General features: G+C 43.9%; 3 protein-coding genes across 3 annotated transcripts; 2 read left to right on the top strand and 1 right to left on the bottom strand.

Moving 5' to 3' along the window:
- The first annotated feature begins 6,277 nt into the window (after window positions 1-6,277).
- Window positions 6,278-28,984, top strand: cspg4bb (chondroitin sulfate proteoglycan 4bb). Its single transcript, XM_014138702.3, has 17 exons — window positions 6,278-6,666; window positions 8,318-8,481; window positions 11,674-11,923; window positions 12,026-12,454; window positions 12,726-14,034; window positions 14,169-15,264; window positions 15,398-15,655; window positions 15,834-16,073; window positions 16,357-16,610; window positions 17,574-17,796; window positions 17,951-18,127; window positions 21,781-21,979; window positions 22,226-22,357; window positions 24,686-24,861; window positions 25,053-25,236; window positions 25,463-25,956; window positions 26,137-28,984. Exons 1-17 carry the CDS (start codon window positions 6,582-6,584, stop codon window positions 27,784-27,786), a joined length of 7,320 nt encoding a protein of 2,439 aa, XP_013994177.1. The 5' UTR covers window positions 6,278-6,581; the 3' UTR covers window positions 27,787-28,984.
- Window positions 28,985-36,233: 7,249 nt separating this feature from the next.
- Window positions 36,234-41,476, bottom strand: LOC106568395 (sorting nexin-18). Its single transcript, XM_014138703.3, has 2 exons — window positions 39,657-41,476; window positions 36,234-36,732 (listed from the first exon to the last, which is right to left on the bottom strand). Exons 1-2 carry the CDS (start codon window positions 41,131-41,133, stop codon window positions 36,494-36,496), a joined length of 1,716 nt encoding a protein of 571 aa, XP_013994178.1. The 5' UTR covers window positions 41,134-41,476; the 3' UTR covers window positions 36,234-36,493.
- An 849-nt stretch (window positions 41,477-42,325) lies between these two features.
- arl15b (ARF like GTPase 15b) lies at window positions 42,326-113,596 on the top strand. Its single transcript, XM_014138705.3, has 5 exons — window positions 42,326-42,763; window positions 68,713-68,857; window positions 69,181-69,240; window positions 80,518-80,726; window positions 107,032-113,596. Exons 1-5 carry the CDS (start codon window positions 42,752-42,754, stop codon window positions 107,182-107,184), a joined length of 579 nt encoding a protein of 192 aa, XP_013994180.1. The 5' UTR covers window positions 42,326-42,751; the 3' UTR covers window positions 107,185-113,596.
- Window positions 113,597-115,533: the final 1,937 nt, after the last annotated feature.

The following is a 115,533-nucleotide window of genomic DNA, read 5'->3' as shown; positions in this document are numbered from 1 at the left end:
ACAGGAAGGTGGCGCAACGGTCCTTCGTGGGAAAATTTTGTCATCAAAGTCTGGCATTCTCTGGATTTATGGTGTTTTCAAAACAACTGCAAATCATTTTTTTTATTGAACCTTTATTTAACTAGGCAAGTCAGTTAAGAACAAATTCTTATTTACAATGACGGCCTACACTGGGCAAACCCGGATGACGCTGGGCCAATTGGGCGCCGCCCTATGGGACTCCCAATCACGGCCGGTTGTGATACAGCCTGGATTCAAACCAGGGTGTCTGTAATGATGCCTCTGCTAGCTAAGATTTTGAAAGTTGATGTTGACATCAGTCCAATCAAAGCTACTGTATATATAATGTGATTTGAGGTCATTTTATCTGTGGCCAATGACCTTGAGCCTTCTTGGATGGGCAATTCTAATGTAACTCTATGGCAGCACCCATGGGGCTAGAATTTTGTAGCTCTACCCTTAGACTTGGCGGTGACTTAGTGTCCCCATGAATGACAGAACACTGAGCCAATCACGGCGCAATGCTCCGTATTTTTGCCCCACCACCACAGAAAGTACTGAGCTAGGCTGAAACACCTGCATTTCAGAGCTGCCTTAATCAAGAAAACACAAAAGAGACCATGTTTGTATGCAACTTTACTAATTCAATGATATATATTTTTTTTACATTGTTTGCTAACTGATATGTGATGTATTAATGCCAAAATAATATTTAAACAGGCAAGCCCTCCCCCCCCCAAAAAAAAAACAATGTCGGGCTCAAAACAGGTGGGGCACATTGACGGGTCGCCACTGGCCATTACTAACCACGCTGCTGTTGTCAACCATTGTGTTAGTGGCCTCACAGATGCATCAAAGTGACACTTGAAAATGTGAGTAAAACAATCTTCAAGTCAAGTGACTACATAAACAGACCACTTCAGCATCAGTTCAATTTGAAAACAGAGAGTGGAATTCTCTCTTCCACATTGCTCAACTTTTTATCACCCCTCCTCTCCACCTATGCTTCCTTCCTCATCTTTCCTTCCCCTGTCCCTCCATGTCACTCTTCAGCTGAAGTGCTGATCTTAAGGAAATTAAAGGAATCAATCTGTCTTTGTGGGTGTGCAGCATCTGCAAGTGTTCTGGATCATTTAGAAGCAGTTGTGTTTGTACAGTAGAGACCAAGGGAACAGTTTGTATCATCCTACGGACCATTTAGTCCGCACACACACACACACACACACACACACACACACACACACACACACACACACACACACACACACACACACACACACACACACACACACACACACACACACCCACATCCATCCACACCCATCACAACAACAAATACCTAGGTGTCACTTAAGCATCTCCAATCCAAAATTAAATCTAGAATCGGCTTCCTATTTCGCAACAAAGCCTCCTTCACTCACGCTGCCAAACATATCCTCGTAAAACTGACTATCCTACCGATCCTTGACTTCGGCGATGTCATTTACAAAGTAGCCTCCAACACTCTACTCAGCAAACTGGATGTAGTCTATCACAGTGCCATCCGTTTTGTCACCAAAGCCCCATATACTACCCACCACTGCGACCTGTATGCTCTCGTTGGCTGGTCCAGGTCATCTATAAGTCTTTGCTAGGTAAAGCTCCACCATATCTCAGCTCACTGGTCACCATAGCAACACCCACCCGTAGCACGCGCTCCAGCAGGTATATTTCACTGGTCATCCCCAAAGCCAACACTTCCTTTGGCCGCCTTTCCTTCCAGTTCTCTGCTGCCAAAGACTGGAACAAACTGCAAAAATAACTGAAGCTGGAGACTTATATCTCCCTCTCTAACTTTAAGCATCAGCTGTCAGAGCAGCTTACCGATCACTGTACCTGTACTCATCCAATCTGTAACTAGCCCACCCAACTACCTCAACCCCTCTTTTTGCTCTTTTGCACCCCAGTATCTCTACTTGCACATCATCATCTGCACATCTATCACTCCAGTGTTAATGTTTAATTGTAATTATTACGCCTCTATGGCCAATTTATTGCCTTACCTCCCTAATCATCTACATTTGCACACACTGTACATAGATCTGTCAGCGTATGCGCTACTGGTGTTGAAGTCAGGTGCAGGAGAGCAGAGAGTTGTGATCAGGCGCACACTTTATTCGGCAGAAGCAAACAACAGACGGACGCAACAATGTCCAACAAACCTCCAGCCAAAGGCAAAAGTGCAAAGCGCGAAAAAGTCACAAATAAGCAAAAATGTTTAACAATACAATACACATAGTACCCGGGGAAAAACCAGCTAGGCGCGTCAATACAAAACACGTAACAAAACAATCCCACACAAAGACATGGGGGGAACAGAGGAATATATATATGCAGTTGATTAGGGAATGTAAACCAGGTGTGCGGGGAACAAGACAAAACAAATGGAACAATGAAAAATGGAGTGGCGATGGCTAGAAGGCCGGTGACATCGACCACCGAACACCGCCCAAACAAGGAGGGGAGCCGACTTCGGCGGAAGTCGTGACAAGATCTTTCTATTTTTCATTTTCTTTTGTGTTAACTGTACGTTTGTTTATGTGTAACTCTGTGTTGTTGTTTTTGTTGCACTGCTACGCTTTATCTTGGCCAGGTCGCAGTTGTAAATGAGAACTTGTTCTCAACTGGCCTACCTGGTTAAATAAAGGTAAGCATTTTTTACAAAATAAAATAGGCTGTATTATATAGGGAATAGGGTGCACTATATAGGGAATAGGGTGCACTATGTAGGGAATAGGTTGTATGGAATAGGCTGTACTATATAGGGAATAGGGTGCACTATATAGGGATTAGGCTGCACTATATAGGGAATAGGGTGCACTATATAGGGAATAGAGTGCACTATATAGGGAATAGGGTGCCATTTGAGACACAAATAGTTTGGGACACAAATTGTTTTCTCAATAAACCACAAAAGGCTGGTCCTCCCTCCCTCCCTCCCTTTCTGTCTGCATCACATAAGGTCCACACTATGGACACCACTGGGATTAGACTAATCTGCCACAGACTGTCCCGTCTAAGGGGGTTGAGAAGCACCTCTCTGCCAGAGACACGCATGGAAAGAGACAGAATTGGGCCTTGGGGGCTTTGATTACTAATCCCTACTGATCAGAGGTCCACACTAACTCAACACACTAACTCAACCTGCTCCAGAGATGCAGTCAGGAAGGCAGAGCAGGTAGACAGAAAGGCAGACAGGCAGCCAGGCAGTAAAACAGACAGGAAGGCAAACAGGCAGCCAGGCAATAAAACAGCCAGGAAAGCAAACAGGCAGCCAGGCAGACAAACAGGCAGCCTGGCAGTAAAACATACAGGCAGGCAAACAGGCAGCCAGGCAGTAAAACAGAAAGGCAGGCAGGGCAAAGTTGTCAGGCAGAATGGCAGGGCTTTAAACAGCGCCACGAATTTGAGTGATCTGGACTAGAGATGGACAGCACACAACCAGGAGAGAATCAGCTTGGCTCATCCATTCACAGCAGCACCCCCCTCTCCACCCCCTTCCACCTCCAACTCTTCATTCAAGTGTGCTCAAGACAAAGTGGTTGTGACTCAGACCCATAACAAACACAGTTTAAGTTAGACTAGAGAGAGCTAACCACTCACTAGAGACCTCTAGTCACCCTCTATAAAAGCTGTCAGCTGGTCTCACACAGCATGCAGGGAGGAGGGGATCCGAGAGAGGGGGAGATCAAATGTCAAAAGAATTCCACTGAGCACCTGGAATCTGGAATCTTCAAGTGGGGCTTCTCGGCTCTCTGTTACCATTGAGAGTTTCCAAATCTCCACGGGAAGCTCTTACATAAGCATTCCATAAAGTACAGACAAATAGATTGGTCATCCTAAACAATTTAAACAGAAGACCTCAAGCATTACAAGAACTCAAACATTGCATTGCAGCAAAGTACAGTCCCGACAGTCTATAGAGATAGAAAGATGGGTAATCTTAAACAACTTTGATCTGTTTTTAATAACTTTGTTTTCCCTTGCTCCTCCAGAGTTGTGTAATCCTATATGTTTAAAGGCCTCTCATGCCATCACACATTATTTGTGGTATCTCTAGAATGCGGCCTGTCTGCATGTGGAAAACCCCCAGACTGATTGATTCTGTGGTACAGTAGCTATTATTTCTGGCCTTAGCTCAGCGGAGCAGCCAGGGGTGTCTTATGCAACAATCCGCTAGCCTACGCGATCAGCCACAAATAGTCTCTGCTAGGCCCTTATACTGTATACAAACCATATTGACATGGACATTTGTATTGCATCGATCTGGAGAGGCTTTAGTCCGATCACTCATCCCTTCACACACCCACAAATAGAGCTATTGCAGTGTATCAGAGTTTTAGTTCAGGTCATTGTGTAGGTTAACTTTCCCTTTTCATAAAGCCACTTGACTACATCCCTCTCAATACAGTATATCTTTATCTATTTCAATGGAAATCCTTTAATTCTTGCTGTTACATTACAGCTCTCAACCGGCCAAATTACATAACTGCATAAATCTCCATGTTTATTTTCAACTTCACCAACGGTTCCCTCTCTTGTGCCACAGTAAAATAACTAACCGTGGAATGTCCACATGGCCTGTCACTGTCAGACACTGGATACAGTGTCTGACAGTGATACAGGATACAGCTGAGGCCAGTGTTGCTGTGCTCAGTTTGAACAATCACAGACATTCATGTTAACTGAATCAGTCAACGGTGGTGTTGGTCTAAACTCCTGTGTAGTGACCTGTTTTTGCTGTTCTCTCTCTGCTGCTTGTTTTGGATTTTTTGTATTTTATTTGGGTCACGACAAGTTAAAATGACACTGTTTCATAAGCATATTATGATATAAACATGCGTATCTAAATTTCTTTAAGAGATCATATGGGATTAACTGATTATTTATATTTTCTTCAAAGATCTATTGTTGCTTCGCAGATGTCAAAAGGTTATTCAGTAATCATTACTAATATTGAACATCTAAATAAAATGTCCGTATTTCTCTGAAGGATTTTCAAAATATTAAACACTTGCCGTCATTTTAAAATCCAAAGTGTTCCTCACTGCTGAAGAGGACTAGATATTGGATATTACAGAACCCACTTCTTATCCAAAACTTTCTATGATTGAATTAGGGTGTACGGTAGCAGAATGTCTCCCTGAAGACCTTGCATGGCCATGGAGTTAGGGATTGAATAGCACTCTCTGATGGCCATGAGTGGAAATGTCAGAGTTTTGAGAATGTTCCTTGAACAACATGGAGTGTATAAAACATTAAGAACACCTTCTTAATATTTTGCCCTCAGAACAGTCTCAGTTGGTCAGGGCATGGATTACAAGGTGTCGAAAGTGTTCCACAGGGATGCTGGCCCATGTTGACTCCAATGCTTCCCACAGTTGTGTTGGCTGGATGTCCTTTGAGTGGAGGACCATTCTTGATACACATTGGAAACTGTTGAGTGTGAAAACCCCAGCACCGTTGCAGTTCTTGACACACTCAAACCGGTGCGCCTGGCACCTACAACACCCCATTTCAAAGGTCTTTCCCATTCACTCTCTGAATGGCACACATACACAATCCGTCTCAATTGTCTCAAGGCTTTACAATACTTCTTTAACATGTCTCCTCCCCTTCATCTACACTGGTTGAAGTGGATTTAACAAGTGACAACAATAATGGATGATAGCTTTCACCTGGATTCACCTGGTCAGTCTGTCATGGAAAGAGGATTTAATGTTTTGCACATTCAGTATAGAGTACATTACTGCTTTTTGCTATAATAATACTCATGTTTGAGAGAGGCCAAAGAAACTTATTGTACAATATACAGTATATGATATACTATTAATGAACAATTGTATTTATTTAATCTTTATTAAAGCAGGGGAGAGTCCCGTTGAGACCAAGTCTCTTTTTACAAGGGAGCCTTTCATTACAAAGCATGAATGAATAAGTCAACACATGTAATATGTAGGTAAACGCACAATGTGTTTGAAGTGCACATTTTTCAAATTCGTTTTCTAAGAAAAATTGTATTTGGAGAAAAGGTTAGGTTTATAGGTTTATTTGGTCAAAATATGTCGATGCATCATAGCTGCAGGCCATCACTTGCCAATAGGCGCACAGACAGGGCGGGGCTATAGTTCACGTCCCTCCTCTGACGTTATTTTGCGTGATATCGTGATGGATGCACAGGTACACTGGGAACTGGTTTTCACTAGCTACCACAGCCACAAAGTCAAACTGTCTGTATCGTAAAGATTCATGATTTTTCTGTTGCTTTTTTTGGTTTTAATTTTAGGTTAGGGTTAGGGTTAGGCATAAGGTTAGCAGTGTGGTTAAAGTTAGGTTTAAAATCACATTTGAAAATCATACATTGAAGAAATAGGCGGGGTTTGTGACTTTGTGGCTGTGGTAATTAAGGACGACCCTGCACACTGGACTTCACACTCAAAGTTGGGAATGAGGGGATGAATGGTAGTACCGCCAGTAAAAACAATGGCATTTAAAAAGGTCACAGATTTCTCTCTTAACGGAAAGTATTGAAAGAGTAAACTATGGAGACCTTCCTAATGTTATTAAACGAGTTGTTTATCATCAAGCTTCTTCTTATGTTTCTCTCCAGCGGACAAGTGTTGGGAGGTAAAGTACAGAAAACCTGTGTAATTCTTTGTCCATATGAAAACTTCCTCTTGAATTTTCCTGAGAATGATACATTATGGTATGATAATATAATTTGCCTCTATCTTTTTAACTGTTGACTCATTTGTATTGTGCAATCTAGGCCAACTAGTCTACTGTATATGTGATGTTCTTTTATTGGCGGATTGACTTGCATTCAGGGATTTTGACGTTTAGATAAATTCACATTTATTTGTTCGATTATAATAATACATTGCATGAAGCATTATTGTTATGTTGTCGTTATAAGAACAGAAGAAGGTGGCAGATTTATAATTCAAAGTGATGCAGTGTTATAGCAGGCAGATTAATATTAATCCAATTAGTTAAGGATCTATAAACGCGATAAGACCTCGTAGGAGGACACTGCCAGTGACACGATAACATAGGCTGCTATTATGTATTTGGAGCAGAAGTCTCCTGCAAGTATGTCTTTTTACTATAGCTATTTGCGAATATATATATATAAACTTGCATTACAGTTTTATTACATTGTTATAACCACATAATTAAATATAATATTACATTGTATCGCTATGGTTCTACTATCTGATGCTTTTTCCATGGCTGACCAGATTTAGGTTTATAGTGTGAGTTGGAACTATTCGATATAGTGTTTCCCCAAATAGGCCTCGTCTATTCAATGGGTTGCTTTGTGAGATGTCAACTGTGATTCTGCCAATGACGCAACTAACTACTGAAAGAACAGCAGTCCTGACGTAGTAGACGACATGTTTTAGGTCAGCATTTGGAAAGTTGTACTGCCCGACCTCATGCACTACTATTATGACACCTTGCCACTTGTGTTTTTCTCCTCACACTATTCAGTCTGGAATCATCAGATAAACAGTTTGGCCTAACCTGACCCTTTTACTCTGCGGGGACTGGGAATCATAGGTCATTCACAAATATTCTCTACACACTCACTTTCCTTCCATGGGTATTTTAGTTCTTCCATCAATTGGGCCACTGCTCCAGATATTCTGAATCTGAATGATGTCCCGCCAGCAGCACAATCTGCCTAGTTTTCCAGTTAGAACAATGCTCAAGGCATGAGAGTTTACATGAATTGAATTCAGATACAGGCAGTAAAGGTCACAGACACTTTGCAATAATAGCGAGCACTTAGTCCCTGTAGCAGGGAAATCAATAAGTTAAATGGGATGCTGCCAAAGAGAAGACCTAATTTTGCTGCCTCAATAGGCTAAATGATTGTTGTTAGCATTCACATGTGCTTTAAGAAAGGGAAAAACCACCAGGGACAAAGTTACTATAGTGTTTTATGCAAGTTAACAAATGCTGAATATCTACATTACTTGTTGTTGCGTTCTCTAAAAAGAAAAGAAGATTAGGCCTAATGCGTTGTTTTGCAGCATGAAAAATAGGCTGCCCTTTGGCACTACTAGAATAGAATGGGTGGGGTGCAACCAACTATGATACAGAACTGCTCATACAGAATTTATCTTCAGTGTATGGAAATAAACCCTGCAGAATACAGCAACAGGCCGTGACATGATTAGCGCCTAGCCGAACCAAATCTTATTATTCCTAAATCTGATGACATCATATAGAATGATTTTTAAATCTGCTGTTTCTCAACCCCTCTACACAGCCTCATTCTACGGGGATGGATATGTCCAGCTGAGGACTGTGGAGTTATCCAGCCGAACGTCGCTCCATGTGCGCTTCCGCACCTCAAGTCACAGTGGACTACTTTTCATGGCTGCCGGAGAGACAGACTTCCTCCTGCTAGAGCTGCACTCTGGTCGCCTGCAGGTGAGAACACACCTTACAGATAAACAGACATGCCGTAGCGCAGAGATTGCAGGTGAGAACACGCCTTACAGACAAACAGACATGCCGTAGCTCAGATTTGCATATTACTTCATAGGCTCAAAGCAATGCTCCCGAGTGGCGCAGCGGTCTAAGGCACTGCAACATATGCAGTGCTAGAGGCGTTACTACAGATCAAGGTTTCTTTCCCGGGCTGTGCCACAACCGACCGTGGCCAGGAGTCCCATAGGATGTCGCACAATTGGCCCAGCGTCGTCCGGGTTAGGGGAGGGTTTGGCCGGTGGGGCTTAACTTGGCTCACCGTGCTCTAGCGACTCCTTGTGGCGGGCCGGGTGCCTGCGGGGTGACCCCGGTTGCCAGTTGAACGGTGTTTCCTCCGACACATTCGTGTGGTTGGGTTCCGGGTTAAGCTGGCGAGTGTTAAGGAGTGTGGTTAGGCAGGTCATGTTTCGGAGGACGCACGACTCTACCTTCGCCTCTCCCGAGCCTGTTTGGGTAAAATACCCCCCAAAATATTTTAAAAATACTGTCACTGTAGAGATGACTCCAACAACACCAGTTCTGACCACTGTGATTACGTAAAACTCAGTACTGCTCTTAGCACTTCTACTTTGGAGCACAGACAAGCCACGACAATCATTTTCTCTAGATTACAGATTGTGGACACCCCTTCAAATCAAATGGCTTTTTCAGCCACACCCGTTGTTGACAGGTGTATAAAACCGAGCACCAAGCCATGCAATCTTCATAGACAAACATTGGGAATAGAATTGCCTTACTGAAGAGCTCAGTAACTTTCAACGTGGCACCGTCGTAGCATTTCTGACCTGCTAGAGCTGCCCCAGTCAACTGTAAGTGCTGTTATTGTGAAGTGAAAGCGTCTAGGAGCAACAACGGCTCAGCTGCGAAGTGGTAGGCCACACAAGCTCACAGAACAGGACCACCGAGTGCTGAAGCGCATCGCGCTTAAAATCGTCTGTCCTCGGTTGCAACACTCACTACCGAGTTCAAAACTGCCTCTGGAAGCAACGTCAGCATAAGAACTGTTCGTTGGGAGCTTCATGAAATGGGTTTCCATAGCCGAACAGCTTCTAAAATCGCCTGGCTGGAGTGGTTTAATGCTCGTCGCCATTGGACTCTGGAGCAGTGGAAACGCGTTATCTAGAGTGAATCATGCTTCACGATCTGGCAGTCCGACAGACGAATCTGGGTTTGGCAGATGCCAGGAAAACACTACCTGCCCGAATGCATAGTGCCAACTGTAAAGTTTGGTGGAGAAGGAATAATGGTCTGGGGCTGTTTTTCATGGTTTGGACTAGGCCCCTTAGTTCCAGTGAAGGGATCAGTGTGGAATAACTTGACTGGCCTGCACAGAGCCCTGACCTCAACCCCATCGGACACCTTTGGGATGAATTGCAGTGCCGACTGCAAGCCAGGCCCAACATCAGTGCCTGACCTCACTAATGCTCTTGTGGCTGAATGGAAGCAAGTCCCCGTAGCAATGTTCCAACATCTAGTGGAAAGTCTTCCCAGAAGAGTGGAGGCTGTTATAGCAGCAAAGGGGGGACCAACTCCATATTAATACCCATGATTTTGGAATTAAATGTTTGACGAGCAGGTGTCCACATACTTCTGGCCATGTAGTGTATATAGGCAGTTATTATCCTCAGAATGGCCAAAGGTTAAACCCAGAGGAGGGCTATGTTCCTATTGCTTTCATAGAAAAAAAGACCACCGTGAGTTTAAGGATTTACCACAGTCCCTGACAAGTTCATTCATGAATCTTTCTGGAAGAGACCACAGTCGGTTAAATGTTAGTATCTGCTGCAGCATATAAGGTTTTAGTTGATGAGTGGCTGTAAATGTGGTGGAATGGATTCAACCTGGCATTCTGCTTGTGAATGACCTCTACTTATGCTATGTTAGACAGAAATATGCTGAGGAGAACAACCTTGATGTGCTACTTTCCTGAACCCTTCTGTTGTTTGATGCTTTTTGTAACAAATCTGTAATGTTATCTTACAAAATAACCACCAATTAGTCTTTGGTTAATTTTACAATTGAAAAACATTTCTTGATACCTTCATCTCCCCTTTGTCCCTCCTTTATCTCTCCTTTATCCCTGCTTCATCTCTCCTTTATCCCTCCTTCATCTCTCATTTACCCCTCCTTCATCTCTCCTTTATCTTTCCTTCATCTCTCCTTGATCCCTCCTTCATCTCTCCTTTATCCCTCCTTCATCTCTCCTTCATCTCTCCTTTATCCCACCTTCATCTCTCCTTCATCTCTCCTTTATCCCTCCTTCATCTCTCCTTTATCCCTCCTTCATCTCTCCTTTATCCCTCCTTCATCTCTCCTTCATCTCTCCTTTATCCCTCCTTCATCTCTCCTTTATCCCTCCTTCATCTCTCCTTCATCTCTCCTTTATCCCTCCTTCATCTCTCATTTACCCCTCCTTCATCTCTCCTTTATCTTTCCTTCATCTCTCCTTGATCCCTCCTTCATCTCTCCTTTATCCCTCCTTCATCTCTCCTTCATCTCTCCTTTATCCCACCTTCATCTCTCCTTCATCTCTCCTTCATCCCTCCTTCATCTCTCCTTCATCTCTCCTTTATCCCTCCTTCATCTCTCCTTCATCTCTCCTTTATCCCACCTTCATCTCTCCTTCATCTCTCCTTCATCCCTCCTTCATCTCTCCTTCATCTCTCCTATATCCCTCCTTCATCTCAACTTTATCCCTCCTTCATCTCTCCTCCATCTCTCCTTCATCTCTCCTTTATCTCTCCTTTATTCCTCCTTCATCTCTCATTTACCCCTCCTTCATCTCTCCTTTATCTCTCCTCCATCTCTCCTTTATCCCACCTTCATCTCTCCATCTCTCTTTCATCCCTCCATCTCTCCTTCATCTCTCCTATATCCCTCCTTCATCTCACCTTTATCCCTCCTTCATCTCTCCTCCATCTCTCCTTCATCTCCCTTTCATCTCTCCTTTATCCCTCCTTCATCTCTCCTTTATCCCTCCTTCATCTCTCCTTCATCTGTCCTTTATCGCTCCTTTATCTCTCCTTTATCCCTCCTTCATCTCTCCTTCATCTCTCCTTTATCGCTCCTTTATCTCTCCTTTATCCCTCCTTCATCTCTCCTTAATCTCTGTTTTATCATTCTTTCTCTCAGGTTCAGTTGGATTTGGGATCAGGTGAGCGTACCCTCCGCTCTGAGAAGGGGGTTCATCTGAACGACTTGGCCTGGCACTCTGTGGAGCTCCAACACGACCAGCACAATGTCACTCTGACGGTGGACCGCCACTCTCACACCAGCGTCAGGATCCCCGGGCCAGACCTGGACCTCAGTGTCCACGATGGGTTGTTCGTTGGTGGGACGGTTGGCCTGGACAAACCCTACCTCCATAGTGACGATGCCAAAGGTTGGGTTAGAATAAAAATATTAGATTTAAGTTATAATCAATGACTATAAAGTATTCTTCTTCTTTTCCTCCTGCTCCTCCTCCTCTTCCTCCTCCTCCTAGGCTTCCGTGGCTGTGTGGACGAGGTGCTCTTCAACCAGCACAACTTGCTGTCCAGCCTGCGGCCCTACTCGGGATATAAGAGTGTCCATGAGGTGTCTCTGGGCTGCAGTTCTCAGTTTTCTGCAGGCGAAGACGACCCCATCAGCTTCTTCAGTTCCAGGGCGTACATGTCCCTGCCCCCATGGGACGTCCCTCAGGAGGGGGTGTTGGAGTGTGAGGTACACACCTCCTCCGAAGAGGGGATCGTCCTGTACAGCTCTGCCCACCAGAGTGACTTTATCGCCATGGAGATCCAAGAGGGGACTTTGGTGGTTGTCGTTGGTAACGGCGGGACTAGGACGGAGCTGCATTCCCTCACGTTCGTCAACAACCAGAAATGGCACCGGGTGAAACTACACTTGCTTCCTCACAGCCTGCAGCTGACTGTAGGTAAGGACGACCTGTACGGACCACGATGGCAACAAGTAGTAACCTTTATTTTGTGTTGTCATTGTTGATTTTAAATTCAGTGTATCCACTTGTGTGACTGGAATTTTATTTTTTGAGTTGTCAAATTATGGCTAGGGTTAGGGTTACTGAATAGTTACAGTACTGTAGTTGGAATGTTGTTGACAGTTTGTTGAATATCTACTGAACATCTAAAAAGCATCTATTTGAGACTATTCAAATAAAGTGATACCAATGAATTGTATCTTTCTAGGTGAGGAGATAGTCAACCACAGCCTAGGGGCTCATTCCGAGTCCCTGCAGCTCCGAGGCCCTCTCTACATGGGTGGTGTGGATGACAGATCACGTTTAGAAGCCAGGAAGGCCGGCCTGCTGTCTTTCAATGGGAAGCGGCTGGCCGGTGGAGGATCCTTCAAAGGCTGTCTGAGAGACATCCGGGTCAATGCGCAGAGGATGGGGCTTCCCCACGCTGTAGTCACCAAAGACATATCTGTCGGTTGTGAATTAGAGAAGCTTCCAGAAGCAATCACCACCGTGAGCCCCACGGCTGTCCTCTCTGTCACCTTGCCACTAGTCCACCATCATGGATCAGACAGGGACAGGAAGAAGCCGGGTCAGAACTTTCTGGTTCTGAAAGACTTAGTGGTTCCAGAAGGTGGGAAGGCTCTGTTAGAATCTAAGCACATCAAGGTGAACCTAGAGTTCCGGAAGCTTGGAATCCGTCAGTCTCAGATTATGTTCCGTATTGAAGAGCAGCCTGTGCATGGCCAGCTGAGGCTTGATGTGGATCATTCAGACCAAGACGAGGATTGGACCTTCAGCATGCTGGACCTGTGGCATGGTAGAGTGATCTACGTCCATGGAGGCTCAGAAGACCCTCAAGACTTCTTCATGTTCTCTGTCTTTACCAACAGCAAGAAGGAGATCCCCTTTTACCTCAAGGGAAACAAACTACACCGCTTCAACATCAGCGTCACTCCCGTCAATGACGCTCCCGAGCTCAGCCTCCCTGAGGGAAGTCTCTTCATCCTCCTGGAGAACTCCAAACGCCACCTTAACATGGATGTTCTCAGAGCCACCGACCTGGACAGCAACTCCACAGACCTAGTGTTCACCGTACTGGGGAACCATAATGCTGAAGCAGGCTTACTGGAGAACCAGGACTACCCAGGGACAGCCATCACCACCTTCTCCCAACCCGACCTGGAGGAGGGGAAGGTCAGCTATGTGCACACGGGAGGGCTGGTGAGGAACTCCCGGATGGCTGTGAGGGTCAGTGATGGGGACAAAGTGAGCAACACAGTAGTACTAAGGATCATGGCTGTCCAGCTTGAGCACAAGGTGGCCAACAACACAGGGGTGGAGGTGGACCAGGGTGGGGCTGCTGTCATCAGCAGCCAACACCTGGCTATGCAGGTCAACGTTGTGAAGCAGGGCTTTGACATCCGCTATGACGTGGTGGAGGCACCGCGATATGGCGAGCTGCAGCGGCTGCACTCCAGCGGAGAGTGGAAGCCCACCTTTGTCTTCTCACAGAAGCTTCTGGAGAAAGAGCGCATCAGGTACCTAGCTGTGTTGTTTGATCTGTGTTTGTGTGCAATTGTCCATTGTTTTAACACCACGAGTTGAAGGAAATATTTACATTTTATTAAATAACTTAATGGACAATAAATATTTTATTTTCGATTTTATTCAGGTACCTCAACACCTTCCAGGAGATCAGGACAAGCAATGTCACAGATCAGTTCAAATGCAGGGTCAGTGTGGGCTCAGCAGTGACTGATGAACTGGTTTTCCACATCACGGTGCGCTGGATCCACGTCAAGGTCACCAGGAGTAAGATGGAGGTCAGCGGTGTGAGGAAAGTCCTTAGCAACGAGGAGCTCTGTGTTGTCTCCAAGGGCATGAAGCTCCATGACAGTGAACTTCACTTCAGAATGCTATCCCTGCCAAAGAAAGGACAGCTTGTGTTCAAAGACAAAGTCTTAATGAAAAACTCAACATTTAGCCAGAAGAATATATCTGACCACATGGTGAAATATGAGGTTACAGGTAGGCCTCATGAGGACACAAGGGACTCGTTTCGTTTCCAGGTGGTCTCCAAACACGCACATTCAGGGGGTTACGACTTCAGAATCAACATCAAGGCAGATGTTCATAGCCTGATCCTAACAAACAAAGGACTGTCCATCCTGGAAGGAGAAAGCAAGGTAATCACCAAGGATTTGCTGTTTGCTGAAACAGTCGGGGTCAAAGCAGCACTTTATACACTCACCAGCAGTCCTAAACATGGCAAGTTAAAGAGGATCAATCTCTCTAATTCTACGTCTATTAACGATAACATCACGGCTTTCACCAATCAGGACATCGTAGAGGACCGCATCATGTACGTGCACGACGGCAGTGAAACCACGGAAGACGCGTTCACGTTCCACACCACCATCGCCAAACACACCAAAGCACACAATCACAAACGCACACACTCCAAAAAAGAAAACACTCACACCATTGACGACATCTTCAACATCTCGATTGCCCTTGTCAATGACGAGAAACCGGTCCGCGTTGTCGACAAAGTTTTCCACGTGGCCAGGGGCAGGCAGAGGCTGCTGACGTTAGACGACCTGCGCTACCACGACGCTGACTCAGACTTTGATGACAGTCAGCTGGTCTACACTAGACGGGGAATCCCCATGGGCGACCTGGTCCTAGTAAACGACACAGGCCACAAGCTGTACCAATTCAGCCAGGAGGACCTGCAGCAGAGGAGGGTGCTGTTCATCCACAGGGGGGTCAGTATGGAGTGAAATCAGTAACTTTTATTACACACAAAATACACACACACACACACACACACACACACACACACACAGTTTTAATTATTGATTTGTTACAGTTACGAATATTAAAGATTTCACTCCATAGGTCAGCTTTGGACGTTTCGTCCTATTCGTGTCAGATGGGAAACACTACACATCCACACTGTTGGAGGTCATTGCCCAGGACCCCTACATCCAGGTGGAGAACAGCACAGGCCTGCTGGTCCAGAAAGGCCATGTGGCCATCTTGGGTTCGGCCAACTTCAGTGTGTTTACAAACCTGGATGTCCGAGACGATGAGGAGGTGGTCTACCAGGTCTTCCTCCCGCCGAGACACGGGCATCTGTTCCACAACAACGTTAAGGTAAAATAATTGAAATAGCACCAGCATTGTATTGTTTGTAATGTGCATGTTGTGTGTTGTGATGTTGTTCGTTGTAAGCCTGTGACATTTAATTTGACCTAGGGCATCAAGAAAGGTTCAATTCAAAGGCGGACCGGTTTAGTATAATTCAATTCAATTGATTCAATTCAATTTGAAGGTGGATCGTTTCACTCAGCATGATCTGAAGCTGGGCAGCGTGCAGTATCGCCATGATGACAGCATGAACCTGGCTGACTCCTTCAACTTCACGGTGAGCGTTAAAGAGGTGCGTCTGGACGCCAGCATTGGGGTGAGAGTGTACCTGGAGAGCCACCAGCAGCCCCCCACTGTACTCTACAACCACATTGTAGTGGTGGAGGAGGGCAAGTCTGTCAAGATCAACAGAGGAGACCTGGAGGTGAGATACTACATTGAAGTTCCCTATCACAAGCAGTTTTTCTGTTAAGAACCATGGGCTATCATCACAAGTTTTAGTTATAAGGGACACAAGAACAGATCCCATTACCTTCACTGGGGTGTTACACAAGTTTTATGCTTAGGAATAATACTAGAATGGATTTACAAACATAGACACATTTACACGTTACTTTTTTGTCTTGTAAAAAACTACACTTCTCAAATTCCACCAAATAGTCTAATCTCATGTCATGTCACATCTTTCATCTCACCTCTGTTTTCAGGTAACCCATAAGGACAGCCTCCCCTCTGAGATAGTGTACAAGGTGAAGACGGCTCCATCCCACGGGTTCCTCCGTAGGTCAACCCAGGGAGAGGACAGACCCTACCAGGGTAGCAGAGAGGAGACCATCCAATCCTTCTCCCAGGAGGATGTCAACATGGGACACATCCAGTACCTCCAGGTTGATTCAGACCAGACCCACGACTCCTTCCTTCTGGACGCCTCCAACGGCATCACAGTGGTCCATGACATCAGGTAAGTAGATGATAGGCTGACCAGAAGTCCATGACATCAGGTAGGTAGAGGATAGGCTGACCAGAAGTCCATGACACCAGGTAAGTAGATGATAGGCTGACCAGAGGTCCATGACATCAGGTAGGTAGATGATAGGCTGACCAGAAGTCCATGACATCAGGTAGGTAGAGGATAGGCTGACCAGAAGTCCATGACATCAGGTAGGTAGATGATAGGCTGACCAGAGGTCCATGACATCAGGTAGGTAGAGGATAGGCTGACCAGAAGTCCATGACATCAGGTAGGTAGATGACAGGCTGACCAGAAGTCCATGACATCAGGTAGGTAGATGATAGGCTGACCAGAAGTCCATGACATCAGGTAAGTAGATGATAGGCTGACCAGAGGTCCATGACATCAGGTAGGTAGATGATAGGCTGACCAGAAGTCCTTGACATCAGGTAGGTAGATGATAGGCTGACCAGAGGTCCATGACATCAGGTAGGTAGATGACAAGCTGACCAGAAGTCCATGACATCAGGTAAGTAGATGATAGGCTGACCAGAAGTCCATGACATCAGGTAGGTAGATGATAGGCTGACCAGAGGTCCATGACATCAGGTAAGTAGATGATAGGCTGACCAGAAGTCCATGACACCAGGTAGGTAGATGTCAGGCAGACCAGAGGTCCATGACACCAGGTAGGTAGATGTCAGGCAGACCACAAGCGGGGAGGTTGCCGGTTCAAGCCAAAAATGTGAATTACTCTCCATCCAGGCACCATGCACCGCGGCTGACACTGTGCCTCGATGTGTGTGTGTGTGTGTGTGTGTGTGTGTGTGTGTGTGTGTGTGTGTGTGTGTGTGTGTGTGTGTGTGTGTGTGTGTGTGTGTGTGTTGGGGTAAAAGGCAGAAGATTAGTTTCCGTTCTAACCAAATGGACAATAAGCATCTCATTCTATTCTATTCTATTCTATTCTATCAGGGTCTCCGTGGACATCATCCCAATCCACATCCCTCTCAATGTCTTCAACGTGACCTTGGAAGAAGGGTCATCCACGGCCCTGACCAAGGAGGTCCTACAGGTCACCAACAGACACTTCTCTCAGGTTGATTTCTTCTACCATGTATCTGAGCCGCCAAGCCATGGTCATATTGAACACGCACGCATTCCTGGACTCTCCATTCCTTTCTTCACACGCAAACAGGTTAGTAAAAGGTCCAAGGTCATCTATGTTTTTATCTTCTTCAGGTGGAACATCTTCTACCAGTAGGGTTTTAAAAAGAGTGTCTATACTGGGCAGATGGAATTATACTGGACAGATAGATTTCCTAACCTCCGGGTCATTTCTGTGATTTCAGGTGGATTCAGGGCATATTTATTATGTCCACGATGGAAGTGATACACTGTCAGATAACTTCACCATTATCGCCAACGACACAGACACCAGAAAGCACAGCCAGCCCTGCATGGTGTTCGTCCATGTGACGCCTGTCAACGATGAGGCCCCAGTCATCACAGCCAACAGGATTCTACGGGTGAGTTTTTGTGTGTATATAACACAATAATACTGTAGTAACAGATATGTGTAATAACAGAGATGGAAGGAACTTGAGAAACTGGCAAAAAAAAGTGTGAGTAATTTGGGATTGACCTATGCTAGTATGCTCCTCCTAAGTCATGTCAGTATGTTTTAGCCTCATGATTTTGAGGAACAGGGTTTATAAGAAAATTATGTAATTGGCTCTATTTTGGGAGTGGTCAGGAAACTGTGTCACTGGTTGTTTGGCAGCTTCCTGTACATTTGAACCTCTGTCATGAAAAATGATTTAGCAAAGGCTTAGAGTTGAGAGTTTGCCCCAACTTATCAAATAGTTGGAATTCCTGACATACTATCAGCTGTCCTTCTTGACCTTGAGATGTTTCTGTTGTTGCTGGATTTGAGTCCAATTGAGTTATTTTGTTGTTCAAATGTATGAGCCACAGTGTAACATTTACACCCTTTTGACTTCAAATATAAGAGTGTAGCATTGTTTCAAGACAATTCATTTTTTCAGTTACAAGTTAAGAATCTGGTATTTTGAACATTCAGTCAAGAGTTCACGGATTTCCTCTTCTGGTATTATTGAAGTACCTTAATCTGTCCACCAGGACATCACTCTCAGTGGTGGTATCAGACACCAACCAACCGTCATGACATACTGTAGGTCAGTGGTTCCCAATTAGGGGTACTTGGCCTATCCACAGGGGGTACTTGAGAAGACTCATGAGACCATAGGCCTACTGCTAAAATGCACATGAGGGGGTACTTAAACCCCCTAAGGTCGATGTCCCCGTGGAAATCTAAATAGCGTAATATAAAAATCCCCATAAAAATCTGTCAATTTACGCTAGAGATGTATGTTTTTTTTGCATTAGATCCACTTCTGCATCTGCAGTGAAAGGTGAGAGAGCTAGAGCGGTGTTTATCAGACCATGACACATCCAGGAAATCGGTCTTCTCACAAAATCGTCTGTAGCGTCCAAACGGTTTGGCCTAGAAACTATCATGTTTTGCTCTACGACCCACACAAGCGTCTTGGGACTCGTCTGAAGTTGGTACAGCCAATTTGCCAACTTCTGTCGGTAGCTTCCGAACAGTTGGGGCTACACACAAATATGACCCGTCTGTTGAAAGGTGAGACTCTCACGAACACGTACATGTTTTGCTCTATTATGTCCACAGGCCTCACAAGACTTGTCTGAAGGTCCCCCGGTACCAGTTGAAAAGATTTATGGAAGTACAGTGCCACTCAAAAGTTTGGACACACCTACTCATTCAAGGGTTTTTCTTTATTTGTACTATTTTCTACATTGTAGAATAATTAATAATTAACACATATGGAATCATGTAGTAACCAAAGAAGTGTTAAACAAATCAAAATATATTTTATATTTGAGGTTCTTCAAAGTAGCCACCCTTTGCCTTGATGACAGCTTTGCACACTCTTGGCATTCTCTCAACCAGCTTCATGAGGAATGCTTTTCCAACAGTCTTGAAGGAGTTCCCACATATGCTGAGCACGGAAGTGCGGAAGTGGATCTAATGAGACCCTGTTGGCTGCTTTTCCTTCACTCTGCGGTCCAACTCATCCCAAACCATTTCAATTGGGTTGAGGTCGGGGGGATTGTGGAGGCCAGGTAATCTGATGCAGCTCTCCATCACTCTCCTTCTTGGTTAAATAGCCCTTACACAGCCTGGAGGTGTGTTGGGACATTGTCCTGTTGAAAAACAAATGATAGTCCCACTAAGCGCAAACCAGATGGGATGGTGTATCGCTGCAGGATGCTATGGAAGCCATGCTGGTTAAGTGTGTCTTGAATTCTAAATAAATCACAGACAGTGTCACCAGCAAAGCACCCCCACACCATCACACCTCCTCCTTCATGCTTCACGGTGGGAACCACACATGTGGAGATCATCCATTCACCTACTCTGCATCTCATAAAGACACAGCAGTTGGAACCAAAAATATAACATTTGGACTCATCAGACCAAAGGACAGATTTCCACGGGTCAAATATCCATTGCTCGTGTTTCTTGGCCCATGCAAGGCTCTTCTTCTTATTGGTGTCCTTTAGTAGTGGTTTCTTTGTGTCACAACGGGTGGCTTGTGGATTCCGAAGAGTCAGGCGCAGGAGACAGAAAGATTCCGTTAATGAATTTAATAAAAATATCCACACGGAAAATATGCAAGGTATGGAGTGCAAGGTGTGCAAAAGTAACGCACCACCCTTAAAAGAACGTAACCAGGGACGCAGCCCAAAAGGAATAGCGTAACTCCACAATATACAGAACCACATGAAACACACCCTGACAAACGAACAATCCCGCACAAACAACAAACCTAACTAACTAGCCTAAATACCCCTCCCCACTAACAACTAACACAAAACAGGTGCGCAACTAACCTAGGCCTAACTAACAGAACGTGAAACATAAATCGATGGCAGCTAGTAGGCCGGCGACGACGACCGCCGAGCGCCGCCCGGGCGAGGAGGGGCGCCACCTTCCGTAGGTGTCGTGACACTTTGCAGCAATTTGACCATGAAGGCCTGATTCACACAGTCTCCTCTGAACAGTTGATGTTGAGATGTGTCTGTTACTTAAACTCTGTGAAGCATTTATTTGGGCTGCAATTTCTGAGGCTGGTAACTCTAATGAACTTATCCTCTGCAGCAGAGGTAACTCTGGGTCTTCCTTTGTTGATGGTTTTTGCGACTGCACTTGAAGAAACTTTCAAAGTTCTTGAAATTTCCAGACTGACTTACCTTCATGTCTTAAAGTAATGATGGACTGTCATTTCTCTTTGCTTATTTGAGCTGTTCTTGTCAGAATATAGGACTATCTTCTGTATACCACCCCTACCTTGTCACAATATAACTGATTGGCTCAAACACATTAAGAAGGAAAGAAATTCCACAAATTAACTTTTAACAAGGCACACCTGTTAATATAAATGCATTACCTCATGAAGCTGGTTGAGAAAATGCCAAGAGTGTGCAAAGCTCTCATCAAGGCAAAGGGTGGCTACTTTGAAGAATCTCAAATCTAAAATATATTTTGATTTGTTTAAGACTTTTTTGGTTACTACATGATTCCATATGTGTTATTTCATAGTTTTGATGTCTTCACTATTATTCTACAATGTAGAAAATAGTAAAAAAAAGAAAAACCCTTGAATGAGTACGTAGGTGTGTCCAAACTTTTGACTGGTACTGTATATATGGAGACTGTTTAGTGCCAAAAATAAGGGGTTAAAAACATGTAAAAAAAAGAAATATATACACATTTTTCCTGATCTTTCTTATATCTCTCAGATATAAGACAGACATTTCAGAACAAACATCCTTTAGATTTTTTGGGTACAACTTTTTCATCAAATTATTATTATTATTTTTATTCTTCAAGGGGTCTTAAAATTCAAAATCAAATAGCAAAAATATCCTTGGTATGACCTTGGTGGTACATTAACCAATAAAGGTTGGGAACCACTGCTGTAGGTTGCGGTACAATACGATGGTAGACTATTCATAGAATTTCCATGTTTGACAGAAATCTTTTCTATTCTCAATCTGTTTCTTTCTGCTTGTTTTGCTTGTCCTCTTCTCTACCTGTAACTGTCCTCTTCTCTACATGTTCCCTTTACAGGTGTGGGTGAACTCAGTCACAGAGATCAGTGTAGATGACCTGAGTGCTGAGGACAGTGACTCTCCACCGGAGGACCTAGAGTTCATCGTGACCCCGCCTAGTAATGGTCACCTGGCCCTGAAGAGCGCCCCCTCCAGACACATCCTCAACTTCACCCAGACACACACCCTCCACGGACAGCTGGTGTTTGTCCACAGTGGTGAGACTATGGATACTGGATAGTAGATATCAATAGGAGGTAGCTGCTCTTACAGAATAGAAGGTTAGGAGAGCTGAAGGGTGCCAACAAAATGCTGGAGATGCAAGTGGACAATATACGACATGCAAGTTAGACATACAAGTCATATCCCTGTTCTGGGGGATTATAGGTGTTATAACCACAGACATATGTACAGTAGTATATCCAACCACCACAAGCATAAAGACAGACTTTTGTTCCTTGCAGGTGCCTTGTCCGGAGGTTTCCACTTCCAGGTCAATGATGGGGTGAACTTTGCCCCCCGACAGATCTTCAGCACCACGGCACGCTCCCTGGTCCTCAGCCTGGAGCGGAACCACGCCCTCACAGTGTTCCCAGGTAACAGTAACTAGATACACTGAGTATACCAAACATTAGGAACACCTTCCTAACACTGCTGGGTTTTTCACACTCAAAAGTTTCCTATGTGCATAAAAAATGGTGCACCATCCAAAGGACATCCAGCCAACTTGACACAACTGTGGGAAGCATTAGAGTCAACATGGGCCAGCATTCCTGTGCAACGCTTTCAACACCTTGTAGAGTCTACGCCCTGACGAACTGAGGCTGAGGGCAAAAAGGGGGGAGGGGAGGGGATGCAACTCAGTATTAGGAAGGTGTTCCTAATGTTTGGTATACTCAGTGTATTTAGACTTTGAACTACGCCCTCACAGTGTTCCCAGGTAACAGTAACTAGATATATAGAACATGAATCAGTTATGCTGTTCCCAGGTAACAGTAACTAGATATATAGAACATTAATCAGTTATGCTGTTCCCAGGTAACAGTAACTAGATATATAGAACATGAATCAGTTATGCTGTTCCCAGGTAACAGTAACTAGATATATAGAACATGAATCAGTTATGCTGTTCCCAGGTAACAGTAACTAGATATATAGAACATGAATCAGTTATGCTGTTCCCAGGTAACAGTAACTAGATATATAGAACATGAATCAGTTATGCTGTTCCCAGGTAACAGTAACTAGATATATAGAACATGAATCAGTTATGCTGTTCCCAGGTAACAGTAACTAGATATATAGAACATGAATCAGTTATGCTGTTCCCAGGTAACAGTAACTAGATATATAGAACATGAATCAGTTATGCTGTTCCCAGGTAACAGTAACTAGATATATAGAACATGAATCAGTTATGCTGTTCCCAGGTAACAGTAACTAGATATATAGAACATGAATCAGTTATGCTGTTCCCAGGTAACAGTAACTAGATATATAGAACATGAATCAGTTATGCTGTTCCCAGGTAACAGTAACTAGATATATAGAACATGAATCAGTTATGCTGTTCCCAGGTAACAGTAACAGGAAATATAACTATAGCCACCCCCTACACCATAATCAGAATAAAGTGTATTGTCCTAAAAAGGAAAATCTTGGTACTGTTCACAAAGTGAATATATAAAACACTGTACCCCCCCCCCCCCCCTCTGTGCTGTCTTGCCAACCCTTTTGGTGATTCGCATGACAATGACCATAGGAGTTGTCAAGGCAACACAAACAGATCTGGAACCAGGCAAGTAAACCCCTAGTCTGTCTGCTGCAGTATAAAGTCATTCTCAGTCTGTACTGAATCAGATGATCATGGTGCCAGCTGCCAGCCTGTACTGAATCAGATGATCATGGTGCCAGCTGCCAGTCTGTACTGAATCAGATGATCATGGTGCCAGCTGCCAGCCTGTACTGAATCAGATGATCATGGTGCCAGCTGCCAGCCTGTACTGAATCAGATGATCATGGTGCCAGCTGCCAGCCTGTACTGAATCAGATGATCATGGTGCCAGCTGCCAGCCTGTACTGAATCAGATGATCATGGTGCCAGCTGCCAGCCTGTACTGAATCAGATGATCATGGTGCCAGCTGCCAGCCTGTACTGAATCAGATGATCATGGTGCCAGCTGCCAGCTTTTACCAGCTGGTTATGTGGTAGGTTGCTAAGTAACTTAATCATACTTAACTTACCAGCCATTATGCCTCCTGGCCAGAGGTCATAGGATAACGGAGGTGGCATAGTCTTACATTATACAGAAAGGTGATTCAATCGCCCTTGAGACCATGCTACCAGTACGGTATCTTCCAAGATAATGTTGTCTAGAGAGCTGCATGTAACACCCCACCTGAAAAAAACATGAAATAGCTACTTAAACTGCCTGTCTCTGTCCTGGTTATGTTTGTAATACTGCAATGTCCTTGTAGTTACAACAGACAATGAAGTTTGTACAACCTGCCGATCATGTCTTTCATAGTTACAACTTGTAGTTACAACAGAAATGTGTAGTCTACAACATGTCAATCTTTTATTTACAACAGACAACAGACAAGAAGTTTGTACAACATGTCACTCATGTAGTTTATAGTTACAGCAGAAGTTTGTACAACATGTCACTCATGTAGTTTATAGTTACAGCAGAAGTTTGTACAACATGTCACTCATGTAGTTTATAGTTACAGCAGACGTTTGTACATGTCACTCACCAGACAAAGACGTCCGATCATCGGCGTACTTTTTTTTGGTGTAAAGTAGCACAGGTGCAGAAGGTACATTTGTTTAGCTATCGGAAAGAGGTGTCCAGAGAATCTGGTCACGCAGCTACTCTGCAGGTTTTCTCCCTACTAAACACGGTCCTGTTTTTTCTCTGCAGGCTCTGTGAATACCATCTCTCAGAATAACCTTCTGGTGGTTACCAACGACAACGGTGACATGGGAGGGAACCACTCCATCCTTTACAGTGTTACCAGTCCTCCAAAGCTGGGGAGACTGCTCAGAAAACAGACAGACAACTCTACTGCAGAGATCTCCTCCTTCACACAAGACATGGTAGGCCTATGTGTGTTTATGTAATATCACTTCTTACGGTAAAGTCAATAGAGACACAGTTTTATTTATGTTTGGCACAGTTATGTTTTCTTTACAAGACACATTTTAAGAGTGTCTTTGCAACAATAACTTGGATTTTGAAGTTAAAATATCCCTATCTTTCTCGTTTCTCTGTTGTCTTGTTATTTTAGGTGAATGAGGGTTCGATTAGTTATGACCAAACCCATCCTGAATCGTTGGGATGGATGACTACAGACTCCTTCACTTTCACAGTGTCTTCGTCCCCTGTCTCTCTTCAACCTCAAGTCTTCCACATCCATATCTCCTATGAGCATGCTCCTGCAGAGCGCAACACCATCCTCACTGCTAACACTGGTGAGTCAGTTAGTCTGTGTTGCTGTTAGACAGACAGACGAAGGCTCTACTGGACTCTTGACTGTAGTATGCCCAGCTAATCTACCCTGCAGAATACCATCACTGGTCCAAAACCTCAAGATAAACTTTTGAATTTATTCTTATTTGCAATGACAATCCTGATATTGATGAATGTTCAATAAAAGCTGTTTGTTTATGTTTGTATGTTGTTCTTCTCTGTTACCAGGTGCTGTTGTGACTGAAGGTGGCAGAGTGGTGATTGACAAGATGCAGCTGGATTCCTCTAACCTGCTGGGCAAGCTGTTGGAACCCCAGCGACGTTCCTACGAGGTCTGGTACCACGTCACCTCTCTACCCCAGCACGGCATAATCACCGTGGGAGAACGCAACCTGACCAGCGCCAAACCCAACTTCTCCCAGTTCATCCTGGATAAGTTTGGAATCACATACCAGCACGACGACTCCGAGACAACCCAGGACTTCTTCACCTTCGAGGTTTGGCTGAACCGTAAGGGCCAGCCTCCCCAGAGACCCTCAGAGCCCAGCCTGATAATAACAGAGTCGTTTGACCTCACAGTGACCCCTGTCAATGACCAGCCGCCCCTGCTCCGGACCAAGGCCCCCAGTCTGAGGCTGGTGCAGGGGGACACAGTGGTCATCAGCCCTGAGAACCTCCTGGTGGAAGACCTGGACACCCCTCCAGAAGAGATCCATTACAAGGTCTTCTTCATGTCATCCTTTACCATCCTTCACCTTTACAGGGCTCACAACCCCTCATCGTTTACACCTTACTTGTTGTTGTCCTTTTTACAGTAATTCTGTTTTCCCTCCTTACTTTTTTCTGTGAGTTGTTGAGACACGTCTGTGAAATGCATTGACATTTTATTTTATTTGATTTAGGTGATCAGCAAACCCATCAATGGCTTCCTGTCTCTAGGAGAGCAGCTGAATGAGACAGTGTCTGCCTTCACCCAGGCGGACATCAACCATGGCAGAGTCCACTTCAGCCAGGACGGAGAACCCTCTTCAGGGGTGTTCTATTTCAGTGTGACTGATGGGTTCCACCGACCGCTATACAAGCTCTTCAACCTGGAGGTCACCGCAGCAACCGTCTCCATGGTGAACAACACAGGATTGAGGCTGGTGCAGGGTCAGACAACCGCTACATTGACAACAGAACACCTGGCTGCAGAGACCAATGGGAGACACAGTGTGACGATTCACTATAGAGTGACCACACCACCACAACACGGCAGTCTTCTCATGTCCGACCTGCCAGTCAGTGAGTTTAACCAAGAGGACCTTCACTCATGTAGACTGTCCTATCACATGACGGACCTCACCTCCTCCTCGGACAGCTTTGAGTTCACAGTCTCGACCCCGGAGAGCAACATGACCGCTCAGACGGTCAATGTCACGGTCCGGCCGCTCATCCATTTCAGCGAGCGCGTCCTGATCCCCAGTGGCATCGCCGTGAAACTGAGGAAGGACTATCTGGACGCCACAGACCTCGCCACACTCAGCGGCAGCGACCCTGTCTTCCACATCCTGTCCCCGCCCAAACACGGCAAGCTGGTCAAGGTGACCTTTGACCTATCGGACGGCGCCAATCACTCGGTGGAGTCGTTTACCTTCCGGGACGTGGTGCAGGGCAGGGTGGCCTTACAGGAGACCCTGGCACAACAAAGACACAGCAACAACATCGCCGATCAATCAACATCTTTACTGTCCCAATTAGGGACCGCCGACCACAACACAACAGAGATCCATGTGTCCATGCTCAATGACTCCTTTTCATTCCTTCTGAGGGCGGATAATGTTCAGCCGGCTGTAGGAGAGTTTTTATTCACCATCGTGCCATACGAAGAGAGTTTAAACCACACGACCAGGTCACCTGGGCGCAATCGAACCACAGGCGGCAGAGGGACTACAATCCACTCTGCCACCCACCCTCACACCACAAACCACAAGACCCACAACAAGACCCTACAGAAGCAGTTCAAAGCCCGTCACCATTGGGGGAACCAGACCCGCGGAGGTCACCCCATGATCCCCATCGTCCCTGGAAACACCCATGGGAAACACAACATCCACGGCCCCCACAGAATCACTCCAGTTCTGGTAGAGTCCCTGCCCCGGCCGGCCTCCGACCCCCTGCTGCTCATCCTGCCCTTCCTGGCCTGCCTGCTGCTCATCGTCATCCTGGTGGTCCTGATCCTGGTGCTGCGCCACCGCAGGGAGAAGAGGGCCTTATCCAGAGGGCTCATCCAGGAGCTGGCGGCTGCAGCCGGAGATGGAGGCCCAGAGGGGAGCCCCTACCTGGGCAGGCCGGAGAGGAGCATTGCGGTCCCCTCAGTGGTGGTTACTCCGCTGCTGGGCCCTAATAGTTGCCCCAGTACTCCGGTCCTCAATGTGCTGCGTAGGGGAACACTGGCTCCACGTGACCCTTGTCTGCTGCTCTGGGCGGTAGATGCTGTTCCTGATATGGTTCAGGACCAGCACTGTCAACACCCCGAGCCCACTCTGAGAGACAACCAGTACTGGGTGTAATGGATCCACAGCTCATACCCCTACATTGAAACAGAGATACTAACTAAACTTTATACTATTGAGTAACTATTGAGTACCCCCACACCTACTCTGAGAGACAACCAGTACTATGTCTGATTGAACCCATACATACCCTGAAACACAGAGACTTGGTTTAACCTTGCACCCAATATACTGTAACTATTGACTACTGATGTTTGCATTCCAATGTTGGTGCTGTTTTCTGGTTTCATTGTGAACTTGATTTTTGGTCCTTATATAGAAAGTTCTTAATTGGTTCTACAATTCACCCTGTTACAATGTTTTATTTGTGGCAGGTTACTATTTTACTTTGGTTTTATTGGGATTTTATATTTTATACGTTATTTGACCAATTCGTTTTGCGCCAAGATGTTTCATTATAACTTTTCACAATGGCTTGAAAAACCTGTCTGTTTGTTTCAGGCCAGTAAACTGTTTATTTTTTTAGAGTAGTTGGATAATTCTATTACAGTATTTATGCTTCCAGTTTTATAAAAGATGTATGTTTCAGTTTGCGGTTACATTATGTAGTTTACATTAATCTGACTAATGTAGCAATTCAACTTGTCAGTGGTTAGAATAACCAAAGGAATAGATATAGCAACAGCCATTTATAGATGCACATGTACTGTATATACACATCTGCTTGTAGCTTGAAACAGGAACTGAGACTACATTAAATCTGTTTTCAAGGAAGTGCCTTTAGTTTGAATGCAGTCAGTCAGCCATGATGTTGTAATGGTCACAATGTCTTCTAGTCTGGTTAGGAACAATAGACCAAATACTTGACTAACACACTTTTTTGTTGTAAATAATTATCCTGAAATGCATGTCTTCACTCATTATCCAGTATTTTATAACCAAATGATAACTTAAACACGCCTGTTCATCACGCACGCATGTCATGCCTGAGTCAGTGTTTCCATTGGCTAGTAAATATGCAGCCCACTATTTCTATAAAAAGACTTGACACACTCTCTTTGTTTGTAAATAATGCATGTCTTCATCCAGTCTTTTTGTAATGAAATGATAACTTTATCATGCCTGTGCTTCGGGCATGCCAAACCCCAATCAGTGTTTTGAATGTCTGAATACAAAGTACTAAACATGTAAATAAATACAGTATGCAGTCAAATATTTCTATGGTAATAAAGATGAGCTATAATGAGAACACATAGTACACCAGTCAATGTGTGCTCATCTTTGCTGCAGCCTGCAGTAAACACATATCTGTATTTTTCTGATAAAATCTTTGTGTTATATATAGGTTGTGTACAGGGCGGTGAAAACGCATTTGCTCCCTTTCTGATTGTCTCTACTTTTGCATATTTTTTGATACGGAGTGAACTTCAACCAAAACCTAATATTAGATAAAGGGAACCTGAGTGAACAAATAACACAACAATTATATACTTATTTCATTTATTTCATAAACAAAGTTATGCAACACCCAGTGCCCCTGTGTGAAAAAGTAATTGCCCACTTACACTCAATAAATGGTTGTGCCACTTTTAGCTGCAGTGGCTCCAACCAAACACTTCCTGTAGTTGTTGATCAGTCTCTCACTATTTTGGCCCACTCTTCCATGCAGAACTGATTTAACTCAGTGACGTGTGGGTTTTCAAGCATGAACTGCTTTTTTCAAGTCCTGCCACAACATCTCAATTGGGATTAGGTCTGGACTTTGACTAGGCCATTCCAAAACTTCAAATGTGTTGCTTTTGAGCAATTTTCATGTATACTTGATTGTGTGTTTTGGGTCATTGTCTTGCTGCATGATCCAGCTGCGCTTCAGCTTCAGCTCGAAGAAGGATGGTCTGACACTCTCCTGTAGAAGTCTCTGATACAGATCAGAATTCATGGTTCCTTCTTTTAAGGCAAGTCATCCAGGTCCTGAGGCAGCAAAGCATCCCCAGACCATCACACACCACCACCATGCTTGACCGTTGGTATGAGGTTCTTACTGTGGAATGCAGCTTTTGGTTTTCGGCAGGCATAATGGGACCCATGTTGTCCAAAAGCTATACTTTTGACTCATCTGTCCATAGAACATTCTTCCAATAGTCTTCCAAGAGTCATCCGGGTGTTTCCAGGTGCTTTTTGGCAAACGTTAGTCAACTTTTTGGACGAGATGGGTCACATTATGTCTGGCGAAAACAAAACACTGCATTCCACAGTAAGAACCTCATAGGAATAGTCAAGCATGGTGGTGGTAGTGTCTAATATTCGGTTTTGGTTGAAGATCTGACTAAATTCAGTATAAAATAGAGAAAATCAGAAAAGGGGCAAATACTTTTTCACGGCACTGTAGATGTTTTATCATGTGTTGGCTGGCTATGTTTTTTTTAAGAACTCTTGAGTTTATAGCTAATGCACTGTAGGCCTACACAGGAAAGTGACTTGTGCCAGCTCAGTATTGCAGACTATAAATCGTCTTAAATGAGTAGCCTATGTTGGTCTGGACTGACCTTTTCAGTTGCCATAAAGACTAGAGTACAGCTTTTGTTTCTTTATATCCTTCCATTCATCTCTCCACTTTTCCACCAGACTTCAGAGGCCCGTGTGGGCTGGACTGGGGCAGAGTGAGTTACACACAAGGGGGAGGGTAAGATTTCACTTAAAGTGAACGCAGCTGAACAAGACATCTTCAGATTCAACACTAACATTCCACAAACAATATACTTCCTATTACTTAAAGAAAAGATATCGGTCATCATTATTGACAGTTAGAAATATTACTCAAATCAAGTTCCAACAAGTTGACTGTTTCCACAGAGAGAGACTGCACCAGAGCCCCAGCCAGTGGAAATAAAATGGCCTCTAGAGATGAATGGAGTTGTGGTTCTTTGTGAACAGGAACAGTAACTTAAAAAAGGTGTCACTGCAAACGGTCTAGATTTAGGGGTCTGTGAACATCACATAAACGCCAATTTCAGCTCTCAATAATAATTAGACAGGGGTGAGATGGTAGCAGAAATCCCTCCTCCTGTATGATGAGAGACAGTGTCTTTGACCCTCCTTTGCAGTTTGGCTGCACAGTTCAGAAGACTGCTATGGCATTCTGAAATACACATTCAGAAACACCCTTACAGGAGTTGTGAAGTTCTGGTGCATTGCACAGCCCACTGCTATGTAGTCGATCTCAAACATGCAAAGGCCAGTCTGTGTAGAAATGAGTAATAGATATCCTATTAAATTACTAGAGGGGCTATGTCATAAACCCTAACAGTTCCATAATGGGGGGAAAATGGCAGCCATTGTGGTCAGGGAGAAATCCAAAAGCAGTCGAATTAGAATGAATGGCAGTAGAGGCTTATGTGATGCATTTCCTGCTTTTACTTATGCAGGAAAATAGAAGTAAGGCATATAATGCACAGTATCAGAAATTGTATAATGGAATTATAATCGACCTAAAATATTGTCATATAATTATAAATACAGTTTATTTGGGTTTTATACCAATTTTCAGGATAAATAGCCTTATGTATGTAAACAGGCCATAAATATCTCAGATGTTGTTTTCCAGGAAAGCTGTGAGTGTTATTATATGATACAATATCAGTACTTGTTGCATTTACAACTTGTTTAAGTCCTATCATCTACTGATATCAGCCAGTGTCTGGTTGTGGATTGACGGCATTGATTGAATGGAATGTTGGCATATTGGCAGTTAATTAAAGCTGCAATATCTAACTATTTGGGTGATCCGACCAAATTCACTTAGAAATTGTAGTTATAGTTCAGTCATTCTCATTGAAAGCAAGTCTAAGTAGATATGTTCTATGTGTGCTATTTCTATGCTTCCCGTTCTTAAATTATCTTTTTGCATCTTTTACTTTCAGTTTTGTACACCAGCTTCAAACAGCTGAAAATATAATATGTTTATATTTCACAGCAGTTTAGATGGTACAATGATTCTCTACTATATACGTGCTTGTTTTGTCACATAATCTGAAATTAGGCAAACTATTAGAATTTTTTGCAACCAGGAAATGGAGGTGCGATTTCTGTAGCCTTGAATTTTTTTTTAAACATTCCTCTAAAACTGTCTAGCACACATACAGCACAGGTAAATTGTTCACATTCACTGTTTCACGCAATATCTTATCACAGCATTGGCAAACCTATGGGTGACCAACTCCCTGAACAACATGGCTGACCTTTGGACCATCATAAGAAGGTTCATTTCCATTCTAGTATTCTAATTCCTAATTCTATGGAATAAGTAATAAAGGAATCAACTAAGTCGTGCTGTGCTTTGAACTTTGCTCTGGCTAAGAGTGTCTGACTAAAGGCTGTTTGGCTGCTGCTTATCCTCACTAACTTAACCGAGATAATGTTTGTGAATGTGAACTTCCGTGTGGACAAACTTGAATAGGCTCTGGATCACTGTTATCCTTTAACATCAAAATTATAATGTGCACCTCCTGTGATTATTAAGACATGGGTGAGCCAACTCAATATTAGGGAGGTGTGCCTAACCTTTGGTATACTCAGTGTATATAGGACTATACACTGTTCCTTGAGTCATGTGATGAATAAAAGTCCCTTCTACATATATTAGTCTGTTCAGGGTGATGCGTGCTAAGTCATCTAGCAGTACCCCAGTCAACCTGGTCAAATAACTTACATAACTTAATTACAACTGCGTTTTGGGAGGACACCAACAATGGTCCTTCAAACCTCATATAACACCAACAATGGTCCTTCAACGCTCATATAACACCAACAATGGTCCTTCAACGCTCATATAACACCAACACTGGTCTTTCAATTCTCATATAACACCAACAATGGTCCTTCAAACCTCATATAACACCAACAATGGTCCTTCAACGCTCATATAACACCAACAATGGTCCTTCAGTTCTCATATAACACCAACACTGGTCTTTCAATTCTCATATAACACCAACAATGGTCCTTCAACGCTCATATAACACCAACAATGGTCCTTCAACGCTCATATAACACCAACAATGGTCCTTCAAACCTCATATAACACCAACAATGGTCCTTCAACGCACATATAACACCAACAATGGTCCTTCAATGCTCATATAACACCAACAATGGTCCTTCAACGCTCATATAACACCAACAATGGTCCTTCAACGCTCATATAACACCAACAATGGTCCTTCAATGCTCATATAACACCAACAATGGTCCTTCAATTCTCATATAACACCAACAATGGTCCTTCAACGCTCATATGACACCAACAACGGTCCTTCAATTCTCATATAACACCAACACTGGTCCTTCAACGCTCATATAACACCAACAATGGTCCTTCAACCCTCATATAACACCAACAATGGTCCTTCAACGCTCATATAACACCAACAATGGTCCTTCAACGCTCATATAACACCAACAATGGTCCTTCAACGCTCATATAACACCAACAATGGTCCTTCAACGCTCATATAACACCAACAATGGTCCTTCAACGCTCATATAACACCAACAATGGTTTCAAATCTCATTTAACACCAACAATGGTCCTTCAGCCACCCCGGTCCTCCGCTCATATAACACCAACAATGGTCCTTCAATTCTCATATAACACCAACAATGGTCCTTCAACGCTCATATAACACCAACAATGGTCCTTCAACCCTCATATAACACCAACAATGGTCCTTCAACCCTCATATAACACCAACAATGGTCCTTCAATTCTCATATAACACCAACAATGGTCCTTCAATTCTCATATAACACCAACAATGGTCCTTCAACGCTCATATAACACCAACAACGGTCCTTCAATTCTCATATAACACCAACAATGGTCCTTCAACGCTCATATAACACCAACAATGGTCCTTCAATTCTCATATAACACCAACAATGGTCCTTCAACGCTCATATAACACCAACAATGGTCCTTCAATTCTCATATAACACCAACAATGGTCCTTCAAACCTCATATAACACCAACAATGGTCCTTCAACCCTCATATAACACCAACAATGGTCTTTCAACCCTCATATAACACCAACAATGGTCCTTCAATTCTCATATAACACCAACAATGGTCCTTCAATTCTCATATAACACCAACAATGGTCCTTCAACGCTCATATAACACCAACAACGGTCCTTCAACCCTCATATAACACCAACAATGGTCCTTCAACGCTCATATAACACCAACAATGGTCCTTCAACCCTCATATAACACCAACAATGGTCCTTCAAACCTCACATAACACCAACAATGGTCCTTCAGTTCTCATATAACACCAACAATGGTCCTTCAATTCTCATATAACACCAACAATGGTCCTTCAACGCTCATATAACACCAACAATGGTCCTTCAAACCTCATATAACACCAACAATGGTCCTTCAACGCTCATATAACACCAACAATGGTCCTTCAGTTCTCATATAACACCAACAATGGTCCTTCAATTCTCATATAACACCAACAATGGTCATTCAATTCTCATATAACACCAACAATGGTCCTTCAACGCTCATATAACACCAACAATGGTCCTTCAGTTCTCACATAACACCAACAATGGTCCTTGAATCCTGATATTACACATACAGTACAACTGTAGGAAGAGAGATTTATTTTCAACAATGTCCTTCGACATCAGGGATTCCCACAGAGACATCATTTTCAGTATTATTTTGGCCGATCTCTCCCCCTATTGAGAACAATAAGAAGGAATGAAAAATCAAGTGTTCTGTTCTCCCCCAGGGTTCTAGAATCTTAAAGCTTGTCCCTGGCACAGATCTCTCCAGGAGGTTTCACATAACGAGGTCCAGACACTACAACAGGATACCAATCCCCCCTTGGTTGCCCTCTCTATGATAACACACACGTACAGACATTGATACACATGCACACACACACACACAAAGGGACATGTCATTCATATTTGCCATGAGACTGAAATCATGTTATATTTGTTCAGAGGAAAAGGCAATTGAGGGGGATTCAATGCAACAGGTTAAACATGTTTTCACAGATATATTTGCGATTCTAAACAGTTTCCTTACTGAAATCATTCTACATATTTTTGAAGTGACACTAATTGTATAAGTGATGATTTAACATATCCTGTCACGCTAGACTACGTTATCAAGTTTTGCAGACAACAACCCTCTCTGTCAATGAAGGAATAATTCTCACTCCTATTTCATATCCGTCAGTGCAGTACCTGCATAGATCCGCTCACTTCCAACTGTAGAATGGATGAATAATCTTGTCAAGGAAAAACAACACATAACCAACTACATTGTAATTACGGACCAGTTACTTTAGTCCGCACCATAAAACATATTCCGTTTAAATGGGGAATACTTCTCTGAGATAGGGAGGTCAAAATGTGTCCCTCGATCTTTTTGCCAAACCAGTGCTCCAGTGTCCAGATTATGAAATAGGGAACACTGCAGAACTGCACAGTGCCAAGACCAGCACACTCCCTATGGTCCTACCCCATGTTCTCATAATCTCTCTCTCCCTCAACTCCTCCTCACTCTGTATCCACCCTCCTCTCTCTCTCTTAGTCCCCCCTCCTCTCTTCATCCCCCTGTACCCACCCTCCTCTCTCTCTTAGCCCCCCCTCCTCTCTTAATCCCTCTGTATCCACCCTCCTCTCTCTCTTAGCCCCCCCTCCTCTCTTAATCCCTCTGTATCCACCCTCCTCTCTCTCTCTTAGCCCACCCCTCCTCTCTCTTAGTCCCCCCTCTTTATCCTTCTGTATCCACCCTCCTCTCTCTCCCTTAGTCCCCCCCTCCTTTCTTTATCCCTCTGTATCCACCCTCCTCTCTCTCCCTTAGTCCCCCCTCCTCTCTTCATCCCTCTGTATCCACTCTCCTCTCTTCATCCCTATGTATCCACCCTTCTCTCTCTCCCTTAGCCCCCCATCCTCTCTTCATCCCTCTATATCCACCCTCCTCTCTCTCTCTTAGTCCCCCCCTCCTCTCTTCATCCCTCTGTATCCACTCTCCTCTCTCTCTTAGCCCCCCTCCTCTCTTTATCCCTCTGTATCCACCCTCCTCTCTCTCCCTTAGTCCCCCCTCCTCCTCTTTTCATCCCTCTGTATCCACCCTCCTCTCTCTCCCTTAGCCCCCCCTCCTCCTCTCTTCATCCCTCTGTATCCACCCTCCTCTCTCTCCCTTAGTCCCCCCTCCTCCTCTCTTCATCCCTCTGTATCCACCCTCCTCTCTCTCTTAGTCCCCCCTCCTCTCTTCATCCCTCTGTATCCACCATCCTCTCTCTCTTAGTCCCCCCTCCTCTCTTCATCCCTCTGTATCCACCCTCCTCTTTCTCTTAGTCCCCCCTCCTCTCTTTATCCCTCTGTATCCACCCTCCTCTCTCTCCCTTAGCCCCCCTCCTCTCTTCATCCCTCTGTATCCACCCTCCTCTCTCTCCCTTAGCCCCCCCTCCTCCTCTCTTCATCCCTCTGTATCCACCCTCCTCTCTCTCCCTTAGCCCCCCCTCCTCCTCTCTTCATCCCTCTGTATCCACCCTCCTCTCTCTCCCTTAGTCCCCCCTCCTCCTCTCTTCATCCCTCTGTATCCACCCTCCTCTCTCTCCCTTAGTCCCCCCTCCTCCTCTCTTCATCCCTCTGTATCCACCCTCCTCTCTCTCCCTTAGTCCCCCCTCCTCCTCTCTTCATCCCTCTGTATCCATGCTCATCTCTCCAGGGCCTTATATGATATCCTCGTCGTACTTCTGCAGTGCCTCTTCTAGCTTCCCAGTGATCTTCTGGAAGAAGATGATTTGCTGCTGGAGGTGGTGTTGCATCTGGCTCTTGAAGTCACGTACGCGTGTACGGTGAAAGTGCTGGATCTCAGCCAGTGTGGCGCAGGAAATGATGTTACAACGCTCGTTGATGGTTGATCCCTCCCCTTCCTGTTTCTGGCACTCCTTCACTTTGGTAAGGGCACCTGGGGAGATAGGTGGAGGAGAGAAAGAAGGAGATGGAACGGGGAAAAGATGAGTGGGGAAAGGGTTAGAGAGAAGGGTATCAAAGGTATTCCTTTTAATGGTGAAAAGGAAAAAGGCTATATTTAGTCAAGCAAACTCTGGTTGAATCATGTCTCAGAAAGAAGAGTTGACCATTGGTTTCATTCCCTCTGCTCTCTGTCCATATAGTAGTAGACTAAAGCCAATGCTCCGTGGTGCCACTCACACATAATTAGAATCGTCTAATTCAAAGCAGTCTGTCTGGTTTACAGCTGATTACACTGTGGAGTACTGTGGCTAAATGGTTATCAACGGCCACAAACACTGAACAACCTATTTAGAAGTGAATAGCTAAGAACAGCAATAGTTGTAATGAGATATGAACAATTAAATTGTTGCTGTGAAGGAGACATACACTACATGACCAAAAGTATATGGACACCTGCTCGTCGAACATCTCATTTCAAAATCATGGGCATTAATATGGAGTTGGTCCCCCCTTTGCTGCTATAACAGCCTCCACTCTTCTGGGAAGACTTTCCACTAGATGTTTGAACATTGTTGTGGGGATTTGCTTCCATTCAGCCACAAGAGCATTAGTAAGGTCGGCACTGATGTTGGGCAATTAGGCCTGGCTCGCAGTCCCTGTTCCAATTCATCCCAAAGGTTTTCGATGGGGTTGAGGTCAGGGCTCTGTGCAGGCCAGTCAAGTTCTTCCACACCAATCTCGACAAACCATTTCTGTTCTGGACCTTGCTTTGTGCACAGGGCATTTTCAGGGCCTTCCCCAAATTTTTACCATTAAGGTGGAAGCACAGAATGGTCTAGAATGTCATTGTATGCTGTAGCGTTAAGATTTCCCTTCACTGGAACTAAGGGCCCTAGCCCGAACCATGAAAAACAGCCCCAGACCATTATTCCTCCTCCACCAAACTTTACAGTTGGCACTATGCATTCGGGCAGGTAGCATTCTCCTGGCATCCGCCAAACCCAGATTCGTCTGTCGGACTGCCAGATAGTGAAGCGTGATTCATCACTCCAGAGAACGCGTTTCCACTGTTCCAGAGTTCAATGGTGGCGAGCTTTACACCATTCCACCCAACGCTTGGCATTGCGCATGGTGATCTTAGGCTTGTGTGTGGCTGCTCGGCCATGGAAACCCATTTCATGAAGCTCCCGAAGAACAGCTATTGTGCTGACGTTGCTTCCAGAGGCAGTTTGGAACTCAATAGTGAGTTTGAACCGAGGACAGACAATTTTTACGCACTTCAGCACTCGGCGGTCCCGTTCTGTGAGCTTGTGTGGCCTATCACTTTGCGGCTGAGCCGTTATTGCTCCTAGATGTTGCCACTTCACAATAACAGCACTTACAGATGACCGGGGCAGCTCTAGCAGGGAAGAAATTTAATGAACTGACTTGTTGGAAAGTAACCTTTATTTAACTAGGCAAGTCAGTTAAGAACAAAATTCTTACTTACAATGACGACCTACCCCGGCCATTCTACTGCCAATGTTTTTCTCTGGAGATTGCATGGCCGTGTGCTCGATTTTATACACCTGTCAGCAATGGGTGTGGCTGAAATAGCTGAATCCACTAATTTGAAGGGGTGTTCACATACTTTGTATATATAGTGTACTTGAGCTCTGAATGTGCAAGTGGAAGATTTCACTAAAGACTTTTCCGCTCCTTTAGTGAATACCCTTATCTACAGCCATTAGACTCCAGGCCTTATCTGGGAAATATAAATCAACACACACACACACACACACACACACACACACACACACACACACACACACACACACACACACACACACACACACACACACGCGCGCGCGCACACACACACACACACACACCTGCAGACACACACACACGTGTGCGCACACACACACCTGCAGACGCGCACACACACACACACACACACACACACACACACACACACACACACACACACACACACACACACACACACACACACATATATACACACACACACTTGGATGAATAAATATACTAAGGATATTAAATTAACTTGGACTTTGCTATTTTCGGCACTTGCATGCAATCACAGAGCCACAGCACCAATAAGCTGAACTTCTGCACCGGTGCCAGTGGGAAGAAATGTGTCCAGGCAATATTGTGCAGCAGCTCCCCAGATCCCCACCCTTGGAGAGGAAAATCATTTAATCCTGAGGCTATTCCGCATTCCAATATTCCCAGGGAAACGCTGGACAAGAGGCCCCGGAATCTCCTCCTTCTAATTCTATGCCGATGTAGGCTAACATAACCTTCAATGTCACAACTGAACTTGGACTACATAGCATGTTACAAAACGGCACCCCATATGTATGTGCCTACTATTTAATAAATCTATTACAAAGTGACAAATAAGAGAACGTTGCATCCGTTAGTAAAATGAGAACTAAAGAGTTCTGTTGGTAACCACGTTTCCTTGAAGACTATGCCTGAGCTGTGATTATAGGCTCCTTCAGCAGAGTCCAAACCTCTGATCTCACTCTCTTCATTGGGTGTGAGACAAAACTCTCAAATCTCTCTTTCAGGACAGAGAATGAAATGTCATGCCTCAAGGCCATATTCTTCAGCATTACTCAACAGAGAAAACTGTGAAAGCAAACTTTTGCCAGGGAGCACAAAAGTCAAAACATGTGTGTGTCATGTTACATGATCTGAAGTAATGTTCAAAACACAAAACATTTTGCTGCGAGGGATATCCAGGAAAGCCAAGGCAAAATGTGTTTTTGTTCATCATCAACATAACATGACCTTTAGAAATAGAATGCCTATGAGAGTGCAGCCAAATTGCAACGTTTAGAGGGTCTTTGACCATTCTATGGACTCTATTTCTAGAGCAGAGACAGCTGTGACATAATCATACTGTACCTTTCTGAACATGGATGATATCAGGATAGTTGGCCAGATGTCCCTTGTACAGGTCCAGCAGATCCGATATGGGGTCCAAATCCTGTCTGGGCTGCTCAGCAAAGTAGTCTCCTATAGCCTCGTAGGCCTCTCCTGTGAATGCTATGGCACGGTTCAGTCCTACAGAATAGGACTGCTGGTCCATCTCAAAGGCTTGGCCCAACAGTTTGAAAGACTGACCCACTTTCTGATACTCTTTCTTAAATCCGGTGATCTGCTTCCGGGCGAACTCGTTGATGGTGGCGTTCACCACTAGGCAGTTGTCATCCATCTTCTTGGTGAAGGCTTTAAACCCATCGACCTTGTTCTCTACATCTTGTAGGTCCAGTGGAACAACGGGGGTGGAGATGGTCAGGAAGAAGTTAGCGCCAGTCAACTCATCCTTCTCTGCCTTTCTCTTGCCCATCTTCCACGTCTTCTCGTCTGTGCTGGGGCAGGTGAGGAAGTGCTGGAAGACGTCACATCTAGCCAGGACAGGGTGGCTCGTCATGTGGTTCATCCACCATATCAAACCTTTTCTGCGTTTGGAGACAAAGTCCTGTTCAAAGCGCCCAGTGGCCTGTTTCTCAGGCAGATGGGGGACTGAGATGACAGGGAAGCGTTCCACAAGTCGAGCGTAGAGCCAGTCAAAGTGCTTGTATCTTCTATTCACCTGGCTCTGGGTATGAGAGGGAGTCAGTCTGTATGACATGTAACTCTTCATGCCTTTGAATTTTGTCTGTTTGGTGGGGTCATCAATGGAGCAGGCAAACGGGTATGGGTCTTCCTGCCACTCTGGCCCATACTGCCCCATGACAACACAGATCTTGTCCCCATCTTTGACAAAGGCAGCCGCCTCGCCCAATACAAAAGCCTCTCCGCCAGATTTCACAAAGGTTGAGAACCTGTTGAGGTTTTTACCTATTGTTGCTGAACTTTTGGCTTGGGCACTGTCACGTCTCCCAGGCAACGAAGTAGTCACCGTGTATGCTGTGGAACTAGTTCCATCATTGTCATGTTTAGTTCCAGGCTCAGCCGCCACAGTAGAGCTGTCATCCCAGTCATCATCCCAGTCATCATCACTACCTTGACTGGTCTGGTAACCATGGCGCTGGGGAGTTTGCACAGGATAAGCGGAGTGGGTCGGATCTTTAATGTTCTCAGCACGAGAGTAGGACTGGGAATGGTATGATGAATCATATCCACTTGATGGGGAGTCGGGTTGACCTTGATCCGCCGACATGCCATTATTGTTGGACGAGATGTCAGATGATTCATTTCTGAGAATCTCCACGTATGAGGCTGGAAAAAGACCAATATCCCCTCTGCTGTTTGTTCCCTCTAGCCATCCCTCTATGTCTTGTTCGCTGTATAAAGTAACAACTTCGTTCTCAGTAATCGATATCTCTCCTAGATTTTCCGAACTAAAGTCGTACAAGGCTCTTGCCCTAAACGCCATAGTTTATAACACAAAAAACAGGGGAGCGCGCGACCTAGTCTTGATAGACTATTAATTAGTCATGCGAGCGAGCCATCGGACCACCGTATCACTTTGTATTCAGCACCAAACTCTTTTTTTTGTTTTAGTCCTTTGCAATTGGGCTGTAGAATGTCGTCCGAACATAAATTTCAAGTTATAAATGCGCTTGTATTCTCTGTAGTCTAATCGCATGAGTGAAAGTCAAAGAACAATGTCTTCTTTTTCTTCACGAAAAGGTACAACGGAGAAAGTCCTATTCCAGATGCTAAAGGCTCGTAACAGGACTAGTCCGCAGACGAAAGCACTCTGAATAATCGAGGGTGGAGCTAGTTCTAGGCTACATTTAACCACTGAGATATGCATTCAGCAGGCAACACAGCAGCGAGCAATACGTTTGGTCAAGTTTCCATATTGTTACAATGATGTCATATTTTTACGTACAGACCATATCGTTATAACGACGTTATAATAATATTTTTTTCATGCTGCATGCACATGGAGCTTCTAGCCACTGGTGTCTGTCTGTTTCACAATTTTCAAAGGATTAAAGCATTTACAACATCTGGTGGAACCTCTATAGCCAGGATCTTTTTTGTTTGTTTTTGTTTAAATAATCAATGTCCCCATATTTGTTATATCATTCAAGTAGACCAAGAATATTTAAAACCTCAAATTATACCATGACTGTGATCGTGCAACATATACGATCTGTGAAGTTTAACGTTGTTTTTTTTTTATTTTTTATTATCTGTTATCTGTGCTGTTAGCCCATATTTGATGTTTGAAAAAGGTCATCCTCGTATTCATTGTTAAATTGTATGTATATTTTTTAAATTAGGCTACATGTATCCCTAATCATAAAATAGTTTGTTTGCGCAGTGCTCTGGTGTATCGTTGCGCATTAACCACTAGGGGTCCCTACACGCACATTATTAGAGAAGGGATTACATTTTCTCACTTTGAGGCTACGTTTAATTGTCATCTTTTTCTAAGAATAACCTTGCTAGATTTAAATAGTGTAGCGGATGGGATAGCCCTGCAGAAAGGTAACATCAGTAAAGTAAACGAAGCGTCTACTGTACAAAGTCACGTGACGTCCAGTGACAAGCCGGGGGGGATGTCATAGAATCCAAGATAACTAACTTGTGTACGCTTCCGGGATATTACCAAGTTTCGACACGGTAGTTGAGGTTTGGATTTCAACCACTCAGAAGTTACTCGATAGTATAGCATCAAATCATTGTTACTTTGATGTATATAATTTCAAACGTTTGTAATATAATCATATAGGAATCCTATGACCGGATCTAACCAAATTAAGACTAGCCGATTATCGCAGTTTCGCTCGAATATCTTTCATTACGCTTCGCATGAAAACGCTTTCCATATTTCCTGCAACATTGTGTGTATCCTACAGTCCACACTCGGATTCTTGCTAGGGACCTAAACAAAACCATTTGAAAAGAAGGCCGTGCATAGAATTCCGAGTGTACATTTAGCCTAGCTAGTTTAGGAGAAAATAGTGGTTTACCTGGAATACGCCAACCACCAACCAATTTCTGTTTTGGGAGAGCACGTCAAGCTACTAAAGTATTTCATGGATTTTCTGGTATGGTATTTTTCTTTGATTGTCATACTGTCATATGATAGCCACAGGCTATGTCTGTGGCTTTATTTTCGATTTGGCATAGGCTAATTCCCCCTCCCCTTTCAAAAAACAAACAAAAATAAATAAATAATTGAGCACTGAGGGATTTGGAGGCTCAGTCTAGCTTTGGAGAACCCAGTACAAGGGTCAATCTATCCGGTCTGCTTGGTGGAACACTCGTTCCTTGGCCATTAGGATAACCAACAAAATTGCAACCATTGCAGCTGGGCCAAACAATATTGGACCTCCCTTCTATTTGGTTTTGTGATTCAGTTTTGAGCCACAGTAGTGTTGTCATACAGTCGGGTAATGCTGTCAGACTGAGATTATTATCTGGGGAGGAGTCACCAGTAGGCCAGCTGTTTAAAGCTTGACTTTCCTCATTCTAATATTTTGACACATTTTGGGGGCTTAATCATATCTCTTTCTGTGTGTGTGTGTGTGTGTGTGTGTGTGTGTGTGTGTGTGTGTGTGTGTGTGTGCGCGCGCGCGCGCGCATGCAGGCACGCTGTTGTTTTTCTCATGGGTTTGTGTTCACATGTCAACATCTGCCTTCCAAATCTATCACATCTGTAGGAGATGGTCCCTGAAAAATAGCAAAAGGTTGTGACACACAGGGGTGTGGTAATGTCATTTAGAGGTCTGATGACGTTTCAGGGGTCAGCATGGGGTATGTTGGACATGACAAGATAGTGGCTATCTGTAACAGGGTGGGGGGTGTACTCTATACCAGGCTTGTTTTGCTGTGTTCAGGGGCTAGCCTTTAGCCCATCTATACACGTAGGGCTTTTGACCTGTCGTTGTGACTGTCTGCAGAATCATGTATTCATTAATATGTTGTCCCTTGAACTGTAAAGCGTTTTCTCCAATGGGAAGAACCGATAAGACATTTTCTTAGGATGGAGCATTTCCTCAAGAAAGGAAGGAAGGCGGCTTAAAATAGCTCAACATGTAGGCTGCAAACCAAGGGAGGAAGGAGAAAGATGATGAACCTGCAGTATTGTACCTACATTTACACTTTACATTTTAGTCATTTAGCAGACGCTCTTATCCAGAGCGACATAAAGGAACATGGAGCCAGTAATCGAAAGGTCGCTGGTTCGAATACCCTAGCAGACAAGGTGAAACATCTGTTGATGTGCCCTTGAGCAAGGCACTTAACCCTAATTTGCTCCAGGAGTACTGTACTACTATGGCTGACCCTGTAAAACAACACATTTCACTGTACCTATCTGGTGTATGTGACAAAACATAAATAAATGTTTTGTGCCTTGCTCAACGGCATATATTTTTCACCTAGTCGGTTTGAAGATTCAAACCAGCGACCTTTTGGTTACTGGCCCAACGCTCTTAACCAGTGGTGTAAAGTGCTACTTAAGTCGTATTTTGGGGTATCTGTACTTTACATTTCTATTTTTGCCAACTTTCACTTTTACTTCACTACATTCCTAAAGAAAATAATGTACTCCATACATTTTCCCTGACACCAAAAAGTACTCGTTACATTTTGGGCGGCAGGTAGCCTAGTGGTTAGAGCGTTGGGCCAGTAACTGAAAGGTTGCTAGATCGAATCCCTGAGCTGACAAGGTAAAAATCTGTTATTCTGCCCCTGAACAAGGCACTGTTTCTAGGCCGTCATTGTAAATAAGAATTTATTCTTAACCAACTTGCCTAGTTAAATAAAAAGTACTTGTTACATTTTCACTGGAAAATAGTCCAATTCACACACTTGTCAAGATAACATCCCTGGTCATCCCTACTGCCTCTGATCTGGCGGTCTCACAAAACACAAATTCTTTGTTTGTAAATTACATCTGAGTTTTTGAGTGTGCCCCTGGCTATCTGTCAAAAAAAGCTTAATTTAAGGAGTTTGAAATGGTTTGTACTTTTGATACTTAAGTACATTTTAGCAATTCCATTAACTTTTTTTTTTACCCCCTTTTTCTTCCCAATTTCAACATCCAATTGGTAGTTACAGTATTGTCTCATCGCTGCAACTTCCGTACGGAATCGGGAGAGGCGAAGGTCGAGAGCCGTGCATCCTCTGAAGCACAACCCAACCAAGCCGCATTGCTTCTTGACACAATGCCTGCTTAACCCAGACGCCAGCACCAATGTGTCGGAAGAAACACCGTACACCCGGCGACCGTGTCCGCGCGCATGCGCCCGCCCCACCACAGGAGTCACTAGTGTGCAATGGAACAAGGACATCCCGGACGGCTAAACCCTCCCTAACCCGGACGACGCTGGGCCAATTGTGCGTCGCCTCATGGGTCTCCCAGTTGCGGCTGGCTGCGACACAGCCCGGTATCGAACCAGGATCTGTAGTAATGTAGTTAGCAGTGCGATGCAGTGCCTTAAACCGCTGCGCCATTCAGGAGGCCCCATTCCATTTACTTTTGATGCTTAAGTATATTTAAAACCAAATATTTGTTAACTTTTACTCAATAAGTATTTTACTTAGTGACTTTCACTTTTACTGAAGTAATTTTCTATTAAGTTACCTTGACTTTTACTCAAGTATGACAATTGAGTACTTTTCCCACCACTGCTGTTAACCACTAGGCTACATTGCACCACTAGACCTAGACTTGCATGTCTCTGCATATCCCACCACTAGCTCTCTTGGTCGCCAAGGAAAAAGTCCTGTAGTCAGAGAGCCGACCTTCTCTAACGACTATTTGTGATGAAGTCTTCTCCTTGAACCAGACCCTCTCCAGGCATACGTGGACTGTTGTAAACAAGCCTGTGTTTTGACTTAAAAAGGGATTGTTTAGGTAACAACTCCAAAAATAGAGGTATCTTGGGTGTTCTCCTTTGTCATTTGATTCGGGGCAATTCCACGGTGACAGACTCACAATACATGCCAAGCCATTGATTGCAAAGTTTAACAAACCATACACCTATATGCTGAAGTCTACTTTTAACAATTGCAACTGAATATTTGTACTAAAACACATTTACTTGAGGAGCAGTGCAGATGCAAAATTTTGTAACAGAATGACAGTAAAAACTCCCGCAGTTGTTTATGTGACCACATTTTCCAAAAACTCTTAAATATCTAGGCTCTTTTGGTTATTTAAGTACAGCAAGTGAAGTGGATCAACTTCCAGTATCAGAATGACGGTAACGGAATAACATCGTAGGTCCTTGATCTTCTGCACTATAGATGTGGTAAAGGAGCCAATTGAATGCATGCTTTCCATTGACCAGATTTTTGCACATTCAACAAACCTGATCTAACAACATGGATATTCATCCAATCCGTCATCATTTTATCTATTGTAACAGGCCCACAATGTAGTTACTTTAGTCTGTTTTCACTGCATAACATGTAGAAGTTCTCCCTTTTTCAGTTTTAGAAGAAGCGACTGCTAAATGCTAACTCCCGATTGTATAAACTGGTAGCATAGCTAGCATACAGAAATTGGTAGTGGTAGCCAAAGTAGTTTTTATTAACAATAATGCAGTTGATTGGTAACGATGACTTCAACATGTATTGGGGTTGACATCCATACAAACATCATACTCAGATTTTTACCTCAACATAGTATAAAATACACATATAAACAATAACCTAAATGTAGGCACATTTTGATGGGGGCAGTGAGGAGACTTGGTATCATTCCCCACGGCCCTTTCCCCCACGCGTTTCCATGGAAATTCCATCATTTTTTTTTTTTTGTTGGATTGACCTCTTTACCGCCTCTATACAGAAATGCATCATTATGAGTGCATTCTCTTAATGGGGATGTATTTTCAATAGGTACAAACAGGTAGAAAGTTGTAATATCCTCCTTTTGAATGTTTGGGTATAATTCTACACACTGGCTATTATTCCAATGATCTCCACCCCAAACAAGACCAAATATGGTTGGTCCAGACCGGACCAAATCTTTACCAATCATAGACGTCTATGTTTCACAGTACAGCACAGTAAAACACAGTACAGTAGAGTTCAGTAGAGTAAAGTATGAGTTCAGTACAATGGAGTATATTTCAGCACAGTAGATACAAGTAGAGTGTAGTTCAGTAGAATATAGGCCATTATATCATACTGTACTCGATTCATGTGTGCTCCACTGTACTTTACTGAACTATACTCCATTGTACTCTGTACTGTACTGTACTGCACTGAACTCTACTTTACTTTGCTCTACTGTACTGTGTTTTACTGCTCCATGCCCCCAGGAGAAGGCTTGGAACAATGGGGGACGACCGTGCCTCTTCCTCCTACGCACCACGCCATTAGAACTCCCTTCCAGATAATCTCAGGGCTGTTCAGACGGTTGGAGATTTTTAAAGAAGGCCTTAATTAAGACCCATCTCTCTCGGCTGGGCTACCTTTCCCACTAGACTTTGATTGTTGCTTTCATTACATGGTTAGATACATGGTTAGATACATGGTTAGATACATGGTTAGATACATGGTTAGATAGATAGATCTGTCTGTCTGTCTGTCTGTCTGTCTGTCTGTCTGTCTGTCTGTCTGTCTGTCTGTCTGTCTGTCTGTCTGTCTGTCTGTCTGTCTGTCTGTCTGTCTGTCTGTCTGTCTGTCTGTCTGTCTGTCTGTGTGTGTGTGTGTGTGTGTGTGTGTATATATACACACACACATTTTGTTTTTTAAACTATTTTTCTATATTTTATACACTTTGAGATTATTGTAAAATAAAAATCACCTTTAAATGTTTTTATTTTATGATTATTATTGATATTATAATTTCTCGTTGTGGCCAAATCATTTGCAGTCATTGTGTTACAGAGTTTTTTTCACAGCACGTTTTAATCACTTATTGGACGGTCTTCCTTTCCTTCTACTTCTGTGATCTTTCATAATCCTGATGGAGCGAATTGAGAAAATATCTTAGATATGTGGGTTTTTGGATGCAGAATGACAAGACACTTGTACAGAATATTTTGTAAAAACTTACCGAAGGCTAATAATTTCTGCAAAACAAAATCTAAATGTTGATATTAGTTGGCAGGGGCCTTTATTACATTATTGTTTTGATGTATTTCTAATTCCTTTTTAAGATGTTTTTTTAAGATCCCTTTTCCACCATTTTACCATTTTAGTCATTTAGCAGACGCTCTTATCCAGAGCGACTTACAGTAGTGAATGCATACATTTCATACATTGTTTTTTTTTCTTCTTCCGTACTGGTCCCCCGTGGGAATCAAACCCACAACCCTGGTGTTGCAAACACCATGCTCTACCAACTGAGCCACCTGTGACACCAGAAATCAAACCCTTTGCTTATTCCATGTTTTTTTTATGGAAAATGGTTCCCAAAAATATAGACTCTGAGCTTTCATTTGATACCACATTTGATATGCTCCTATGAACTTCACATGTTGGTGCTCATGGGTCCTTTTACATGGAAATGACCTTCTGTAACTTGCAGGGCCATTGGAACTTATTACTGTAACGGACAATGCGGTGATGTGGTATTAGGCCTATACAAGGCTGTTCCCAGATCTGTTTGTGTCACGCTAAACAATGACCACAGGAGTTGGCAAGACAACACAAACAGATCTGGGATCAGGCTAGTGATATTACTCTGAGTCTTCATGGAGAGGAACTGAACCCCACTAGACTACTTGACCAGAGGCAGTAAATACTGTAGTTAAATTAAAGATTAGCCACTCATTCTCCAGTCAATTTTCCATAGACTGTGTAGAGGAAACACTTTATTGGAGCACTGCAGTGCATCACAGCTGTTTTAATGGGGTAAAAACGGATCCACAGGAGATTTTTAGCTTAGATGGAATCGGTGGACCCGCTGTCCCTAACAGTTGGCACGGAGACGAGAGACCAATGTTTTGTTTAACTGGCAGTTGTGTTTTTTCAGAGAGCTGGGCTTCCTCCGCTATCGGAGGTGGACGACACGGTGCGTGCTGATTTTGTGTTTATTTTATTCACATTTTACAACTTCTTTCTTTGCACATCCTCACTCCACTCCTTTCAATTGTTGTATTAGGGACACGGATTCAGTTCTGGGTTTGACCTGACACAGTGTGTGCTATTCAAAAAAAGGCCTTTGAGAATGTTCTGCATTGTTATAATCTGACCTCACCTCGCTGAAGGAACAGATCACCTCCATGAAAGAGGCTGTTGATTACAGCTGTGCTCTTAAAACACAGTGTGCTTTTTATTCTCCGGTGGAAGAAATCATCATGATATTATCGATCCCCTTCATTTTTCTCGTTACGTGACAAACCGGTAGTATCGTTCAGTAGAAGTGCGATTTTGTCCTGGCAAGGATAGACAACTAACTCTGCCCTTGTTGAGTCCCAAATAACACCCTATTCCCTATATGGTGCACTACTATGGGCCCTGGTCAAAAGTAGTGCACTAAATAGGGAATAGTGTGCCGTTTAGGTTGCAGACGCAGCTGGTCAGATGGTGACGTTTGACTCCTGAACAGATTCTAGTGTCCACAGTGACTGAATGACGGAGCAGGGCAATAGGACAAAATATCCACACACAGTTGACGTCATAGCCTCATTTCACGCAGGCCTAGTTTTGTAACACAGATCTTGAAAATGATCAGAGATAGGCCAAACACATAGAGATCACAGCCATATAGCTTATTTAGATTACATTTATGCAGGCTATCTAAATATGGGTCTGGTATCATGTGGGGAATCAGTCACACCTTCATTATCATTTCAATGGCAGTGTTTTCATTTGTTGCCAAAGGCTCTTGGGAAGACATCTGTGTACAGTAGGCTACATTGTCTGTTTACGAAATCTGCCTACTCTTGGATATACTACATCCTGTTTGAGAAGTGAGGTCATTTTGGATCTAGTCTTAATTTCAGCTCTTTCTATGGATGGAATTAAGAACCACAGGTGTAAACAGTTCTGTTCTAGAGTCTCAAAGATTCCACTCTTTCTTTCCTCTCACTCATTAGGAAAATAAGTAACTTCTTTGACTAGTGCGTCTGTAGTCTCCTGCATCTGTCCTCTCTTGCCACTGGGCACAAACTGGTTGAATCGACGACGTCTCAATATAATCGTTCAACATATTGTGACGTGGGATCTATGTGGAAAATACAATGGATTTGAAAAAATTAATCAACGTAGTAAAACTGTTTTGAGGGTAACATTTTACTACAGGATTATGTCATCATGGTAACCAAATTTCAACCGATTTTATACAAGAATTGTCTATGTTAAATTTGTACCTTTTTAAAACAATGTCAGATCTTCAACGTTATATCTGGGCAGCACCTACTGGAGATTTATCTATATACAGCTACCCTTTGGTCTCCCATCCAGGGTTTAACCAAGCCCGATTTAGCTATCATATTGTCACTTTCAAATGTGCTATCGTGAGAATGATTGTTGCGAGATCTCCATTTAAAAACGAAATAGATTCACTGTTGCTATCGAAGTCTTTCTAAAGGGTAGGTTTAAAAGTGCAAATGAAATGTGACCATATTTTATCACTCATTTCGTCACGTTGCCCAAGGTCTCAACAAATATTATCCACATTGAAATGGTGTGGTGTACCCTCTTTTTCATAAGTCAGTCTGAGTTAGATATCCTTCTAATACTAATTAAGCTTGGACTCATCCTTTTTTAAATTCACTCAAAGCATCATGGAAAATAGCCAGCCTATAAGCCTCCCTTTTGTTGCCAGATTGGCTAGCAGCTAAGATATTGTATTGGTGCGAGATGTGGAAACCAGTTTGTAAATTCCCAAGACGAGTGAAAGGCTAGCCCATTGGTTCACATTTGTATGGAAAGGTTTTGAGGATAATGGTGTGAGACAGAGCTTGAGAGAACAGACAGTAAACAGAATTAGCCTACCTTTCAGATCTGCTTCTAATAATCTCTTCTTCAGGGCCTTAGACTTTACCAGCTTACTGCAGCTCAATGGAATCAGGGTTTGGAAGGACGTTTGACGTTTTCGCATGTTGACTGTATTATGAGGACCTTTTTGATCTTCAAACTAGACATAGATGTCTGACAGGGAAATGGAGCAATTGTCTGTGATCCGGTAGTCCAACCCTTTGTAGATCAGACAGCCTAGCAGCGATACTGGCCCTTGCTTACTCTGCTGCACCACCAGTGTCGTAACTGTCGTTTGATCTAAATTAGTGTGAACAGATGTCCTGTCTCTCCTATATTCTCTCTCTAGCCTCTATTTCCCAGATGAAGTTTCTGAGAGCTGCTGATTGGCTTCGTTGGATCATAACTCTGACTAGAGTCCTCTCCCTTTCCTCCTGCTGCTCTGTCGGTCTCTGTTTGGTCTTTCTCTCTGACTGTCCTCTGTCTGTTGCTGTCAGTGACTCGTTGGTTGTTGAGGAAAGTGCGTCTTTAGCTGTGGACAATGTCTGAGTGCATGCAGCTCACCCTATGCATTTGCAGGATTGCCGCCTATACGGTAAGGACAATAACATGCGTCATAAACATAATAGCTTTTAACGTATCTTTCTCCTGTTCTGTCTGTTGGTACGTTGATGATAAGTCTCTCCTGTCCTGTCTGTTGGTACGTTGATGATAAGTCTCTCCTGTCCTGTCTTTTGGTACGTTGATGATAAGTCTCTCCCGTTCTCCTGTCCTGTCTGTTGGTACGTTGATGATAAGTCTCTCCTGTTCTGTCTGTTGGTACGTTGATGATAAGTCTCTCCTGTCCTGTCTGTTGGTACGTTGATGATAAGTCTCTCCTGTTCTGTCTGTTGGTACGTTGATGATAAGTCTCTCCTGTCCTGTCTGTTGGTACGTTGATGATAAGTCTCTCTCGTTCTCCTGTTCTGTCTGTTGGTACGTTGATGATAAGTCTCTCCTGTCCTGTCTGTTGGTACGTTGATGATAAGTCTCTCCTGTCCTGTCTGTTGGTACGTTGATGATAAGTCTCTCCTGTTCTCCTGTTCTGTCTGTTGGTACGTTGATGATAAGTCTCTCCCGTTCTCCTGTTCTGTCTGTTGGTACGTTGATGATAAGTCTCTCCTGTCCTGTCTGTTGGTACGTTGATGATAAGTCTCTCCTGTCCTGTCTGTTGGTACGTTGATGATAAGTCTCTCCTGTCCTGTCTGTTGGTACGTTGATGATAAGTCTCTCCTGTCCTGTCTGTTGGTACGTTGATGATAAGTCTCTCCCGTTCTCCTGTCCTGTCTGTTGGTACGTTGATGATAAGTCTCTCCTGTCCTGTCTGTTGGTACGTTGATGATAAGTCTCTCTCGTTCTCCTGTTCTGTCTGTTGGTACGTTGATGATAAGTCTCTCCTGTTCTGTCTGTTGGTACGTTGATGATAAGTCTCTCCTGTTCTGTCTGTTGGTACGTTGATGATAAGTCTCTCCTGTCCTGTCTGTTGGTACGTTGATGATAAGTCTCTCCCGTTCTCCTGTTCTGTCTGTTGGTACGTTGATGATAAGTCTCTCCTGTCCTGTCTGTTGGTACGTTGATGATAAGTCTCTCCTGTCCTGTCTGTTGGTACGTTGATGATAAGTCTCTCCCGTTCTGTCTGTTGGTACGTTGATGATAAGTCTCTCCCGTTCTCCTGTCCTGTCTGTTGGTACGTTGATGATAAGTCTCTCCTGTCCTGTCTGTTGGTACGTTGATGATAAGTCTCTCCCGTTCTCCTGTTCTGTCTGTTGGTACGTTGATGATAAGTCTCTCCTGTCCTGTCTGTTGGTACGTTGATGATAAGTCTCTCCTGTCCTGTCTGTTGGTACGTTGATGATAAGTCTCTCCTGTTCTGTCTGTTGGTACGTTGATGATAAGTCTCTCCCGTTCTCCTGTCCTGTCTGTTGGTACGTTGATGATAAGTCTCTCCTGTTCTGTCTGTTGGTACGTTGATGATAAGTCTCTCCTGTCCTGTCTGTTGGTACGTTGATGATAAGTCTCTCCCGTTCTCCTGTCCTGTCTGTTGGTACGTTGATGATAAGTCTCTCCTGTTCTGTCTGTTGGTACGTTGATGATAAGTCTCTCCTGTCCTGTCTGTTGGTACGTTGATGATAAGTCTCTCCCGTTCTCCTGTCCTGTCTGTTGGTACGTTGATGATAAGTCTCTCCTGTCCTGTCTGTTGGTACGTTGATGATAAGTCTCTCCCGTTCTCCTGTTCTGTCTGTTGGTACGTTGATGATAAGTCTCTCCTGTCCTGTCTGTTGGTACGTTGATGATAAGTCTCTCCTGTCCTGTCTGTTGGTACGTTGATGATAAGTCTCTCCTGTTCTGTCTGTTGGTACGTTGATGATAAGTCTCTCCCGTTCTCCTGTCCTGTCTGTTGGTACGTTGATGATAAGTCTCTCCTGTTCTGTCTGTTGGTACGTTGATGATAAGTCTCTCCTGTCCTGTCTGTTGGTACGTTGATGATAAGTCTCTCCCGTTCTCCTGTCCTGTCTGTTGGTACGTTGATGATAAGTCTCTCCTGTTCTGTCTGTTGGTACGTTGATGATAAGTCTCTCCTGTCCTGTCTGTTGGTACGTTGATGATAAGTCTCTCCTGTCCTGTCTGTTGGTACGTTGATGATAAGTCTCTCCTGTTCTGTCTGTTGGTACGTTGATGATAAGTCTCTCCTGTCCTGTCTGTTGGTACGTTGATGATAAGTCTCTCCTGTCCTGTCTGTTGGTACGTTGATGATAAGTCTCTCCTGTCCTGTCTGTTGGTACGTTGATGATAAGTCTCTCCTGTCCTGTCTGTTGGTACGTTGATGATAAGTCTCTCCCGTTCTCCTGTCCTGTCTGTTGGTACGTTGATGATAAGTCTCTCCTGTCCTGTCTGTTGGTACTTTGATGATAAATCTCTCCCGTTCTCCTGTCCTGTCTGTTGGTACGTTGATGATAAGTCTCTCCTGTTCTGTCTGTTGGTACGTTGATGATAAGTCTCTCCTGTCCTGTCTGTTGGTACGTTGATGATAAGTCTCTCCTGTCCTGTCTGTTGGTACGTTGATGATAAGTCTCTCCTGTCCTGTCTGTTGGTACGTTGATGATAAGTCTCTCCTGTCCTGTCTGTTGGTACGTTGATGATAAGTCTCTCCTGTCCTGTCTGTTGGTACGTTGATGATAAGTCTCATGTCAGTTGATAAGTTAGTGTGATTGGCTTCATTGGATCATACAGTATATGGCCTCTTTCCTTCTGCCCCACCCTTGACGTGTGTGTTGATTGTATAGGTCTGGGGTACTCAACTCTGACCCCACGAGGTCCGGAGCCTACTGGTTTTCTGTTCTACCTGATCATTATTGCACACACCTGGTGTCCCAGGTCTAAATCAGTTCCTGATTAGAGGGGAACAATGGGAAAAAAATGCAGTGGAACTGGCTTTGAGGTCCAGAGTTGAGTTTGAGGGGTATAGGTGATTATACTTGGCTTATACTGTAACTAGAGAGAGCTGTTTGGGCTGAGGCAGAGACCCACCTCTGCTCCATGGCATCTCACCCTCTGCCTCCAGGCAGGTAGGCAGGATTCCAGAAGGCAACTCGAAACAGGTGTGTCAAGGCATGTTTACCTTCAGGATGACAGGAATGGCAGGAGTTTGGAATGTTCTGCTCAAGGACATGGGATGCGGAATCTACCTGAGCTCTGACATTCCAGCTGTGCTAGGGAAGAATGTTTTGATCTTAAGAGTCAGGAGACAATGTTTCATTCTACTGCTGGTGATTTGATCAAATTAAATTGTATTAGTTACATGCGCCGAATACAACAGGTGTAGACCTTACAGTGAAATGCTTACTTACGAGCACCTAACCAACAATGCAGTTAAAAAAAAATACGGATAAGAAATAAAAGTAACAAGTACTTAAAGAGCAGTAGTAAAATAACAATTGTGAGACTATATACAGGGGGGTACCGGTACAGAGTCAATGTGCGGGGGCATCGGTTAGTTGAGGTAATATGTACACTACCTTTCAAAAGTTTGGGGTCACTTAGAAATTTCCTTGTTTTTGAAAGAAAAGCACATTTGTTGTCCTTTAAAATTAACATCAAATTGATCAGAAATACAGTGTTAATGTTGTAAATGACTATTGTTGCTGGAAACGGCAGATATCTTTTTAACGGAATATCCTCATAGGCGTATAGAGGCTCGTTATCAGCAACCATCACTCCTGTGTTCCAATGGCACGTTGTGTTAGCTAATCCAAGTTTATCATTTTAAAAGGCTAATTGATCATTAGAAAACCCTTTTGCAATTATGTTAGCTAAGCTGAAAACTGTCGTGCTGATTAAAGAAGCAATAAAACTGGCCTTCTTTAGACTAGTTGAGTATCTGGAGAATCAGCATTTGTGGGTTCGATTACAGGCTCAAAAATGGCCAGAAACAAATAACTTTCTTCTGAAACTCGTCAGTCTATTCTTGTTCTGAGAAATGAAGGCTATTCCATGTGAGAAATTGCCAAGAAACTGAAGATCTCGTACAACGTTGTGTACTATTCACTTCACAGAACAACGCAAACTAGCTCAACCAGACCAGAATAGAAAGAGGAGTGGGAGGCCCCGGTGCACAACTGAGCAAGAGGACAAGTACATTAGTGTCTAGTTTGAGAAACAGACACCTCACAAGTCCTCAACTGGCAGCTTCATTAATAGTACCTGCAAAACACGAGTCTCAACGTCAACAGTGAAGAGGCGACTCCGTGATGCTGGCCTTCTAGGCAGAGTTCCTCTGTCCAGTGTCTGTGTTCTTTTGCCCATCTTAATCTTTTCTTTTAATTGGCCAGTCTGAGATGTGGCTTTTTCTTTGCAACTCTGCCTAGAAGGCCAGCATCCTGAAGTCGCGTCTTCACTGTTGACGTTGAGACTCGTGTTTTGCGGGTACTATTTAATGAAGCTGTCAGTTGAGGACCTGTGAGGCATCTGTTTCTCAAACTAGACACTCTAATGTACTTGTCCTCTTGCTCAGTTGTGCACCGGGGCCTCCCACTCCTCTAACTATTCTGGTTAGAGCCAGTTTGCTCTGTTCTGTGAAGGGAGTAGTACAGAGCGTTGTACGAGATCTTCAGTTTCTTGGCAATTTCTCGAATGGAATAGCCTTCATTCCCCCCCCTCCCCCCCCCCCCCCCCTCCCTTTTGTACACTACTGCTACTCGCTGTTTGTTTGTTACCTATGCATAGTCACTTGGCCCCCACCTACATGTACAGATTACCTCAACTAGCCTGTACCCCCGCACACTGACACGGTACCGGTGCCCCCTGTATATAGCCGCGTTATTGTTATTCTATTGTGTTACTTTTTATTATTACTTTTTATTTTTGTCTACTTGGTAAATCATTTCTTCTTCTTGAACTGCACTGTTGTTTAAGGGCTTGTAAGTAAGCATTTCACGGTAAAGTCTACACTTGTTGTATTCGGCGCATGTGACAAATACAGTTTGATTTGACTGACGAGTTTCAGAAGAAAGTTCTTTGTTTCTGGCCATTTTGAGCCTGTAATCGAACCCACAAATGCTGATGCTCCAGATACTCAACTAGTCAAAAGAAGGCCAGTTTTATTGCTTCTTTAATCAGAACAACAGTTTTCAGCTGTGCTAACGTAATTGCAAAAGGGTTTTCTAATGATCAATTAGCCTTTTAAAATAATAAACTTGGATTAGCTAACACAACGTGCCATTGGAACACGGGAGTGATGGCTGCTGATAATGGGCCTATGTAGATATTCCATAAAAACATCTGCCGTTTCCAGCTACAATAGTCATTTACAACATTAACAATGTCTACACTGTATTTCTGATCAATTTGATGTTATTTTAATGGACCAAAAATGTGCTTTTCTGTCAAAAACAAGGACATTTCTAAGTGACCCCAAACTTTTGAACGGTAGTGTACATGTACATAGAGTTATTAAAGTGACTATGCATAGATGATAACAACAGAGAGTAGCAGCGGTGTTGAGGAGGGGGTGGGTAATGCAAATAGTCTGGGTAGCCATTTGATTAGCTGTTCAGGAGTCTTACGGCTTGAGGGTAGAAGCTGTTTACAAGACTCTTGGACCTAGACTTGGCGCTCCGGTACCGCTTGCCTTGCAGTAGCAGAGAGAACAGTCTATGACTAGGGTGGCTGGAGTCTTTGACAATTTTTAGGACCTTCCTCTGACACCGCCTGGTATAGAGGTCCTGGATGGCAGGAAGCTTGGCCCCAGTGATGTACTGGGCCGTACACACTAACCTGTGTAGTGCCTTGTAGTGGGAGGCCGAGCAGTTGCCATACCAGGCAGTGATGCAACCAGTCAAGATGCTCTCGATGGTACAGCTGTAGTACCTTTTGAGGATCTGAAGACCCATGCCAAATCTTTTCAGTCTCCTGAGGGGGAATAGGTTTTGTTGTGCCCTCTTCACGACTGTCTTGGTGTGCTTGGACTATGTTAGTTTGTTGGTGATGTGGACACCAAGGAACTTGAAGCTCTCAACCTGCTCCACTGCAGCCACGTCACTGAGAATGGGGGCGTGCTGGGTCCTCTTTTTCCTGTAGTCCACAATCATCTCCTTTGTCTTGATCACGTTGAGGGAGAGGTTGTTGTCCTGGCACCACACGGCCAGGTCTCTGACCTCCTCCCTATAGGCTGTCTCGTCGTTGTCGGTGATCAGGCCTACCACTGTTGTCATCGGCAAACTTAATGATGGTGTTGGAGTCGTGACTGGCCGTGCAGTCATGAGTGAACAGGGAGTACAGGAGGGGACTGAGCACGTACCCCTGAGGGGCCCCTGTGTTGAGGATCATCGTGGCGGATGTGTTGTTACCTACCCTTACCACCTGGGGGCAGCCTGTCACGAAGTCCAGGATCCAGGAGACAATGCTTCATTCTACTGCTGGTGATTTAATCTTAGATTTGTGTTGGAGGAGCTAAACTAATATGAGTGTGGTAGTTTGCAGGGCTGGTCTGTTTATGTTCAGTATGAGGTTGCATTGTGACATGAAATCCAACCAACGTCATAGTGTGGAAATATCTTATGTTGTGCTTAGACTGGACTCAGTAGTTATCAGATGTTCCTTGGCCAGTTGACCTATGAGAGATGTTGACCTATCAGCAAGCCATCAGATGGAAATATATCTGTTATTATACTGTTATTACAGTACACTGGCTGCTTAGTTTAGGCTACACTTTTCAGCAGATATGTTTGATTGGTTTTGAATGTGGTTCTGGTTAGCTAGGCCTAGGCTTTGTCATAAATAGGGCCCAGGTTTGTTTGAGTCACCAGGGCTCGTGGCTGTGGGTGTTAATGTCTGTCATTAGAGCTCTTTGGTCTTTAGTTGGCGTACTAATGGTGTTTAAAATAGCGTTGTTCTACCTGTTCTCCTCCTGAGGGGAAATGGGATCACCAGCACTTTGCTATACAGGTCAGACATTATCTTAATTCAACAGCCTCAGAGATCTGTGCTCAATGAACTGGAACAAACAGAGATAGTGGGCTACTCAGAGAGAGGACACATAGGCTACAGTAGGCCACTAGGTCTACGATGTAACAACATCTCGATACAGCAGAGAATTCAGCAGGGAAAGGCTTAAAGACTGTCAGTAGGAGCTTGAAATGGTGGGAAATATTTAAGCCTGTGGCCTCAAATCCCAACCCCTGTTAGGGCCTAGGCTCAGTGGTATGGTCCATCTACATTTACATTTGACATTTAAGTCATTTAGCAGACGCTCTTATCCAGAGCGACTTACAAATTGGTGCATTCACCTTATAATATCCAGTGGAACAACCACTTTACAATAGTGCATCTAAATCTTTTAAGGGGGGGGTTAGAAGGATTACTTTATCCTATCCCAGGTATTCCTTGAAGAGGTGGGGTTTCAGGTGTCTCCGGAAGGTGGTGATTGACTCCGCTGTCCTGGCGTCGTGAGGGAGCTTGTTCCACCATTGGGGTGCCAGAGCAGCGAACAGTTTTGACTGGGCTGAGCGGGAACTGTGCTTCCTCAGAGGTAGGGAGGCGAGCAGGCCTCCCTACCTACAGTTGGGAGTTGGTGGTTCAGTAGAGTGGTGATGTTTGGACTGGGGGAGAATGTTGAATATAGGCTACTGGGCTCCACCCGGCTCAATGCACTTCCTCACTTTGATAAAGCAGGATATGGCAGCCTGGCCAGTCGGTCATTTAATAACCCACAGTTCAGTTGTTCAGCTGAGAATGACCATGCCTAAGGCCTTCTGAGAAACGAGGGCCTTAACATTTTTACATGAACATTTTAGCCATTCAGCAGATACTCTTATCCAGAGCGACTTACAGGAGCAATTAGGGTTAAGTGCCTTTCTCGAGGGCACATTGGCAGATTTTTCCCCAAGTGGGCTCTGGGTTCAAACCAGTGACCATTTGGTTACTGGCCCAACGCCCTTAACCATTAGGCTACGAACCGCCCAAACAGGAGGCAATTGGAGAAAAACGGTATGGGAAAGTGTGAACTTACCGGGTTGGAATGGGCCGATCTGAATGGTCCGTTTTGAGTTGGGGGAAACAAAGATTGATTGATGTCCGCTTTGTGTTTCTCAGTGATCTGTGCCACTAACCAGGGTGGAGGTAGCCATGTTTACTGGACTTGTGTGGCTGTGGGAGAGACTTGGGTGGAGGAGGTAGCCTGAATCCCATACTGACTCGTCATAAGGATATTTGAGAATTAATCAAAGGTTAATCCAACCCATGTCGTGAACAGCTTCTGATTTACTCATCTGATGAGCTTCAGATTTAGCTCAAGATTTACCCTCTCATGAACAGCATTCTGTGTGTTTTGGTTGGAATTTGTATTACGATCATAGATTAGCAGGCACTGAGCCTTCAGCCTTCGCTTAGACAGTCTGAATGCAGGGCCAGAGAGAAAAACGCACTGTAGGGTTGCATCCCAAATGGCATCCTATTCCCTATATATAGTGCACTATTTTTGACCCGGGCCACCTAGAGTTCCATTTGGGTCGCACACTAGCTTTCTATGCCAAGCCAAACAGTCGGCCTCAGGGCTGTGGACAGCAGGGGACCACCTCACAGCTTAGCTCTTAGCAGAGTCTGACACTTGTCCTAACCTCCTGAAATATGAAACAAATCCCTCCTGCTATCTGTTGCATTAGCACTCTACTTTACCACTGTGTGGAGAGAGAGAGAGAGATGACTGAGAGGAGTATTGTGGGCTAATGTCCTCATGTACACTTCTCCATGTCTCTTGGGTGAGATGGCATAGTACTGTACATACTTCCTGATTGTCTTGGGGTAGGGTATCTCTGAGATATCATCTCTTTCAGGCAGGTGAGAGAGAAAGGCTTCTTTCTCGTAAAGATTCTAAAGGCTATAGATCAATATTGATGATGTGTCCATTGACAGAAGACCAGAGGGATCTAGACCCAGTATAGGTTGAAGTGCTTTATCCATCTCTGGTATGGTTTTCCATGTGTGGTGGATTTGTGTAGTCTTTTTATTGTTTTCAAGCCAAATTGTGCACTTCCTCAGTTTAGTTGTTTGTCCCAATCTTTCTTTTCAACTTCCAATTCACAGTCCCGTGCCTGTTTCCTGTTGTTCCCCCTGTCCTGTCCAGCAGGCCGGGTTCTCTGGCCTTGGCTTGGCACTGCCCACCGTGGTTACCATGGTGACCAGAATAGGGGGTACCTCGGTCACAGTGGGCAACTTCCTGTTGTGATTCTACACCTTTAGCTTTGCATTAGTGGTCCAGTCTGTTCCTGCTTCAGTAGCTAGCCAACACCTCTCTTTGTTCACTCATTGCAGTCTATGGTTCATCGACAAACCAAACAAACTCCATGCTGTATTATGAAGAGTTGTCTGCTACAGCACAGACAGTACGGCGCCAGGCTAGTTCTGATTCAGTGATGGTCTTCCCCCACCTGCAATGTGTTGTGTTTGTTCAGTGGTAAAAATGTAGTGCGTTATTAATGAGGCAAACTGAAACCTTCTTCACCTGCTATCTTTACTATCAACACAAAGCGAACACATCTTTACATGATAAGGAAGTTTATTGGGTAATATATCGGACAAAGGTACAGTATCTTAATCTTCCACATTCAGAGGGTGTGTGGGCGGGTGTAGAAAATGACCCACAGCCACTACAAGAGTGAGCCTAAGTCTGGCTTTGCTGTATTAAAATCAAATCAGATGTTATTTGTCACATGCGCCGAATACAACAGGTGTAGACCTTACTGTGAAATGCTTACGAGCCCTTAACCAACAATGCAGTTCAAGAAATAGAGTTAAGAAAATATTTACTAAATATAAAATAAAAAGTAACACAATAAAAGGACAATAACAAGGCTATACAGGGGATACCGGTACCGAGTCAATGTGCTGGGTACAGATTAGTGGATACCGGTACCGAGTCAATGTGCTGGGTACAGATTAGTGGATACCGGTACCGAGTCAATGTGCTGGGTACAGATTAGTGGATACCGGTACCGAGTCAATGTGCTGGGTACAGATTAGTGGATACCGGTACCGAGTCAATGTGCTGGGTACAGATTAGTGGATACCGGTACCGAGTCAATGTGCTGGGTACAGATTAGTGGATACCGGTACCGAGTCAATGTGCTGGGTACAGATTAGTGGATACCGGTACCGAGTCAATGTGCTGGGTACAGATTAGTGGATACCGGTACCGAGTCAATGTGCTGGGTACAGATTAGTGGATACCGGTACCGAGTCAATGTGCTGGGTACAGATTAGTGGATACCGGTACCGAGTCAATGTGCTGGGTACAGATTAGTGGATACCGGTACCGAGTCAATGTGCTGGGTACAGATTAGTGGATACCGGTACCGAGTCAATGTGCTGGGTACAGATTAGTGGATAGCGGTACCGAGTCAATGTGCTGGGTACAGATTAGTGGATACCGGTACCGAGTCAATGTGCTGGGTACAGATTAGTGGATAGCGGTACCGAGTCAATGTGCTGGGTACAGATTAGTGGATACCGGTACCGAGTCAATGTGCAGGGTACAGATTAGTGGATACCGGTACCGAGTCAATGTGCTGGGTACAGATTAGTGGATACCGGTACCGAGTCAATGTGCTGGGTACAGATTAGTGGATACCGGTACCGAGTCAATGTGCTGGGTACAGATTAGTGGATACCGGTACCGAGTCAATGTGCTGGGTACAGATTAGTGGATACCGGTACCGAGTCAATGTGCTGGGTACAGATTAGTGGATACCGGTACCGAGTCAATGTGCTGGGTACAGATTAGTGGATACCGGTACCGAGTCAATGTGCTGGGTACAGATTAGTGGATACCGGTACCGAGTCAATGTGCAGGGTACAGATTAGTGGATACCGGTACCGAGTCAATGTGCTGGGTACAGATTAGTGGATACCGGTACCGAGTCAATGTGCAGGGTACAGATTAGTGGATACCGGTACCGAGTCAATGTGCTGGGTACAGATTAGTGGATACCGGTACCGAGTCAATGTGCAGGGTACAGATTAGTGGATACCGGTACCGAGTCAATGTGCAGGGTACAGATTAGTTGAGGTAATTTATACATGTAGGTAGGGGTAAAGTGACTATGCATAGATGGGTGTAATTTGATTAATTGTTCAGCAGTCAACCTAACCAGCAAGGTGTCAATATTGAATAACTAAAGAACAAAGTCCATTTCTCACATTGTTTGTCTTGGCATGGCACTGATTTCTTAAGACAATAGCTGCAAATGGCGATGGGTAGCATTTCACTTTAGAACTGCACTGTCATTGTTTTTATGAACAAAGTTTAAGAGAAAGTTGATTGCATAGGACAAAAAAACTCAAATAAAACTAACTTTAAAACCCAATGTTAGGCCTAAACAGATTTTATGAGCTAGGTCTGTTTTGATGTTGATTATGAAGTTTTGGAGAGCTCAGTCCCTACCTGCAGTATGGTCGCGGTCTGTCCTCAAGGCAGCGTTTTTCTGTCAGCGAGGAGGTAAAAATGCTTCCTTAACACAGCCTGGTGTCATCTGCTCCGATGACATGGAAGTAATCTCACACTCCTCCATTTCCTTCTTTCTGGGGGATTTTCAGAGCCAGCTAAGAATAGGCTAGATATGGCTCTCTCATGTCACAGCAAGCAGCCAGCTAAGAATAGGACAGAGACATAGCCGTGGGAGGTAGGGGTGTTGAAGGTGCAGCAGCACCCCCTGACAAATTTAAATGTTTCCAAAATTATATATTTACTCCAGTCTAAGCACTGACTGAATTTGGGCAGCACATGCACCAAATATCAAAGAGCTTGTTGTGTTGAGGTCATAGAAATATAATCCATAGAACCCAGCTAACACAACGTTCTGAGAACTATATGTTTTCTTCGAGTTTGGTGAGATCATTGTTGTCATAGCGTACAACCTTCCCATAAAGTTTCCTACTGGTTTTTATGGTTCTATTTAAAGTAATGTTCTCAAATAGTTCCCAGAACATTAAGAAACAACGTTCTTCTGTTGGAATTTTTGTACTTCAATATAACGCTTTCTACAGGTTTCTTCATGGTTCAATTTAAAGTCCTGTTCTCAGAACATTAAACCTTTCCATAAAACCACAAAACATTGGTAACATTCAATTAACTTTCTAAGAATGTTATTTTAAAACATATACATTTCATTCGCAGCATCAACAAAACTCTATCATATATCTTGTTAACTGATCTTAATGAGTGCTTGATTCCTTTGAAATGGGGTCTGTTTGAATAGACTAAAATGAACAGCTTTGTATGCGTTAAAAAAACATGGCATGCTAGTTTCCTGGTGGCACGGTGGACTAATTCCATTGATAAAGAGCAGAAGATTATAGGTTTGAATCTCACTGACGCCATGCCACAATAAAAATTTAAAAAAATGTGTTTGCATGATTAATACCTAAGCAAATTAATTTCCATGTGTCCTATATGTACTTGGAGTTCAAAACAGTTAACCCAAACTAAGTTAGCAGTGTTTATTAAGTCTTATTGAAATGTTCTCAGAACGTTATTTAATTACCCTCAAATAACCTAGAATTTATGTTGTCAGAACTTTTAATAAAACCTCCCAGGAAAACTTTCAGAGAACCATAGAAAAATCACAAAAATGTACATTCCCAAAACAGGTTACATTTAAAAAAAAGTTTTAACTGTAAGGAAACTTATGGCTTCGTTCCCAGAACCAAAAACCTCCATTCCCACACCTTCCAACCAACCAAATGTGCTAGCTGTGAAGGTTTTCTGAACCTCAGCCTGGTAATATGACTGGTAAACTCATTGGTATGCTCAAAATGTCTCTCAGTCCTAACTTGAATAGACTACCACAGAACGAGTCATATTACCCATAAAACCTAGCTAATTTTTATTTTTCCCATAGGGGATTTTAGAAACACTTACAATAAGGGCTGTGTTTTGTGTAGGCTTTTGATAATCGTGTAAATCTCTAGGACGGGGACTTTTATCAATATATTTGCCTGTATTTACCCCCCAAAAATGAAATGCTAATTAACTGCTAATGTGGCTAGCTCGCCCACACAACGCCATACACGTGGTCTGCGGTTGTGAGGCTGGTTGGACATACTGCCAAGTTCTCTAAAATGACGTTGGCTTATGGTAGAGAAATAAACATTCCTGCAGTCAGCATGCCAATTGCACACTGGTGTTGTGAGAGAACTGCACATTTTGGAGTGGCCTTTTATTGTCCCCAGCACAAGGTGCACCTTTATAATCATGCTGTTTAATCAGCTTCTTGATTTGCCACACCTGTCAAGTGGATGGATTATCTTGGCAAAGGATGTGTTGTTGTATGTGTCGAACTGCTTTGCTTTATCTTGGCCAGGTCGCAGTTGTAAATGAGAACTTGTTCTCAACTAGCCTACCTGGTTAAATAAAGATAAAATAAAAAGGAGAAACGCTCACTAACAGGGATGTAAACAAATACAGTACCAGTCAAAAGTTTGGACACACCTACTCATTCCAGGGTTTTTCTTTATTTTTACTATGTTCTACATTGTAAAATAATAGTGAAGACATTAAAACTATGAAATAACACATGGAATCATGTATTAACCAAAAAAGTGATAAACAAATCAAAATATTTTTTAGATTTGAGATTCTTCAATGTAGCCACCCTTTGCCTTGATGACAGCTTTGCACACTTTTGGCATTCTCTCAACCAGCTTCCAGAGGTAGTCACCTCTCAATGAACAGGTGTGCCTTGTTACTAAACATTCATTTGTGGAATTTCTTTCCTTAATGCGTTTGAGCCAATCAATTGTGTTGTGACAAGGTAGGGGTGGTATACAGAAGATAGCCCTATTTCTTAAAAGACCAAGTCCATATTATGGCAAGAACAGCTCAAATAACCAAAGATAAATGACAGTCCATTACTTTAAGACATGAAGGTTAATCTGGAACATTTTAAGAACTTTGAACGTTTCTTCAAGTGCACTCGCAAAAATCATCAAGCGCAATGATGAAACTGGCTCTCATGACGACCGCCACAGGAAAGGAAGACCCAGAGTTACCTCTACTGCAGTTCATTAGTTACCAGCCCCAGAAATTGCAGCCCAAATAAACGCTTCACAGAGTTCAAGTAACAGACACATCTCAACATCAACTGTTCAGAGGAGACTGCATGAATTAGGCCTTCATGGTCAAATTGCTTCAAAGAAACCACTACTAAAGTACACCAATAATAATAAGAGACTTGCTTGGGACAGGAAACACAAGCGATGGACATTAGACCGGTGAAAATCTGTCCTTAGGTCTGAGTCCAAATTTGAGGTTTTTGATTCCGACCGCTGTGTCTTTTTGAGACGCAGAGTAGGTGAACGGATGATCTCCGCATGTGTGGTTCCCACCGTGAAGCATGGCGGAGGAGGTGTCATGGTGTGGGTGTGCTTTACTGGTGACACTGTCTGTGATTTATTTTGAATTCTTTAGAATTCAGCATTCTGCAGCAATACGCCATCCCATCTGGTTTGAGCTTAGTGGAACTATAATTTCTTTTTCAACAGGACAATGACCCATCACACCTCCAGGCTGTGTAAGGGCTATTTGACCAAGAAGGAGAGTGATGGAGAGCTGCATCAGATTACCTGGCCTCCACAATCCCCCGACCTCAACCCAATTGAAATGGTTTGGGATGAGTTGGACCGCAGAGTGAAGGAAAAGCAGCCAACAGGGTCTCATTAGATCCACTTCTGCACTTCCGTGCTCAGCATATGTGGGAACTCCTTCAAGACTGTTGGAAAAGCATTCCTCATGAAGCTGTTTGAGAGAATGCCAAGGTTGTGCAAAGCTGTCATCAAGGCAAATGATGGCTACTTTGAGGAGTCTAAAATATATTTTGATTAACTCTTATTTGGTTACTACATGATTTCATATGTGTTATTTCATAGTTTTGATGTCTTCACTATTCTACAATGTAGAAAATCGTAAAAATAAAGAAAAACAGGTGTGTCCAAACCTTTGACTGGTACTGTATGTGCACAAAATTTGAGATAAATAAGCTTTTTGTGCATATATACATTTCTGGGATCTTGTATTTCAGCTCCTGAAACATGGGACCAACACTTTACACGTGGGTGTGTCTTGTTGCTCCTAACCATCTCTTATAGCAAGGCTGCAGTAGGGGTCTGCAAGGACTCCCTCAGATAGGAGTCATGGCTGTTGATCGACTGGTTCAAGCTGTTGGTCATGCTCCTAACCCCCGACTCTCGCTCTCTCCATGAGTTCCTAAATACAAACATCGTCAAGTTGTCTATTTTTTCGTGGACTTGCCAGTCTGGTATAGGGCTAGTGGAGCTTGGTCATCTAATCTTGTAGCCTATTGAAATTCTCAGTCAGGGAAAGGGAAAAAAATGACATGGGCAGTAGTGAAGGAACTTGCTGGCATATGTCACCTGGTGGTGGAGTTGAAATAATGAACAAATTCACAAGATGGACATTTTAACTAATTCCGGGTAGTTGAGGATCAGAATTTGTCTAGTTTTGAATTTTTTATTTTATTTGTTCTGAAAACGGTAGTATTGTCAACCATCATCTTGTGTCTGCTTGTAACAACGTGATTTAGTCCTACGTCATGAGAGCTGAGCAGCCTGCCATCTTATTTAGAGCTACTTTATAAACATGTAATATTTAAGAGATTATGTGCCAGACTGGTCCTGCCATCACTCATCTCATAATAGTGATGTGAGAAAAAGCACTATACACTGAGTATACTAAATATTAGGAACAGCTTCCTAATATTAAGAATTCAAAATAATTAAAACAGCAGTGTTGCAGTTCTTGACACAAACCGGTGCACCTGGCACCTACCAGACCCCGTTCACAAGCACTTCAATCTTCTGTCTTGCCCATTCACCCTCTGAATGGCACACGTGCACAATCCGTGTCTCAAGGCTTAAAAATCCTTCTATAACCTGTCTCCTCCCCTTCATCTACGCTGATTGAAGTGGATTTAAGGTGACATCAATAAGGGATCATAGTTTTCACCTGGATTCACCTGGTCAGTCTATGTCATGGAAAGACCAGGTGTTCCTAATGTTTTGTATACTCAGTGTATGCTGCCACAGTGCCTATCATCACCACCAGAGAGCAGTCTCTTCCCATGTAATGGTGTAGTAGTCAATGGGTGGAGTACACTGTCCCTGAGCCTGTGCTGTTATCATTCGTAGCCTGAGAATGGTATACCGATGTCGACTTTCTAAATCTCAACCTGACCTACCTTTTTTTGTCTGTTCCTGTGTATGTAATGTTAAGATCAATTTGTTTAAGCTGCTATTTCAGACACTGCTAGGCTACACACACAGGTCTGTAATTGGTACCAATGAAGAGCATGTTTATCCTGTGCAACACCTGTGCAACATGAAAGGCTTGTCTTGTCTTCTCACCTTCCGCAAGGGGAGATCAGTGGGCTATTGTTTATATAGAGCAGCGCATGGTACTGGTTCGAACTGAGCTTGCAGTTTTACATGTGATGTTTATTCTATGAGCAGCAGACTCTGCTTAGCTGACCAGACCCATGTCATTTCCTTTATCAGCACCCAGATAGCGGTGAGGAACCTGGGATCTGTTTCTACTAAATGGACCAGAGACTGGGTGCACATTGCTTGTTGTGTAGAAACATGACATAACCACCATGGGGCCCTTACTGTGTGAGAGACCGGGTGTGAGAGACCGGGTGTGTGAGACCGGGTGTGTGAGACCGGGTGTGAGAGACCGGGTGTGAGAGACCGGGTGTGTGAGACCGGGTGTGTGAGACCGGGTGTGTGAGACCGGGTGTGTGAGACCGGGTGTGTGAGACCGGGTGTGTGAGACCGGGTGTGTGAGACCGGGTGTGAGAGACCGGGTGTGAGAGACCGGGTGTGAGAGACCGGGTGTGTGAGACCGGGTGTGTGAGACCGGGTGTGTGAGACCGGGTGTGTGAGACCATGACCAGCTTCCCTGGTTTCTTTTTCAATAGGAGGCCCCTATTGAGGTTTCTTTGATCTTCCATGTTGACGGAGCAACAGTCCCTCAATGACTTGGACCATGTTGCATAACACATCTGGAGGTTCACGTTCACTCACAACATCCTGTACTAATACTATGGTACCTCAATGCATCCTCTCTTAGCACACTGGCTATATAAGTTCAAAGACGTGTGGTGTGTCACAGGATTGCGTGTGTCACAGGATTGAAATGAAAGCGGAGGAGAGTTTTTTTCTCTCCTCTCCAGATCTTACATGATCTTTGGCTGGAAACAGATGGCGTTAACAGATGTGATCCTGCCCGACGTCTCCCGAGTGGCGAGTGGCGAGTGGCGTACTCGGTGGCAGAACAGACGTCAGTAGTGTCACAGAGTAGATCAGTGGGTGTAGAATCCAAACACAGATTCCACAGATACTCTAGCTCTGCTCTAGCTCTGGCCATCAGACCTGTTATTACTCTAACTCTGCAGCCCTTCTCTCCACCCCATCTTCCCTATCCTTTTATCTCTCTTTCCCACTCTCTCTTTCACTCTGTGTCTCTCTACTCTTCTCTTCATCCGTCTCTCCCTTCTACCTCCAGTGTTTCAGGACACTGTGCTGTAAAGGACCGCCCTCTCCCAGACCAGAGTATGACCTGGTGTGTATTGGACTCACAGGCTCGGGGAAGACCAGTCTACTGTCCAGACTCTGCAGTGAAGCCACAGACAATATCGGGCCAACTACGGGTGAGACTCGCTTTACCAGAAGAAAGCACTTTTCAAGCTCTTTACACAGTTAGGCCTATATCACTTTCTTTTTTCTTTTTTTTGCAGTACAAGTGTTCAAGTATACCATGCACTGAAACATTTAAGCTTCAGTAGTTAAGTGGTGAGCATTCAGACATCTTCCCTACCTGCTGAAAGAACCGGATTATAAGCCTTTCACAACACATACATGTGCTTTAGGCCTACATGTGTTGAAGACGTGCTGAATACCTTTCTCTTGCCTCTTATTAAGCTAGGTCTGCCTTATATCTGTGTGAAGCTTTACATGTCATTCTGTTTTCTAGGTTTTAGCATCAAAGCTGTTCCATTCCAGAATGCCATTCTAAACGTGAAGGAACTTGGAGGTAATTCCTTCACCTATTTTCGTTCATGATGGAAACACATTGTTCAAGCTGTTGGGGTACTCAACTTTTCTAGTTCAGTGGGCAAAACGATTTTGAAAAGTAATGGGTCGTATTGTTGGACAAGTATAGATGGGACTTCCTCCATTTCAAAAAGTTTTCTCCCATTCCGTGCTACCTGAACATAACCCTGGCTATACACACTCCAGCAATATCAGAATATCCCCATATACAGTTGAAGTGGGAAATTTACATACACCTTAGCCAAATACATTTAAACTCAGATTTTTACAATTCCTGACATTTAATCCTAGTAAAAATTCCCTGTCTTAGGTCAGTTATGATCACCACTTTATTTTAAGAATGTGAAATGTCAAAATAATAGTAGAGTGATTTATTTCAGCTTTTATTTCTTTCATCACATTCCCAGTGGGTCAGAAGTTTACATACATACACTCAATTAGTGTTTGGTAGCATTGCCTTTAAATTGTTTAACTTGGGTCAAATGTTTCAGGTAGCCTTCCACAAGCTTTCCACAATAAGTTGGGTGAATTTTCCTCCTGGCAGAGTGTAACTGAGTCAGGTTTGTAGGCCTCCTTGCTCGCACACGCTTTTTCAGTACTGCCCACACATTTTCTATAGGACTGAGGTCAGGGCTTTGTGATAGCCATTCCAATACCTTGACTTTGTTGTCCTTAAGCCATTTTGCCACAACTTTGGAAGTATGCTTGGGGTCATTGTCCATTTGGAAGACCCATTTGCGACCAAGCTTTAACTTCCTGACTGATGTCTTGAGATGTTGCTTCAATATATCCACATCATTTTCCTGCCTCATGATGCCCTCTATTTTGTGAAGTGCATCAGTCCCTCCTGCAGCAAAGCACCCCCACAACATGATGCTGCCATCCCCGTGCTTCATGGTTGGGATGGTGTTCTTCGGCTTGCAAGCCTCCCCCTTTTTCCTCCAAGCATAACGATGGTCATTATGGCCAACAGTTCTATTTTTGTTTCATCAGATCAGAGGACATTTCTCCAAAAAGTACGATCTTTGTCCCCATGTGCAGTTGCAAAACGTAGTCTGGCTTTTTTTTCCTTAATTTTTACCCCTTTTTTTTCTCCCCAATTTCGTGGTATCCATTTAGTAGTAGTTACAGTCTTGTCTCATCGCTGCAACTCCCGTACGGACTCTGGAGAGGCGAAGGTCGAGAGCCATGCGTCCTCCGAAACACAACCCAACCTAGCCGCACTGCTTCTTGACACAACGCACATCCAACCCGGAAGCCAGCCGCACCAATGTGTCGGAGGAAACACCGTACCCCTGGCGACCTGGTCAGCGTGCACTGCGCCCGGCAGCTGTTTAAAAGCACAGTCAATTTAGTGTATGTAAACTTCCGACCCACTGGAATTGTGATGCAGTGAATTATAAGTGAAATAATCTGTCTGTAAACAATTTTTGGAAAAATTACTTGTGTCATGCACAAAGTAGATGTCCTAACCGACTTGCCAAAACTATAGTTTGTAACAACAAATTTGTGGAGTGGTTGAAAAACAAGTTTTAATGACTCCAACCTAAGTGTATGTAAACTTCCAACTTCAACTGTATACGAACCCCCAAGGCATCTAAAACCATGTTAATACATTTTTCCTTGGCTAGCTGAATGTTAGTCCCCTAAGATAGTAAATATTATCGAGCCCCAACAGGTTAATACATTTTTCCTTGGCTAGCTGAATGTTAGAGTCCCCTAAGATAGTAAATATTATCGAGACCTTGAATGACACACATCCTGCATAGAGATGAGTCATCGTTATCTCTCCACGTTGATGCAGAAAGCAACGTGTCGGATAGACACGACACACAAATGAAGTAGCTAACACGTTCACTCAAATGTCACTCGCCCGCTGGGTGTGCAACTGTGTGGGTCAGAGAGGCAGTAATGTGTAAGTCCTTTCTGTGTTTGTATGTGTGTGTGGGGAGTGGGACACATGACATCATTGGTGTGGACAGGGACTCTCCCTTAGTTCCAGACAGGGTTCCCCTAGCTGCTGTTCTGAATCCACGTCCCAAATACCACCCTATTCCCTATTTAGAGCCGTACTTTTGACCAGGTAGAAAGTCGTGTATTTTATTTAACCTTTATATAACTAGGCAAGTCAGTTAAGAACAAATTCTTATTTACAATGATGGCCTACCCCGGCCAAACTCGGACGACGCAGCCAGCCAGTCTGCCAGCCAGCCAGTCTGCGGGTAGCTGCCAGCCAGCCAGTCTGCGGGTAGCAGCCAGCCAGCCAGCCAGTCTGCGGGTAGCAGCCAGCCAGCCAGCCAGCCAGCCAGTCAGTCTGCGGGTAGCAGCCAGCCAGCCAGTCAGTCTGCGGGTAGCAGCCAGCCAGCCAGCTAGCCAGTCTGTGGGTAGCGGCCAGCCAGCCAGTCTGTGGGTAGCAGCCAGCCAGCCAGCCAGCCAGTCAGTCTGCGGGTAGCAGCCAGCCAGCCAGTCAGTCTGCGGGTAGCAGCCAGCCAGCCAGCTAGCCAGTCTGTGGGTAGCGGCCAGCCAGCCAGTCTGTGGGTAGCAGCCAGCCAGCCAGCCAGCCAGCCAGTCAGTCTGCGGGTAGCAGCCAGCCAGCCAGTCAGTCTGCGGGTAGCAGCCAGCCAGCCAGCTAGCCAGTCTGTGGGTAGCGGCCAGCCAGCCAGTCTGTGGGTAGCAGCCAGCCAGCCAGCCAGTCTGTGGGTAGCAGCCAGCCAGCCAGCCAGCCAGTCTGTGGGTAGCAGCCAGCCAGCCAGCCAGTCTGTGGGTAGCAGCCGTATATCGGGGGGGTGGGGGGGGGTCTGTTTCGTCTTTTAGTTCCGTATATCGGGGGGGGGGGAGTTAGGGAGACAGGACTGTGTTGTTTGAATCTGATATGGGAGATGTTTGCAGGTCACCAGGTCATGCAGCACTGGTACTGTTTCTGTTTGGCTCTCTGTCTTTATTTCCCTGACAGTAGTCGTGTCTGTCTGCTAGGGATTGTAGTGTTTTTGGTTTGTCTGCCCTCTGGCTGAAATGTTTTTGGTTGGTCTCTGAGATGTTTTCAGTCTGTTCGTGGCTTTAGGAGAGATGATATGGGAGTTCAAAGCAGAGGGATTCCTCACAGCCTGTTTCCCGTCAGTGGGATGATGACATCATGCTGTGTGTGTGATCTGTCAGTCTGTGGCTGTTTCTCTATTTAATATTTGCTCAATTCCTCACATCATCTCTCCACACACACCTCTTTCCCCAAAAGAAGATTTGAGGGGGGGACCTTCTCCAATACAGTTGAGAAGGAGTTGAGTAAACAGGATGTGAGGAATTGTGTAAAGACAAATTGAGATAGGGTCTTTGAGATATTGTCTGTCTACCAGGTCGGTGGATCGCACCAGGGAGGAGTTCTCAGCTCTGATGATCTAGTGTAGAACTGCCTGATGATCTGGTATGACCAGATGCTATACTGCAGACCTGGTGCTCTACTGTAGATCTGATGCTCTAGTGCAGACCATACCAGTGTATGTGTCCCACACGGTACCCTATTCCCATCAGGCTCTGGTCAAAAGTAGTGCACTATGTAGTGAATAGGGTGCCATTTGGGACACATGTCGTGTGTCCCGTCGGCGTGTAGCAGCCACCCGCCGGTCGGCGTGTAGCAGCCAGCCAGCCGGTCGGCGTGTAGCAGCCAGCCAGCCGGTCGGCGTGTAGCAGCCAGCCAGCCGGTCGGCGTGTAGCAGCCAGCCAGCCGGTCTGCGGGTAGCAGCCAGCCAGTCTGTGGGTAGCAGCCAGCCAGTCTGTGGGTAGCAGCCAGCCAGTCTGCGGGTAGCAGCCAGCCAGCCAGTCAGTCTGCGGGTAGCAGCCAGCCAGCCAGTCAGTCTGCGGGTAGCAGCCAGCCAGCCAGCCAGCCAGTCTGCGGGTAGCAGCCAGCCAGCCAGCCAGTCTGCGGGTAGCAGCCAGCCAGCCAGCCAGTCTGCGGGTAGCAGCCAGCCAGCCAGTCAGTCTGGGGTAGCAGCCAGCCAGCCAGCCAGCCAGCCAGTCAGTCTGCGGGTAGCAGCCAGCCAGCCAGCCAGCCAGTCAGTCTGCGGGTAGCAGCCAGCCAGCCAGCCAGTCTGTGGGTAGCAGCCAGCCAGCCAGTCTGTGGGTAGCAGCCAGCCAGCCAGCCAGTCTGTGGGTAGCAGCCAGCCAGCCAGCCAGTCTGTGGGTAGCAGCCAGCCAGTCTGTGGGTAGCAGCCAGCCAGCCAGCCAGTCTGTGGGTAGCAGCCAGCCAGTCTGTGGGTAGCAGCCAGCCAGTCTGTGGGTAGAAGCCAGCCAGTCTGTGGGTAGCAGCCAGCCAGTTTGTGGGTAGCAGCCAGCCAGTCTGTGGGTAGCAGCCAGCCAGCCAGTCTGTGGGTAGCAGCCAGCCAGCCAGTCTGTGGGTAGCAGCCAGCCAGCCAGCCAGTGGGTAGCAGCCAGCCAGCCAGCCAGCCAGTGGGTAGCAGCCAGCCAGCCAGCCAGCCAGTGGGTAGCAGCCAACAAGCCAGCCTGCGGGTAGCAACCAGCCAGTCAGCGGGTAGCAGCCAGCCAGTCAGTGGGTGGCTCAGGCATCTGAAAATACTAATTTCACAACATGCATGATGTCATACCATTTGTGGAAAATGTGGTTTCTGTTATCGTCACACGTGATTGTAATGCAATATGTTTTCTGGTAAACTGGCTTGTGGTCATGTTTTCTGTTCATCTAAAGTTACATATATACACTGAGTGGACAAAATACCAGATCTGTCCATGACATACAGTTGAAGTCGGAAGATTACGTACACCTTAGCCAAATAGATTTAAACTCTGTTTTTCACTATTTCTGACATTTAATCCTAGTAAAAATGTCCTGTCTTAGGTCAGTTAGGATCACCACTTTATTTTAAGAATGTGAAATGTCAGAATAATAGTAGAGAGAATGATTTCTTTCAGCTTTTATTTCTTTCATCACATTCCCAGTGGGTCAGAAGTTTACATACACTCAATTAGTATTTGGTAGCATTGCCTTTAAATTGTTTAACTTGGATCAAACGTTTCGGGTAGCCTTCCACAAGCTTCCCACAATAAGTTGGGTGTATTTTGGCCCATTCCTCCTGACAGAGCTGGTGTAACTGAGTCAGGTTTGTAGGCCTCCTTGCTCGCACACGCTTTTTCAGTTCTGCCCACACATTTTCTATAGGATGGAGGTAAGGGCTTTGTGATGGCCACTCCAATACCTTGACTGTCACACGCGTCGTTGAAGGGGGACCAAAACGCAGCGGGTGAGGTGCTCATCTTCTTATTTTATTAAAGAAAACACTTAATCAACATAAACAAACGACAAAAACAGTCCAGTAAGGTGCACAGACTATACTAGAAACAACCACCCACAAACACAACTAAATATGGCCTCCAATTAGAGACAACAACAATCAGCTGCCTCTAATTGGAGGTCATTGCCAAAACTCACATAGAAATAGAAAAGCTAGATTAAACATAAATATAGGAAAACTAGAACCTAAACCCACAATACCCAAACACACATAACAAACACCCCCCTGCCACGCCCTGACCAACTATAATGACAAATAACCCCTTTTACTGGTCAGGACGTGACATTAACTTTGTTGTCCTTAAGCCATTTTGCCACAACTTTGGAAGTTTGCTTGGGGTCATTGTCCGTTTGGAAGATCCATTTGCGACCAAATTTTAACTTCCTGACTGATGTCTTGAGATGTTGCTTCAATATGGCCACATGATGCCATCTATTTTGTGAAGTGCACCAGTCCCTCCTGCAGCAAAGCACCCCCACAACATGATGCTGCCACCCCTGTGCTTCATGGTTGGGATGGTGTTCTTCGGCTTGCAAGCGTCCCCCTTTTTCCTCCAAACATAATGATGGTCATTATGGCCAAACAGTTCTATTTTCGTTTCATCAGACCAGAGGACATTTCTTCAAAAAGTACGATCTTTGTCCCCATGAGCAGTTGCAAACCATAGTCTGGCTTTTTTATGCCAGTTTTGGAGCAGTGGCTTCTTCCTTGCTGAGCGGCCTTTCAGGTTATGTCGATACAGGACTCGTTTGACTGTGGATACAGATACTTTTGTACCCGTTTCCTCCAGCATCTTAACAAGGTCCTTTGCTGTTGTTCTGGGATTGATTTGCACTTTTCGCACCAAAGTACGTTAATCTCTAGGAGACAGAACGCATCTCCTTCCTGAGCGGTATGACGGCTGCGTGGTCCCATGGTATTTATACTTGTGTACTATTGTTTGTACAGATGAACGTGGTACCTTCAGACGTTTGGAAATTGCACCCACAGATGAACCAGACTTGTGGAGGTCTACAATTATTTTTCTGAGGTCTTGACTGATTTCTTTTGATTTTCCCATGATGTCAAGCAAAGAGGCACTGAGTTTGAAGGTATGGCCTTGAAATACATCCACAGGTACACCTCCAATTGACTCAAATGATGTCAATTAGCCTATCAGAAGCTTCTAAAGCCATGACATCATTTTCTGGAATTTTCCAAGCTGTTTAAAAGCACAGTCAACTTAGTGTATGTAAACTTCTGACCCACTGGAATTGTGATACAGTGAATTATAAGTGAAATAACCTGTCTGTAAACAATTGTTGGAAAAATTACTTGTCTTGCACAAACTAGATGTCCTAACCGACTAGCCAAAACTATAGTTTGTTAACAAGACATTTGTGGAGTGGTTGAAAAACGAGTTTTAATGATTCCAACCTAAGTGTATGTAAACTTCAACTGTAGACTAACCAGGTGAATCCAGGTGAAATCTATGATTACTTATTGATGTCACTTGTTAAATTCACTTCAATCAGTGTAGATGAAGGGGTGGAGACAGAAGGATTTTTAAGTCTTGAGACAATTGAGACATGGATTGTGTATGTGTGCCATTCAGAAGGTGAATGGGCAAGACAAAACATGTAAGTGCCTTTAAACAGGGTATGGTAGTAGGTGCCTGGCGCACCGGTTTGTGTCAAGAACTGCAACGTTGCTGAGTTTTTCACCTTCAGCAGTTTCCTGTGTGTATCAAGAATGGTTCACCGGCCAAAGGACATCCAGCCAACTTGACACAACTGTGGGAAGTATTGGAAACAACATGGGCCTGCATCTCTGTGAAATGTTTTTGACACCTTGTAGAGTGCATGCCCTGACAAATTAAGGCTGTTCTGAGGGAAAGGGGGGGGGGGGGGTGTTCTTAATCTTCTGTACATGACCAAAAGTATGTGGACACCTGCTTGTTGAACATCTCATTCCAAAATCATGGGCCTTAATATGGAGTTAGTCCCCCCCCCCCCCCCCCCCCTTTGCTGCTATAACAGCCTCCACTCTTCTGGGAAGGCTTTCTACTTGATTTTGGAACATTGCTGCAGGGACTTGCTTCCATTCAGCCAGAAGAGCATTAGTGAGGTCGGGAACTGATGTTGGGCGATTAGGCCTGGCTCGCAGTCGGCATTCCAATTAATTCCAAAGATGTTCGATGGGGTTGAGGTTAGGGCTCTTTGCAGGCCAGTCAAGTTCTTCCACACCGATATCGACAAACCATTTCTGTCTGGACCTCTCTTTGTGCAAGGGGGCATTGTCATGATGAAACGGCAAAGGGCCTTCCCCAAACTGTTGCCACAAAGTTGGAAGCACAGAATCATCTAGAATGCCATTGTATGCTGTAACATTAAAATGTCCCTTAACTGGAACTAAGGGGCCAAGCCCGGTGTTTCCACTTCACAATAACAGCACTTACAGTTGACCGGGGAAGTTCTAGCAGAGCAAAAATTTGACAAACTAACTATGATGGTGCCACGTTGAAAGTCACTCTCTTCAGTAAGGCCATTCTCCTGTCAATGTCCTATGGAGATTGCATGGCTGTGTGCTCGATTTTATACACATCAGCAACGGGTGTGACTGAAATAGGGGGTGGGTGTCCACATAGTTTTGTACATACGAACAGTACCAGTCAAACGTTTGGACACACCTACTCATTCAAGGGGTTTTCTTTATTTTTACTGTTTTCTACATTGTAGATTAACAGTGAAGACATCAAAACTATGAAATAACACATGGAATCATGTAATAACCAAAAAAGTGTTAAACAAATCAAAATATATTTTAGATTCTTCAATGTAGCCACCTTTTGCCTTGATGACAGTTTTGCACACTCTTGGCATTCTGTCAACTAGCTTCACCTGGAATGTTATTCCAACAGTCTTGAAAGAGTTCCCACATATGCTGAGCACTTGTTGGCTGCTTTTCCTTCACTCTGCCGTCCAACTCATCCCAAACCATCTCAATTGGGTTGAGGTCGGGTGATTGTGTAGTCCAGGTCATCTGATGCAGCACTCCATCACTCTCCTTCTTGGTCAAATAGCCCTTACACAGCCTGGAGGTGTTGGGTCATTGTCCTGTTGAAAATTATAGTCCCACTAAGCGCAAACCAGATGGGATGGTGTATCACTACAGAATGCTGTGGTAGCCATGCTGGTTAAGTGTGCCTTGAATTCTAAATATATCACAGACAGTGTCACCAGCAATGCACCATCACACCTCCTTCTCCATGCGTCACGGTGGGAACCACACATGCGGAGATCATCCGTTCACTTACTCTGCGTCTCACAAAGATACGCCGGTTGGAACCAAAAATCTCAGATTTGGACTAATAAGACCTAAGGACATATTTCCACCTAATATCCATTGCTTGTGTTTCTTGGCCCAAACAAGTCCCTTCTTCTTATTCGTGTCCTTTTAGTAGTGGCTTCTTTGCAGCAATTCGACCATGAAGGCTTGATTCACGCAGTTTCCTCTGAACAGTTGACATTGAGATGTGTCTGTTACTTGAAGCATCTATTTGGGCTTCAATTTCTGAGGCTGGTAACTCTAATGAACTTTTCCTGTGGCAGTCCTCATGAGAGCAAGTTTCATCATAGCGCTTGATGGTTTTTGCAGCTCACTTGAAGGATCTTTAAAAGTTCTTGAAATGTTCCATATTGACTGACCTTCATGTTTTTTTAAATAATGATGGACTGTCATTTCTCTTTGCTTATTTGAGCTGTTCTTGCCATAATATGGACTTGGTCTTTTTACCAAATAGGGCTATGTTCTGTATACCACCCCTACCTTGTTACAACACAACTGATTGGATCAAATGCATTAAGAAGGAAAGAAATTCCACAAATTTAACAAGGCACACCTGTTTATTGAAATGTATTCCAGGTGACTACCTCATGCAGCTGGTTGAGAGAATGCCAAGAGTGTGCAAAGCTGTCAAGACAAAGGGTGGCTACTTTGACAAATAAAAAATATATTTTGGTTTGTTTTAACACTTTATTTTGGTTACTCCATGATTCCATATGTGTTTTTCATAGTTTTGATGTCTTCACTATTATTCTACAATGTAAAAAAGAAAAAAAAACCTTGAATGAGTAGGTGTGTCCAAACTGGAACTGTACGTACATACATCTGTATATAAATAGAGAGGGAGATGAACACACACAATAGCCAGTGGTCTTATATGAGTGTATGGGAGCCTTGCTGATGTCCTAATAGCCTGTAAAAGACCCCTCAGCAAGATTACGTTTGAACATTGGTTTCAACATTGTTTCTCAGGCCACGGTAGTGATGGATAGCCAAGCTCTTATGCTTGGCAGATTTTTCAGCATCTGTTCTTGAGCAATAGATTCATCTTGATAATACGGTCTAGTTAAGACTTAACTTCCTACCCCTCCTCTAACCCCCATTCCCCCCACACAATTATTTGAGGTGTTTTGATACGTAATAGTTCATCTGTAAGCTGTTTCAGCTCATACTCCCACGCAATATTACTCAATTTCTTGAGCAGGCATATTGGTCAAGTTGGGGGATGGAGTTTTTAATGGATTCTCAGAGAGAGTAGTAGGCTAATCGTCTGTAAACACTTGTAATGAGGGGCGGAGTCAGCCATAAACACGCCTGGATCATATTCATTAGGGCAAAATGTTTTAAAGCGCTTTGCAATGGAACATTAAAACAAGCGTTTCTTGTTGGACAAGTCCAGGTAGCCTATCCCTGTTTCAGTCTGTTTTCCTCCGTTGGATTCCCAAATGAATAACACCCTAATGAGAGATGATGGTGGGCGTGGTTAAATTACAGTCTGGTCCACTTTTCCTATAGCCCCAGAGATGGAAGAGTTAAACCATGGCCTCTTTCTCTTTTAGATTTCAGAAAAATAAGTGGTTGTTTTTCCAGCCACACTCAGTGAGAGTAATTTAACAATGCGGGTCCTGATAATGGACCTTATTCCTACGAGGTTGTGGTTCTATTCCCCCTCTGTCACTCACTCTAACCAAAGCCATGCCCTGCCTGGTGAGTCTTTTGTGCCCCCAAATTGTTGTGCAGAAAAGGAACCATATGTTCATTGTAAAAGAAAGTTCATTTGAACTGTGCTGTAGAGTGGCTCTCATAGGGAACTGCTTTAATGTGCTCTGAGTTGTTTCTCCTTTAAAGATAATCTTTGTGTGCGTCCCAAATTGCACTCTATTCCCCTTTTTATAGTCCACTACTTTTGACCCAGGATGCAATAGGGGTCTGGTCAAAAGTAGTGCACTATACAGGGGATAGTGTTCCATTTGGGATGCAGACTTCTTTGTGTGTTGAACACACTTCATTTAGACAGACATGTAATTTCCCCACCGGCCCCCAGCGCAACAGAGCAGGAGGCTAAAAGTTGGCAGTCCTGAAGTCTTAAAAACACAATGCTTTATCCACAAAGATCTTATGAAAGGAGGGTAGAAGCATTTGGAAAATGTTCTCCAGACGTATTCCAATTGAAACGATGTTGAAATTCATAGCATTTTTCCCCTTTTCCTGCTGGAGGTCTCTGTTGCTCATAGCTATCCATTTTATTTGCTGGATTATCAACTTACAATTGAATTATGAAGAATGAGCCTCTTGAAGCTAACGTTTAAAAACCAGTTTGGTTGTGACTGTCACTAGAGTATTGTAATAGCTTGTGACAGTGTGTTATAATTTTAAATCATACTGGAGCCAGTGCCAAGAGAACGTGTGTGTGTGTTTTCATATTATGTGTGTGCTTGTCTGTGTATAGCATGTGTGGGGGTCTGTCTATCAATTGAAGGAGCTGATTTAATTGAGGTATTTGAACTGGTGGTACTACTAATTGTGTAGGGCGTCAGTGTGCATGTGTTTGTTTGTGTGTGCGTGCGTCTGTCCGTTTGTGTGTGAGCATCCATCCCTGTGCTCATGCGTACAGCCGTCTGTATTTTCTCCAGGAGCAGACTCGATAAAGAAGTACTGGTCGCGGTACTACCAGGGTTCCCAGGGAGTGGTGTTCATCCTGGACAGCGCCTCCACAGACGAGGACCTGGAGATGGCCCGCACTGAGCTCCACTCTGCCCTGCAGCACCCCCAGCTCTGCACCCTACCCTTCCTCATACTGGCCAACCACCAGGACAAACCTGCCGCTCGCACTACACAGGAGGTAGGCCGACCGCACGCACACACATACTAGTGATGTGTGGGTTGACTCATATTTTTTAACCACTAGGCTACCTGCCGCCCCTGGCACTAATGTGCGGTTATATCCGCTGTGCGAGCAGGTTTAGGGTCATGAAATGTTGTGTGGATGAAGGGCGGGCAGGTTGAATAAAGACAAAACCAATGCATAACAAATCCATGTGCAATTCATATCGATAGGCTACATTGAGGTTACATTGAGTCACGTAACCAGATTGCAATCAGGTAAAGACGTCTTCCCTATACAACCAGTACACAACCTGCCTATGAGGGTGATGAAAGACAGGATAATGTCAACGTCACTCCAACCAGTTCTGCCTGCTGGGTAAAGGCCAATAGACACCATTTAGAGCACTAACGTACCCGACCTGCACTAACGTCTGTTTGAGAAGAGTTTCTATAACCAAATTGCAATCAGATAAAGACAATCTAATCATACAATCGGTATAGGTCACCCTGACCATGAGGTCACCCTGACCATGAGGTCACCCTGACCATGAGGTCACCCTGACCATGCGGTCACCCTGACCATGAGGTCACCCTGACCATGAGGTCACCCTGACCATGCGGTCACCCTGACCATGAGGTCACCCTGACCATGAGGTCACCCTGACCATGCGGTCACCCTGACCATGAGGTCACCCTGACCATGCGGTCACCCTGACCATGAGGTCACCCTGACCATGAGGTCACCCTGACCATGCGGTCACCCTGACCATGAGGTCACCCTGACCATGAGGTCACCCTGACCATGCGGTCACCCTGACCATGAGGTCACCCTGACCATGCGGTCACCCTGACCATGCGGTCACCCTGACCATGCGGTCACCCTGACCATGAGGTCACCCTGACCATGCGGTCACCCTGACCATGCGGTCACCCTGACCATGAGGTCACCCTGACCATGCGGTCACCCTGACCATGAGGTCACCCTGACCATGAAGCCATCCCTATCGCAGCGGATCAGGCTGTCGTCATGGATACCAAACCAGATTTGTTTTAAGGTTAGTTGTGCTCATGCGAACTAAACCTATTGAAGCAGCTGTCTGTTAACCTGCCTATTTTAAACAGCTGATACATTATAATTCCATTAGGACCTCGGCCGCGGCCAGGAGATGGCTTTGTGGGCTTGCTGTGTTTTAGTTTCAGCAACAAATAGGATTTAGTCATGTAGCTACGTGTTTGTTTGCAAACACTCCTGTATGTGAAACCTGTGTAGTCCATTTATAACAGGAGTCGTAATGGGTGTGGATTTGCATCAAACCACTTCCTTTCTGACTCGCACTCTCTCCTACCTTTCCTGTCTCCTCTTCACTGTCCTATCCCAATAAACCCCCCCTCATATTGACCTGCGCTAAAAACTAATCTAAACAAACCAACAAAAGTTCTGGCCCAAGTTGTAAACAGGATGTACATTCCTTGTTTATATGTCTAGCAGCCATTTCCTGTCTCTCACATGACACCCTATTCCCTATATAGCCCAGTGGGCTCTGGTCAAAAGTAGTGCACTATATAAGGAATAGGGCTCTGGTCAAAATTAGTGCACTATATAGGGAATGCCATAATCGACATCCATGTCTTCGGCACCCGGGGAACAGTGGGTTAACTGCCTTGCTCAGGGGCAGAACGACAGATTTTTACCTTGTCTGCTCGGGGATTTGATCTAGCGACCTTCTGGTTACTGGCCCAATGCTCTAACCACTAGGCTACTGTGTGTGTATTCTGTGTGTGTATACTCTGTGTGTGTGTTTGTATACTGTGTGTGTGTGTGTGTGTGTGTGTGTGTGTGTGTGTGTGTGTGTGTGTGTGTGTGTGTGTGTGTGTGTGTGTGTGTGTGTGTGTATACTCTGTTCGTGTGTATGGTGTGTGTGTATACACTGTTTGTGTGTGTGCGTGTGTATACTCTGTTTGTGTGTATACTCTGTTTGTGTGTGTGTATACACTGTGTGTGTGTGTGTGTGTGTGTGTGTGTGTGTGTATACACTGTGTCTTTGTGTATGTATACTGTGTGTGTGTGTGTGTGTGTGTGTGTGTGTGTGTGTGTACAGTACCAGTCAAGTTTGGACACACCTACTCATTCAAGGGTTTTTCTTTATTTTTAGTATTTTCTACATTGTAGAATAATAGTGAAGACACTAACACATAAGGAATCATGTAGTAACCAAAATGGTGTTAAACAAATCAAAATATATTTTATATTTGAGATTCTTCAAATAGCCACCCTTTGCCTTGATGACAGCTTTGCACACTCTTGGAATTATCTCAACAAGCTTCATGAGTCACCTGGAATGCATTTCAATTAACAGTTGTGCCTTAGTTCATTTGTGGAATTTCTTTCCTTCTTAATGCGTTTGAGCCAATTAGTTGTGTTGTGACAAGGTAAGGGTGGTATACAGAAGATAACCCATATTATGGCAAGAACAGCTCAAATAAGCAAAGTCAAACAGCAGTCCATCATTACTTTAAGACATGAAGGTCAGTCAATCCGGAACATTTCAAGATCTTTGAAAGTTTCTTCAAGTGCAGTTGCAAAAACCATCAAGCGCTATGATGAACCTGGCTCTCATGAGGACCACCTGTGTCTTTGTGAGACACAGAGTAGGTGAACGGATGATCTCCGCATGTGGGGTTCCCACCGTGAAGCATGGAGGAGGAGGTGTGGGGGGGCTTTGCCGTTGACACTGTCAGTGATTTATTTAGAATTCAAGGCACACTTAACCTGCTTGGCTACCACAGCATTCTGCAGCATTAAATGCCATCTGGTTTGAGCTTATTGGGACTGTCCAGGCTGTGTTAGGGCTATTTGACCAAAAAGAGTGATGCATCAGATGACCTGGCCTCCACAATCACCCGACCACAAACCAATAGAGATGGTTTGGGATGAGTTGGACTGTAGAGTGAAAGAAAAATAACCAACAAGTGCTCAGCATGTGGGAACTCCCTCAAGACTGTTGGAAAATAATTCCTCATGAAGCTGCTAAGAGTGTGCAAAGCTGTCATCAAGGCAAAAGGTGGCTACTTTGAAAAATCTGAAATATATTTTGATTTGTTTAACACTTTTTATGGTTACTACATTATTCCATATGTGTTATTTCATAGTTTTGATGTCGTCACTATTATTCTACAATGTTGAAAATAGTAAACATAAAGAAAAACCCTTGAATAAGTAGGTGTGTCCAAACTTTTGACTTTACTGTGTGTGTGTGTGTGTGTGTGTGTGTGTGTGTGTGTGTGTGTGTGTGTGTGTGTGTGTGTGTACACTGCTGTTCAAAAGTTTGGGGTCACTTAGAAATGCCCTTGTTTTTGAAAGAAAAGCACCTTTTTTGTCCATTTTAAAATAACATCAAATTGATCAGAAATACAGTGTAGACATTGTTACTGCTGTAAATGACTATTCTAGCTGGAAACGGATGATTTTAATGGAATATCTGCGTACAGAGGCCTATTATCAGCAAAGATCACTGTGTTCCAATGGCATGTTGTGTTAGCTAATCCAAGTTCATCATTTTAAAAGGCTAATTGATCATTAGAAAACCCTTTTGCAATTATGATAGCACAGCTGAAAACTGTTGTCCTGATTAAAGAAGCAATAAAACTGGCCTTCCTTAGACTAGTTGAGTATCTGGAGCATCAGCATTTGTGGGTTCGATTACAGGCTCAAAATGGTCAGAAACAAAGAACTTTATTCTGAAACTCATCAGTCTATTCTTGTTCTGAGAAATTAAGGCTATTTCATGCGAGAAATTGCCAAGAAACTGAAGATCTCATACAAAGCTGTGTACTACTACCCTTCACAGAACAACACAAACTATCTCTAACCAGAATAGAAAGAGGAGTGGGAGGCCCTGGTGCACAACTGAGCAAGAGGACAAGTACATTAGTGTGTAGTTTGAGAAACAGATGCCTCACAAGTCCTCAACTGGCAGCTTCGTTAAGTAGTACCCGCAAAACGTGTGTGTGTGTGTGTGTGTGTGTGTGTGTGTGTGTGTGTGTGTGTGTGTGTGTGTGTGTGTGTGTGTGTGTGTGTGTGTGTGTGTGTGTGTGTGTGTGTGTGTGTGTGTGTGTGTGTGTGTGTGTGTGTGTGTGTGTGTGTGTGTGTGTGTGTGTGTGTGTGTGTGTGTGTGTGTGTGACACTAGACTTTCCCTGGACCTTGTTTCACTCCGATTGTCTCAGATCAGCTGTCCCACCCTGCAGGAGGACGTTGTGCATAACACATGTATGAAACTCAATTCACCCGTTGTACCATTCCCTAGGGCAATATTGGATGGAGTATCCTGAGCACATGGCTACATGAGAAGGAGATTGTGTGTGTGTACTGGCAGTATAGAATTGTTTTGTGTAGCGCTGCTGTGGCTGCCTGACAGGCAAGGCATGCACTTCATTGAATTATGGTCCTCTGGTAGACTTTTGTAACTAGATTTGTTGTAGGGGGACATTCATTCAGTATTAGAGGTCAAATGAGCTTGAGTAAGCTCTTTCACTCCCTGTCTTTGGGATCTGTTCTTGGAATGTCCAAGCCCATAACAATTTGATGACCAGTAGTTATGGATGGGGGGCTGTAGGTTAAGCTATAGTGGGGTTCACACGGTCCAGGGTCTCCATCTCTATCAGGCAGGATAGCCTGTGTCCAGGGGTAGACTATTGTATGTAGGCTGTAGGTTAAGCTATAGTGGGATTCACACGGTCCAGGGTTTCCATCTCTATCAAGCAGGATAGCCTGTGTCCAGGGGTAGACTATTGTATGTAGGCTGTAGGTTAAGCTATAGTGGGGTTCACACGGTCCAGGGTTTCCATCTCTATCAAGCAGGATAGCCTGTGTCCAGGGGTAGACTATTGTATGTAGGCTGTAGGTTAAGCTATAGTGGGATTCACACGGTCCAGGGTCTCCATCTCTATCAGGCAGGATAGCCTGTGTCCAGGGGTAGACTATTTCTCAATAGTCTGAAGTGTCTTCCTCTCCTCTCCTCGTCCCCTTCAACTGCACTGATCTGAAAGAACTGACTAGGTGAAATAGTCTAATGATTACCTGTCAAGTCTTTTCCAATTAGTGCAGATGACGGGGAGGAGACAAGGAGAGGAAGAGACTGACTGACTATTGAGATGGAGCCCAGGGCCGGTTGCGTTAAACATCTTATGCGTTTTCCTTAATGTGAAATTATTCCTGATGGTAAATCCTTACCTAAGGGAATTGTTGAAGGGTGTTGAATAGAGCCCTTCTAACGTTTTCCTTAGGTGAGGGCATACTTAAGGAGTCTCTGGTTACCATGGAGATGACCTGATTGACTGACAACATCTCATCAGAGATCTAGAGTCGATGTCCGTGCCCCCTCGGATATCTAATTATCATTATACAAAAATCCCCATAAACATCTGTCAGTTATAGCTGGAGATATCTGGGGTTTTTTTGCGTTCAATGCTTTTCAATCCACTGCATCTGCCGACGTCGCACTTCCGCATCTGCAGTGAAAGGTGGCAGAGCTAGAACAGTGTTTGTCAGACCATGAGACATCCCAAAATCGATCTTCTCACAAAGTTTCTGTAGCGTCCGAACATTTTTTTATTTTAATATGATCCTTTAAATTAGTACTACTAAACAAAAATATAAAATGCAACATGCAACAATGTTAAAGATTATACTTAATTACAGTTCATACAAGGAAATCAGTCAATTAAAAATAAATTCATTAGGCCCTAATATATGGATTTCACATGACTGGGAATACAGATGTGCATCTGGTCACAGTTACTTAAAAAAAAAAAAGGTAAGGCCGTGGATCAGAAAACCAGTTAGTGTCTGGTGTGACCACGATTTGCCTCATGCAGCGCGACACATCTCCTATGCATAGAGTTGATCAGGCTGTTGATTGTGGCCTGTGGAATGTTGTTCCACTCCTCTTCAATGGCTGTGTGAAGTTGCTGGATATTGGTTGGAACTGGAATATCGTACACGTCATTTGAGAGCATCCCAAACATGCTCAATGGGTGACATGTCTGGTGAGTATGCAGGCCGTGGAAGAACTGGAATATGTTCCGGGATTAATCCAATGGCATTGAGGAGTTTACCACATCAGACACCGGCTTCATTAATAAGTACATTGACGATGTCGTCCCCACAGTGACCATACGTACATATCCCAACCAGAAACCATGGATTACAAGCAACATCGGCACCAAAGATGCCGCTTTCAAGGAGCGGGACACTAATCCAGACGCTTATAAGAAATCCCGCTATGCTCTCCAACAAACCATCAAATAGGCAAAGCGTCAACTGAGAACCAAGATTGAATCCTACTACACTGGCTCTGACGCTTGTCGGAGGTGACAGGGCTTGCAAACTATCAAAGATTACAAAGGGAAACCCAGATGTGAGCTGTCCAGTGACGCGAGCCTACCAGACGAATGAAATACCTAATATGTTTGCTTCGAGGCTAGCAACACTGAACCATGCATGAGAGCACCAGCTGTTCCGGACGACTGCATGATCACACTCTCCGTAGCTGATGTGAGTAAGTCCTTTAAACAGGTTAACATTTATAAGGCCACAGGGCCAGGCAGATTCCCAGCATACTTGGACCAGCTGGCAAGTGTTTTTACCTCTCCCTGACCCAATCTGTAATACCTACATGTTTCAAGCAGACCACCATAGTCCCTGTGCCCAAGAATGCCAAGGTAACCTGTCTAAATGACTATCGTCCTGTAGCACTCACATCTGTAGCCATGAAATGCTTTGAAAGGCTGGTCATGGCTTATATCAACACCATCATCCCAGACACTCTGGACCCACTCCAATTCGCATACCACCTCAAAAAATCCACAGATGATGCGATCTCTATTGCACTCCACACTGCCCTTTCCCACCAGGACAAAGGGACACCCCGAGGTGGTGAGGGTAGGCAACAACACATCTGCCATACTGACCATCAATACGGGGACCTCTCAGGGGTGCGTGCTTAGTCCCCTCCTGTACTCCCCGTTTATCCACAACTGCGTGGCCGCTCACGACTCCAACACCACCATAAAGTTTGCAGACAACACAACTGTGGTAGGCCTGATCACAGATGACGATGAGACAGCCCACAGGGAGGAGGTCAGAGACCTGGCAGTGCGGTGCCAGGACAACAACCCCTCCCTCAACATCAGCAAGACAAAGGAGCTGATCCACATCGACAGGGCTGTAGTGGAGCAGGTCGAGAGCTTCAAGTTCCTCGGTGTCGACATCACTAAGGAATTATCATGGTCCACACACACCAACACAATCGTGAAGAGGGCATGACGACGCCTCTTCCCCCTGGCAACTTTTTGGCATTCGACTGCAAGGCGCTACAAAGGTTAGTGCGTACAGCCTAGTACATCACTGGGGCTGACCTCCGTGCCATTTTGGACCTCTATACCAGGTAATGTCAGAGGAAGGCCCTGAATATTGTCAGACTCCAGCCACCCAAGTCATAGACTGTTCTCTCTGCTACCACACGACAAGCAGTACAGATGCACCAAGTCTGGAACCAACAGGACCCTGAACAGCTTCTACCCCCAAGCAATTTGACTCTTAAATAGTTAGTCCGGGAAGCTATTGGTTAGCCTAGCGGTTAAGAGCCTTGGGCCAGTAACTGAAAGGTCGCTGGTTCGAATCCCAGGTGAAAGGTGAAAAATCTGTTGATGGGCCCTTGAGCAAGGAACTTAACCCTAATTGCTCCTGTAAGTCACTCTGGATAAGTGCATCTGCTAAATTACTAAAATGTAACTAATCTGCACTAACTATTTTGACTCATCACGTACACTGCTGTTAATGTTTATTATCTGTTATCTTGCCTAGTCACTTTATCCCAACCTATATGTACATATCTACCTCAATTATTTTGTACCTCTGCACATTGACTCAGTACTGGTACCCCGTACATATAACCAAGTTATCGTTACTCATTGTGTATTTATTCCTCGTGTTAACTTTTTTCCTCTCTGCATTGTTGGGAAGGTCCCGTAAGTAAGTTGTTTACAGAGCATGTGACAAATAAGATTTGATTTGATAATCAAAATAAATTGGATGCACTGGAGCTCAATTTGGAGTGTCACAGCATGGGGGTGTGAACACTTATGTGAATTCTATTTCACTTTTTTATTTTCAATACATTTTCAAAAATGTCTAAACATGTTTCGACTTCATCATTATGGGGTATTGTGTGTTGATGCTTGGGCCAAAAAATATATTTCATCCATTTTTAATTCAGGCTTGTAACACAACAAAATGTGGAATAAGTCAAGGGGTATGAATACTTTCTGAAGGCACTGTAATTCTCTGAGACATGATGACGAGACAAATGCATGAATGGATATTGTACCGTTTAGTATACGTAAGTCTGTAAATGTATACGCCACACACACACACAGCAGCAGTCTAGACAGTACTGGATGCTACAATGGCAAGGTAGACGTGACACAGGTGGCGGTGGAGACAGTGACAAAAGGAGGCCAGTTCCACCAGACACAGCCCCTTTGTTTGACCTTTCCCGGCGCAGCGAGGTGACCTTTCTCGCAGAATGCTCTCTGCCAGCCTGTTGGGACGGGAGCGCCACACAATGGTGTCTGGATTCCTCTCCCCTCTTTCTCTTACCCTCTCTCTTTCCCTCTTTCATTCTCCCCTCTCTCCCTCTTTCTCTCTCGTTCTCCCTCTTCCCCTCTCATTCTCTCCCTCTTTCTCTCTCGTTCTCCCCCTCTCTCTCTCTCGTTCTCCCCCTCTCTCTCGTTCTCCCCCTCTCACTTTCTTTCACCCCCCCTCTCTTTCTTTCCCTCTCTGTTTGTCTGTCTGTGAGACACACATGGCTTTTGTCTGCCACCTCTCAAACACATCTTTCAATAAGAGGAGAGAAAATCTACGGCCCCCAAAACGTCATATAATATGTCTAATTGATCGAGGCTGATGAAGAGCTCTCGTTTCTTTTTAACTATGGATGCTATTCACTTTGAGCACTGCCTTTACACCAATGTTCATCAGATAATGCTGTAGAAGTAACAACTCATTACTCTTAATAATACATGGGATTTAAAGCGCCTTTTCAGGAAACCCAAGACACTGTACAGCAATGTGGGCCAAAGCATTTCCTCTTAAACATACATCAAATCAAAATATTTATATAGCCCTTTGTACATCAGCTGAAATCTCAAAGTGCTGCAACAGTTTAAGGTTCAAAGGAAATACTAGTATCTCTGATATGCTACACTTCCAGGTACGAGTGACTAGGTAGAGAGGACAGAGCAGACGATGGCTAGATGGATTGTTATCTGGACCATGTCTTCCTCTGCTAGCAGCTCAATGTGTTGTGGGTTTCCTAGGCATCTGTCCCTATCAGTCAGTCATAACTCCATTCGGTACAGATGCTGGGGAGGGATGCTCTGTCTAGTGTCTACGGTGCCGTGCTGCAGCCAAGGTCATTTTATTATTATTCAGATCAGGGGACAGGAGGAAGGGTGAGACCCCAGCGGATTATTGTAAAGGAAAGGCATTGACCCCCATTGCCTTCCCCTCTGTGTAGTAGTCTCCCCAGTCCGGTGGACAGGGGAAGTAAATTACCCCAGAGAGTCAAGCCTGGGCAGGGTAGAGTTTCATCTGCCACTGGGGTTAGTTATTGAGAGAGTGGAGGCTTAAGGGAACGGCATCAGTGAGCAAAAGCCTTTGTTTATAATGAGGATAACAGCAGAGCCTGTTTTTATAATGAGGATAACAGCAGAGCCTGTTTTTATAATGAGGATAACAGCAGAGCCTGTTTTTATAATGAGAATAACAGCAGAGCCTGTTTTTATAATGAGAATAACAGCAGAGCCTGTTTTTATAATGAGGATAACAGCAGAGCCTGTTTTTATAATGAGGATAACAGCAGAGCCTGTTTTTATAATGAGAATAACAGCAGAGCCTGTTTTTATAATGAGAATAACAGCAGAGCCTGTTTTTATAATGAGGATAACAACAGAGCCTGTTTTTATAATGAGGATAACAGCAGAGCCTGTTTTTATAATGAGGATAACAACAGAGCCTGTTTTTATAATGAGGATAACAGCAGAGCCTGTTTTTATAATGAGGATAACAGCAGAGCCTGTTTTTATAATGAGGATAACAGCAGAGCCTGTTTTTATAATGAGGATAACAGCAGAGCCTGTTATTATAATGAGGATAACAGCAGAGCCTGTTTTTATAATGAGGATAACAGCAGAGCCTGTTTTTATAATGAGGATAACAGCAGAGCCTGTTTTTATAATGAGGATAACAGCAGAGCCTGTTTTTATAATGAGGATAACAACAGAGCCTGTTTTTATAATGAGGATAACAGCAGAGCCTGTTTTTATAATGAGGATAACAGCAGAGCCTGTTTTTATAATGAGGATGAGAGCAGAGCCTGTTTTTATAATGAGGATAACAGCAGAGCCTGTTTTTATAATGAGGATAACAGCAGAGCCTGTTTTTATAATGAGGATGAGAGCAGAGCCTGTTTAATAATGAAGATAAGAGTAGAGTGGCTTACTCACTGACTGTGCATGTGTGCTCATGATGTGCATGGAGGGAATGCACACAAACACACACACAGCACTGCGTTGGGAGGGAGGTGATGGTCTTTCTTGCGTACTACCTAAAGCCATGAGTGAAAGAGTTATTTCTAAGGGACTGCCAAGAAATGTTGCCTTGCCTTGTTGTCTTGGGCTTCAGATGGAGAAAGTGTTGTCACTGTGATTCCTGCGGTTTTACCAGGCATGGTGGTTCTTCCAGACAGTAGGAAGTATCATATGAGAAAGATTGGGGGGGGGTTGTCACGGTGGTTTTGTGCGTGCGTCTCGATGGATTTTGTGTGTGTGTGTGTGTGTGTGTGGTTTGGTGTTGCTCCTGCTGTTCAGACACTGGCCTTGGCATCCGTACTGTACAGCGATGCCAACGTCGCCTGAGTGAATTCCCATCCCTCGGCAGAAAACAGAGTCCCGTTGTTCTGGTCGGAGCGGAGAGAGGAGGGCGTGCGGTCTGTCTGAGTCTCTGAGCACAGGGACGAACAAGGACACAAACACAGATTCCAACAGACTCCACAGGCTATGGTTGAGTTTTCCCTCCTAACCTGGGTTTAAAAAGTATTCAAAATCATTTTTAAATGTTTTCGCTGCGCTTGGTTGAGCTTACCTGTTGCATTGGAACCAATAGAAAAGTCCCAAAAGTGCCCAGCCCACCTACCAGTCACTCCAGGCAGACTAAAGCAAGCACTCAAAGTATTTGAAAGATTTCAGAGTAAGTGAACCCAGGTCTGCCTCCCTCCACAGTGTCATTGGCCCACTGGAGCCAAGAACCCAGAACATTCCACTTGAGTTTATGGAGGAAATAAGAGCAGGTTGAGCAATACCTACCACCTGTGGTGCAGACTGGCACAAATTTTGAAGAAAAGTGGCATATCGTATTTGTTTCTTATCAACTGTTATATCGAATGAAAATTCCACCAAAGAATGAGAGCAAGCTGCAATATTTTTTCATTAAAAACAAGCTTTTTGACTCTTGGATGGATTTCACTCAGTTCCTTAATGTATGCCATTCCCTTTGAGCCTTTTCATGTGAATTTACTTGTTTTCAAAGTCCTTTAAATTAGTCGACTGTGAATCCAGCTGCCACTTAGTCACCAACACTCTTAAACACACTCAATCACACACAACTTTTCCATATTAAAAACATTATAGATTTGTTTGTTGATCATGGTAAAAACACTGCTTTTGTTTGTACCCTTTCACACAACTGTTCACAAGGAAGTGGTTCTCCAAGTGGCACTGTTTACTTTCTGTTTAGTCTTTTCTGGTGATACTTTTATCTGTTCAGTTCAGCTGTGGCCACTGAACAAATCTATCTGCAAAACTCATTTCATATACAATATACCATAGTTCATTATTTAAATTAACTTCTCATTTATGTGTCATCCCTTCCCTACACATGTTCATGGTATTGCACATTGTAAATGCAGCACAGATTTGCTGTGTTCAATGGGCTTTATGGTATTGAATTACAGCTGTATCATCTCCTAAAGCGCACGTGTCTGACTGTTTGCAGAGGCAGTACAGTACACAGGCATTCAAACCAACAACAGCATTATGCAGAACTATCCTATCCATTAGGTTACATGCACACCTACATATTGCAAACAGCTACTGGCACTGTCGGTTCAGGGAACAGAACCGACAACTGCAAAATAACGTCATTTTTCCAGGAACAGAATCAGAACTGGGAATGAAAGTATTCTATACTGTTCCTGAACAGAACCGTTATTTTAAAAGCATGGGAACCAGTTAATAACGTTCTTTTACATTCCAGGCATTTTTTTTTCCAGTCCCACATAAAATGCAGCAATGCACACCTGGTCTAATGTTAAGCCAACTCTCTGAAGTTCAAAGACATTTAAAGTTCCTTCATAGAAGACGCTCCTCCATAGGTATAATTCTGTGGGCCTAATTCAGGTAATGCATGTGATGATAAGCCCTTCAAGCAAAGCCTCCTCCTCCAACCTCTATCTCTTTCTCCCTACACGCAAAGTTTCTGTGGCATCTCGCACCCTACACGTCTGTCCACTGCATGTAAACAGCTGTAGCTTGCCCGTTGCATAGCAAGCTGCTCTGTCTGCTCTGATAGGTGAAGTCATTTCATGTCGAGCTAAATGTAAAAAATATATTTCAAAAGAAAGGAACGATATAAACCATTACTTTTTAGGGGGTTCAAACCGGTTCAGAACTTTATTTTCACCAATAGATATTTTTAACCAATTAGATTTCCAGGTCTGTATCTCTGATTGGGAAGTCTGGTTTTTTGTGTGTGTGTGTAACCTACAGGTAACTGCCAAAATGAAGGAAACTGTGTCTTAATAGGGCGTTGGGCCACAATGAGCCAGAACAGCTTCAATGTCCCTTGGCATAGATTCTACAAGAGTCTGGAACTCTATTGTAGGGATGCGACACCATTCTTCCAAAATAAATTCCATCATTTGGTGTTTTGTTGATGGTGGTGGAAAACTCTGTCTCAGGTGCTTCTCCAGAATCTCCCATAAGCATGTTATTGTACAGCCACTGCGTTCCAATTTAGGCACTTATCAGTTAACATCCCATTAGGGTCATGTATAAAAATGCTGGGCAGGCCATTGTTTTGGCCACCATGACTATGCCCCCCATAGGATGACAAGACCCCCATCCACAGGACACGAATGGTCACTGAATGGCTTGATGAGCATGAAAACAATGTAAATAATATGCCATGGCAAGCCAAACATCTGTTAGTCCAAATGTGCACTTCACATTTCCATATCATAAAACATGGCGTCATACCCTGGATTGTTCTGAATAGAATGAGCCTACGTTTGTCTATAGTGAAGAAAATTCACTGCAGAACGTGCACCTGAATGCATTCATGACTCCATTCTATGCACACCGCAATTACCATCTGTTTCTCTGAATTGGCTTGTGAAAGCCTAACACTGTAATATCACATATTTTTTTAATCTTAGCTAGTCATGTTGGTAATAGAACAAGCTTTCAAATGATGCCCACCTGACCTAGATGGCAGTTTCTATTGGTCCGTTTTTTTGGATTGTGTAAACAGCAGTAGTTTTGTGATGGCGGGGATGCAGGGTTCTGTTCAAACAACTACAAGTGTGCTTTCTCTAGTTGCTTATAGTTGAAGACTCTTCTTTGAGTCATAAATGTGCATTTACATTTCTTCAGAACTGTGAACACTTTGGAGAGGTGTGTGTCCACTTGGAGACACCAGTTAGACCTCTCACTCAAACCCTTGCACTTTATTTTATGTTGCACCTACACCATATTTTCCAGGAATATTCTTATCATGTTACTGAATGTATCCAGAGTATTTTCAGATTTCACTGTCAACAAATGCAGCGGAAAGTACAGTAAATGTAAAATGCACATAAAATCAACAGTATAATGTTTTGGATTCATTCTTGTGCCCGGTGAACTGTTGTCTTCAACTTTGGTCTAATAATTTTCCCAATATCTCCTAAATCTTCCCTTTCAATTGCTACCATGCTTATGCATATGCTTTTCATATTTCTTCTGTAAGAAACATTTCAATGTAGCGCCATCCATATAGGCCAATTCCCATGAGTGTAAATGGTTAATTAACTCAGGAACCACACCTGTGTAGAAGCACCTGCTTTCAATATATTTACTGTCCCTCATTTACTCAAGTGTTTCCATGTATATCGATTGAGGTTGGCAATATATCCTGTATTCCCTGGGACCTCTCTGTGTGATGGCCAGCCCTTGAGGGAGTGTGTTACTGTGGCTGTGACATGTTCGAGTGGAGCTTCAACCTCCTCTGCTCCAACATGTGTCTCTGAAAATGGCACCCTATTTTCCATGTAGTGCACTACTTTGACCAGGGCCCATATGGCTCTGGTCAAAAGTAGTACACTATATAGGGAATAGGGTGCCGTTTGGGACAAAGCTCCAGACTGTGGCCCCCGACCGATGGAGCCTCCTGCCTCACCCCAATGTGTTTCCAATGTTCTGTCTCTGAAGACACTGAGGGCCTAGCCAGCCAGACCCAGTCCGCTATGCAGTGTGTGAATAATGGACTACCTACCTCCGCTCCAGACCCGGCCATCCACTTCACTCCAGCAGTCATAACAACTCGCACACCAAGCTATACATACTGGAAGTGGCGTCACTCATCAGTCGTCATGGCGTGAGGAGAGATTCATAACACAGATGAATGATGGCACCAGATGGTTCCTTTTCATGTATAAGGGCAGCGTTATATCAAGGCGGCAGTACATAATACATAGGCCCTGTTCTCAGCACTCCTCCGTGAAAGCTGTTGTGCAAACTGTTGATGTATGTCATTAGATGTATTATGGTGTATAAGTCGTGTATAAGTACGTCAATGGACGAGTTGGACATACAGGACAAGTTCGCGCAATGTACAAAGGCCTTGTATTAGTGTTCTTAGCGTCTCTGCTGTTTTGAAATGTGAATCAGGTCTTGGCTCAGCGTTGGTTACTGAACTACCTCATGAAGAATGCTTTACCACAGAGGAATCCTCATAGCTAGGCCCTCGACTACTCCAAAATGAAATATTATTCCCTCCACTGCAGTGGGGAAATAGCAGGGATGATCCCAAGGATGTTAAAGGTCTTACAGGAGGTTTGCTTTGGAACGCTCCCGATATTCGCATATTTAAAAAAAAAAAAAAAAAAAAAATAGAGCTAATACCATAAATCCAACTTCAGTCTGAAATATGAGCTGTACGTCACACCTACGGGATGGAATCTCATTTTTCAGGTGAATTGGTAGATTTCAGAGTATCTTGGTGTTAAAGTATTTTGGGTCACCTGTCAGTCAGTGGGTTGTTTTATTTGTCTTTTGTGCCTGGCAAGCTGTGTTGGTACCGAGCCCATGTGTTGGTACCGAGCCCATGTGTTGGTACAGAGCCCATGTGTTGGTACCGAGCCCATGTGTTGGTACCGAGCCCATGTGTTGGTACAGAGCCCATGTGTTGGTACAGAGCCCATGTGTTGGTACAGAGCCCATGTGTTGGTACAGAGCCCATGTTGGCGCTGAGGGCCCTTCCTCTCTACTGATACTGCATAAGACATATGGCATGTCCTCAGTCCAGCGAGCTAGTCCAGTCCATCTCCCCAGCCCAGCTTGCCAGACCAGTCCAGCTCTCAAGCCCAATTGGCCAGCCCAGCCGGCTAGCCCAGCACGCCAGTCCAGCCCAGCGCATTTCCCCAGTCCAGCCCAGCGCATTTCCCCAGTCCAGCCCAGCGCATTTCCCTAGTCCAGCTCCCCAGTCCAGCTTCCCAGTCTAGTCCAGCCCAGTTAGCCAGCCCTGCGCCCCCAGTCCAACTCCCAAGCCCAGCTCGCCAGTCCAGCCCAGTTGGCCAGTCCAGCTCCCCAGTCTAGTCCAGCTCGCCAGTCCAGCTCGCCAGCCCAGCTCCCTAGTCCAGGCTAGCTCTCTAGTCCAGCTCCACAGTCCAGCTCGCCAGTCCAGCTCCCCAGCCCAGCTCCCCAGTCCAGGCTAGCTCTCCAGTCCAGCTCCCCAGCCCAGCTCGCTAGTCCACTCCAGCGCCACAGTCCAGCTCCCCAGCCCAGCTCACCAGTCCAGCCCAGCTTGCTAGTCCAACCCAGCTCCCCAGTCCAGCTCGCTAGTCTAGTCCAGCTCCACAGTCCAGTTCCCCAGTCAAGCTCCAGCCTCCGAGCAGGCCAGATGTTTGCTGTCAGTCCGTTCATGTGGCTCGTAGTCGTAGCCCCCTGTAAAATGTAGTTACTGTAAACCTACGGTGAGGGAGGCTAACAGGTGTTTTGCTGCCGCCTCGACATCTCCCCCAAAGGTGTGTTGGGAAACAGGTCTCCTGTCTGGAGGGAGGGAGGGAGGCCCATGTGGCTACGCAGCGCACGGGGTTATACAGGAGTCACTCAGCACCCTACGGCACCAACACATGGGCTCTGTACCAACACATGGGCTCTGTACCAACACATGGGCTCTGTACCAACACATGGGCTCGGTACCAACACATGGGCTCGGTACCAACACATGGGCTCTGTCTGAAAGTGTATAAGCTGTCCAATCCTTGAGTCCTCCTGTCCTTGATACCTCCTGTCCTTGATCCCTCAATTCCTCACCTCCCTCTCTAGGTGCAATAGAGGAGAGCTTGAATTTCGTATGGAACAGGAACTGGCTCAGGTGATAACTTCCTGTTTCAAAAATTTTCTCTACTGGACATGACCGGGTGCCTTCCAGATGCCGGTTTGGATTGGAGCAGTTGTGATCGTTCATCATCATGGGAGGACCAGTCGTGTTTCGGAAGAGTTGAGTTTCTCTTTCCTCAATCGAACTCTGACCCCTTTCATCATTATGTTTAAAGCGGTGAGTCGGGCAGATGAGCATCCTGCAACGGCCTTTGGCGCACATGTAGGTTTCCGCTCCCAGCCTCCCGTCGTTTTTAACCAGGAGAGATCCCCTCAGATCAGACTTGATCTTTTTAGCCCTGAAACTCATCCTATTGATCCCAGCTTTGAGCAGATTGATCTTGGGTTGTACAACATAAAGGCCCCACCACCCCAGTCTATAGAGCCAGACCTTCAACCCTTTATCTGCTGCACACACACTGAATGACCATCGCACATCTTTAGCGTGTTGGCCTCGTGACCCAGAACTGTCTTGTGTTAGCTAGCTCAGCCTGCATGTTAGTCGGGCTAAACGAGGGTACCAGCAGCTTGCCCCTTCTGACCCTATTGAGACGTCCAGCAGAGATGAACTAGCAATGGACATCTTTCTGCTGTGTCAGTCTGTTTCACCAGACAATGGATTGCTGTAGTGTATTAGCCAGGCTAGCCACAGTTTTCTGAGCAAACGGTGGACATAAAAGACTGTAAAACACCAGCAAATCAGCGGCAAGTGATTTTAATTTTGGAAATCTGTTCCAAAGTATTCCCACGCATAATAGAGATATATACACTGGGTCACAAGGCTAACAAGATAAAGATATAGGGAGACAGGTAGCCTAGCGGTTAAGAGCATTGGGCCAGTAACTGATAAGGTTGCTGGTTCGAATCCCCGAGCTGACTAGGTGAAAAATCGGTCGATGTGCCCTTGAGCAAGGCACTTAACCCTGATTGCTCCTGTAAGTCGTGTCTGCTAAATTATTTTTTTTATTCATTTTTTTTAAATAAGACTGACTGACCAGGTGAAATCTATGATCCCTTATTGAGATCACTTGTTAAATCCACTTCAATCAGTGTAGATGAAGGGGAGAAGACAAGTTAAATAAGTATTTTTTTAGCCTTGAGATAATTGAGACATGGATTGTGTGTGTGTGTGTGTGTGTGTGTGTGTGTGTGTGTGTGTGTGTGTGTGTGTGTGTGTGTGTGTGTGTGTGTGTGTGTGTGTGTGTGTGTGTGTGTGTGTGTGCGCCATTGAGGGTGAATGGGCAAGACAATATAATTAAGTGCCTTTAAACAGGGTCTGGTAGAAGGTGCCAGGTGCACCGGTTTGTGTCAAGAACTGCAACGCTGCTGTTTTTTTCACGCTCAGCAGTTTCCCGTGTGTATCAAAAACGGTCCACCACTCAAATGACATCCAGCTAACTTGACACAACTGTGGGAAGCATTGGAGTCAACTTGGGCCAGCATCCCTGTGGAACGCTTTTCTGGGAGGTGTTCCTGTATGTTTGGTGTCTATAAAATATAATCAAGGTTTGAAATGTTTGTTTTAGTCAAATATTATATCTGTTTGGGCATCTGGACTGGTTGATGATCCCTGATCTATCCTCTCCTTCTAAATCTAGTTGATGATCCCTGATCTAACCTCTCCTTCTAAACCTAGTTGATGATCCCTGATCTATCCTCTCCTTCTAAATCTAGTTGATGATCCCTGATCTAACCTCTCCTTCTAAATCGAGTTGATGATCCCTGATCTAACCCTTCCTTCTAAATCTAGTTGATGATCCCTGATCTAACCTCTCCTTCTAAATCGAGTTGATGATCCCTGATCTATCCTCTCCTTCTAAATCTAGTTGATGATCCCTGATCTAACCTCTCCTTCTAAATCTAGTTGATGATCCCTGATCTAACCTCTCCTTCTAAACCTAGTTGATGATCCCTGATCTAACCTCTCCTTCTAAATCGAGTTGATGATCCCTGATCTAACCTCTCCTTCTAAATCTAGTTGATGATCCCTGATCTAACCTCTCCTTCTAAATCGAGTTGATGATCCCTGATCTAACCTCTCCTTCTAAATCTAGTTGATGATCCCTGATCTAACCTCTCCTTCTAAATCTAGTTGATGATCCCTGATCTAACCTCTCCTTCTAAATCTAGTTGATGATCCCTGATCTAACCTCTCCTTCTAAATCTAGTTGATGATCCCTGATCTAACCTCTCCTTCTAAATCTAGTTGATGATCCCTGATCTAACCTCTCCTTCTAAATCTAGTTGATGATCCCTGATCTAACCTCTCCTTCTAAATCGAGTTGATGATCCCTGATCTAACCTCTCCTTCTAAATCTAGTTGATGATCCCTGATCTAACCTCTCCTTCTAAATCTAGTTGATGATCCCTGATCTAACCTCTCCTTCTAAACCTAGTTGATGATCCCTGATCTAACCTCTCCTTCTAAATCGAGTTGATGATCCCTGATCTAACCTCTCCTTCTAAATCGAGTTGATGATCCCTGATCTAATCTCTCCTTCTAAATCGAGCTGATGATCCCTGATCTAACCTCTCCTTCTAAATCTAGTTGATGATCCCTGATCTAACCTCTCCTTCTAAATCGAGTTGATGATCCCTGATCTAACCTCTCCTTCTAAATTTAGTTGATGATCCCTGATCTAACCTCTCCTTCTAAATCTAGTTGATGATCCCTGATATAACCTTTCCTTCTAAATTGAGTTGATGATCCCTGATCTAACCCTTCCTTCTAAATCGAGTTGATGATCCCTGATCTAACCTCTCCTTCTAAATCGAGTTGATGATCCCTGATCTAACCTCTCCTTCTAAACCGAGTTGATGATCCCTGATCTAACCTCTCCTTCTAAACCGAGTTGATGATCCCTGATCTAACCTCTCCTTATAAATCGAGTTGATGATCCCTGATCTAACCTCTCCTTCTAAATCGAGTTGATGATGCCTGATCTAACCTCTCCTTCTAAATCGAGTTGATGATGCCTGATCTAACCTCTCCTTCTAAATCGAGTTGATGATGCCTGATCTAACCTCTCCTTCTAAATCGAGTTGATGATGCCTGATCTAACCTCTCCTTCTAAATCGAGTTGATGATCCCTGATCTAACCTCTCCTTATAAATCTAGTTGATGATCCCTGATCTAACCTCTCCTTCTAAACCGAGTTGATGATCCCTGATCTAACCTCTCCTTATAAATCGAGTTGATGATCCCTGATCTAACCTCTCCTTCTAAATCGAGTTGATGATGCCTGATCTAACCTCTCCTTCTAAATCGAGTTGATGATGCCTGATCTAACCTCTCCTTCTAAATCGAGTTGATGATGCCTGATCTAACCTCTCCTTCTAAATCGAGTTGATGATGCCTGATCTAACCTCTCCTTCTAAATCGAGTTGATGATCCCTGATCTAACCTCTCCTTCTAATTCTAGTTGATGATCCCTGATCTAACCTCTCCTTCTAAATCAAGTTGATGATCCCTGATCTAACCTCTCCTTATAAATCTAGTTGATGATCCCTGATCTAACCTCTCCTTCTAAATCGAGTTGATGATGCCTGATCTAACTTCTCCTTCTAAATCGAGTTGATGATCCCTGATCTAACCTCTCCTTCTAAATTGAGTTGATGATGCCTGATCTAACCTCTCCTTCTAAATCGAGTTGATGATGCCTGATCTAACCTCTCCTTCTAAATCGAGTTGATGATCCCTGATCTAACCTCTCCTTCTAAATCGAGTTGATGATCCCTGATCTAACCTCTCCTTCTAAATCTAGTTGATGATGCCTGATCTAACCTCTCCTTCTAAATCTAGTTGATGATCCCTGATCTAACCTCTCCTTCTAAATCTAGTTGATGATCCCTGATCTAACCTCTCCTTCTAAATCTAGTTGATGATCCCTGATCTAACCTCTCCTTCTAAATCTAGTTGATGATCCCTGATCTAACCTCTCCTTCTAAATCGAGTTGATGATCCCTGATCTAACCTCTCCTTCTAAATCTAGTTGATGATCCCTGATCTAACCTCTCCTTCTAAATCGAGTTGATGATCCCTGATCTAACCTCTCCTTCTAAATCTAGTTGATGATCCCTGATCTAACCTCTCCTTCTAAACCTAGTTGATGATCCCTGATCTAACCTCTCCTTCTAAATCGAGTTGATGATCCCTGATCTAACCTCTCCTTCTAAATCGAGTTGATGATCCCTGATCTAATCTCTCCTTCTAAATCGAGCTGATGATCCCTGATCTAACCTCTCCTTCTAAATCTAGTTGATGATCCCTGATCTAACCTCTCCTTCTAAATCGAGTTGATGATCCCTGATCTAACCTCTCCTTCTAAATTTAGTTGATGATGCCTGATCTAACCTCTCCTTCTAAATCGAGTTGATGATGCCTGATCTAACCTCTCCTTCTAAATCGAGTTGATGATCCCTGATCTAACCTCTCCTTCTAAATCGAGTTGATGATGCCTGATCTAACTTCTCCTTCTAAATCGAGTTGATGATCCCTGATCTAACCTCTCCTTCTAAATCTAGTTGATGATCCCTGATCTAACCTCTCCTTCTAAACCTAGTTGATGATCCCTGATCTAACCTCTCCTTCTAAATCGAGTTGATGATGCCTGATCTAACCTCTCCTTCTAAATTGAGTTGATGATGCCTGATCTAACCTCTCCTTCTAAATCGAGTTGATGATCCCTGATCTAACCTCTCCTTCTAAATCGAGTTGATGATGCCTGATCTATCCTCTCCTTATAAATCTAGTTGATGATCCCTGATCTAACCTCTCCTTCTAAATCTAGTTGATGATCCGTGATCTAACCTCTCCTTCTAAATCTAGTTGATGATCCGTGATCTAACCTCTCCTTCTAAATCTAGTTGATGATCCCTGATCTAACCTCTCCTTATAAATCGAGTTGATGATGCCTGATCTAACCTCTCCTTATAAATCGAGTTGATGATCCCTGATCTAACCTCTCCTTCTAAATCGAGTTGATGATCCCTGATCTAACCTCTCCTTCTAAGTCGAGTTGATGATCCCTGATCTAACCTCTCCTTCTAAATCGAGTTGATGATCCCTGATCTAACCTCTCCTTCTAAATCGAGTTGATGATCCCTGATCTAACCTCTCCTTCTAAATCTAGTTGATGATCCCTGATCTAACCTTTCCTTCTAATTCTAGTTGATGATCCCTGATCTAACCTCTCCTTCTAAATCGAGTTGATGATCCCTGATCTAACCTCTCCTTCTAAATCGAGTTGATGATGCCTGATCTAACCTCTCCTTCTAAATCGAGTTGATGATGCCTGATCTAACCTCTCCTTCTAAATCGAGTTGATGATGCCTGATCTAACCTCTCCTTCTAAATCGAGTTGATGATGCCTGATCTAACCTCTCCTTCTAAATCGAGTTGATGATCCCTGATCTAACCTCTCCTTATAAATCTAGTTGATGATCCCTGATCTAACCTCTCCTTCTAAATCGAGTTGATGATCCCTGATCTAACCTCTCCTTCTAATTCTAGTTGATGATCCCTGATCTAACCTCTCCTTCTAAATCAAGTTGATGATCCCTGATCTAACCTCTCCTTATAAATCTAGTTGATGATCCCTGATCTAACCTCTCCTTCTAAATCGAGTTGATGATCCCTGATCTAACCTCTCCTTCTAAATCGAGTTGATGATGCCTGATCTAACTTCTCCTTCTAAATCGAGTTGATGATCCCTGATCTAACCTCTCCTTCTAAATTGAGTTGATGATGCCTGATCTAACCTCTCCTTCTAAATCGAGTTGATGATGCCTGATCTAACCTCTCCTTCTAAATCGAGTTGATGATCCCTGATCTAACCTCTCCTTCTAAATCGAGTTGATGATCCCTGATCTAACCTCTCCTTCTAAATCTAGTTGATGATCCCTGATCTAACCTCTCCTTCTAAATCTAGTTGATGATCCCTGATCTAACCTCTCCTTCTAAATCTAGTTGATGATCCCTGATCTAACCTCTCCTTCTAAATCTAGTTGATGATCCCTGATCTAACCTCTCCTTCTAAATCTAGTTGATGATCCCTGATCTAACCTCTCCTTCTAAATCTAGTTGATGATCCCTGATCTAACCTCTCCTTCTAAATCGAGTTGATGATCCCTGATCTAACCTCTCCTTCTAAATCGAGTTGATGATCCCTGATCTAACCTCTCCTTCTAAACCTAGTTGATGATCCCTGATCTAACCTCTCCTTCTAAATCGAGTTGATGATCCCTGATCTAACCTCTCCTTCTAAATCTAGTTGATGATCCCTGATCTAACCTCTCCTTATAAATCGAGTTGATGATCCCTGATCTAACCTCTCCTTCTAAATCGAGTTGATGATCCCTGATCTAACCTCTCCTTCTAAATCGAGTTGATGATCCCTGATCTAACCTCTCCTTCTAAATCGAGTTGATGATCCCTGATCTAACCTCTCCTTCTAAATCGAGTTGATGATCCCTGATCTAACCTCTCCTTCTAAATCGAGTTGATGATCCCTGATCTAACCTCTCCTTCTAAATCTAGTTGATGATCCCTGATCTAACCTTTCCTTCTAATTCTAGTTGATGATCCCTGATCTAACCTCTCCTTCTAAATCGAGTTGATGATCCCTGATCTAACCTCTCCTTCTAAATCGAGTTGATGATCCCTGATCTAACCTCTCCTTCTAAATCGAGTTGATGATCCCTGATCTAACCTCTCCTTCTAAATCGAGTTGATGATCCCTGATCTAACCTCTCCTTCTAAATCGAGTTGATGATCCCTGATCTAACCTCTCCTTCTAAATCTAGTTGATGATCCCTGATCTAACCTCTCCTTATAAATCTAGTTGATGATCCCTGATCTAACCTCTCCTTCTAAATCGAGTTGATGATCCCTGATCTAACTTCTCCTTCTAAATCGAGTTGATGATCCCTGATCTAACCTCTCCTTCTAAATCTAGTTGATGATCCCTGATCTAACCTCTCCTTCTAAATCTAGTTGATAATCCCTGATCTAACCTCTCCTTCTAAATCTAGTTGATGATCCCTGATCTAACCTCTCCTTCTAAATCTAGTTGATGATCCCTGATCTAACCTCTCCTTATAAATCTAGTTGATGATCCCTGATCTAACCTCTCCTTCTAAATCTAGTTGATGATCCCTGATCTAACCTCTCCTTCTAAATCGAGTTGATGATCCCTGATCTAACCTCTCCTTCTAAATCGAGTTGATGATCCCTGATCTAACCTCTCCTTCTAAATCGAGTTGATGATCCCTGATCTAACCTCTCCTTCTAAATCGAGTTGATGATCCCTGATCTAACCTCTCCTTCTAAATCGAGTTGATAATGCCTGATCTAACCTCTCTCAACCTCTCCTACTTCATAGACTTGTTGCTTTCTCTTTATGTTGAATTAATCATCATTCTTCCCCATTACGTACACTACGCACGCACGCACGCACGCACACAAATAAAAACAATAGACAAACGCTGCGGCACCTTCCAAGCCTGTTCCTGCTCTCTTTCTCTCTCTCTCTTTCTCTCTTTCTCTCTCTCTCTCTCTCTTTTGGAGGAGGGAGGATTGTGTAAGCGAGCGATGAAGTCCCAGACAGGGAAATCTTAATCAGCATTCTTGGCATGCTATGGGAGCTTTGGCTCAAAGGATGTTTTGTTTCATTATTTATTTATTCTCCTTTCTGCTCTGAAACAAAAGGACAAGAGCAGCAGAGGTTTCTGCAGCCTGTTAGTGCAGCTTCTAGTCTCTCCTGTTCCTGTGGGTTTGGCCATCAGTACGGTATGGTGTCCTATGGTATCTTCTGTATTCTCTGAATGGGTTTGAACATGATCTCTCCCCCTTCCTCAGTCTGCTCAGAGAAGAGGAAGTTGTCCCCACTCACTGACACTGACAGACACCCTGATACACACAGCCAATCTCTGGACTCTCCTCTTTAAACACAGATGGACAGAATCTGTTGGAAAAGTTCACTTTTAAGTCTCTGTTTACTCAGATTGTTTAGTTTGATTTATTTGACCTTTTTTCCTATTCCTGTTATCCAAGTGATGGGTCATGTTCATTATGGCACACCATAGCAAAAGATTTAGCAATGGAAAATGAAATCTAGCATTTCATAACTCTTTTGACTCAGTCTGAGCATTTTCTTCTGTTTCATGCCTACTTAACCCTGCTATAGTATCCATAATCCCAACCAGTAGTATTCTGAATGTGAAAAAGGACTCCTCCGTGGACTGACCTGACTCTCGGGGGCTTTGCCAGGTATTTATTCTTGGCCTCTGTGGTGTCAAATGTCAAGGTTCTCCAGACACCGCTTTGCTCTCTCAGATCATTATGACCCAGAGAGGGCAACAAGTAACATTCTGTCACCACGCTGTCTGATGGCCAGGAGACCAGCATTGCCTTATATCACCTGGAGGTAAACCTTCAATGAGACTGTCTGATGGTCCATAGACCAGCATGGCCTTACATCTCCCTGGTAGTAAGCCTTCAATGAGACTGATGTCTTACAGACCCCTTATGGCCATAGAAATATAATCGCTAGAACAGAAAAGCACCTCATTCTATTTCCATGGTTATGGCCTGGCTGGCCATGCCTCATCCCCCCCAGTAGTAAACCACCCCAAAGACGGACCGTTATGGCCTTAGGCCTACCAGCCCATATATGAGTGGTCCTATGTGGTTCCCATATATCACTGGACTGGTCTCAGGCAGCTCCTACGAACTAGTAAAACTATACAGAAACGGTCTGCAATGCTGGCTTGACCATCACCTATCAATCCGTGTCAGTATTGGCAGAACTGAGAGATTTTGAAAGTGTTAAGAGAATTGTGGCAGTGTTTTTGTCTTTTTCAGATTTTTGACATAGCTGGACACTGTGCTTGTTTTCAGAAGTGTGTGTACTGTGTGCTTAAGCTCAGCTGGGAGTTGAAATCACGAGGGTAATCTTTCTCCCATTTGATTCAGAATTGATTGCAATATTTTGGACGTTTGTTATTGTTTTGTTTTCCTGCAGACTTCCAACATGGGACCTGCATAGTTCTTAAGACAATCTTTGTACTTTGGTCTAGTTTGTGGTCTCCACTTGGCTCTTGTTATGTAATGCAAGTATTGGCAGATATTGGTGTAATTACAGAGGAATGAACAGTATTTAGACAAAAACAGTTATGGTATACTATGCTGTACACCCACACATTAAGAACGAAATCACAAATTAGATAACGTTAGAGTTATTTACTCACTGTGACATAATTGCGCCGAAGGAGATGGCTGCCGTTTTACGATCCGGTAACCAATTGTGCTATTGTGTATTTTTTTTTGCGTTATTTGTAACTTATTATTTACATTTTTTTACTTATCTATTTTTTAGTTAACACTTCTTTTATATTTTTTCTTAACTTCTTAAAGCATTGTTGGTTAAGGACTTGTAAGTAAGCATTTCACTGTATTCGGCGCATGTGACAAATAAAATTTGATTTGATTTATGTTTTCAATGAGTGTCCAAACCTCTGAGCTCTCTATCTGTTTCTCTCTCTTTCTCTGTTTCTATGTTAGATAAAGAAGTATTTTGAGCTGGAGCCTCTGGCCCGAGGGAAGAGCTGGATTCTAGAAGGCAGCTCAGTGGACAACATGGATGCCGTGAAACAGAGCTTCACTCAGCTCATTGAGCTGCTGGAGGACAAGGACCAAGACACAGGCAGGATATGAGCTGGGACCTAAACTACTGGGAACTACAAATCCCACAGGACCTGCTGAGCCACAAGAACTACAAACCACACAGGTCCCACAGGACCTGCTGAGCCACAGGGAACTACAAATCCCACATTGGTCGACAGTTAGACCACACAGGAGCCACATCCGAGCTACAAAGCCCATCGGAGGGCATACCACATAGGCAGTCCATACCACACAGGCAGGCCATACCACATAGGCAGTCCATACCACACAGGCAGTCCATACCACACAGGCAGGCCATACCACACAGGCAGTCCATACCACACAGGCAGTCCATACCACACAGGCAGTCCATACCACACAGGCAGTCCATACCACACAGGCAGTCCATACCACACAGGCAGTCCATACCACACAGGCAGTCCATACCACACAGGCAGTCCATACCACACAGGCAGTCCATACCACACAGGCAGGCCATACCACACAGGCAGTCCATACCACACAGGCAGTCCATACCACACAGGCAGGCCATACCACACAGGCAGTCCATACCACACAGGCAGTCCATACCACACAGGCAGTCCATACCACACAGGCAGTCCATACCACACAGGCAGGCCATACCACACAGGCAGTCCATACCACACAGGCAGGCCATACCACACAGGCAGGCCATACCACACAGGCAGGCCATACCACACAGGCAGGCCATACCACACAGGCAGGCCATACCACACAGGCAGTCCATACCACACAGGCAGGCCATACCACACAGGCAGTCCATACCACACAGGCAGTCCATACCACACAGGCAGGCCATACCACACAGGCAGGCCATACCACACAGGCAGGCCATACCACACAGGCAGGCCATACCACACAGGCAGTCCATACCACACAGGCAGGCCATACCACACAGGCAGTCCATACCACACAGGCAGGCCATACCACACAGGCAGTCCATACCACACAGGCAGGCCATACCACACAGGCAGTCCATACCACACAGGCAGGCCATACCACACAGGCAGTCCATACCACACAGGCAGTCCATACCACACAGGCAGGCCATACCACACAGGCAGGCCATACCACACAGGCAGTCCATACCACACAGGCAGTCCATACCACACAGGCAGTCCATACCACACAGGCAGTCCATACCACACAGGCAGTCCATACCACACAGGCAGTCCATACCACACAGGCAGGCCATACCACACAGGCAGGCCATACCACACAGGCAGTCCATACCACACAGGCAGGCCATACCACACAGGCAGGCCATACCACACAGGCAGGCCATACCACACAGGCAGTCCATACCACACAGGCAGTCCATACCACACAGGCAGTCCATACCACACAGGCAGTCCATACCACACAGGCAGTCCATACCACACAGGCAGTCCATACCACACAGGCAGTCCATACCACACAGGCAGTCCATACCACACAGGCAGTCCATACCACACAGGCAGTCCATACCACACAGGCAGTCCATACCACAATGGAACAACCTGATCACAGAGGAACCATAGAACATGGAGTCATTCCCCTCCGCAGAGAATCTATGGGCCACCAGGGTTGTAATGGTTAGAGAAGTAAAAGACTACCAGCTCTCAAACTGTAGAGACCTGGTGGACTGACTCCCTGAAAAGTAGTGCTGAGTGATTAACTGAAATGTCGGTTTAGTTTAGTTTTTTAAAATAACGAATCGTTCAACGTCAGTTCAATTATTTGAATACCATTTACTTCTTTTTTTTCTGTGCGCTCAACGTGCCATTTCTCTAGAGAGATTTCTCTCTGGGGTATGTTGTTCAACTCATCATACAGTAGTTACATACAGAAAACGTGTTAATTAATACAATGACCAGAATCCATTGTGCCTACGGCTGCCTGTTCTCATTGGTTCTTGCTGGGCAAGCTTGTGGGAAGAGATGAGATGATGACTTGGAATAAAATAATAAGTCACCAAATATATATTGTTTTATATACTGTTGAAGTCGGAAGATTACATACACCTTAGCCAAATACATTTAAACTCAGTTTTTCACAATTCCTGACATTTAATCCTAGTAAGAATTCCCTGTCTTAGGTCAGTTAGGATCACCACTTTATTTTAAGAATGTGAAATGTCAGAATAATAGTAGAGACAATGATTGATTTATTTCAGCTTTTATTTCTTTCATCACATTCCCAGTGGGTCAGAAGTTTACATACACTCAATTAGTATTTGGTAGCATTGCCTATAAATTGTTTAACTTGGGTCAAACGTTTCAGGTAGCCTTCCACAAGCTTCCCACAGTAAGTTGGGTGACTTTTGGCCCATTCCTCCTGGCAGAGCTGGTGTAACTGAGTCAGGTTTGTAGGCCTCCTTGCTCGCACATGCTTTTTCAGTTCTGCCCACACATTTTCTATAGGACTGAGGTCAGGGCTTTGTGATGGCCACTCCAATACCTTGACTTTGTTGTCCTTAAGCCATTTTTCCACAACTTTGGAAGTATGCTTGGGGTCATTGTCCATTTGGAAGACCCATTTGCAACCAAGCATTAACTTCCTGACTGATGTCTTGAGATGTTGCTCGAATATATCCACATGATATATATCCAGATGATGCCATCTATTTTGTGAAGTGCACCAGTCCCTCCTGCAGCAAAGCACCCCCACAACATGATGCCTGCCACCCCGTGCTTCACAGTTGGGATGGTGTTCTTCGGTTTGCAAGCCTCCCCCTTTTTCCTCCAAACATAACGATGGTCATTATGGCCAAACAGTTCTATTTTTGTTTCATCAGACCAGAGGACATTTCTCCAAAAAGTATGATCTTTGTCCCCATGTGCAGTTGCAAACCGTAGTCTGGCTTTTTTATGGCGGTTTTGGAGCAGTGGCTTTTCCCTTGCTGAGCGGCCTTTCAGGTTATGTCGATATAGGACTCGTTTGACTGTGGATATAGATACTTTTGTACCCGTTTCCTCCAGCATCTTCACAAGGTCCTTTGCTGTTGTTCTGGGATTGATTTGCACTTTTCGCACCAAAGTACGTTCATCTCTAGGAGACAGAACGCGTCTCCTTCCTGAGTGGTATGACGGCTGTGTGGTCCCATGGTGTTTATACTTGCGTACTATTATTTATACAGATGAACTTGGTACCTTCAGGCATTTGGAAATTGCTCCCACAGATGAACCAGACTTGTGGAGGTCTACAATATTTTTTTCTGAGGTCTTGGCTGATTTCTTTTGATTTTCCCATGATGTCAAGCAAAGAGGCACTGAGTTTGAAGGTATGGCCTTGAAATATATCCACAGGTACACCTCCAATTGACTCAAATGATGTCAATTATCCTATCAGAAGCTTCTAAAGCCATGACATAATTTTCTGGAATTTTCCAAGCTGTTTAAAGGCACAGTCAACTTACTGTATGTAAACTTCTGACCCACTGTAATTGTGATACAGTGAATTATAAGTGAAATAATCTGTCTGTAAACAATTGTTGGAAAAATTACTTGTTATGCACAAAGTAGATGTTCTAACCGACTTGCCAAAACTATACTTTGTTAACAAGAAATTTGTGGAGTGGTTGAAAAATGAGTTTTAATGACTCCAACCTAAGTGTATGTAAACTTCTGACTTCAACTGTATATATAATGTAAGTAATGTGAATAAAGGATGGAGTGTAGAGCGTCTACAGATGAACTCCAAGTAGTGTTACCTGGTTTATTAATAAGTAATCTGCAGTAATGGGCAGTCACTACCATCATTGGGGTTTTAATAATAAAATAATATATACACAACCATAATATAGAACTTGAACCATAACTGTAATGGCAGTCACTACCATCAATTGTTTAATTCTGTGTTGTTACAGCCTTGAACCCACAATATTTTAAATTTTTTACATTTTAAACTGAAATTGAACACCGTGATTAGTTTTCAAAAACCGAACTGAAACTGAACTGACCTCAAAAGGCACTAATCTCTCAGCACTACTGAAAAGGCACATGTCATGTTGGAAATGTAATGCCTTGTCTTCACTCAAAAGAAATATCTCTATTTAAGACATACAGAACATCAGTTTGCCACTATCTTTAATGCTTTATTATCATTCTCATTATTCACTTCAGATTTTTCTGTCCTTTTGATGATCGATAGTTGTACATTGCTACTAGACTGTATGTAGTATGTGAACACTTTTGTGTGGCATTTAGAATAGAATTACTGGAATATGAATTGGGTCATGCTCAATGGTTTAGTCCCACAACACTTACTTGTCTGTGACAAATGTTTTAACGTCAAGGCCTTGAGATGTTTTAAAGCCAAACATTTAAAAGTGTCTTCACAAACATCTTAAACCAAGTTGCAGTATTTTTTTTACTATATTTTTTTGCTTCGCTCCTCACCGTTGATTCACAGGAGGACTCTCTCAATACACAGTAAGAAGAGATTGAGACTAAATGTTAATAGTTGAATTGAAAGCTTTCTCACCGTTGATTCACAGGAGGACTCTCTCAATACACAGTAAGAAGAGATTGAGACTAAATGTTAATAGTTGAATTGAAAGCTTTCTCACCGTTGATTCACAGGAGGACTCTCTCAATACACAGTAAGAAGAGATTGAGACTAAATGTTAATAGTTGAATTGAAAGCTTTCTCACCGTTGATTCACAGGAGGACTCTCTCAATACACAGTAAGAAGAGATTGAGACTAAATGTTAATAGTTGAATTGAAAGCTTTCTCACCGTTGATTCACAGGAGGACTCTCTCAATACACAGTAAGAAGAGATTGAGACTAAATGTTAATAGTTGAATTGAAAGCTTTCTCACCGTTGATTCACAGGAGGACTCTCTCAATACACAGTAAGAAGAGATTGAGACTAAATGTTAATAGTTGAATTGAAAGCTTTCTCACTGTTGATTCACAGGAGGACTCTCTCAATACACAGTAAGAAGAGATTGAGACTAAATGTTAATAGTTGAATTGAAAGCTTTCTCACCGTTGATTCACAGGAGGACTCTCTCAATACACAGTAAGAAGAGATTGAGACTAAATGTTAATAGTTGAATTGAAAGCTTTCTCACCGTTGATTCACAGGAGGACTCTCTCAATACACAGTAAGAAGAGATTGAGACTAAATGTTAATAGTTGAATTGAAAGCTTTCTCACCGTTGATTCACAGGAGGACTCTCTCAATACACAGTAAGAAGAGATTGAGACTAAATGTTAATAGTTGAATTGAAAGCTTTCTCACCGTTGATTCACAGGAGGACTCTCTCAATACACAGTAAGAAGAGATTGAGACTAAATGTTAATAGTTGAATTGAAAGCTTTCTCACTGTTGATTCACTGAAATGCATATTGTGGAGAATAAACTTTAATGTTAATTTTGAGTATTTTAGTAATTTGATAGTATTACCTTTTTACTGGGGCCAAAACTCCTGTCCCTCTGTGTGTAAGAAAAAGTATAGTGTGAAATTGAATGCAGTTTGCACGATACTGAAGTCAAGGAAGTCTGTCAGGAGGATTTACAAACGATAGTACAGGGCCTTCACAGTGGACTGTGTGTACACTATGTGTCTGTTTCATGTACAGCGATCATGACGTGTTCCTTTTTTAATGTTGTTACTGTCACCTTTGAATGTAAGAACACACACACTCACACAGGTCAAAGGTTACAGGTTGGTTATACAGACTTGCTACTCAGAGAGATGATAGAAACCTTTCAAAGCTGTTCATGTACATTTCTTTGCGTCTTACCAATGTAACTTTTATTGGCTGCATCTACTGGTGGGGAATGAGTTAGGTTGACAGTCAGAACACATTGTGTTGTCTAGAAGTGCCTCAATGCTGTCAATCATTATTATTATTAGCAGTGTTGTCAATCATCTGCGACTGTTGTCCCCTTCTGATGACGTGAAGTAATTTCTTACACCCCCTAAGGGTTTAAACTTACCCTTTGGGCTGCCCCACCTGGTTGTCGTGGTTACCAGACTGTCCATGTGGCCACAGGTATATCTCAAGAGTTTTCTGAGCTCTAGATCTTTAGGATATCTTGGATACGTTTAGTCTTTTTAGAGAGAAGTATACCAATACCTGAACATATTGTTGTATTTATATTAATGTATCTACCGTGTGTGTGTGTGTGTGTGTGTGTGTGTGTGTGTGTGTGTGTGTGTGTGTGTGTGTGATAGCCAAACTCTTCAAGCTGCCTTTTTTTTCTAATTCATTTATATCTATATCAAGATCAATTTGTACATTTGTTCCAGATGGTCTTGTTATAATCTGGAAGGGCAGGAACGTGTCTGTGTTTATACTGGAAGAAGAAATCAACATTTAGCAGTTTGCTTTAGTGGCTTCGAGTCTATTCCGAAGGTCTACTGTGTATATACATCATTTATGCATAATTCCACTTGGCAACATGGACAATAAAGGCTAAATAAGGACATGGGTGTTCTCTCCATCAATTCTTTCATTGTGTCAGGTTGCTAGGATACCTTAAATGACCTCAAGTATCAAGAAACAGAACCATATAAAGAGATATGGCCCTGTCAAGAATGATCCAATGCCTTGACAGTATTTCAGACCTTCTTTTGAATGACATACTGGCTACTGTTTCCCACATAAAAAAACTAAAGATCTTAAGAAAGATCTTCAAACTTCAAGTTGACTTGTATAATTTAATGAATTATACTAAACAGAAATATAAAAGCAACATGCAACAATTTCAACAAGTTTACTGAGTTACAGTTCATATAAGGAAATCAGTCAATTAAAATAATTAGGCCCTAATCTATGAATTTGATATGAATGGTTAGGGACACAGCCATGGGTGGGCCGGGATGGCATAGACCCTCCCACTGTGGAGCCAGGCCCAGCCAATCAGAATGTGTTTTCCCCCACAAAAGGCCTTTATTACAGACAGAAATATTCCAGCTCATGAAACATGGGACCAACACTTTACATGTTGCGTTTGTATTTTTGTTCAGTATATATCTGATCAACAGATAATCAGTTGTCGTATCTTTCTTGGAGCCCTGAAACGTAAAGGAAAATGTGCAGTATTTACTGCTTATGGCTGTCCAATGTTGATGAGGACATCACTGACAGATATACAGTGAGATGCAACACCCCAAACCCCAGACCTTGAGGAATTGAAATTTACAGTGCCATAACACGCAACTTTAGCTTTAGTCATCTTCAGAATCTTCAGGAGTTATTCATGGGATGTTTTACGTATTATTTAGTTGATGAGGTTAAGTTTGACATTAAGAAAAAAAAACTGATTTGTTTCATTATTCTCTTGTGTTTGTTTCCCTGGATAAGTCAATCCTCTCGTGATTGGGACAAAGGAAACCCTCGCCCTGCAGCCTGCTAGTGTGTGTGTGTGTGTGTGTGTGTGTGTGTGTGTGTGTGTGTGTTTCAAGTACAGTGATGAGTCATACAGGGCTTTGCCTCAAACAAACATCTCTTAATTGTCTTGGCATTTAGACCAGAGAGCATAAAAACAGAGATTTCAACGACATATTCTAACAGGGGCTTCCTGACTGAAAACAAGCCCTTGTGACATCACATCTGGCACATACAGAGCCTACTAAATTCAATATTCAATTCTATGGTCTGGCATGTCTAAATGGTGACACACATGTAGGAGTTCACACTCATTGATTGGCCACCATTAGATGGAGATCTATATGATATGTGCGTCAGACCAAGTACATTGATCATGGTCGAAATGGCACATGGCCTTAATGTTGCATGGATTTAATCAATAATTATATACAATATATATGATATAGTACTGAATAGGATAGAAATGTGCCCAAAATATGCTGTCTGGAGCCACACTCTGAAGGACATAGAATCTTTCCTGTTTGCCCTAAAAGTCTGTCTCTTTGCTTTCGTTTAAGAGGGCTTGAAAACTTCTCTCAACGCTGAGAAATGCTAATTAACTTCAAATGAAACAATGGTACTTGTTTAAACATTCTTATAGTTATTGCAGTTGTGTGCGTCTGGGAAGAGAAAAATTATATTTTAAAAGAAGTTAAGTCCATTTCCAATTGCTCTGACTATCTCAGACAAACATTAGTATGCAGACAGATGAACACTTGGGATTAATCTGAAAATGTAGACCATGTCTGAACAACTTCATAAAGCCGCCTGCAAGACAGAAACTTTAAATCTGTTCTCGCTTTTATCCAGCGCAGTTCTGGCTAGACAGCATTACGCTAATCTTCTTTAAAAAGTCTACTCTGCCATTTCCATTTCACCTGGACATTAGCACACTGTTTCCCAGGAAGTTTCTAGAAAGAAATATGGAATGATGTTACCGTAAGCTGGGAGTCTTGTTCATAACTTCATGACATTTGAGTTCCGTATTCAA

This window comes from Salmo salar, chromosome 13 (genome assembly GCF_965601325.2).
Source record: "Salmo salar chromosome 13, fSalSal1, whole genome shotgun sequence".
Lineage (NCBI taxonomy): Eukaryota > Metazoa > Chordata > Actinopteri > Salmoniformes > Salmonidae > Salmo > Salmo salar.
Note: the sequence above shows the minus strand (reverse complement) of the source record. Positions and strands in the feature narration are given on the sequence as shown.

Coding starts and splice junctions, on each gene's coding strand:
- cspg4bb (XM_014138702.3), top strand. CDS start 6,582: ATGGAGACCTTCCTAATGTTATTAAACGAGTTGTTTATCATCAAGCTT. Junction 15,265..15,397: donor TGCTGTTCATCCACAGGGGG/GTCAGTATGGAG, acceptor TTCACTCCATAG/GTCAGCTTTGGACGTTTCGT. Junction 18,128..21,780: donor CAGCCAACAGGATTCTACGG/GTGAGTTTTTGT, acceptor TTCCCTTTACAG/GTGTGGGTGAACTCAGTCAC.
- LOC106568395 (XM_014138703.3), bottom strand. CDS start 41,133: ATGGCGTTTAGGGCAAGAGCCTTGTACGACTTTAGTTCGGAAAATCTA. Junction 36,733..39,656: donor TATCATCCATGTTCAGAAAG/GTACAGTATGAT, acceptor CTATCTCCCCAG/GTGCCCTTACCAAAGTGAAG.
- arl15b (XM_014138705.3), top strand. Junction 69,241..80,517: donor AAACGTGAAGGAACTTGGAG/GTAATTCCTTCA, acceptor TATTTTCTCCAG/GAGCAGACTCGATAAAGAAG. Junction 80,727..107,031: donor CCGCTCGCACTACACAGGAG/GTAGGCCGACCG, acceptor TTTCTATGTTAG/ATAAAGAAGTATTTTGAGCT.